The sequence below is a fragment of the Thamnophis sirtalis genome, unplaced genomic scaffold (assembly GCF_051295495.1).
Source record: "Thamnophis sirtalis isolate CommonGarterSnake01/CBP01778 unplaced genomic scaffold, rThaSir2_p1.2 scaffold_3, whole genome shotgun sequence".
NCBI classification, from domain to species: domain Eukaryota; kingdom Metazoa; phylum Chordata; class Lepidosauria; order Squamata; family Natricidae; genus Thamnophis; species Thamnophis sirtalis.
The window spans coordinates 123,024,289-123,168,467 of NW_028261383.1; the positions used below are offsets into that span (position 1 = coordinate 123,024,289).

General features: G+C 40.5%; 2 protein-coding genes and 1 long non-coding RNA gene across 5 annotated transcripts; 2 read left to right on the plus strand and 1 right to left on the minus strand.

Moving 5' to 3' along the window:
- Positions 1 to 1,957: 1,957 nt before the first annotated feature.
- Positions 1,958 to 20,911, minus strand: LOC106547054 (uncharacterized). Its single transcript, XR_001313404.2, has 3 exons — positions 20,732 to 20,911; positions 12,127 to 12,335; positions 1,958 to 4,164 (listed from the first exon to the last, which is right to left on the minus strand). It is a non-coding gene; the product is annotated as an uncharacterized LOC106547054 (long non-coding RNA).
- On the plus strand, positions 20,902 to 41,400 carry PRPSAP1 (phosphoribosyl pyrophosphate synthetase associated protein 1). Of its 3 annotated transcripts, none has more exons than XM_014064084.2 (11): positions 20,902 to 21,033; positions 22,367 to 22,478; positions 25,282 to 25,334; positions 27,238 to 27,304; positions 28,254 to 28,426; positions 29,691 to 29,806; positions 30,849 to 30,904; positions 32,449 to 32,594; positions 33,863 to 33,933; positions 34,914 to 35,060; positions 37,830 to 41,400. In XM_014064084.2, the coding sequence occupies exons 2-11, from the start codon at positions 22,396 to 22,398 to the stop codon at positions 37,986 to 37,988; spliced, it is 1,071 nt and encodes a 356-aa protein (XP_013919559.1). In that variant the 5' UTR covers positions 20,902 to 21,033; positions 22,367 to 22,395; the 3' UTR covers positions 37,989 to 41,400. The 3 variants fall into 3 exon arrangements, with proteins under 3 accessions (XP_013919559.1, XP_013919557.1, XP_013919560.1); XM_014064085.2 differs by lacking the exon at positions 20,902 to 21,033 and adding an exon at positions 21,082 to 21,890; XM_014064082.2 differs by lacking the exon at positions 20,902 to 21,033 and having other exon boundaries at positions 21,081 to 22,478.
- Positions 41,401 to 48,306: 6,906 nt separating this feature from the next.
- On the plus strand, positions 48,307 to 120,856 carry QRICH2 (glutamine rich 2). The gene is made up of 26 exons (XM_087709887.1): positions 48,307 to 49,296; positions 57,208 to 57,312; positions 59,671 to 59,742; positions 60,546 to 60,647; positions 63,830 to 63,885; positions 64,096 to 64,225; positions 64,577 to 65,128; positions 65,390 to 65,818; positions 66,032 to 66,089; positions 66,192 to 66,262; positions 66,845 to 67,508; positions 68,930 to 69,024; positions 75,101 to 75,204; positions 77,391 to 77,505; positions 79,845 to 80,090; positions 82,463 to 82,585; positions 89,525 to 89,599; positions 90,513 to 90,677; positions 98,564 to 98,685; positions 102,619 to 102,684; positions 102,925 to 103,026; positions 105,158 to 105,361; positions 110,088 to 110,253; positions 113,382 to 113,469; positions 113,870 to 113,998; positions 120,297 to 120,856. Exons 1-26 carry the CDS (start codon positions 48,610 to 48,612, stop codon positions 120,425 to 120,427), a joined length of 4,857 nt encoding a protein of 1,618 aa, XP_087566013.1. The 5' UTR covers positions 48,307 to 48,609; the 3' UTR covers positions 120,428 to 120,856.
- Positions 120,857 to 144,179: the final 23,323 nt, after the last annotated feature.

Below are 144,179 nucleotides of genomic sequence, written 5' to 3' on the forward strand. Positions count from 1 at the left end.
CTCACAAATGTTGTTATCTAGTCAGAGGAAGATTCCCAGGGATGGCTGATTACGTAATTTCATTGTGAACTGGATATACAGAAAAAAACTGCCACAGAAAAAAACAAGGCACTCCTCAACTGAAGATTGAGGTTACTTTCACAATGGCCGATTAAATCATTTTTAAAAAATGATTCTTACATCTGCTCGTATTTAACCACATACAACTTCATCATGCTATCCACTTTTGGAGTAAGCGTGCAAACCGCATTATGCAAAGTGCAGAAAAAAATCATTTTGGAATTATTAAGAATTGTTAAGTCATTGAAGATTGAACAAACAATAAGATACAATAGTCCAAAGCAATTAAAGGCCTGAGATAATAACCAGAAAATACATATCTAAATTGAGTCACTAATGCCTTCTTATTCCATTCTATCCTCGAAAATTACCCAGGTTTTAAGTTCTATCACCAAGCCAGCACATGTTATCTCCTCATTTTTATCTCAGAGGAAATATTGTCGCAAGTGAGCCTTCAAACAAATTAATGAACAAATTTATTAGCATCACTGGTGGGAATGCTGACTGATCGCTTCAAAATGTCAGATAACATGGGATTGTAGCAGCTGAAAGTCCTGCTCTATAGGATTTGTATGGAATTATATGCCAATTTCTCAAGAAAAGTTAAACAATCACAGAATAAAGTAAGAAATGAGGGTAAAATTGACTAAAAGCAGAAGCAAACTTCAATGACATCTGATTCCCCAATTTCTTCTCATGTCCCCTTTCCATTTCCCAAGGATAAAAAGAACATGAAGACAAATAATTGAGGTTGAATTATATTTTTAATAATAAGGAAAAAAACTGTAATATAGTTTCAAACCATATTTAATTGAAAAAAAATGTACATACAGAGCTTCCATTTCAGTGTTATACTGTAAATATAGGGATTATTTTTGTGCATTAAAACATTAGTTGAGGTCTGATCAGTAGTATTTTATGGAATTGTCCTGCAGCCAGGTTAGACTTGGGAGTTGTCACATTGATATTAGAGACAGATTATGGATATTCTCAGTCATCCAGGTCATGTTTGCTAGAGACAGATGGTTCTGTTTCCCTAGACCTTTCCTTTTTTGAATAGGGTGATTTGTCTGAGTGTGAAGCTTCCAGGAATTCTCTAGCATTTTTTGATTTGTATTGGTCTTCTTTCTGACTGACTGACCTAAATTAGTACAATGCATCAACAAATGCCAACTACCGTGTTTCCCCGGAAATAAAACAGGGTTTTATTTTCTTTTAATCCCCAAAATAGGCACTTGGCCTTATTTTCGGGGAGGTCTTATTATTTTTGAGGTGCAGGAGGCAGTGAACGTGGTCACCTCAGGGCTTCTGCTGTGTTGCAATATTTTCAGGGAGGGTTTATTTTAGCACTTGTACTCAAAAGCCTGATTGGGCTTATTATCCGGGGAGGTCTTATTTTCAGGGAAACAGGGTAGCTACCAGAATATAAGATAAAAACATCTTAATCTTACAACAAACACATGGACAGACTCAATCACAGTTTGAATTGGGAAACTTAGCATTTTAGAGCAAGTCAAGCCAAAAAATTATTTCCCCATCTTAAAAAATAAAGCGTAACAATAGTAGATTGATGTAACAATGTTGAAGAACAAAGAGAAGAAACAAACACTAGTAAAACTAAAAACAGATGCCGATAAAGCAACCAAAATACAATAGCAATAGCAATAGCAATAGCAGTAGACTTATATACCGCTTCATAGGCCTTTCAGGTCTCTCTAAGCGGTTTACAGAGAGTCAGCATATTGCCCCCAACAATCTGGGTCCTCATTTTACCCACCTCGGAAGGATGGAAGGCTGAGTCAACCCTGAGCCGGTGAGATTTGAACCGCTGACCTGCTGATCTAGCAGTAGCCTGCAGTGCTGCTCTTAACCACTGCGCCACCTTGGCTCTTACAATGAAGTTATCAAGGACAAATATTAGAAAACATGAGAAGAAATGAAGTGTTCGAAAATAAATTGAAAGGATTTAACAGATTACATGAGTGAAAAATAAAGACCAGCACTTTCAGTTATTGTGAAACTACAATAGACAAAATAAACAATGTGTGATTTATCCGCACTGAATGAGCAAATCAACAGAGACAGATTAGACCAATAGAATTCCCAAATCTTTAAACAGGCAATCTCGGGTACCTATTTTACCCGTATCTATTCTGTTTTTTAGTCTCCTCGATATATAGTATTTTGACTCATCCTGAATTGGCTTGAATTTTTCTGTTTCCACACTATGACAGGCATCTGCAGGGAGAGTGAAAAAGAAATAAAAGATGGGGGGACCTGGCCATGCAATTTGAATCCCCGCCTTTTTAATGGGTGTTATAGATACGGCACATATAAATCAGGTGGGGCTTCAGTTCCATCTTTGTGGTGCCAGTTTGACATTTTTGGATCTCCTATGGGCCCACTGATCGCCAAGAATCAGCAGACACAATGGTTTTCCAGATCAGCAGCAGGACAGGAGGCATCTCTACCAATTCAATTTGGCAGCCTGCAAGTGGATTTGGGCACCTAATTCTCAACCTATCTCTCCAGTTCTTGTGGGCATTGAGGTTAAGGCACTGTGGCACCAGGATACCCTTCCACTAGTTCTTCTAAAGTGAGCAATCGGAGAACACAATCTTGTTTTTTTAAAAAGCTGCTAGGTGAACCCAGTTATGACAGGAGTGGGAATAGGGTATAAGCTAGCTGCTGATTCTTGAGCTCTCCTATTGGTTATGAGCAATTTCAAGAAGAATAGCAGTGAGGAAAATCAGTGCATTTTGAACCAGCTTGGATTTGACATGTGTGTGTGAAATAAGTACCTACATGCTGTAAGAGATCCAAAGACAGAAATCTGACCAGAGATTTTAATTCTAAAAACTAGAATAGGAAATCTTTCGGTTTCCCGGGATATTCTGCTTCTGAGCACTGACTTGAAGTTGGGTTCACTTGTACTTTCTGTAATTGCACCAGGGCAGCTTTTTAAAAAAAAATCATGCTGGATATATATACATCTAATGATCCAATTGCAAAAGCACCAAATTATCATTTAGGAATTGCATATACTTTCAATATTTAATCCTCATATGACTTTGTTATTTGTTTCCAAATCCTTGGTATATACTTGAGGTAACTTGTGTCTTTTACTATTTTATTACTCCTGGAGGAGCAGCAAAAATGTTGTTGTTGTTACTATAAACATGATCTTGTTGAAAATACCTAGTACTATATTCTAAAGAGGTTGAAGAATCATAGCTGAACATATATTTCAAAGATGGCAAAGAATTAACCATCATATTTTATTACTATAGTTAAAATGCACATTAAAATACATGGTACCAAGGACTTTCCCAGAAAACAGAAGTAATCCAGGCAGAAGGGGGTGGAGAAATAGAGGAACAACAACATAAAGACTTGAACCTGTCGGGAAGTGCTTTTATTCTCTGGAGCTTCAGAATAATTTCTAAGGTTTCCTTGTTCTTGATGTTTCTGGATGAGGAGCAACTGTTATAAACGTGAGAAACTGAAAAGGAGAATTTTATAGGCTCTGTAAAGGAAATAATACTTACCTCTGTCTTAAAGGAAGGGAACAGGTACACTGTTGATAAGAAATTATCTGAATATAGTACCTGGTGCCCAGATTAGATTTATAGTTTTAACTCGTTAAGAGTTTGCTGTAGGTTTTTACTTTGAAGCATAGATATTTATCAGGCTAGGATGAAGAAATAAATGTAGAAAGTTTGAGATAATTATGATTAAGGCAAAAATGAAGCAATCAAATATTTAAGCTGAAATTGCAACAACTCTTTCACCAGCTATTGGGAAGCGGTTGATGGTTTCATCCTGTGTTTGTATTTTTTTACCTCTCTTGAAAGATACACCCAATCACTTGGTCAATGGATGACTTTAGAAAATGAATAAAGGAAAATATTTTAAAATTGTTTCCTGGGACAGTTCTATACCTACAGTAAATATAAAGTTCTTGGCATCTTAAACAATGAAAGTAAGAATTTAAATACTCTTAATTCAAATGAGTATTACTATAAATAAATAAAAATATTCTTTACCCTTTTTCTAATTTAGATGAATCATTGCTCTGGCTAAGCATTCCTAGATCGTGATGTCCTGAAACAAAATTGGTAAGAAAGAATATCAGGAAAATCTGTTTGTTCTCCTTGGCTAATTGATAACTTGGAATGTGTGACAAAACGCACAGATTAAAGAAATACTGAAGAGTCCTTATGACCCACTGAATGAAGCAATTCTCAGTAACCACTATGTTCTTCAAAGAGCTCAGTGATTTATACATTATTCTGTAGTGAGTAATGCTCTGGGGTTAAGAATTAAGGCTTCCTTCAAGCAACAATAGCTTTCCCTAAACATTTCTAAAAGAAAGTTTCCTTTTGTACTATTTCTAAAATGTGTTAACTACCTCTTACTTCCCACTCTCTCCTTTCTGTTTAAAAGCTGATAATGTAAGGCAGTCATGACAGGTTACTGTTACGGGTACCACCAAGATGCTATTTCCACACTCCTGCCTGTCCCCTGACCCTGTCCATAAATCCGTGGAATTATCTACTCTGGCGATATTCCCTTGGGATATACTCCTCTCTGACTCAGAAGGGATTTGTGTGTTCAATTTAGTACTGGAGACAGATTTTAGATTTATAATAAAACAGAGTAATTGCCTTTCAGGTTTTTATCCTAACCGTCTGGGGTACATCAAAATCTCCTTTCCACATAGCAAACACTAGACTAATAAATCTACATGTGACTTTCTGCATTCTATTCAATCCGTTATAAATCACAGATCAAGGGGTTACCCCGTCAAGTTACCTTAATGTCCAGAGAACTCAGCATTTTGTAAACCATTTGGTGACATTTCAGTTTGCCCTAATACAAAGTTGATTTCTCTGACATATAGTTTTCATAATTTTATGCTCTATGTTAACATTGATGCTGTCCGTAAATGAACTGTTGACTACCCCAAATATGCATCTTTTTCAGATGTTATTGAATTGATGTGGCCAATCTTGGTCATTTTGCCTGTAGAGCTCTCCATTTGCCAGGTCTACATGATATGCTTTCCAACGGAACAAGGAGATCCTGCAATCTCTGATAGGCTGGCCTGAGAATCACAAAAACAATAGTACCTTGCTGTGAAGATACTTTCCTTTTCATATTATTCTAATACAGGCAGGTTCTACCCTCAGGCAAAGAGAGGGAAGATACCTCAGGCAGCAGCTGTGGATTAACCAAGATTTGACTACAGTATTTTTTGAAGTATAAAACGCATCAGAGTATAAGAGCCACCCAGGTTTTGAAGAGGCTTTTTTTTTTAAAAAAAGATAGAGGGATAGAGAGGGAGAGAAAGAGAGAAACAGTAGGTAGGTAGATAGGAAGAGAGAGAGAGTAGGTAGGTAGGTAGGTAGGTAGGTAGATAGATAGATAAAGGGATAAAGAGAGAAAGAGAAAGAGAGAGAAATACAGTGGGTAGGTAGGTAGGGAGAGAGAGTGTAGATAGGTAGGTAGAGGGATAGAGAGAAAGAAATAGAGAGAGAGAGAAATAGAGTAGGCAGGGAGAGAGAGAGTAGGTAGTTTGGTAGGTAGAGGGATAGAGAGAGAAAAATAGAAATACAGTAGATAGGTAGGGGGAGAGAGAGAGTAGGTAGGTATATAAGTAAAGAGAGGGAGAGAGAGAGGGAGAGAGAGAGAGAAATACAGTAGGTAGGGAGAGTGAGTGAGTAGGTAGGTTGGTAGGTTGAGGGATAGAGAGAGAAAAATAGAGAGAGAGAAATACAGTAGATGGGTAGGTGAAGAGAGAGAGAGTAGTTCGGTACATAAGTAAATAGAGGGAGAGAGGAGGGAGAGAGAAATACAGTAGGTAGGGAGAGAGAAAGTAGTTAGGTAGGTAGATAAAGGGAGAGAGAGAGAGAGAGGGGGAGAGAGAGAGAAATACAGTAGGTAGGGAGAGAGAGAGTGAGTAAGTAGGTAGGTAGATGTTTTCAGGTGTATTTATCCATGTGCTGGAGAAGGAAATCACTGAGAACCTTTAGCACCTAAAACTCATCAACCACTCTAACTAAACAGCTTTCCAGAAGGAAAAAAAAAGTTTTGCACTCTGCAAACCTCCCCAAAACGGCCCGTTTTTCACGAAAACGGGCCATTTTTTTGTTAAAAAAATTTATGAATAGCCTTATGGATGCTTATAGTGCTGCTGGGGGCGGGGGGGGGACAGCCCATTTTTTGTTCATTTCTGCTCTCCCCAGCCCCCAGGAGCTCTTTGAAAGCCTCTATAAAGGTATGCAAGGCCATTTTGGTGAAGGGGCGGGGCTTCAAGAGGCAAAAAATGCTGCATTCGGTGTATGAGGTGCACCCAGATTTTCAGCCTCTTTTTAGAGGAAAAAGGGTGCACCTTATACTTCGAAAAACATGGTATTTGTCAGTGCTGAGGGAAGATTTGGCTGCTCCTAAGTCAAGTTCTGAATGACATGAGAAGGACTGTTTTTTTCCATTATTTGACATACAAAACATACTACAAGATACTCTGCCTAAATGTTACTCTGTTTATTTTCTAAGGCAGCACTGTTTTGCACTTTTCTTCTGTGTAATTTTCTCAATGCACATTGAATCATATTTTTACAGTAATATAGTAATTCCTTATTCTTCATCATCTCCTCTGTAGTGCCAGCTGTTTCTTTAATTCTAGCAACTACTGTAGGTTTATATATGAAATGGGAAGTATGCTTTACTTCAAGCCGCAAGAATCACAGTGGTGGGTTTCAATTTATTTTACTACCGGTTCCCTTGTGCGTGTGCGCTTGTATGACACTTCTGCACATGCGCTGAAGAGTATGGGCGGGTGGGCAGAACCAGATCAATATGCGGGTCACAGATGCACCGTGGAAACCCCACATCTTTTTGATGTACACTGGACTTGTTACCCACATTGAAAGGGGACTGGGGTTTATTCATGCACTTGTGGGTGGCAACCTGACTTTTATTTAATTTTTAATCTCCCTACCTCTGGACACCTCTGCCTAGAACATTTTGGTTCTTTTAGGTTTCACATGAAACAAAATTCAGAACAATCCTGAAATTATTTTATGCAGTGTGTCACACAAGGTTGGTGTGCTTCATTTCTTCCTCCTCCTGTCCCCTTAATCTTCTTAAGCAGATTTTCCCTGAGCTGCAGGAAGAATGTGAAGTAGCAAATATTCTTGCTCTACTGAAAGCTTTCCATAAATGACATGTCTTTATTTTCTCTTACATAGGCCGATTCTTTTTTTGAATTTTTTTTTATTTTAATTGAACAAAAACACAAAAAAAAGAATCATCCTTCATTACATCTTGTAGAAAGTGTGTCGATTGGTTACAGATAATTTTCATGCATTTCTTCCACAGTCATTACTTATAGTTCATTAGATTATACACTTTAAATCAAAAATCTTTGTATATCTTACTATCAATGTACCACAATTCTCATTTGACTACAATTATTTGAACATGCTTTTGCCTCAAATCATTCATACTTAAAGACACAACCACATAATGGCATTCATTAGCTATTTCAAAAAATCCTTCAATAACATTACACCTTTAATGGATATTGTTTAACAATATATACATACTATGGTATTGGCAAAAGCAACTTAGATATAAATTCTAAACAGTGAGTTGCGGGGGCAAGCGGGGGAAAGGTTTAGAAACTTTATTAATTGACTTTTACTTACATAGACTTGGAGAAGGAGGAGCCACACTGCAATGTCACAACATACGGTCTCAATACTCCGAGACCGCCGTTGATACTTTTGCCTCTGGACGGTCCATTGAGACCTAAACCGTCCCGTAGAGACGGTGACCAGGAAGACGAAGCCTTGCTGGTCTCAAGGACATTGCAAAGTCCCTGATCGACCCAAGGGAAGCACTTCAAGCCGGTGGTAAACAGGCAGCCCCCAGGCTGATGAAGTCGGGACAGCTCCAGAAGGAAGGAAGTGAAAAGAGAAAGGCTATCTGGTGACGTATTTTTTCTTTTTTGCGAAAGACTGCCCAAATAAATTTTTCTTTAAAGCCAAATTAGATCCTTAAGGAAAAGAATTGAGCGGCGAAATTAACCCTAATTCGATTGCTTTGGAAAGCTTTTTTTTCTTTGTAACTATTCTTTGTGGATTGAAGTGCTCGCAACGTTTCTCATTTCTCCTCTTAAAGTGAGCGGATTGATTTTTTTTCTTCTGCTTTTTGTTGCTTTATTTTTTGACTTCTGTATTAAAACCTTCCTTCTTATTTTAACAATTCTTCCTATTACTTGTTATTAAATTTCACTAAAAGAAATCTAAAGAACTTTGTTTCCTATAAGCCAGAGATAAATATTAGAAAGTGAAAAGTAGCACACTGCCACTCGAGGTCAGAGGCTGGGGTTTTTGAAACAATGTATCTCTTCTCTTTCCTTTTTTGATTTCACTGACTTGTAGCTGAAGGGTTTGCAACTTGTTTACAGAAACTGATAAAGAGCTAAGGGCATGAATTGTTTTCACAGGTGCCTTTGAGAACTATTTTGGTAGGGGAAAGAAAGGAGGGGAACAGAACCCTTCTCCTTTGAAGAGCATAAAAGAACTTGTGTTCAAGTCAATCTAAAATAAAAAAAATAAAAGAGGCCTGGAAGGCTAGAGTGGCAGTGGCTATTAGTTTTTTTTCCCTTTCTTTCTTCTGTTTTGGAAACATGAATCAATATTTAGATGAGGAAACCTTAAAATTCCAAAATATCTTGGCTGGAATTCAAAATCTATTGGAAGGATATGGGAGAATTGAGAAGAAGCTGGAAAGACTAGTCTTCCTCACAGCAAAAGAAGATGGGATTGGAGCCCTAAAAATTAAAGGGGAGAATGAAGATATAGAAGATAAAGATAAGACAATAGATTAATTTATTAATGGAAGCAAAAGTGGGTGAAAGTAGAAAGAAGGGAATGGAAAAGGGAATTCGATGAATTGGAGCTCTACTCCAGATTCAAGGATACAGAAGAAAAAATATGGTAATGATGATGGACTTAAGAAGAAATTTTTTTTCAGAAGTAAAATTGACAACCAAAGACAAGCTAATTTTAGTAGCAGCTGGTGGGCAACGAGATTACCTGAGAGATCCTTCAAGCAACAAAGTGCGGAGAGAAATCTATAAAAACCTTATAAAGGAGATAAAAAGAAGACTGACACCACAATTGGCAAGAGAGATAAGACTGTTTTGTTACTGGAAAGATACAGATTGACAATGAAAGTTGATAATAAAAAAATTAATTTTGATTAATTTTGATTAATAAGTAGGAATTTACTCTTAGATTGTTTTATATTGTTATTAAATGTTTATTTGTTAACAAATAATTAACTATAATAACAATAATGAAATGATAATGGATACAGCTTAATGATATATACATGTACTGGCAAACTAGTAAAAGAAATTTGGATATAAATTGCAAATTGTGACTTGGGAAAAAGACCTATAAATTTTATTAACAAATTTTTAATCTTGTTATAAAGGTGTAAGGTTTTTTTTGGGGGGGGGGGTCTGACAAGATGAGATGCGACATAAATAGTAAATGATTTTTAGCCAATTATAATAACAACAAGGAAATGTCAATGGACATTATTTAACAATATATACATGCTATGGTATTGGCAAAAGTAACTTGGATATAAATTCTAAACAGTGAGTTGGGGGGGAAGAGGGGGGGAAGGTTTAGAAACTTTATTAATTGACTTTTACTTAGATAGATTTATTCTTAAGTAGACCTAGGTCTTGTTCTTGATGGGGGAACTACAACAAAATATTAAAAATTGTATTAAAGTTAAGTTTTGAGAAGGTATTTGAAGACAAAACAGAGTTATACAGATCTCCAAGTATTTTGTGAAGAGTTCCAAGGCTTAACTGACAAAGTGATTAACAGCAGAGTTGCTTGTTGGAGCTTTTAGTCAGCTGTATAATGCTAGTAAAAAAAATGGAATGGGATTATGCAATAGAGAGCTTTGAAGATCAACACTTCTGTCATTGTATTTTAATGTTATATAGAAATACTCCAAAGAAACAAGCAGGAATAAAGAAGGATTTCTTCTGCATCCCAAAATAGAAGCCCAGGGAAAGATTTAAAGAAGAATGTCACATATCACTGTGACAAGAGCATATTCTAGCTGGAGGTAAGGTTAAAAAAAATGGGGCAGAAGGTCAGTTTGTAAATCAGAATGTTATTGAAGAGAGAAAAAGAAAGGCAACACTTTTGCAATTATACCAAAGAAATGAAATGATTAGTCTATGCATTTAGTTTGGGATTTGGAAGACAAATAATTGAAGGGTTTAAGTGGAATAATTACTCAATCTTAATGTGCGTGATGCGACTTTGTAGTTCCATCAGGATTCACAGTGGTTTAATCAATATGAATACCGACATATTGCCAGTGCAAATCGGCATGTTATCAATATCAGCATATTGTAAAAAGGAAGATGCACACTGAAAATGGAAATATTGTGTCATTTTAATTTTTGTGAAGCTCTATGAACTGATTAACTTTCTTATTTTCTTTGGTACTTCTTTGAAATCTCCCATTTCAGATGCTTTGTGAATGCAGGGAACAAAGTTACAAACAACACAAGAAGCCCAAATGCACAAGAACTCAGCAAATCTGAGTAATCTTGTTCTATTGGCTTTTGCTGCTTTTCCCCCCCCCCAAATAGATCAAACATGTTCAGAGTCCTGAGATGGTCATGTCACAGGTGAATGGATGAATCCTGAATGAAATACCCATGAATCTCTTAGGTCAGGCAATATACATGCATGGAGGACTCCCCTCCCCTCAAAGATTATGAAAAAAAGGATGAAGAGGAATGTCCTTTAAAAAAAAAGCTCTAGATATCAGAATGCAAATTGACTTAAGTTGATTCAGGAACTTTCACCAGTTGGTTTTGAGGAGATTCAGTTTCCTTCAATATGTCACACAAAACCTGAATAGAGTTCTGTTATCTAGTAGTTTAAGTGGGATTGTTGCAAATAAACAAGAAAGCCATTGTGGCATAGTGGTCAGAATGCAGTATAGCAGGCTAACTCACTGTTGACTACCAGGAGTTCAATTCTGACCAACTCAATGTTGACTCAGCCTTCCATCCTTCCGAGGACCCAGATTGTTGGGGGCATTATGGTGACTCTGTAAACCTCTTAGACAGGACTGTAAAACATTGTGAAGCGGTATATGAGTCTAAGTACTATTGCTAAAGTAGGCACTCAAAGAACCTTGCAATAAATATGGTTCTTCTCCTCAGTGATATGCTCCTTCTTCAATTGAAGCCATGACAACTATCATTAATATCAGCATTTTGCAGAAGCAAACCTTCCATAGTGGCCGGAAAAGAAAGTTCTGTTCTACAGGAAAAGAACAGGAATTTCTAGATATTTTAATGATCATTTGCCACTATTGTAGCACATAGGCACAGAAACTTCTCTGTTCAAAACAAGCAACAATGGCAAAGGATCTGGAAATGAAAGCAACTGCTGTGAGCTTACAAACTGAGAGCAAAAAATTCAAGCTAGATACGAGGGTTATCACTGCTTGTTGTAAAGCCACAAACTAGAGGGCAACTGGCCGCATAAGAACAAACACAGTTGGCAAATCCCAGCAAACATATTCCATTTGTTTGCTGATTTTTTTCTATAAATGTATCAACAAGTTTAGAGTCACAAGATGGTCATGTCACAGTTGAATGGATGCACTATGAGTGAATTATGTAAATATTTTAGATCAGGCGATGTACATGCTTGAAGGAATATGTGAAGGCCACCCTTCACCTGATTATGGGAAAAAGATAAATAGTGATGGCTTTTTTAATTAAGACCAATGGCAATGCAATTACAGAAGTTCTGGAATTCTGCATTGAAAATCCAAACTAGCTTCTCTAATTATCTAAATCTAAATCACTGGAACTGATTTTCCATTTCATTAGACTCGGGCAAGAGAGCGCCAATGTTCAGTTTATTCAGTAACAAACTTAAGTTAACTATCAGCAAAATAGATACTGTGAATTGGCAGCTTGCAAGTCTGGGAATGTACCTGGAGCTATATTCCTCTTGCAGAAGCAGATACATAGTTCGGGTCATGGATTCATCTGTATCAATCAAGGCCCGGGTATCATTGGATGCATTCAGCCACCTATATCTCACTTCGCAGTTGCAACTCCCAAGGATGGCCTGATCACTTTAGTACATGATCTTTGGTTATTGCAGTGCACTCTATGAAGGTCTGCCTTTTGAAGATGGAAACTGCAGGTAGCAAAAAATACAGCGGCAAGCCTGTTATCTGGAACAGTTTTAACAGACCAAGTCACACTAGCCCTAGAATTGCAACAGGTGCCAGTAACATTACCCCTTGGATGAGTATGAGGATATTGGATGAGGATATTAACCTCTGTAGCAGCAGAGAGGGGCTCCCTGCAGTCTCCTAGGGATGGGAGAACCACATTATTGGAAGAGTGGGGGATGAGCCCAGCTGTACAACAGCTTTCCCTATAGGCCTGGCTCCTGCCAATAGTACTTGCCTTTCCGTACCAGGTACCTTTCCTTCCTCTACTGAAGACTTACAAACAACGTAAGTCTCTGGTAGAGGAATATTTGTTTATTTTAAAAGGTATGATTTAAAATATTACTTTTTTTTTTGCTTTATTGTATTATCTTATTACTTGCTGCCACACTGTTGGAATAATAGCTAGCCTAAATTTTTAAATTGATAATCAGACAGGTTGTCTGGGCTGAATCAGGTAATGGTAATCTACATATGTTAGCATGTTAAACCTTTAAATTTTGTGTAAAAGTATCTCCTTTATTTTTAAAATTATAATTATTGCTAGTTATTAAATTTTTATCCCACTTTTATACAGTGCACATATATATATATATATATATATATATATATATATGTATGTATGTATGTATGTATGTATGTATGTATGTATGTATGTATGTATGTATGTCTGTATGTCTGTATGTCTGTATGTATGTAATTAGTGTCACAACCCCTGGTATGCCCAAATATGGGAGGAAGCTTACTGCTTCCATTCGCTGTCTATCGGCTCGTCACAAGAGACCATCCAGACAGAAACCCAATATTTTTACTGTTGCCTTTGTAACATTTGTGTTCTATTTGTTTATTTATTTATCAGCACAAATACAACATATAAATCAACTCAAAGTGGTAATATACGTAATACTCCTGCTGTTTCCCCATTGAGAGTGCCTAGCCTAAAGCCTTTCATATCTAAGGGAAGTCTAGAATCCTGGTTTCTAGGCTAGAAATATTTATTTCAATATTTATTGTTGTGGTGTCTATTATGAATTACAGTATTTTTTTTACCGTATTTTGATTCGCAAACATTTTTTTAGGTCAGGTTGACAACTCTGTTCCAACATCCACTTGTAATCACTGGTAATTATTCTTAGCAGTAATCCTAGTTTACCTAAGAAGGTTCTGTCTTGGGCTCTTTGTTCCAAAATTAGAATGGGCGTTGGTCCTTACCTAATACGCTCATTCTCTGTGACGTGGAGACAACAGCCAGACTCGGTTGCTCTGTCCAGTAACCAATTGGACTGAGTCTACACTTGTGATGTAATCGTGCCCTGGTGTCTCCTCCCAGTTTAGACGAAGCAGACTGTAGACTCAAGTGAGAGTTGTGAAAGCAAAAGGATAATTGCAAAATACATACTCTCTCCTCTGCAGAAAAAAGTTCTGTTCAGATTGACCTACACTTAGGGAGGGGCTGGCTGCTGTCTCCACGTCAGAGAGAATTAGCGTATCAGGTAAGGACCAATGCTCATTCTCCTATAATCGTGGAGATAGTAGCCAGACTGGGACATACCAAAGGAGGGGCTTTCCACTAAGGTGGGGACAAGAGATCAAAGTCTGTTAAGGCACAGGTACTTGTTGTAGCACTCTGCGGCCAAAGGCTGCATCAGCCAACGCATACTTGTCTAATGTGTAGTGGCGTATGAAAGCCATGGGAGACGTTCACGTTTTTAAACAGCCCCAGAGTCTCAGCTCGTGAGCTGAGCAATAGCAGTAGACTTATATACCGCTTCATAGGCCTTTCAGGCCTCTCTAAGCGGTTTACAGAGAGTCAGCATATTGCCCCCAACAATCTGGGTCCTCATTTTACCCACCTCGGAAGGATGGAAGGCTGAGTCAACCCTGAGCCGGTGAGATTTGAACCGCTGACCTGCTGATCTAGCAGTAGCCTGCAGTGCTGCATTTAACCACTGCGCCACCTTGAGGAGTCAGCGCCATACTGACTATGGCTGGTTTGTGTCCCGGAGCATACTCCTCGTCCCAAGACTGTCAGTCAGTCTGAGATGAAGCCCGAAGGTCAATTTGAATCTCCCGCTCAAATCAGAGTAGGAGAAAAAATAATTTCCAATCAAAAAAATAATTTTGAAAAATGGCAATGGAGTAAAATAGAACAATTTAGACCAGTGTTTCTCAACCTTGGTGACTTTAAGTCCTGTGGACTTTAACTCCCAGAATCCCCCAGCCAGCATTCAAGTCGCCAAGGTTGAGAAACACTGATTTAGACTAATGCTAAGAGACCAATTCTCACAGCTTGTCCAGGTTGGACTGAGTCTAAACTGGGAGGAGTCACCAGGGCACGATGACATAACAAGTGTAGACTCAGTTCAATTGGTTACTGGACAGAGCAACCCAGTCTGGCTGCTGTCTCCATGATCATAGGAAAATTGTTTAAGAGCAAAGAAAACATTCGAATTCTCAGCTATTGCCATTAATCCATAGAGTATCATAGATGTCCTATTCTAATATACAGCTTTATTATTTTGTTCTGTGCTTTCCTCAGGTCAGAAGTACCGTGTTTCCCCAAAAATAAGACAGGATCTTATTTTCTTGACCCCTGAAATAAGCACTTGGCCTTATTTTCAGGGAGGTCTCATTATTTTTGAGGTGCAGGAGGCAGCGAGCACAGTCACCTCATGGCTGCTGTTGTGTCACAATGTTTTCGAGGAGGGCTTATTTTAGCGCATGCGTTCAAAAGCCCAATTGGGCTTGTTATCTGGGGAGTTCTTATTTTCAGGGAAACAGGGTACTCATTGACATATTCTTGTAAAAATGTCAAGTTGTTACTTAGGGCATTACATTCCTCTGTAAGTTAAATGAAGCACAAGATGCTTATATTTATTCAGTGACAATATAAAATTTCTCTATGAGAATGTACTCCTACTAATTCAAATAGGGTTTTTTTTGTTCCCTATGCAAGATTTTCTCATATTCTTTGATTTTTCCGAAAGAGAATTACCTAAAATAAATATTCCCTGAAAGTTTAATGTTTCTGTTGTATTTCCTTATTTTTGGCTTTGTATTTATTGAGTTTAAAAACATGTAATATAAATTTATTTTGATTAGCTTATGTACTTTTTTTTACAAAATTTAAATAACTGCCAGGAACATCAAATCTTGCTGAAGCTGCTTCATTGCAAACTATGTTTCTCAAATTATGCAAAATGCAAATGAAAGGCAATTATGTACTGCATCACATATATACCCGTGGAATAATTTTAATTCATGGAATAATAAATGAACATTAGTTCCAGCAGTTAATGAAAAAGTAAGCTAACTGGTTAAGGGTTTTATTACATAACAATAACTGGGTCTCAGCACAGGGTGACATCCGAGATCATGCCAATATCTCTTGTATACATCAATCAATGTTTATTGTGTTCTACATTAACGCAGTGCATACACATGTACACACACACGTTTCACTGGAAGTTTACAAAATCTGCCTTCAAGGTATGGTTGGAAAGTTAAGAGCTGTAAAAACCTTCCTCAAGGAAGCATTATGGATGTTGGCCAGATATTGAAGACTTCTTACAGTAGTGGTACCAACATGGAAAATCAAACTTGGAAAGCTGCACTGCCTACTATAACATCTATGCAGGTATCCTGTTTGAAAGCTTACCTCTGAGGTTTTCACTGCTCCAGTTCATCCAAAGAGGGTCTCTTTAATATTAACATTTTCCCACTTCCCTGATATGTCTGAATTTTTCCACTTATACTGTAGTTCTCGTAATTCTCTAAAGTAATTTCAGGGAGGCTAAAAGACACTAAGAAAGATGAAAATCCATTCCACCAGTGCCCAATCATTAGTTTAAAGCAACTGTCTCTCGGTTTAAATTCAGTTAATAAATAAAACTCTATTTAGAAATTATGTACATTTCCAATTCAAGTTTGCCTTTGTTCTTTCCCAGCTGGGGAAATTGAGTCAGTTACACATTTGACTTGGCTAATCATTTTATCTGACATGGCACATTGATTGGATGAAGCCTTGATTATCTAACTGTCCTACAGGTCAGATGATGAGAACACATTTTTCCTACTAGCAGATTCATTCTTAGAAATCTTTTTTGGGGGGGGAGGGAAGATGCCGTCCATTGGCTTTGCTGTTCAGAGGCTCTTTGTATAATGTGCAACACTACAGATCCCATGGAATTCTATCACATAATGTAGTAAACCAAGTATTTTTGTGTATTCTTTGTTTTCCCACTATTTTTCTTTTAATTGTATCCATTATATAAAAACTTAGTCTTTGACCACCTGTGAGATATGTTTTTTATTTGATTAGCAACAAGATTAGCATCCGCAGCAGCCATCCCTGGGATATCCTTAACAATAAAAGTTAACCCAGCATACCGAGTAGCTGAACTAGCTACTATTTAAATGTCCCAGTGTGTTGTATGAGATGAGTTTAAGTCATATTGAGAATTTGGAACAGGGCAACTTGCATAGCCAACTCGCCCCAGGACAATGCACAGCAGGACAAGAGTTACGATGATATGGTAGAATAGAAAGGATGCAAAAGGAGGGACAAAATGAAATGTGAAAGACAAAAATTAAAATATTTTTAATTAAATAATGAAATTGAATTGTTGAATTGTCCCACAGCAAGTTGTCCCTCAGTGAGTTGTTTCATTCCATTCAGAACAATGGTCAGGCGGTGTTAATTATTTAGTCAACAACCATTTGGCAGAGAAAACCTTTGAAAGAACAGATTATGTAGATCTTCAAATTTATTGCTAGACTTAGACAGCAACCATAAATCTGGGAACTTGGTTTTTTCAGTAGAAAGCCTGCAGATAAAATAATTTCAGCTAGAAATTAAATTAGTTGGAGCAGTACACTTTAGAGTAAGCATACACTGCAAAATGTACATATTGCTGCCCACCCTTCAGCAAATACTGAATGGATTCACACATTATAGTGATTTGTATTTTTATTAAAATTATATTATACGTATTAAACTAATGCTGTACACTGGTGTGCGCGCACACATACACAGAATGCAGAGAAAGAAAAAATAAAGAAAAAGAGAACAAAAACACTTTCTATATCCTCAGCAAGTGTAATCAACATTAACAGCATATCACCATCTCTTAAAATAAAACTAACCCCTATCTTTGTCCCATAACTAATACTCTTCTTTATAAATCAATCTCATCACACCATTTTAGCCAGTAAAACTCTATTAAGGATTATCATAAATAACTACAGCATCTAATAAATATACTTTGAATGCTTCCTTTTACTTTTATATCTCCTTTTCTAGCAATCTATTTATTTTAGCCTTGATCAAATAAAACAATTTCATATTTTCCCTCCTTTTCCGGAAAATCTTTAGTCCCCCTCAAACAATTTCCCAACATCGGCTTTCTTTTCATATTCTTTAAAAGCTCTTTTTGATTAAAGTATTAAAAGATTATCCACATCACAGTGCTCATATTCTTTCTGTTCTCAAGAAATCAATGACAATTTCAACAAATCCCTTTAATAAATCCATGATAATATTTCCATCATTCTTCTGGTTTAGTATTTGTGTGTCTTTTAAACTGATAAATAATCAACAAGTCTCATTTGCAAATGTAATTTTTTGTATATTCACTATTTCATCTTTTTCCATCTCTTATATGCTGTCATTTTCAAATCCACATTCAAATAAATTTGTTTTATCTGATGGAACTTGTTATTCTTCAGTGACATCATACATTTTTTCAATAATAGCAGATAACTTATTTTTGGAGCCCAATAATCATAGATTTATCTTAAAGAACGTATTGATATTTTTTTTTCCTTCTGGTGCCCTCTAGTGACCAATTTTCAAAGTCACCTTATCAATTCCAAGTGCAAACATAGATAACTTTCCACAGGAAGGATTCTTATAGTTACTGTAATTTCAAAGTTCTAAGTCAAGTCAATCTGGATTCTTAATCCATTTAAAAAATTCTTAAATCAGCACTTTTGCTGCATATTTAAAAACTTTTTGGAAAAGCCTGAATTATAATTAAAACTTCTTCCTTAAAATTGAAAGAAAAACTTAATATGATCACATTTGCAGTTCTGAAGGCCCTTAACCTTTCAAAAGCAACCTAAGAAAGTAAACTCCAAAACGATTAAGTAAGGTTTGGTTGAACCTTGAAAGGCTGCCTTGGGGGCTATGAGTTTGGTGAAAACCTGCTAATATCTAATATCTGTTTGAAAACAATTACAAACCTCAGTTTCTGCAGTGTACTTACCATCCTTACCCCAGCTGTCCAGTGTATATATGGGCAATTTCAAGCTCTCTCCTTTCTCCAGAGAGATTTCAATGGTCCAGATCCAGCATCCAGCTGCCATTTTGAACCACAATGTTTCCTGCTATTTGTGGGATATGAGTTTACCATTTCCTCACCAGAAATCTCCTGAGCCAGGATTTTTATCATGGTTTGTTCAATGGTCTGATTTGCATAGGAAAAGTAAGCTAACTCTATAATTGCTTAGCATTATGTATTAACCAGACCAGAAAATAAGTGTAAACATTATGTTATATCAATTGCATCTATCAAGAACTGCAAGCAGGAAAATGCTCATATAAGAGCACTTTCCTGCCTGCAATTCTTGATAGATGCAATTGATTATGATGAGAATACAGATTACAGCTCCAGTAATTTATTAAGAGATTACCCTTCCCACTGCTGCTAAATACTACCAAATTAATTTGATGATCAGATAATTAAATGAAAAGTATTGCTGTTTATTGTTGTGGATATTATGAATGGGCTGCTGCCACCCCAGCAGCCCATTCCTTATCTCTAATTTTAACACATCTGGGAGGATAAAATTAAAACACAGGTTTATTTCACAACAAAACAAATGCTGGAAGATTTCAGGACATACCATATGACATTAGCAAGTTGGCTATGAAAGGACGCAATAACTTCATTTTTCACAAAGAAGAATATATTGAAGTTTGAAATGCTAGCATTTGCTTTTTAAATGTATTTTATTTGAGGATAATATAATAAATATATTTGAAAGGCTTCTCTCCTTCTCCTTGTTACAAAACCAAAAACTGTTCTCATTTGTGCACAACACCTAATTAGTGGATGATGTAAAATAAAATACATTTTACTTTTCAATCAGCTTCCAGTAGCTTTACATTCTAAACCCTGCATTTATTTATGACTGGATCTTATGTATTATCAATTTTTAAGCATATGCTGTCATACCATACATCATATTAAAACTCTTAAAACCAGATTAATGTTTACAGTTATTGATGCTTTACAGTTTTAATTATCACAAACTGTTTAGAATTATCAAATGAGAACAATTCTGTTGTGTTATGCAAAGGTTATGCTTTATTTGTAGCATCATTGTTGGATTTTAATTCAGCTAAATGTATTTTATCATATTTTGATTTAAAATGGCTAAAAATAGAGCAGTTACCTGCGATATCTAGAATAATTCAGAGTATGAATTCTGTCAATTATTTGGAAAGCAGTATAAAATAATAAAAGGAATACTGTATCCTAATGAAGGATTTAAGAATAATCACATCTGAAATAAAATTTCCTATTTCTTCTGCTATTCATTAACACCTATCAACTCATGACAACTATTAGAACAGACTGAAAACCTGAGGGAACATTGCACAGGGTCATCAGATCTGAAAGACTGAAAGATGTGGACAACCACAAGTTGGTAGCAAAATTATTCAGAAAACCTACTATCGCCTGCATTTTTGCAGCCCAGATCTGGCAGCCCTTGTCATTGCACTTCTGGAGAGCTGCTACCAAGATCAAATCTTCAAAATAGTTAGTAGGTTCTTTCCAAATACGATCCAGAACGAACTTGTTAAGTGACAGCTCACATGGTCTTTTTGGGGGGAGGAGGGGGAGGAGAGCCAGGCAGTTTAGTCTCCGCGCAACCACAAGCAATGTCAACACATGCACAGTCCAGTTCATCTAACAAAACCCAGCAGGCGCTAGAATAATTATTAAACAAATCTGACTTTCCCTTGTCAGTGCCACCTTGTAGATTATATATGCCAGGACATACATACATACATACATACATACATACATACATACATACATACATACATACAACATACACGTGTGTGATTTTTATAGTTATAATGTATACTGAAGATGGCATTTAATTTCGTTGTAAGTGAAATGACAATAAAGTAAACATATCTATCTATCTATCTATCATACATATCTATCATAAATACATGCGTGTGATTTTTATAGTTATAATGTACACTGAAGATTTAATTTCGTTGTAGGAGGTGCAATGAATAAAGTAAACATATCTATCATACACACATATCTATCATACGTACATGCACGACTCAGGTTTGCAACAAATCACCTTCCAGAACCTTTTGTCCGAGGCTCGTCTCCTCTTAAGTTCAAGTTGCAATAACCAAGCGCTTTTCCCTACGCACCTCAAGCACGAAATTCTAACTCCGCCCACTTCCGTTGCAACGACCATTAAGTTCCTCTCCAAGGAGATTTCCCGTGTTAACGGTTACTTGGCCCGCCAAGACAGATAACCATCTTTATTGATGGAAAAGAATCCACGGTTTAAAAAAAGGTCCATGAAACCGTAAACTGAGTGGGCCGGCGTTTTAATTTTTAAGAGGTGAGTCGACCGAAGTCTGCCCGTGCGCTAAAGGGGAAAAGCGGTGGGCAGGTTAGCGACGGACCGCTTCCCCTCTCTGCCCTCACTCAATATGTCTGCGTCTTACAGACGAGAGCAGCGAAGCGCTGAGACAAAATGGCCGCTGAGAGCGGGAGGGGGCGCTCTAGCTCGGCGTCTCGGTGTTCTTCTGAGCATGCTGGCGGATTGGAGCCTCGCCGAGTTTGAGGCTGAGAGCGAGCCCGGGGCCAAGAGAGTCGCTGGGAGGGAGGGAGGCTGGAAGTTCACACGGCCGCCGAAGTGACTTTTGCCCGGGAGCTGCCGCTGCTTCTCCGGAAACTTCTGCTCGAACCCCCCGTCCTGCCTCATCCTATTGCTCTTTCCGCGCGCGTGGGTGTCTGTCTCCGCGCCTTCTCACTACGGCTTCCCTTCGAAATCTGTCTCGGCTCCTGTCCGTCTTTTAATCCCGCTCTCCTGCCTATCCATTCCCCCCACCCCACGCCGTCTGACTCCCTCTGTTTTCCCAGTGGGGGAAAAGGTTTTCCTTTTCTTTCGCCTCAGTCCGAACGGCGTCTCTGGGTCCTCTGAATCAGCTGCATAGGTTCAACTCCTCAGTCCGCCCCACTCCACCAAGTCCCAGGAAGGTGGCTGCCTTTCGCTTCTTCTCCATCCCCAGTTTTCCAGCTTCCCTGGATTGGGGGTATATCCTTGTTTGCCCCGCAGAGTCTCTACTATCCAGTCCTGCCTGCTTACCTGTAACTAACTTTCTTTGGGACTGCCAGACACCCCTCCGCTCTCCTCTCTGGAACTATCCCTCTTGTGTAGAGAAATTGGCTCTCCTCCTGTGTCTTCCCTGTTTGGTATGTAACCAAATTGCATTGTTGGTTGCCTTCGCTGCCTTAATCGTATTGAGGACAGTCCTCTCAGCTCTCTCTCTCTCTCTCTTGCAATAAACATTAAAAAAATATCCTTTTCCCTCTGACCAACTTTTTTGGCCTGTGATATTTTCAACGTTGTTGATAATCAGTGTGACGATTTGTTTTTAAGACTTCCTGACTCCAGGAGGCAAACGCCCAGCCTTGACTCCATAGTTTTATGTCTTACTGAAGGGCTTTTCCCTTACCTAAATGTTTTAAGTTCTGCCGCTGCTTTGAATGTAACTTTTTCTGATTACCTTAATAATTGGAAAACGGGCGCGTCTTTCCTAATCAGAATTATTTTTACCGCCACCACTATCTCAGTGTAGTGTTGGTGAGGCTAGTATTTGGAGAACTAAAGAGGAGGATGCCAAGGAAACTGCTGTTACCTTATAAATCTGTGTTTTCTCACTCTCGAGTTGGAAGGGGTTTGCATGATTCTTTGGCAATGAATGCAGCCAGAAGTGGCTACCGGGTCTTCTCAGCAAATTCCTCAGCAGCCTGCACAGAACTGGCCAAGAGGATCACTGAGTGAGTGTATTATCATTTTTAGCATTGTGTGTTCTCATTCTTTTTTCATGACTTTTAGTTTTAGTCCTTGGAAATTACTATAAGACAATGTAAATTCTCTTACAGTAATTGCCAAGGAGAAACAGGTTTACCACAGTTTTTCAGTATAATTCAGGAATGTGTATTACTCAAAACTGAAGAATCTTACTGATTTTCATTTAAAGAAGCAAAGTCTTGTAACAGTTATTAAATTGCAGCTGGTATTTTAAATGTTTTAGATTGGACTTTAATAGACAGTAAGCATTCATATATTTATGTGCACGTTTTAGCTCCATTCATACAGCTGAAAAATAAAACTGTTACGTCTATATGTTAATCAATGTAGTATTTTTATATTATTGCTGGGCAATTTAAATATATTGCTTAACTGCTTTTTTTCTTTGTGTAGTTTACTATATTTAGGTTGTACTATTGATAATTGGCCTTTGCATAGCCCACCCAATGGTTCAGTGGCTGATTTTGACAGCCAACCAAAATTTGTATTGGGTAATAATGATATTAATTTTAAGGTGCCATGGAGCTAGAAGAGACGGCATTTCTTTTTAGTGTATCTGAGGTTTTACAAGATTAGAAGCAAAATTTTGCTCTGCTCTCAAGAGTCAAAGCTGAGTGCCTTACTGATAAACATTCTGTAGGCCCCAGTTTTTACTGATTAAATATTAGTCGACAACATGATGGTTAATTTGAAAGCTATTAATGGAATAATCTTGTTGACTTTCCGTTAACATCGCATAGATGAGAAGGTGGAGCATTGATATTGTTAGTTTCAGCCTACTTGAGCTGCCTTCTGTTGAGAGCATGCTTTTTGATGCAACTTTGGTATATAAAACTGCATTAGAAAAGCCTATGATATACTTATTATTTTTTAATATTGACATTTACATTCAATATTCACAGTTGTGCCATATATTTGAAGCCTTATTTTCTTATATGCAAGTTTAAAATTTTGCATATACATTATTATTTTTTGAGATTGGAAATAAGTAGATACCAGGATTGATTTCATATATTGTTTCAAGGTTTTTGTCTCTCTCATACATTGTCTATCAAAATTTGTTAAAACAGCATTGAGTAGATATTTAATAAGTAATAATGCTGGAAAACCTTTTCTTCATATCTAATACCTTACTAGCCTTTACTCATTCTGAATTTTTCTGTTCAATTTTTCTTTATATCTACAGTTCTGAACTATCTCCTATAGTTGTTTTTTATGATCTGGTTGTCAGTTTCATTCAGTGGGGCTTACTTCTTTAATTTATTCCTTGTAGAGAGGGAGGTTAATATGTGAGTTCTTGTTGTACCACCTCATTTGTTCTGATAACTCTTCATTGTCTCATTTAAGATGACCTGAACTCTATAAAGGTAACCCTTTTAATATTGTAAGGAACTTGATGCTCTCCTATATATATTTATACAAAGTCTACCCTATTGAGTGGGTTTGGGTTGGTTAACTTCATAAATTAGCAGCCCAAGTTTGACTAGTAAGATTGTCAGAGGAGGCAATGTTGCTGCAATCAACTAGTGAAGAAACTTGCTAGCATTAGCTGATCTTCAGTCAGTTTCCTAAACAGCTGGATAGGCAACTTCACCAAAAGTTATATTACATGCCCTTGAAAGATTATTCCTTTCATGAAAAATATCAGACCTACCTCATCCAAAAAACTCTTTATATGTATCACTGACACTGACAATATATTCATTTTGCTGTAATATTGTTAACCCTTGAAATATTCTTAATAAAACATCAGAATAAAATTAATATTTTAGTATTAGTAATAATAAAAAATGTTTGTATATAAGCCATCTCTCTTTACTGCTAGTTCTATATTTTGCCTTTTACTAAACATGGCTTCTCAATATTCAAGTTACTCTAACCTCAAATGCTGTAAATTTAACTTGTGATTAATCATCTCAAAATATTACTGATCATAAGAAGGAAAGCCCCATCCAATAAAAAGAATAGGAAGACCTAAATTATATCCAATAGAACTTACTGTATTTTGCACAGTGCAAGCTGCTTCTCTACTCTGTATGCTTTCTACATTAATGATGTTAGAGTAGATTGCTAGTTCCTAGTTCCTTAATTGTATGAATTTTTTTGAATAAAATGAAAGAAGACTTAAAATGTATACTGTATAATGTTGCAATTAAAAAGCAGAACAAAACTACCATATACCATTTTTCTCTCTAAATATGACATTCTGTTCTTCAAATATTACAACCTCAGCAATATTTCCCTCTAATAAGGGCATTTTATGCTAATATTTTCATAAAGAATTATCCTAGATTTATTTCCTCTTACTTTGCTATTAAATATTTATTTTGGTGAAGAGGAAAACAAAAAAAATCATTGGAAAGGTAATTTATACGTTTTGTCTAACTAAAAGTGTTTGGTGCACAAACAGCCACAGGAATCTCTTACTCAAAAAAATAGGCAATAATAAGATTCCTGTATCTCAGGATCAGCTTTTGGTAACCACAGAAATTAGTCCGTTTCTTTACTTTTTGATCCTAGCCTGTAAATCAATAATTTTACATTTTACTGACTTAACTCTCTTTTGAAATTTGGCATGAACAAGGCACTTAAACTTATGAGGCTTGCTCAGAATTTCATTCAGATTTGTATTTCTAATGTTCATAGAGTATAATTAAAGTGTGACTTTTGTAGATAGGTGAGCTCTTCTATTCTAATGATTGCACAATGAACAGTTTCATATTAAAGCTATTGTGCAGAATCTAAATCTTGAAAATACTTCTCTTTCAGGCGCCTTGGTGCTGAACTTGGAAAATCTGTGGTATACCAAGAAACCAATGGAGGTATGTTAGCAGAATAAAAATATGTGAGATACAAGCTTAAATAAATTCAGATAAACAATTTAAAAAGCCACAGCATATGCAAGCTGATCATTCTTTGTTGCATTTAGAAACTCACAAAAAGAAAAACTACTTGACCAGACCAATCTAGTCTACAATAATAATAATATTAATAATATTAATAATAATAATAATAATAATAATCAGATGGTCAAGATCTTGTGGGATTTCCGTATACAAACCGACAAAATACTGGCGCATAATACACCAGACATCACACTGGTTGAGAAAAATAAGGCCACAATCATAGACATCGCAATACCAGGTGATAGCAGGGTCGCCGAGAAGGAACATGAGAAAATCGCAAGATACCAGGACTTAAAAATCGAAATTCAACGACTATGGCACAAACCAGCAGTGATAATTCCAGTGGTAATTGGCACACTGGGTGCTATACCAAAAGCACTGGAATTATATTTAAAACAGTTAAAAGTTGACAAAATCACCATCAGTCAAATGCAAAAAGCCGCACTGCTTGGATCTGCACGCATATTACGAAAATACGTTACGATGTCCTAGGCCCCTGGGTGGGGCCCGACTAGTAACCAATGCCAAATCCGGCGAAACAACTGGCCGCTGTGATACAATTGTATAATAATAATATAATAATAATAATAATACATTAAAACAATTAATAACCCACCATCATTAAGCAAGACATCAAGTGATTGTAACTTGCGATTTTATTGTCAGCTTCTGCATATTGGAAGTTAGCTGTGTAGCATGCAAATGGTGATCCTTTGAACGCAGGGACATTGAAAAGGTCATAAATGTGAGGAACAGTCACATAATTTTTTCAGCAAAGACATAACTTTCAACAATTGGTAAACAGAGCAAGGTCTTCCTGTATCTACTATCAATATTTCAGACTTGATCTAGCTGCATCAGAATTTTTGAGTGGAAGGTGTCTTGACATTGGGGCTGTGCAGAGCTCTGGATTTGATGGGCAAAGTGTGATTTGGAATGTGCACCCAGCACCCATCTTTACAGCTGCATGTTTTCTTGGTCTTGTGATCAGCTGCAGAAGCATGACAACTATATGATGATGCGACTTGTGTATAAAAGTTGATAAATTGAGAAGAGATCTATGTAGGAATTTTAAAAACAATGAAAACTTTTCATCATTGCACCTGGAGGTAATGGTGTATATGTAGTCTAACTAATGTGTGTAGGTTTGCTTTGAGAAGCTGCTCGATAAATTATATATTTCTCTTCCTGCTATAATGGGAAGTCTTGTCAGAAGAATTATGAATGTGATAAATCTTCTGTTCAAAAGTCCTTTAAATGAGGATTTATTTATTACTATTATTTAACTGCATTAGAATCATCAGGAGCTCAAAATGATATGCTCAGCATTCTAGGCTTCCATTCCTTTTCTCTGCAACAGCCATTTGAGGTAGACAGAGACTCATCCATTGCTAAGAGTGGATTTGAATCTGGCTTTCCTTAATTTTGTTCAACCCGTTAACTGTACACCTGTTGGTTTTCAGAAGGGGAATCTATAGTACAACTTTCCAAACAGCTAGAAAGAGGTAGAGAATAGCTAGAGCTAAGGATAGACAGAAATGGCTTGGCAAAGGGAACAGAATTTATTCACATCAACAAATATTTGTGGCGTAAAAATTTCTGTCCTTAAAGTTAATATATAATAACGGATTTCTTTTTAAGATTTAAACGCTATTCATTTCTGTAGGATATGTTTTATTTTCATTAGATTAGGATAGGTTTCTAATGGATTCTTTTTTAACCCTATCCAACCCTTGTATTTCAGTGCTGCTATTAGTAGTTTTAAGGATAAGTTAGACAGTCCTGCAAAGTTTGTTTAATTATCTATGTTTCTCTGCAGAAACAAGAGTTGAAATAAAAGAGTCAGTCCGAGGACAAGATGTATTTATCATTCAGACAATTCCCAGGTGAGAGTTTTGTACATTGTCCTTCAACTGTGAAGGTTAAAATGAATTTTCTTGGATAAATGAACTGCCCGTTGAGTGTACTGGTTCTGTATGAAATTTCCTAACAAATCAACACATGCAAATATTTTTCTCCCAACCCCACTACAGTTTGCTGCGAATGATTACTGCAATGTTAATAATTATGCTAATTAAATTCATCATCATTGTGGGCTAAGACAGCTTAGTCTGGCCTTGGTCAATGTCACTTTTAAAAACCACAAGTAACTTTAAAAGAAATTAAAACCAGTTGTATTGAGGGAGCAAAGAGGACATGTTCAGGAGCACATTGGTGCCTATTAGTACTAAATGGTCTACCTGTGTTCTGGGATGTCCTCTTAGTTCAAATATACTATTTACAAATTAAGTATATAATTTAATTAATTGTATACAAAATGTTATGTCTTAGAACATGGTCTTAAATTTTGCCTGGATATGCATTGCAAAAGTTTGTTAATGATTTACAAACTATTTTTCAAAACTGCTTATCTACTGTACTCATTTTTATGTACAGAAATTTCTGTTAGGTTTCTACAGAATCCCAGATTTTTCTATACAGTACATAGTTGGGAAAATGTCAAGAGAAGATAAAAAAGCTGACTAGTTTGTTGTGATGTTATTAAATGATTTTTTTTAAAGCGTAGCTGAATTCACACAGCACACTAAATAATAACCTAGGGATAAAGGTTTATTTTTTAATTTTAATATTTTTATTAAAATATATAATAAAAATATAAACCTAAATTTATTTCAGATTGACACCATATGTGACCACAGCTATTGCGATTTGTAATCTGTGCCTTAATTTTATGTATGGACTATTTGACAAACCATGATATAGTGTTGACAAAATATCAAATATTGTAGGATTATGGACACAGAGATAACCAATTTGTATTTTCTACCTTTTCAGAGATGTGAACACTGCAGTAATGGAACTGTTGATTATGGTTTATGCACTGAAAACATCCTGTGCCAAAACCATCACAGGTGTAATTCCCTACTTCCCTTATAGTAAACAAAGCAAAATGAGGAAGAGAGGCTCAATAGTCTGTAAACTCCTTGCTTCTATGTTGGCTAAAGCAGGTAAATGGGCTGATTAGAGGCAACATTGGTTTTAATTCTCGCAGTTCATATAAGCGATGTTTGTCCCCAAAGATGATGACAAGAATAACTGATTTTGTAGAGTTTTGCTTTTTACTATAAGAATAGTTTTCTGCAGAAAAGCTATAGAACTATTATTTAAAAGACAACATGTTTACAATTACTCATACTGATTTTTGAAAGAGACTCCATAGTAATGAACTCACTAGTAAACAAGGATTAGAAGTTTCTATCATAGATTCCAATATTCTGTAATTTATTCTGTGCGTGTGTGTAGTGTATGACATCTTTGTGTTAAAAATATCTTACAGAAGTCTCTAATTTTTCCTTCCTTGTTTATGCCCTGCTGTGATATTTCCAATATTTGTGTGTAAAAAAGAAAGGGACACAAAATGCAAACAATTCAGCTGTTCCTTTTTTATCAATAATGGAAAAGGCTAAGGGTGGTCATTCTGTTAGTATATCATAAGAAAAATATCCTCCAAATAGAAGTAGTCCTCGACTTACAACAGCTCATTTAGTGACCATTTCAAGTTAACTGAAAAAAGTGACTTATGGCTGTTTTTTACAAAACTATTGCGCATTCCATGGTCATGTGATCAAAATTTAGACACTTGTCGACTGACTCATTTCTATGATGGTTGCAGTATCCTGGGGTCATGTGATCACATTTTGTAAACTTCTGATAAGAAAAGTCAAACGGGAATCTAGATTCATTTAACAACCTTGTTACTAACTTAACACTGCCATGATTCTTTTAACAATTTGGAAAGAAAGGTCATAAAATGGGGCAAAACTCACTTAGCAACATAAGCTTTGGACTCATTTGTGGTTGTAAGTTGAGGACTACCTGTAACCACAAATAATTGAACTGGAGCTAGTTCATTTCTTAATGACTTCAATGTTAATCAACTTCTTTGGTGCTAAAATCATTATAACACTTTCTTTTAATCTGAAATTTTTTTGATTAAATATCCTTTGTTTGGGTTTTAGAGTATGAATCTTTCCTGAAACACTGAAGAATGTGTATTCAGGTTATAACAGGCATCAGGAATGCACATTATAATGACAGAATCTTTCTTCAATAACTAAATGTGATTTTAAACTTTAAAATGAGATTTCCTGCTTTGTGATTTAAGTCTATCCTGATAGTAAACATCTTAGTTAATTCCAGCTTAAATAATTGTATATCCCTCTGTAATTGTTGGAAGTTGTATATATAATATTTTATATGTTTGGTTTTTAGGTTTAAGCCACATCATCACTATGGATCTTCATCAGAAAGAAATACAGGGTTTTTTTAGCTTTCCTGTTGATAACTTGAGAGCATCACCTTTCTTGCTTCAGTATATACAGGAAGAGGTATAAATTGATTTTTATCTCTTAATAGAACTTTTGTTCTATTAGAAGATGATGTTTTCATATCTATATTATCTCTCAGTACAGATAATGAAAAAAAAGAACTTTGTGAGTGCTGAGTACCAAATTTAAGTTATGGTCATTCACACATGCATCCTATCGAGACATGCAGATTTTGCAATTACCCAAGTTTTATACCTGGGTTTTCCAGACAGCTATGACTCGAGCATATGAGACACACACCTCCATTGAACAGCCAGGAAATAATTAGGAACACACTGAAATCATTTTCAACCAAACACTGAGGCATGTCAAGTTCCGGTGGAATAAATGGAGACCTAATGATTAAACCTGCAGTTTCTGACACGCACATTCATCCCCATTACCAGCATCCTTCTCAATTAGGCTGCCAGGCAATAGCTAGATAGACTGAAACTGCCATGTCTGAGTCCACAATGATTCAAAGAGTGGGCAGGCTTCAGAATCCAAAAGCTCGTTTTGTTGATTTACAAGAAAGTATGGTAACGCTCAGTGGGATGGGGGAATCTGTATGTTAAACCCCCAATTTCCCTTGTCTGTCTGCTGATATGTATAGATATATAGATGTATGTATATGTGAATTAAATTTATTTGCTCGCCATCTCAGAGTTCAGGTGACTGAGCATTATCATTTCTTCTCTGATCCTTAATTTGGTTTGGTCTTAATTACCTCATGAAGAAATCTTTTTGACAAGATTCCTGGTTCCTGTCCTCTTTGTGTACATGCCTGCTTCATATTAACATGATGGCATCTTCATCCTGGCCTCACATTCTCAGACAAGCTAGCCTCATGTTCTCATAATGGGTAATTCCTCACACAATTAAATAAAAAGGAAGTGTAATTACTTTATAGTAATGGATTCACCATTTATTTAAAAGTTACCAAGTATGGTAGTCCTTAAATGATTTTCCCCCAGTCACATAATAACAAATAATTACTTGTAAAAAGAATTACTTTCAGAACCAAACTGCTTCAAAATCAAAACCTTTTCTCCATTCTTTTTAGATTCCTGATTATAGGAATGCAGTTATAGTAGCAAAGAGTCCTGATGCTGCTAAGAGGTATTTATTTAGATATGAATAGGGTAGTCCTTGACTTATAAGTGTAATTGAGCCCAGGATTATGATTGCAAGTCACAATGGTCATTAAGTAGGTCACCATGTAGCCATATCCAATTTTATGACCTATTTTGCAACAGTTGTTAATCAAATGCATTGGTTGATAAATGCATCCATATTACCCAAAGAGCATTTTTTGTTGAAACTGGAAGTAACTGCCAGAAACCATTGAAAATTGTGGTCATGTGACATGGGACCCTGCAAACAGTCATAAATGTGAGTGTTGCCAAGCGCCCCAAATGCGATCACATGTCCACAGAGACATGTGCAGCCATTGGAACTCCGGGACTGGGTTGTGGGGATCTGTCATAACTTCAAATGGCCACTAAATGACAGATAGTTAAGCAGAGAATACCTATATTACAAAAATTCCTATCTGCAAAATTCTACCTAGTAGAATTGTACAGAGATCAAAATTCAGTGACCAAATGGTTCAGAACATTTTGTACAATCTCTGAAGAAGATGCTAGTACAGAATTCCTGAGACTCACCATGTGCTTATCCACTCACATTGTCAAATTATATTTTCTCTTTAGATTTGAGTTTATGCACAACCATAGAAATTGGATCTTGTATGCCAATAACTATTGGTGACTTCCAACTTTTAGGGCATCATTCTCCAAATACCATATTTTTCGGAGTATAAAACCCACCGGAGTATATGACGCACCAAGATTTTGAAGAGGCAAATTTTTTTAAAAAGTTTTTGCACTCCGCAGACCTCTCAAAAATGGCCCGTTTTTCTTCAAAAAAGGGCATGCATAGCCTTTAGGAGGTTTATAGAGTGCTCCTGGAGGCTGGGGGGGAGGGGCAAAATTTCTGCCCTCCCTAGCCCCCAGGAGCATTCTGAAAGCCTCCTAAAGGCTATGCAAGGCCATTTTGGTGAAGGGGCGGGGTTTCAGGAGGCAAAAAATGCTATATTCAGTGAATAAGATGCACCCAGATTTTCAGCCTCTTTTTTGAGGGAAAAAGGTGCATCTTATACTCTGAAAAATACCATAATGCCCCTCAAAATGGATCTCTAATACGTGGAATTAAATGGATATATGCACTGAATCTCTTCAGGGTAGAAATTTTTAATTAAGGTCACCAAATTAAAAGCTTAGATTATCTTTTATGCATAAGTCAGTAGGCTAAGTAATAGCTCCCCCCCTCCCCATTTTTCACAAATGAAAACACTTTTCGTGCATCCATGAATGCTTAAAAGAGCTTTGGTGGATGATTGTGACTTTGGAAGGCCTTGTGCTTAAAAAGCATTTGTCAAATAATATATACTTAATAGAAAAAAATATGCTTATGGGGGAGGTGAGGATCAAAGGGCCAAAAGCATCTATACTATTTTGCTGAAAGGAAGCATAATTTTTCTTTTCATTAATAATTGATGAAACAGCGTGTAGCTTCATCTTGTTTGAAAAAGTGAATATATCTTTAAAGCTTCTCAGAGAGAAAGTCTTGCCTTGATTAATACTTGGTTCCTACTTACACAGGGCCCAGTCTTATGCTGAGCGACTGCGGTTAGGCCTGGCAGTTATCCATGGAGAGGCTCAGTGCACAGAGCAAGACATGGATGATGGACGGCACTCTCCTCCAACAGTAAAAAATACTACATTGTGCACTGGCCTGGAGCTACCCTGTATGTTGTTACATTTTTCTATTTTTGTACACAGTAGCTTGTCAAACTCAATTCACATTGTCAAATTGTATTTTTCTCTTTAGAATTATACATCAGGGGACAATCTGAAATCTGTTATATTTGGCTAAACAGTCAAGTTGTCAAGTATAGAATTTATCTGTATTTACGCTGCATTTCTTCATGTTGAAAGTGAGGGCTTGTATGATTAAACCTATCCAAGTATAGAAATAGCATATTGAGAAGTAAGATTCTAATAACATTTATTGCTTCTTTTTGGTTTATGCCTGGAAAAATATCTACAGTGGAATCCTTTATAAAATCAGTGAGCATGTAAAAATAAAACATAATATTTCTAAACATTGAGTAGGTTTGCACTTTTAAGTTGTATCCCATTTTTATAGTACATATTACAATAGGTAAAGTAATGTGTATAATTACTACTGCTAGCATTATGATTTGAATTGCAGTATAATCAGCTGAAATTTAACAGAAAATTATTTGCTTCTATTGGTGTTGGAAGATTATGAATGAAGCAGCATTTGACAGTAAAACATTAGTAAATTTCTGTTTAGCAAATTATTGTTTTTAGGTAGTAGGTAGCCATCTGTTTATTGTAAACAGAAATGCTAATTTAATGGAAGCTAGTTTGCATTTGGGTTCATTTGTAATTAAAATCTATATTGAAGGTTATCACCACAAATGGGCATGGTGGACCTTCTAAGTATCCACTGACGCAGAATTAATCTGCCTGCATAACTGCCTCCTACAGTAATAATAATATTGAATGAAATCACATTTGGAATGGTACAATATCAGCTACTTCACTATATGTCTGGATTATTTTGTCTGATTTTTTTAACATTTAGCAGTGATCCCAAGTCTGGTTGATTCCAACTGTTTCATTTCAGCCTTTGGTTGTAATTTTTTAAAACGGCAGATAGGCAAACTAATGCTCAGGTCATTTGGGTTTGAAATAGAAAGATATTTATCTCATGTAGGGAGCTTGTAATATATTATCTACATATGTATGCATATTAATTCACATATACAGTAATTGGTTCTGTATTGGTTACAGTCCAATTAAAGAGATATCTTTAATTGGTTATATTCCAATGGTAGCCAATAAGGAAATAATTAAAGATATCTCTTTAGTCATGCAGAATGAAGACTACAGTAAAACACTATGCTATGCATTAATTTACAAAGCAAGAACATGTATCCATACTGTACACTAAATCTATGGTTCTGGGTTTGTTTCCCTCCTATAGTGATGATGGCCAAAGAGAAACCACCCATAACAGTAGTTGGAGATGTTGGAGGTAGAATTGCCATAATTGTGGTAAGGAATGAAAAGGCGAGAGAGCGAATGTGAATATCTTCAGTTTGAACTCTGCTTAATTATTTATATCTGAATATAGCTTGGATTTTAGTTCTGGGCTCAAAGCCAATATTGATTATGCTGACACTTTTTAAGCAGTCATGCAATATCCCTTTCCACTTTTGCTGTGCTTAATTAAAGACAGATGTTCTACATCATCCACATGATCCTGTTTGTAATAGGACATAGTATTGGTTTCTGAAATCTGTATGTTTTGATAAATGTGCAAACAAAACACAATTCTGAAGGGTTATCAGTATATAATTTTCCTATTCTGTGGGAATGACTGATAGATTTGACCTTATGTCTTACTAAGATTATATAATATTCTATATTACTGTAGCAAGTTTCAGCAGGATAGTGTCTAATATCTATTTTAATTATACAAACTTGGTATGTTGTTTCATTATGTTATTAAATTCAGTGGTATTGTAGCTAAATCTGGCTTCCTGACACTAGATATGTCAGTTGACAGAACCTGTGTAAAAATTTCTCACAGTATGAAGGCACCATAAACGTGACCTTTTCCAAAGATATTACAGAAATTCCAGGTGGTCTCTGGAACATAGTGTATTTCTAAATCAAGGCAGCTATTTTGTGAATCTTGTGAATCAGGGTAGTGTATTTTGTGATAGAGATCACTAACAATGCAGTCAAAATTAAATTTAATTTTTTGAAGATTATCTGTTTGTTTTTTAAACAGACTTTCAGATATTTTTGGGGAAAAGATATTACATCTTAAAATGCAATCTATATTGTGCTGCTAGAAAATACTTGTTAAAATGTTTGTGGATGAAAAAAATGGATGGATTAACATTAGGCAAATACTTTTAATTCTTCAGATCTCTTTGAATTTACATTAGTGCTAAAGCATTTGAGGCAAGAGCATAGCTTTTTTATCCTTTTCCCAGAATTTAACTGGGATATGCTTTTCTTCTCAGGATGACATAATTGACGATGTTGAAAGTTTTGTGGCAGCTGCAGAAATCCTGAAAGAGCGTGGTGCTTACAAGATCTTTATCATGGCCACTCATGGTCTCTTGTCTGCTGATGCCCCACGTCTAATTGAAGAGTCCTCAATTGATGAGGCAAGTTTCTGTAGGCAATGGACTAATAATTTGAATGTCTTTTTTACCCAAAACAAAGAACACAAAGCAGAACTAGAACCAAAAATCCTTCCCTAAAATAAAAGGACATATTTTATTGCCGGGGGGGGGGGGATCTAATTGACTATGTGCATGAATATATGTATATATAACACACAGTAAGTCCATGCAAAGCATTTGAAAGAGATAAAGCCTTTTCATCCAACTACTTCAAGTTCAGTTCAACTATTCCCAATTGTCTCTGCCTGTAGGTGTATGTACATGTAGCTACTTTATCTTGCTAGCAGTTCTAGGGAAAGTGTTGTTTTCAGCTTTGTTTTGAGCCTCTTATCTAAAGAATTCTGGTTTTTAAATATCCCATAGTTATTAGCAGATATCAGTGCATAGAGGACACTGCTACTGTGTGTATACAGAGCCCAAAGATAAATTCTAGCAGTTTCTACTTGCATTCACTTCATTCTGCCCTTTTTATAGTAAATAACCTGTGGCAGAGAGCAGGCTTTCTTGGGATAAAAGGATAAGTTGAATTTGGAAACTAAGTGTCATTAGTCTGTCATTTCAGAAAAAGTAATAGTTGAAAACAAAATGTTCAGACAGGAGACCTCCTGAGGTTTATTTTTTCTTTTAAAAGATGTGTCTTTTTTGTGCCTTAAGGTCCTTGCTTTTCTCCTTTTCAACACGGTTTGTTCTCCATAATAGCCATACTTCAGTGCTGAATGTTTCCAGACTATGGAAACAAAGGGCTCTGTTTTGATGTCTTCCTGTCCAAATAATCTGTTCTTTCTGATCTGTGTATAATTTTCCTCATCTAAAGAAAAGTTGTGCTTCCTAGTTGTTTTTCTGAATTAATGGTGTAGGAGGAGAGGAAGCGGTTGCCAGTGGCAGCATTTCTTCAAGAAGGAAATATAACAGAGCAATACAGAGGGTGTATAGTGGTGCATTGTGTCTACCAACTTAATCTACACACAAAGCTACATGTCAGATGTTGTAGACAATTATAGAGTTGAGAGACAATGTTAGCCCTGTGAAAATAAAGAGTACCATGCCGCTATACTAAGGTGCCACCAGTCAAGCAGAGGGGCCTATAATTACCACTCTTAGGTCAGAGAAATTTGTTCCCTTTTCAAGGAAATACATATTGAAGGTTTTTTTTAAGTCATTTCATAAACCACATCATATATAAATATGCACCAAATCCTTCCAGATCTATTTTACTCTTTATTTCAGTGCATGGTGATTTAAGGACTATCATGTCTATGAGGAGGATGCCATATCAAATTCTTGACTTATAGACCCTATACAGATAGTCCTCAACTTATGATCACAATTGAGCCCAACATTTCTGTTGTTAAGTGAGTTTTACCCCATTTTATGACTTTTCTTGCCACATTTGTTAAGTGAATCACTGCAGCTGTTAAATTAGTAACACAGTTAAGTGAATTGACTTTGTTTGTCAGAAGGTTACAAAAGGTGATCACATGACCTCGAGACACTACAATTGTATTAAATATAAGTCAGTTGTCAAGTATCCAAATGTAAATCACATGACCATGAGGATGCTGCAATGGTCATAGATGTGAACATGGTCATAACTCACTTTTTTAGTGATGTTAAACTTTGAACGGTCACTAAGTGAACTGTTATAAGTCGAGGCGAGGACTACCTGTATTTTACCCTTCTGTTTGCACCAGTAACAACTGGTGATGCAACGGATAGATTAACTTTCTCTTACTATATCCAAAACAAATTCATTTTTAATTTTCTAGGACATACTGTAATTCTGTTAACTGCATTTCAAACTGTGGCAAGGGACATCACCAATACTTTAATCTCAAATCTAGCTATAATTCCTTCTTGTCTGATGAAATCTCACACACAGTATTTTTTCGGAGTATAAGACACACCTTCCCCCCCTAAAAGAGAGTGAAAATTTGGGTGCATCTTATACACTGAATGTAGCCCCACCTACCCACCAGGCCCCACCCTTTGGCCTCTGCCTCCCAGCAATTTACCTCCTTGCAGCAAACGGGGAAAATGGGACTTGCAGAGGCAGCAATAGGCTATTGCAATCCCTGCAGCCTGAAACAGCTGATGATCAGGAGGCCCCTGCTGACATTGAAAGTGAAACTTACTGTTTGCTGCAGGAGGCAAATTGCTGGGAGGCAGAGGCAGGTATTTTTTTTCTTGTGCTAATCAGGCTGTTTGCTTTTTGCTTGCAAGGAGGTAAGTCAATAACTATAAATGCCTATAGAACGTTCAAATTATCAGATTTATTTTTTAAAGACTGCTTTATTATTGTTCTATACAACTTAGCAAAATGAAGAAGCTTTTTAAAATAAATGCTTGATCTGAAGAGGCCCAGTGCTATTGTATCTTCTTTTAAATAGCAGAGAATAACCATACTTCCAGAAAGCCACATCAATTTTAACAGCATCTGTACATGTATAATCTGAAATGTAACACCACAACAGTGTATATCTCTGTACTGTTTGCTGTTTGTTGCAAAGAGGCAAATTGCTTGGAGGCAGAGGCAGATTTTTTTCCCCTTGTTTTTCTCCCCAAAAGCTAGGTGTATCTTATACTTCGGAGCATCTTGTGCTCTGAAAAATACAGTACATAAATAATCTGTTTCCCAATGATAATTTTAAAGAGCTGATTTTTTTCTTAGACAATCTTTTTTCATGGATGGATTCTAAATAGATATTTCAACCATGTTTTCTGATGCTTTTTTCTTTTACTATATTTTGATAGGTTGTAGTCACCAATACAGTTCCTCACGAAGTACAAAAACTGCAGTGTCCCAAGATAAAGACTGTGGATATCAGCTTGATCCTTTCTGAAGCTATCCGTCGAATCCACAATGGGGAGTCTATGGCTTACCTCTTCCGCAATATTACCATGGATGATTAAATTTATTTTTTCTCATTCTGCCATCAGTTTCCTCAAAGAGAAGGGAAAACAATATGTATATGAGCAAGTGCCATAACATTCATAGTGTATTTTTAAAAACATAACAGGGCTGAATATTTTGAGCTGAGCTTCACAAATCCTGCATGGAGACTGGATCAGGGTGCAGATAGGCATTGGAATATATTGTTAAACTATTTGAATTATGCTAATTGTGGCTTTTTGCTCTTGTTATATCTTGTGTATCATGAGAGGCAATTGGGGGATGACTTTAAAGTGCACTGAGATTTACTCTACATGCATATCCTCACATCACACTAAAATATTTTTTCCTTGCCATCTTTGGAACAATTTTAACATCATGGTAGCAGCAAGTTTTTCTTTTTGTGAAATGGTTTCCAATGATTCATTTCCATCAACAACAACATAATATGATGCTATCTGGTTCCAAAGTTGAGGTAAAAAATTGAATGTGCTACCTCTTTTTTGTTACATAGAATATGTTGTAATCCTGACTAGCAGCTTGAAAGAGAAGCATAGAAATTCTATATATAATGGTTACTACAGTGTGTGCTAAAATGTAGAGTTAAATGGGATTTGTACTCTGTTTTTGTGCATGGCACAAGATGGGATATTTTAGTTAGAAGATATGGAGAACTCTGCAACCCTATCTTGTGTCATACACATTTTTATTCAGTGATATAGAATGGTTAACCTAGTGAAATGAACTCTGATTTTTAGAACACTAAGTTAGCAATCATACACTCTGCAGTATTTTACCACTAAGGCCTTTGCTGGGATGATTGAGTCTCTTTTCCAATGCAGCGATTCTTGAGCATTTTATTAGACATTAGCTTTTGGCTTGGAAATGAAACTATCTACTTCCACACAGTTTCATTTTTTTCTTCTGGTATGTGTTCCTAGGACGCCAAAATTTCATCTCTTGAATTTCCTCCACTTCAGAAGTATCTTCTCTGCTTCGAATTTGCTTGATTAATTCCTGCATATCTTCAGAGCTTCAGAATAGAAAATTAGATCTTAATATCTATTGCACATTGTTTGAATTAACACTGAGTTGCATATATGGTAGCAAAAGGGAAGGATGTTTTCCCTTTTCCACAGAACAGATCTTGAATTTTCTAAAATATAAGAACATTAATTTTCTTCAGAAAAGTTCATGAAGCCACCCATTCTTAATGCTATTTTATTTCAACTTGTATTTTGTTTGAAAAGGCCTAAATCATACTTACCTGCATAGGCCAACAATCCAAACCTACTGTTGCGGTAGGAAGGCAAGAGGTAGGTTTGAGAAAAATGCTACCCACAATGCAGATAAGCCTAAACCAGACCAAATTTTACTAAGCTTACTTAATCTATAGTTTTTTGGATTGGTTTGTTTTGTTTCTTTTGGGATTTATTGATTCTTGTATCTGCTCCAATATTCTGTACCCTTTCACACTTAAATTGGAGACATTGTATTGGAACTGTCATTCTATAAGCTGGTCATTATTTTGCATTTCCTAGTGTTCCTTATCTTGCTGCTCTTCTAACCATTCTGATTCATTCTGGCCTCTTCAACTTGAACAGTTCTTTGTCTTTTTAAATTTGCTATTATCTGTCTTTTTGGTTTAGCAAATTATCCTTTTGACTAGTATTCTTTGGCAGCTTTGATCATTATAAGAAATGCCTAAAATAGGGTATCTGGATCTTGCATGTAATGATTAAAATAGTGGGAAGACTTGCCTTCAATAAATTATTGATGCATTTTTGTATCTTTTCTCATTAATATTGTTATTACATCAAACCTCAAAAAAGTATACATGCAGCCATTATTTAGTTCATAGCCCATTTGCTCAAAGAGCTCTTCATACCTCAACCCCTTATATAAAGCATTTCTCAGTTTGACGATATTGAAATCAAGTGTTCTCTTTTCACTGAATTTTTAGAAGTATTTAATACCAGACAAGGTATAAATCAACTGTTTGTTATCTCATTAATATTGTTATTTATTATCCCATTAGTGTGATTTTCTTATTAACACTGTTACTCACTTAATGGTATTAGAGCATCTTGTATTATTATGAGAGTCTTCATGATCATGGAAATACTGTTCATTGCTTTATGGTGTATTGTTCTCATATTCCTGCTTTAAAGGAAGAGAAAGAAAAAGATTCTTCTTTGCTATAGTCAAACTAGTCCCAAAACATGGGTAAATATGAATCTTAAGAGTATCTAATTCACTAATTATATCAAAAGCACAGTCATAGCAATGGTGAACAGTTATAATAGAATGCTGAAAGTTCAGAAATATTATCCCAGCTTCACAAGCAATATATGTTGGCACAACTAATTAAGTGCCTTAACTTAATGGTGGGATGGTGATTCTAAGTCATCTCAGTGATTGCCAGAAGAGATCTGATATAATCTTCTAGACAGATTAACCAAAAATAACTCATGTTCTCTCAGAAGGTTTCACTGCATGACTTACAAAAATATAGGCAAGATTATATAGCATTTTGTCTTCATTTACTATTGAGAAAAGGGAACTATCCTTAATTTCCCTTAAATTTTTTTCCATCCATCAAAGCATATTTTAAGTAGCTTTCAATTCATATTCAGGGACAAAGACTGGAAGTCCAGGAAGGGTCTTCGCTGTTCAGCAAACCAATCCCTTTGTTTATATATATATACCAGTTTACAATTTAGCTACCTTTTTACATATCTCTCATGAGTGCAGAGATATGTAAATCTCAACATGGAAACATCTTGTTCTTATTTCAGCCTGGTTAAGAAATCAGAATATTCTGAGGTAAAAAGCAATATTTTGAGATAGTCTCATAAATCATAAATGATGACTGATTTAGAAAAGTCATGTTTAATCCATTGCTGTGATTTTCATTGGTTGGCCTTAGGTTCAAAGTTCAAACTATTTTGATTTTAAATCTTTATTTTTTAAGGATAAACAGCATTGACTGAACTGTAAGTCCAAAAATGTGATTTCTAAACTCAAGCAAATGGAGATTTATGCTGCATGTTTGTTACCTGTTTTACAACAATCAAAGCCATCCAGTAAAAATATAGATCTATTCAAATACTGCAGCATTAAAACAATATTTAGAATTTTGATCTGCTTTAAGCAAATTGTCAGGGTCACGAAGTTCAGGTCATATATTCCAGAGCAAGAGTGATGACTTATTAGAATTAAAATAGCATAAACAAGTCAGGCATGGCATTTATCTTTTGTGAAACAGTATAAATATGTCCTTATTAAGCACAGAAATCTATTTGGTTTTAAACTGGTGGGAATTTTTTATTGATGGTTTTAAATAAAGATGAAAAAGGAACGCTCTCCTGTTATACCACCCTGAATTCATGGGAAGATTCTGCCTCTTATTAAACTATCTTTTGAACAAATTCTTATGTTAGTTCATGACTTTTTAAGAAGCTTGATTTTAGATGTTAGATGTCCCATAGTTATTGGAGACCTCAATCTCTTACAGCAACCAAAGTTTCTGATGATGATTTTATTTTTCCTGGTATTTCCTTCCTAACATTTTATTATCCTCAAAACCAAGTGCAAGATCCTATTTTAAATGGATACCAGAGCTGCAATGGCCAGGCATGAGATAGGGTTTGGTTTGTAATCTAGCTAATGGTCTGATAATGACAGTTTTATAAGGCAAGTGCTCCTTGGCTTTTTAATCAGATATTTAAAATATCTTTATTCAAATTCACTATTAGGTCTTTAGTACTACAAATATTTCCTCTCCATACTTCTGCCTTGTTTTTGTTTCTCACTTCATATAAATGTAAGGGAAGGGGGAGCAGCTTAAATTAAATTAGTGGCTAATTAAACTCATGTAAATTGAGGTTGTGGGACAAGATGAAGTAGGTTGTGATTTTGATTTCTGAAATATTCTGACTCATGAGAAAATTGATTATGGCAACACAATGTGAAATAAGAGGGAGCAAAACCATAGGGCTTCTGAAAAATTAAATATTAATCATTTTGAAGAGAAGATGGCCATTATATTTTAATTAACATTAAAGTGACTGTAATTGGTAACTTTCCAAAAGAACAAAAAGAGTAATACTCTTGAATAATATGTTTCATTTTCCCAACCGTAAGCTACTGAGTTCACAAAACCCAGTGTTCAGTAATGCAAGTGCTAAATTGAAGGAAAACATGAAGATACATATGTAAGAGATTCATAGCTAACAAATGCATGCTAAAGTACAACTTAGATCTAACGCAATGTGAAATGTCAATTTTTGGGGGGCTGCGCATATTCAATTCAAAGCAAAATTTAAAAATAGAACATGTAGAAATGCTCTAAAATGAAAGCTGAAATCATTTTCAATCTAGTAGAGTGCCCACTGTCTTTACAGAAGTAGATGCAATTGAACTAGCCTATTTCATGTAATGCTAGCTTTAGTGCCACTTGTTCTTTGTTCTCCACTTAAATCTGAAGTTTGAAGAAATATTCTTTTGTCTTCTGTGGGTGCATCATGATAGTTCTAAAAGTAGTTTCATAAACGAAGGGGAGATGTTACATTCAGAATAATTTTGCAATGCTTATTCACTGAGAAGTGACTTCATATTTTTGAAGCCTGCTGATGATGCAGTGGGTAGTATAACAAGCTACTGCTATGTCCATATGTTCAGTTTTTAGGGATCTGGTAGGAATTTTTATGAATCCAGTATATATCAAGCCTGATTATTGCAGCTTGTTCTTAATTTTACATGGTTGCTGCTAGAAGCCTCAAACCTTTTCATTATCTTCTAATAAATATATATAGAAACACTTTATCTTTTCAGTTCTGGAATGAAAGAACATGCAATCAGGGAAGCACAGCACTATGTAGTATTTTTATGACTTTTTGAGTACACTTGTGTCCATTGAGAGAAGGAGCCAAATCCTTCTAGCCCACAGAGTTTCATGTGCTTAGAATCTCCATTCAAACGGTTAGGCAAATGTCTTGAATATTCTACCCTTTCCAGTGTCTGAGCTAGTGCAGTTACATAATATTGAACATGATCAATATTATCAAAGACTTAAAAGAGGCTTGTAAATTGTTTAGTCTACTATGAATGATAAGGTCAAAAGTTACTGGTTGTTCCTTGTGTATTTAAGAATTCATTTTTACCTTCAGCTGCAGTACCTATTGGAGATCCTTTACAGGTTGTACCCAGGTCTTTAAGAAGTCAGTGCAGCTCTGGGTTTTAGGTTTTGGCCTCTCCTCTCCCATTAACTGATGTTGTTTACAACCTTACCAAGGCAAGGGTGAAGTGTGTGAACAAGAAGAGATTCAGAGTTTATTTTGGCAGGTAAGAGTACAATACTTGAGTCTAGCTCTGCTCCATTTGATGTGGTGTGCTGCCATCTGCAGGACACACAGGAATCCTGGTGTTCAGATGCTGTTTTAAGCATAGGATTTCATGGAATCGGATAATTAATGTCTCAAATTCCTTCCAATTCTGTCCTACCTTTATTCTCTCATGTGGAAGTTCAACTATGATTTCCAAGTAAGTTCATACAGGGTCAAAAGCAATTGCCTTTGGCTGGCATGGGGCTTAGAAAATTTTTTATTTTATTTTTTATTTTATTTTTCCATTGCTCTGATATTCAAAAGCAGATTTCCTTTCCAAATGGCCGCCCTCCACATGCCTTAAATGCCACCCTCAGTGTGGTGCAAACCAACAGCTCCTTGATACTTACGATCTCTCACAGAGGCCTCACCTAGAATCTTCAACTTGGTTCAGAAAAAAAAGTATAAGTATAATCTTTATTGTCATTGTACTTAAATACAACAAAATTGGTCTTACAGATGTCTACATTGATCATTTCTGGAAGTATATATTCCATTCTGGTCTTGCTGCTTCTCAACTCCAAGAGCATCACGGTGGCTGGACAGTGTCCTTTTAAATACATACCCTGTTTCTTTGACATGCTATATATGGCAAATGGCTTCATCTCCCTTACAGTCAGTCAGGCTAGAAGTGGGGCACTGCTGCTTTGATGAACACTTAGGAGAAGTAGCAAATATGGCAAAGAAATCCTCTTGATCATACTGTACTCCCGGAATTCAGCAGGGACTTCCTTATCATTAAGAAACACATTTAGCATGAATTTATGTATTTATTACATCAATATGTATAGAGACCCATCTTGCAATCATGACTCCAGGCAGCAAACATAGAGGAGAAAAAAATCTTAAAACTAATGAATAATAGCAAGAGCAGTGACACAATAATAACATAATCACTGTTATTAAAACAAATAGATACTAGCATACAGTAATGTGCAAAAGTTTTAGGCAGGTGTGAAAAAATCTGTAAACAAAGAATGCTTTCAGAAATATAAATAATGATTGTTTATTTTTGTCAATGTTCAAAATGCAAAGTGAGCGAACAAAAGAAAAATTAAATCAATATTTGGTGTGACCACCCTTTGCCTTCAAAACAGCATCAATTCTCATAGGTACACTTGCACAAAGTCAGGGATTTTGTAGGATTATAGTCAGGTGTATGATCAACCAATTATACCAAACAGGTGCTAATGATCATCAATGTCACACGTAGGTTGATACCCAGTAATGAACTGAAACAGGAACAGCTGTGTAGGAGGCTTAGAACTGGGTGAGGAACAGCCAAACTGCTACCAAGGTGAGGTTGTGAAAGGCAGTTTCATGTCATGGCAAGATTGAGCACAGCAACAAGACACAAGGTAATTATACTGCATCAACAAGGTCTCTCCCAGGCAACAATTTCAAAGCAGACTGGGGTTTCAAAGATGTGCTGTTCAAGCTATTTTGAAGAAGCACAAAGAAACGGGCAACGTTGAAGATCGTAGACGCAGTGGTCGGCCAAGGAAACTTAGTGCAGCAGTTGAAAGACACATCAAGCTTATTACTCTTCGAAATCGGAAGATGTCCAGCAGTGCCATCAGCTCAGAACTGGCAGAAACCAGTGGGACCCAGGTACACCATCTAGTGTCCGGAGAAGTCTGGCCAGAAGTGGTCTTCATGGAAGACAAAAAGCTATACCTCCAACATGGGAACAAGGCCAAGCAACTAAAGTATGCACGAAAACATTGGAACTGGGGTGCAGAAAAATGGCAGCAGGTGCTCTGGACTGCTGAGTCAAAATTTGAAATATTTGGCTGTTGTAGAAGGAGTGTGTTCATCAAAGGGCTGAAGAGTGGTACAATAATGAGTGTCTGCAGCCAACAGTGAAGCATGGTGGAGGTTCCTTGAACATTTGGGGCTGCATTTCTGCAAATGGAGTTGGAGATTTGGTCAGGATTAATGTGTTCTCAATGCTGAGAAATACAGGCAGATACTTATCCATCATGCAATACCATCAGGGAGGCGTATGATTGGCCGCAAATTTATTCTGCAGCAGGACAACGACCCCAAACATACGGCCAAAGTCATTAAGAACTATCTTCAGTGTAAAGAAGAACAAGAAGTATACTGGAAGTGATGGCATGGCCCCCACAGAGCCCTGATCTCAACATCATCAAGTGTGTCTGGGATTACATGAAGAGACAGAAGGATGTGAGAAAGTCTACATCCACAGGAGATCTGTGGTTAGTTCTCCAAGATGTTTGGAACAACCTACCAGCCAACAACTCTGTGCAAATTGTACCTAAAAGAATTGCTGCTGTTTTGAAGGCAAAGGGTGGTTCCACCAAATATTGATTTGATTTAGATTTTTTTTTGTTCACTCACTTTGCATTTTGAAAATTGACAGAAATAAACAATCATTATTTATATTTCTGAAAGCATTCTTTGTTTACAGCATTTTTTCACACCTGCCTAAAACTTGCACAGTACTGCATGTCTGCCAAGCGGTAAAGTATCTGTCCTGTGGTATGAGAGTATGTCTGGTTTCAATGGGAAGTAGAGAAGACAGTAGCCACTCTTCCACATCTTATTACAAAGATATCCAATTGTAGGTTAGAAAATGTTCACAAAATCTAATTTCTTTTCCAGCATCAAGATGCTGACCTTACAAACTGTATACAATTATGGAACTGTTATATGATCAATAAAGTTCTTCCAAATCGATTCAGTGTTGTGTTTATTCAACATACACTGAATACCATACCTAATTCTTGCAATGTTCTATGTTTTTCACCCAGGAACAAAAAAGCTTGAGCCCATGCATCTAAAAATGAATCTATTGGAGTCCCCAAGTGGCGGTGAATAATACTTTAAAGATTAATGATAGAGATATTTTTTTACCTGCTAAATTTGGCAGACTGCTCTTAAAAAGCCAAGTAAAAGCCATACTTAATTCCGATTGACCATATGTATGGCTTATTATCCACACTGATACATTACAGCAGTGGTTCTCAAAGTATTGTCTGGAGACCCCTGGGAATCCCTGGCTTTCAGGGGATCTGCAAAGTCAAATATTTAAAAAAATTGTGTTAATTTATAATAAAATATTTTTTTAAATAAATGCAATCGTCATAAATCAAAGCTCTTTGGGGTCCTCAATCATTTTTAATGGCGATGGGAAGTCCTTTTGGTAACAAAGCCAATGGGAAAACGTCAATGCACCTAGTGGATGACTGAACAGCAATGAAGAAGTGCCATAACACAGTTCTCTTTCCTGAAGAATCCTGTCTGCAGCAGGGGCCAGCAAAGTCATACAATAGGAGCCAAAATGGCGCAATGGTTAGAGTGCAGTACTGCAGGCTACTTCAGCTGACTGCTAGCTGCAGTTTGGCAGTTCACCACCTTAAGGGTTGACTCAGCCTTCCATCCTTCCAGAGGTGGGTAAAATGAGGACCCAAATTGTTGGGGGCAATATGCTGACTCTGTAAAACTGCTTAGAGAAGGGTTGTAAAGCACTGTGAAGCGGTATATAAGTCTAAGTGGTATTGCTATATTTATTAAATTTTTGAGTATTTTATTAAATTTATATGCCGCCCTTTTCCCTGGGGGGACTCAGGGCAGCTCACAACTCAAGAGGGGAGGGGGGGAAAGCAAACTTTAGACATATAGAAATATGCATATATGCAGACAGATGCTTCTATGGAAACCAGGCATATTGCCCAAGCAGTTAAGACAGGCAGGGTATGCTCATAGCAGCCTAAAATGACCACTTAGTACTAGCCAGATGTCACTCCCAACTGTACCAGCAACTAGGGAGGGGAAGGTGGGAGAGGAGAGGGGAAGAGAAGGAGAAGTGAAAGAAAACTATAGACTGCCTGAGCTAGGAGATGAGGATCAGACAAAGACAACATGGTAGCAAACAACTACTGGGGATATATTCCTTCCGCAGTTGGCAGGATGAAGCTATAAAATAGCTTTGGTTAACTTAGGCTTAGCATCACTGTAGAGCAGTTGTCCCCAAAAAGGAGCTTCACGCACACGTGAGTGCCCGCCGCTGCTGCAAATGGAATTGCGCGGCCGCGCTCACTCAGTCACGCGCCCGGAGAGGAGGGGGGGGGATTGGTGACCTCATGATAGAAGGAAGGCCATTAGCCTAGCCTTGTAACTCACCAGATTTAATTCTTTTTTTTTTTTGCCTGCTAGAACAGAGTTCCCCAATCTTTGCGGACCGGCGGGGGAGGGAGGGGCAAAGGGGATGGTTCCGCGAGAGCGGCTGGCAAGCGGGCACACAGCTCCATTTGCACTAGCAGCGGTTGACCGCGCACCTGCCGCTCATGCAAAAGGAGCGCGCCTGCTCGTGCAAGTGGGGATGGGCGCTCGCCCGCCGTTTCCCCGGCCCGGTTGAAGGGAAAAAAAAAACACTTCACGGCTCAGATGTTGCCCCCCCCCCCCTGCTTCTACAGTATTTTAACATCGCTCTGGCGGGGGAAATAAAGCCCTTTGATTATATATGAGACATATTATTTATATTTGTATATATAACTGAGCGACGGTGTCCGCATTTAATGTCAGTTGAATCTTTTCCTCGGAAACGACGGCTGCTGTGACAGGGAAAGCTAAACGTCGTCCCACTCGCATTAACATTTCAAATTCCCCATCGGACTCTTCTTCGCGCCTTTGGGCGAAAAGGCCCTACGGCTCGCGGCCGTAACTTAACGCATAACCGTCCCGAGTTGCCTAGCAACCGCGAATGCCCGACCTGCATCAATCAGCAGAGGCGATGGAGTAAACAAAAGCACATGGGCAGCTACGGCGGCGAATCCCCGAGTCGGGAGGTTTGTTACGCCACCAATGGAATGTGAGAACTGGAACAGGGCTGGATTGTGAGGCGGAGAAGATTCGGGTTGCAAGGAGGAGCGAGAGACGCCTTTTTCTATCTCGGCTTTAACTACCGGGTGCACGAAAGGCTTTCGTTAATCGGATCCCGAAGAACAGAATATTCTCAAGAATATTAGAGGAAAAGCATAGTAATAATAGTCCTAGATTGCTTTTTTGGGATGCAAATTTGCTCTTTTTTTGCTGCAGAAAAGAATCTTTCTTGAGAAGGAGAAAGATACTTTAGTGGTAGAAGTGCTTTTCTAACCAGAAGGTTACATTTTCTAAGAGTCAGTATATGAGCAACAGATTTATATAGCTACATTGAAAGCAGATTTTATATATTTGTTTTTTTAAAGAAATTTTCAAGCCATTGTCCCATTCAGAATTTGTTACCAAAATGTCTGTCAAAGTCACATTGTTTGAATTGGCGGATCTCTCCATAGGGACCCCGGAGGTTGGCGTTATCAATTTCAATGCCCTCCATGCTCTCCTACATGCTGTCATCAGCTACCTCAATATTCAAGATATCAAAGCAGATGTGAAGATTGACAGAGGTCCTCCAACCAAACCAGATATGGCATTGCTTTCTGCTGCAACTGAGACAAGACCTAGGGATTTATTAGGCCAAGAGGCATTACCAAAAGAGAAGGAGGATAAGGAAGGCTTTTTGAGCGAGGAGCCGGATTCTCGGCTTGCTGACTTGGAAAAGAAACTAAAGCAGATGGAGACCAGTCTCCGTGGTGTGAAAGGTCAGATTAAAGGGATAGAAGGCCATGTCCAAGGGGTATTAGGTCAAGTCCAAGAAGTAGAAAATCAAATCAGTGGGGTGCAAAATCAAATTCAGGGAATACAAGATGAAGTCCATGGAGTGCAAGATCAAACTCAGGGAGTGCAGGATAAAGTGAAAAGAATGGGGAAAGACCTCATAGGGGTTGAAAAGCAGATTGCTGGACTGGAGAAGCTTCCTTCAGGGACTGAACTGATAGAGAAGGCCCAAAGTGGATTCGGCACAGCTGTATCTGACATGTGGCAAATGATGCAGATGCAGAAAAAGATTGAAGCCAATGAGAATGGAATCAACCAAGTAGGTGAACTTTCAGTCTAAGTAATTAAAATGTTAGCAAAATGCAGCTTTATATAGACTCTCAAACAAATACATATATACATTTTTTAAATCATAGCTGCCAAATTGCATTGGGACCTTAATTGTAAGGGATGCATAATGGCTTTCTTTAATAATACACATTACTGTATTTCAAAGCACATTGTGATTATCCCACTGGGACATTCCAGAATCACATAATCTGCATGCATGTTGTATATGTGTATTATATTTTGTATATGCATATGTTGTATATTTGTATGAAACACAACAAAATGTTATGTTATCAGATCATGCTCCTTGGTTTCAAATTTCTGATATCACTTCCATTTGGGTTTGATGTTTGCTTCATATACACTCTAACTGTTTTCTTGAATTAAGAATATACTAGTAACTTTAGTTTGTAAAGCCAGTGTATATTTTCTGGCATGCAGTAGGCTGAAGTTTTTCATTTGCTGGAAAAAAATAAAAACAGTATGAACTAAGAACCCCCACCACCACTCCTATGAATGACATTCTTTTGAAAGTAAAAAGGAAAGAGGCAAGAAATTGGGGAAAGTTGAGTTTATAGCAGAGGTGGTATTCAGCAGGTTCTGGAGAATCAGTAGCAGAAATTTTGAGTAGTTCGGAAAACCAGTAAATACCACCTCTGACTGGCCCCACCCCAGTTTATTCTCTGCCACCCAAGTCCCAGCTGATCAGGAGAAATACGGATTTTACAGTAACCTTCCCCTGAAGTGGGGAGGAAATGAAGATTTTACAATATCCTTCCCCTGCCACACCCACCAAGAATTATTTGAACTGAACCAACTGAGAACTGAGAAGAAATTTCCTGACAGTTAGAACAATTAATCAGTGGAACGGCTTGCCTCCAGAAGTTGTGAATGCCCCAACACTGGAAGTCTTTATGAAGATGTTGGATAGCCATTTGTCTGAAATGGTATAGGGTTTCCTGCCTAGGCAAGGGGTTAGACTAGAAGACCTCCAAGGTCCCTTCCAACTCTACTATTGTATTGTATTGTATTGTATATCAGTTATAAATAAGTCAAAATTCATTTAACACAAACAATAGTCCTATTTTTTTTAAAAAAGTTTGCATGCAAGGAAAAAATGTAAGGAAGACAGCTCATCCCCATGCTAATCAAAACTAATTCGACATCTTGTTGGGCCTTGAAAGCTAATCCATTTATTATGGAGTAAATTTTTGTGGACTTTTGTCCTCTTTGCTGGGTGTGAAACATTCTTCCTCCCTTCATTTAGCACTAGCAATATACACTAGCTTTATAGACAGCTTCATGGTGCTTTACAGTGCTCTCTAAGCAGTTTACAAATTCAGCATATTGCCACCAACAATCTGGTCCTCATTTTACTGCTCTTGGAAGGATGGTAGGCTGAGTAAACCTTGAGCCAGTCAATCATGTGCTGTTTAAAGTGTTTATGTGGCTGCCCAACATAAGATAATGTGACTCTGGGCTGTATACGAAAGGAAAGAAACAACACTGACTTGAAGGCAACAAAAAAAACCCCGAGGTAACATATTTTCTCAAAATATGAATTGTATAGGAAGAAGCATGATAAATGGATTCATTTCTTTGAAAAACAGATTGTGTTAACTTTAACTTTGTTGTTTTTTGCATAACTCTTTAAAATTTTATCTAGCTAAATGTGATTGTTCTGCCTGAGGACTGAGAATCTAATGGATTCAAATCAGGCAGGCAGGTATCTATTACAATTAAAGAATAACTCTGCAGGTATAAACCTGGGAGAATGCCAGTAATGCCTGTTCACCCCATCCTCCCTAATCATCTTTTTTCTTAATTAGAACTGCTAAATCAAAAATTTAACCTCAAGCTTAAGTTATTCCAAGAATGGCTCCCCACAGAGAGAAGCCATGTAACAGGTCACTACCCAAGTTATAGCAATGCATTCCATCTGTTGGAAATTTCCATTTGTTTTAGAGACTTCTATCAGTGTGCCCTGATGAACCAGATGAGGTGGATAAGGAAGTTGCTCCTCCTCTTGCTGTTTAGAAAGTACCACATTTTTTGGGGGTGCTGAAATCCCAGAATTTTATATCACTAGTAGTGGGAGACACTCTGAGCAGAGATTTGCAGGACTAGTCCTACAATTAGGCAGAATGTGGCAGTGGTTTTAATTTGTAGAAACCATAGTTTTCCTAAACAGCCTTACAAGTTGTCCTCATTTAGCTACTGCTTCAGTTAGAGACCATTCACAATTGCAGCAGCAATGAAAAAGTAAGTGTACGACCTTTTCAGATCTACAAATCAAAGCTGAAATAAGATCATGAGCACAGTTGTGATTTTACTCCTCGACTGCTTTTCTTAATGACTGAGTAGCCAGTCCAATTGTGGTCACTAAACAAGAACTACATTTGCTATTTTTTATCTCCTGAAGATACAGCTGTTTTCTGCTTTCTTAACTAACCTCCTATGGTACATGCAGGCATTGATCCATCGGCAGTACAAATTCTAGTTTTTCTGAATCTGGAAAGGAAACAGATTAGGAACTGTTCTTAGTTCTGATGTCCAGAAACATCTCCTGCTGAACTCTAGAATATAAAAATCATCCCTCCCATTAGAAATCTTCTGTATAATATCCCCAAGGCCTACTGTAATATTAATTAGTTAACAACAATAATTTTACTTTTTTAAACTTTTACTATTTTAATAATAATTATTACTAATATTAATGCAGTTCAGAAGAAAAAAATGATGTGTAATTGCACAGGCAAATTAAAGTCTTTACATGGCACTTAAGAAAGGAGTCACCCTGAGTAACCTCATTATCTTTAAGCCTTATTTTATTCAGTGAAATTGATTCCCGAAGAAGTGAGTGGTCTTGCAAGCTGAAGCTTCGTTTCTGCTTTACAAGGCTTTGGGTGTACATTGAAAAGTTCTATGTTGTGGGGAAAGATATAGAAAAAGTCAGCTCTATATATCTATATCTGTATCTATATTCAAAGGTCATGGTAGTGCAAAACCTCACTCTGTGAACATTGAATTAATGAATGGCAAATGTTACATCCAGTGGTACCAAGCAAAGTTATGGGAAGACATGTCTGCACTTGATTTCTTAATAAGATGCCTGGAACTTTGGTTGTTAATAGACTCCTAGGTAACAAATGCATTGAAGTGAGAAAAAAAAATCAAAAGATTTGTCGTCTTCCAATTCCCTATTGGATCTAGATAGAAATGTGGTTATTTCCTTTAGACAAGGACATAGGCAACCAGTAACTCTATCTGTGTTTTTTTTAAATCCTCAGTTCTTTTTAGATCTAGCCCACATGGCTTATATGAGACATAGTTATAGTCTAACTAAATAGGCTACAAGTTATTCATCTCTACTATAGACCAAAGCAGAATTCCTTCTCTTTAACTTGAGTCCTCCAAGCATGTTGGATATTTTTTTCTAGTTTCCTGGCTCACATGATGAAATAATAAGTTTTTAAAATTTTAATTCATGTCTTGGTGGCTCATTTGAGTTGCTAATGAAAACTAGATAGCCTGTGCAAATCCATTGCTTTGGCTGGTGTACTCTCCATTGTGCTATGTGATCAACTGGCTGTAACCAACTTTTCTTCAAATCATCTTGCTGTCCTAGATGTAGAAACACTACAGTATTTAGGGAGAGAAAGGGGGGATGTACGAAGTAGGGATACCAACTAAGTAAATCCCTTTTCCTTCCAAAGTAACATTTTATTAGTAGCGCTTCTGCATCTATGGGATAGCAGAATGCAGTGAATAGTTTCTTCAAATGGTTAAACCAGAGTATATCAAAAGAGAAGCTAGGCTTCTAAATCTTGCAAAAATCATGTATGTTTAAATTTTAATTTAAATTAATTTAATGTGAAAAAGCAGAATCCCACCTTTAAAACAGTGATGTATAGTCTGTCTCTCTCTCTCTCTCTCTCTCTCTCTCTCTCTCTCTCTCTCTCTCTCTCTCTCTCTCTCTCTCTCTCTCTCTCTCTCTCTCTCTCTCTCTCTCTCTCTCTCTCTCTCTCTCTATATATATATATATATATATATATATATATATATATATATATATATATATATATATATATATATATAGTTTTGACAGTATAGTTTTGATTTCTCAAGGCTTATTTTTTCTTCTTCTCAAGTTTTCTGATTAATAATAATAATAGCAATAGCAACAACAACAACAACAACAATAAACATGTTACAATGATATCCATTGTCATCGGGGCACTTGGTACCATATCCAAGAATTTTATAATATACATCAATAAACTGCAGCTTCCTACAATAACACTAGAGGAACTGCAAAAAACTGCTACTCGGAACATCGTATATTTTCAGAAAGTAATTGGTTGATACCTAGGATGCTGGCAGCAACCCGTATCAGCCATTAACACCAGTCAATGGTGTTTGTGATACATTTTTGAACGTTCAGTTGACTGAGTTTCATGCTTAATGAATAAAGTATAGCAACAACAACAACAACAATAATAAACAACTTGAAAAGTATTGAAGGCAAAGCTGACCAAAAACTAACGTGGAACTGGTTAAGATCAGGAGTACTGAAAAAAGAAACAGAAGGCTTTATTTTGGCAGCTCAAGAACAAGCCTTAGCCACAAACTGCATGGAAGCAAAAATTCAACATGTTACCACCAACAGCAAATGTCACCTCTAATGAGAAAGATGAGACAGTCGACCACTTGATCAGCGAGTGCAGCAAAATTTCACAAACTGACTACCTACAACGCCATGACCACATTGCTAAGATTATTCACTGGAAATTGTGCCAAAAGTTTGGATTTGAGTACAGCAAAAACCACTGGGACCATCAGGTTGAGAAGGTTTTAGAGAATGAGAAAGGCAAGATCTTGTGGGACTTCAGAATCCAGACTGACACTTGGCCTACAACACACCTGACACAACAATAATTGAAAAGAAAAAGTATGGTTCATTGACATTGCAATACCTGGTGATGCACGAATTGAAGATAAACAGCAAGAAAAAAATCACAAAATATCGGGACTTGCAAATTGAGGTTGAGCGACTGTGGAAAAAGAAATCATGTGTTGTCCCAATTGTAATTGGAGCCCTTGGAGCAATACCTAAAGAGCTACCTCGCTATTTGAAAATTCTAAATTTACCTGACTTGCACATTCTGACCACCCTACTTGGAACAACTTATATCCTCCTATGTTACCTTAACAGTTCCTAGATCCTTGGTTAGGACTCGAGCTGTTGAGCTACCAACCAGCCCCAAAGGCTGTGAATCTCACCAAAGATGATGATGATGATAATGATGATTGATGATGATGATGATGATGATGATGATGATAATGTTGATCACATACTCAGCTGCTGTAAAAAAAATCGTGCAGACTGATTATAAATTGCGGCACAATTCAGTAGCACAAATGATCCATTGGAATTTGTGCAAAAATTATAATATTAAAACAGCAACAAACTGGTGGGAACATAAGCCTGAAAAAGTCACCGAAAATCAGATGGTCAAGATCTTGTGGGATTTTCGCATACAAATGGATAAAATACTGGCGCATAATACACCAGACTGGTTGAGAAAAATAAGGTTACAATAATAGACATCGCAATACCAGGTGATAGCGGGGTCAAAGAGAAGAAATATGAAAAAATCACAAAATACCAGGACTTAAAAATCAAAATTCAACAATTATGGCACAAACCAGCAGTGGTAATTCCAGTGGTAATCGGCACACTGGGTGCTATTCCAAAAGCACTGGAATTACATTTAAAACAGTTAAAAATTGACAAAATCACCATCAGTCAAGTGCAAAAAGCCGCACTGCTTGGATCTGCACGCATATTACGAAAATACGTTACGACGTCCTAGGCCCCTGGGTGGGGCCCGACTAGTAATCAATGCCAAATCTGGCGAAACTACTGGCCGCTGTGATACAATTCTGTTGTTGCGATAATAATAATAATAAGGAGAAGGAGAAATAATTCTGGAAGAACTTGTGGGAAAACAACAAGAAGCACAACACAAATGCAAAACGGATCAAGCAGGTTGAGGATTCTGAGTGCATAAAGTAGAAGGTGTGAAAATAACAAAAGAAATGGTACAAAGGAAGTCAAGAAAAGTGAGGAATTGGAGTACACCTGGACCAGATGAGCTACATGGCTTCTGCCTAAAGGCAAGTGTGCACGAAAGATTGGCAGCCCAAATGAGCCAGATCTTTAAAACACCTGAAAATGATGAATGGATGACAACTGGAAGGACATTTTTGATCCAAAAGGATAAAAAAGAGGAAAGGACCCTGGAAACTATAGGCCAATCACCTGCTTGCCAACAACATACAAGCTCCTTACTGGCATCATTGGAAATCAAATTAACGGATACTTGAAAAGAAATGACTTGCTTCCTATAGAACAGAAAGGATGCTGCAAAAATTCAAGAGGAACAAAAGATCAACTGCTGATTGACAAGCTAATCCTAAAGAATTCAAAGAAAAGACAAACCAACCTGTTCATGGCTTGGATAGATTACAAGAAAGCATTTGATTCAGTTCCCCACAGCTGGATCAAGAAATGCCTGAAAATCTTTGGCATCAGCAGCAACATACAAAAATTCTTGGAAACGTCAATGAACTTCTGGAAAATGAAGTTTATGGCTAATGGAGACGAACTGGGTGAATTTGAAATTAAATGAAGCATTCCCTTTCACCCTACTTTTTATACTGTCAATGCTACCACTGAAAACCATTTTGTCAGCAATAACACCAGCAGAACTGCAAAAAACTGCTATTCGGAACATCTTATATTTTAAGAAGGTACCTGGTTGATACCTAGGACGCTGGCAGCAAACGGTTCCACCACAAATGCGCGAACGACAAAAGCGCGCCTGACTAAACCGCGGTGACAAAACCGTGCCGACGAATGAGCGCTGAAGCGCGCCGACAGAAGCGCGCTGTAACCCTAACCCTAAACCTTACCTTAACTTAAATCGCGCTTCTGTCGGCGCGGTTTTGTCGGCGCGCTGTTGTCGGCGCGGTTTTGACATCGCGGTTTTAGCGCCGCGGTTTTGTCGGCGCGCTTTTGACGTTCGCACATTTGTCGGGTCACGGCAGCAAACCATATCAACCTTTAGCACCAATCACTGGTATTTGTAATGCATTTTTGAATGTTCAATTGGCTGAGTTTCATGTTTAATGAATAAAGTAAACAACAACAACAACAATGTGTGATGGGACTATTTCAAGATTACATTGGATGGAAGTATTCGTCTTCAGTGAATGTTGTTGGTTTCAGCTGCCAGTGGCTTCCTTGTTCTCCCTCCAAGACATGTTACAGCAATTGGAACATTCTGTTCTCCCCTAAGGGAGAAACCCCTATTGGTGTTTATTCCCTTTTGACTGAAAGGGAACTCAGGGAACTTAATTCAAATATGTTGCTGTGGGGGATATTCTCTCTGCTTATTTGGTTAAGAATTATTTTGATTCTGGAGAGGAATCAGAGGCCTCTCCTTCAAAACTAGCATTTGGTGGAATACTTAGTGATGCCTTCAGTAACGTCACATTAATTTCCAAAGAATGATCAATACAGAAATCTAGATTCCTCCTGAGAATGCATTTATTTTTCCTTAAGAATAAAAATCTTCATTTTCCTGACTTCCTTTCCTTCTTTTGCTGCAGTTTAGCTTGGAGGAAAAGCATTCTTTCATATAGTCCCTATCAACTGCTTTGAATTATAGTTAGTTTGTCAGCTCTAAGCATAGATTTCCCATAGTAGGTTTGTTTGGTTTCAGACCTCAGAAACATGAGACAGACAAGGGACTAAACTGGAGATCTCCTTAATCAATGGTTTAGAGGAGTGAATAAATTCACCTTTCACTTTCTCTCTCTCTTCCTTTTGTAGGTTATGTCTGTGTTACAAGATTTAGTGGATGAGACTAGCCACTGGAAATCAGCCACAAGCAACTTGGAGGATGAAGTAAAAAAAATCAAGGAGCACTTAGCTGTGGTAAGCAGCTTTTATTTTGCTCTGTTGGCCCTGCAAGCCTTTGGGAGTTTACTGCATATGTTCAAGACTTAGTTGTTTAGTTCTTTCTTAAAACCTCAGGGATCTAGATTTTACCACTTAGGTGGTACTGACTAGGTAGTGTCTGCACTCACTTCCAAATGAAGACACACATTCATGCACATGTAAACACATATAAGGAACAACTGTATTGGGCTTAATTCCTATATAGAGATCAAGGGTAGGTTGAATTCTCTTTTTCTTTTCAACAAAAAAATAAAGGTTTTACAAATCAGGGTAGGAGCAACAGTTCAAATGCTTTGTTTTGTTTTTTGGGCCTGAAATCACAGGAGTCCAATTCATACAAAGAAGTACAGGTAATCCTTAACTTATAACCATTCATTTAGTGACTGTTCAAAGTTACAACAGCACTGATAAAAAGTAACTTATGACTATTTTTCACACTTCATATTTACCATTGCAGCATCCCCGTGATCAAAATTCAGAAGTTTGGCAAATGGTTTGTATTTATGACGGTTGCAGGGTCCTGGGATCATGTGATCTCCTTTTGTGACCTTCTGACAACCAAAGTCAATAGGGAAGCCAGATTCACTTAACAGCCGGGTTAGTAAGAACTGCAGTGATTCACTTAACAAACTGTGGCAAGAAAGGTTGTAAGATGGGGCAAAATTCGCTTAATTAATGTCTTGCTTAACAGCATAAAATTTGCACTCAATTTTGGTCATGTCAAGGACGACCTGTCCACTGAGTTCATGATTTTTCCAAAAATTCCTAGGGCAGGGTATACGTGCACATTTTGGAAAAAGTAGTGAGGGATATAAACTGTCCTACAACAGCCCTGAGTGATCAAGTCCCTAAACAATTTGGTGTGTTTGTGTGTAAGTACACAATAGAGTTTCCCTTGTCTGAAAATTGAAAAGAAATTATTTTATTAATACTGCATTGTTGGAACAACTGTAGGTCAGAGACCTCCAAACTCTTCAGTTCCTCCCCCCCTTCATGAAATTTCATATTGTTCACTGAGTTTCAAATATTTATTTTATGAAAATAATGTAACAAATAGTACTTTAATTAATAGTACTATGAACAACAACAACAATGATAATAATTGGTGCCTTGGCCAATATCACCTTTAACAACATCAAATAATATTTGCCTATTCCAGGATTTTGGGAAAGACTCCAGGGGTGAATAAAAATGCAAAATCCAGCCTAACCATTTGGTTGACTATGGGACCAACCATAATAATAATGACTACATGTGGCAGTCATTGGCTGTAAAAAAAGCCAAGCACCCTTGCTAAAAGAAGTCAGTCAAAGAAAGCTCTTGAAAATGATAAAGGTGAAAGCTGAATCTGGAAAAAAAAATGAAAATGAATTTGTTAATTGGAAGGACAAGCCAACGGCCAATACTTGAAGGATATTGAAGAAAAGTGGATTTTAAAAATCCACATGGTTAAGATCAAGAGCATTAAAAAAAAGAAAGTGAGGCTTTATTTTAGCTGCTTAAGGTATGTCAATTAATTGCATGAAGGTGAATATATTGCTTTTCTGGTGATCAAGGGCTGCAGCAAAATTTTACAAAGTGACTACAAGCAAGAGTTGTAAATTATTTATTGGAAACTTTTGCCACAAGTTATAGTAAAAATGTCTGGGACCATTATATTGAGGTTTTGGAAAATGACCAGGTTAAAATTTTATGGGACTTTAAAATCCAAACAGACGTGCATCTTGTTCATAACATGGTTGATATAAAATAGTTCTTGAGAAGAAGAAAGTCTAGTTCATTATAACAGTAATACTACCAGTAGGATTGAGGGGAAACAATTGGAAAAATTTACAAAAACTGGGATCAAAGTTGAACCCTTATGGAAAAAGAAATTTGTTGTTATACCAATTGTGATGAGAGTCATCGGAGCAATGCCTAAAATATTCCCTCATTATCTGTCAATATTGAATTTATCAAACCCAAACACAGAAAAATAACACCCTGCTTGGAATTGTTTATATTCTTAGACACTATTTATATTGGTAGTTGTTTATATTTTTGAGTAATACTAAATGAATTGTACTCTAGAGCTGTTCCTTGAGACCAATTTATCTCCTGGTGCTTGTTTTCTTTGCACTCTGGGATTGAAGATGTTTACTCTCCCCTCCAATTTATAAGAGAAAAAAATGGCCCCCAGAGCCACTTACTTTGACTTAGCAATTCTTTGTTTGTTCGTTTGAATTTTCCCTGTGTGATATTTAACTTACCTTTATGGCATGTTTAGTACTTATTCATAATCACATCTTACATTTGAATAAAAAGGGTAATCCAAACTTTTATTTCATTTTGCAGCTAGATCCTCGTGGGTTTGATGATCGTTTAAATGTTTGCCTGAGCGATCAGAGTAGCTTGGATCACGATTTGGTATGTTACCTTCTATAAAAAAGTAATTTTTGTAGCAGTTCACACACACCCCTGGTGAGTGTGTAGAATCTGAAGTATCTGAAGCAGTTTATCTAGTTGCCCCAGTTGCTCTGTGTTAGTACATCTTTCATCCTGGTCGAAGCCCTTTTAGTGTGCAAGCTTAGCATTGTTATTCTCTTGCATTATCAGGTTCACTTTATAGAAAGCTGTCAGAGTTCATGCAGATGAACTCTGACAGCACCCTCCAGTGCTTCTGCTGCAAATTAATGGCATGAGAAACTCCACATCTTGTTTGTGATCTCCAGGTTCACTGTTTACAGCACTTTGAATTGCTACGTAGTCATTTTTTGGGAAAAGTCTCAGCACATTGGCAGGTCCTAACAAAGCAAGGCTGTCATTCATTCAGATAATCTTCTCCATGTTTTCTTTTATTATGAGGTCATTGTACCAATAATATGATTTTGGAATTGGCATTATTTTCATTATTACAACTGACAAAAGTATGTGTTGCATATTTGAGTCATGACATCATGACATATGTGCTTTCAGGGATGTCTGTGATGATAATCCCTGCTGATGGTCTTAAATTAGATTTAACAAAAAAAAGAACAAGGAACTGAGAAAAAAAGGACAATACGTCCTGGAGCACCTAATTGCTGGATGGTTTGCTTCCTAATTTGATGCTGTTATCTAAAGTAATTCCCTGGGCTTCCAAATTCCTAATTAAGAAGGAATGATGGCCAACAGAATGTATGGGACAGAGAGGATAATTTTCATATATTTTGGGTTTGATTCTTTTCTAGAAAGATTTAGAGAGAAGGTTAAACCAATTCCCATCTCCAGAAGAAATGGTACGGTGGGGAGTTCTTGAAGATATCCTTGTGAAGGGCAAGAGCCCATCTCCTGTGAGTATGGTTTAGTTAGAATGTCATGTTTCCATAATGGATTTATGTGAAAATAAGCTGTGATAAACATAGGTTATCAACTTGTACCACATTTGGAGAAAGAAAAAATCCCAAAATAATTTGATATTTGATGCTGTTGCCTATTTTCTTGTACATTACAAATTTAATTGCTCTTTCTGATATGAAAAAGTTATCACACATGAACCGTGCAATCTCTCTCTCCTTAATTCTTGAAGAAAGAAGGAACCTTCCATATTATTCATCCAACAATTTGTAAGTACAGTATAATGCCCAAAATTTATAGAGAGATATAAAGGACAACATTTGTCCTCTTCCAGTCGATTGGCACTTCACTATTTCTCCAAGACCTCTCATATCAATACATAATAGTTTGCTCTGGCTGTCAGCAAATTGCTTTAATACTCTTAAAATAAGATTAATCTGGATGTTGACATTTAAACTAATTAGAAATAGATATTCCCTAATATATTTCTATCAGTCTTAACATTCAACTCTACCTCTTCAACTGCTCTTTGTATTTGCATGAAGGAACAAATGTGCTTTTGCTGGTCAAGGCTGAACCGAAAGTAGAAACTGAACTGTTTGGGGTTTGTTCGTTTTTTTGCTTTGTTTTTCACATTTTATTATCTCCCTTTTTAAGGAATGGGGTACTTTTTGCAGTCTTTATCCAATAGTTGCTGCAATAATTCTTTTCTCTTTGTTTTGTCTATACCTAAAAAGGACTTTTTGTGGTTTTAGCATTCTTTATCAATCTTGGCTTACTCTGACCTTTACCTCCCCTTATATCTCTCCATACTTCTACACTTCCCATTCCCTCCCCCCATGGTTACCAGTCCCTTTATACTGCTTATATGCATGCTGTTTTTAAAAGCTCTTCCTCTCAACTTGAGTTACTTTTTCATTCATTTATAATTACTTTCCCTAGAATATACCTTCTATCTTCCCTAGAATATACTATAATTTCCTCAGTGAAATAATCCTAATGAGTTAGCAATAGCAATAGCAATAGCAGTAGACTTATATACCGCTTCATAGGCCTTTCAGGCCTCTCTAAGCGGTTTACAGAGAGTCAGCATATTGCCCCCAACAATCTGGGTCCTCATTTTACCCACCTCGGAAGGATGGAAGGCTGAGTCAACCCTGAGCCGGTGAGATTTGAACCGCTGACCTGCTGATCTAGCAGTAGCCTGCAGTGCTGCATTTAACCACTGCGCCACCTTGGCTCTTAGTAGTTAGTAGTAGTAGTTAGTAGTTAGTATCAAGTTGAGGAAATTTCATCCCCCTGTCTTCTTCCCTTTGAAGGATAAACCCAATCATTTCCTGAAAGGACCATACTAGATGGAATCCATCTCCCTATAGATGTTGGGATCTGTATCCCAAATGTTGGGATAAAGTTCCTCATCAATACTATTGTGTGTTTCTTTAAAAGTACTATAATTTTCATTTTGGAGACATAACTTTCATCTCCTATTTGGTCAGGCAATAGTATATACAACATTATTACATAATAAGAGAATAGCAGAGTTGGAAGGGATCTTGGAGAGCTTCTAGTCCAAACAGGAGAACTTTTCAGACAAATGATTGTCCAATCTCTTCTTAAAAACCTCCAGTGTTGAAGCACCCATAACCTCCGAAGGTAAGTCATTCCACTGATTAATTGTTCTGTCAGGAATTTCTTCTTCTAAGCTGGTTCTCTCCTTGATTATTTCCTTTGATTGCTTCTTGTCCTGCCTTCAGGTCCCTTGGAGAATAGGTTGACCTTCTCTTCTTTGTGGCCCCTTATATATTGGAACAGTGCTGTCATGTTGCCCCATAGTCCTTTTCATTAAACTAGACATACCCAATTCCTGCAACCATTCTTCATATGTTTAGCCTCCAGACCCCCAATCATCTTTGTTGCTCTTCTCTGCACACTTTTTACAACAGTCTCAACATATTTTTAATATCATGGTAACCAAAACTTGATTTAATATTCCAAGTATGGTCTTACCAAGGCATTATAAAGTGGTATTAACACTTCATATGCTCTTGATTCTGAACCTCTGTTAATGCAGCCTAGGACTGTATTGGCTTTCTTGGCAGCTGCAACACCCAGCTGGCATATATTTAACTGATTGTCCATTAGGACAAGATCCCTCTTGCAGTTATTACTATTGAGCAATATAAAACCTCTTCCATACCTATGCATTTAGTTTTTATTCCCTAAACATGATTTAGTTTTTCCCATCTTATTTTAATTCAAACATTTTCTATGATATCATCAAGCGTATTCACTTGAATTTTAACCCTACAGTGCTAAACCATACAATGTTAATTCTCTATTGCTCATTTTACTTGTGAAAGTATATCCTTCTATAGTTGCTATATTCCTGAATAAAAATCATCCTACTGAGTTGCTGTTATATCTAGAAATTATGTTTGCTTTCTTGAGGGAAGAGTTCAAAGACAACTATTTATTATACAGAGAACATTAATGTATAGATAATGAATGCACTTTGTCTTTCTATCACCAGTTCAGATGCCCTCCTACTTCTGTTGTGGATGTATACAACTTTATGGAGACTTTTAATGGATACTACTGAGTAACAGAGCATTTACAGAGGATTTCATTGAGGATGTAATTCTCTTACCCTTTCAAGTTTTCTTGATAGTTTAGAGAAAAGGTCACCTATTTAAATCAATACATTCTTTGATTGGTGTGACTGTTACTATGCCATTTAGCTTTGGGTAAATTAAAGACATGAAAATATATTGCTTGAAAGACATCTTCTCACATCGTTATTCCACTTTGCCACTGAGGACTTTAGGATAGCAATTTATTCTCACAACAGCTCTGCAAAAATGAGTGAGGCTGTAGTAAAGAGACTGCGCTAGTAAGACAGGCTGATCAAGGACTCTGCTTCTTGGTCTGAACCCTCAGTTTTATTCATTTGTGACCAAGGATCAAAAGCCATGCCAAATTCTATCTGAAATTGTTCACATTACCTATGTATGCACCTGCACTGTTTAATCATTTAGAGCTATAATAATATTGTGAGTGAAAGAAAATTGCACTTTTAAAAATATAGCTAATCTTGCCTCCTATGTAGTACTTTAATAATGTATTTTTCCTTGTCTTTCCCCTGTTATTACATTTATTCCCCTTTCCATTTTTCTTTTAGCATACAAGTCCAGTCCAACACTCTCCAACTGGTTCAACCTCACCAGAAGGCAAAACTCCAGAAACTCAGCCTGGCACTGCTTTCCAGAGAACAGGCCCAAGCCCACCAACTGGATTACCAGGGGATCAGGCAGGAACACTAGGGGCTCCAAGTGGAGCAGCGGTCCCTGGAGCACAGCCAGGCATTGCTGGGGTTCCAGGACCATTTGGACCTCAGCTTGGAGCACATGGGACATATCCCGGGGCACCTGGAGCCCGGGCTCCCTTTCCTGGAGCACCTGGCACTTATATTGGGGTACCTGGAGCCCAGGCTCCCTTTCCTGGAGCACCTGGGGCATATGCCGGGGCACCTGGAGCCCAGGCTCCCTTTCCTGGAGCACCTGGGGCATATGCCGGGGCACCTGGAGCCCAGGCTCCCTTTCCTGGAGCACCTGGGGCATATGCCGGGACACCTGGAGCCCAGGCTCCCTTTCCTGAAGCACCTGAGACTTATCCTGGGGCACCTGGAGTCCAGGCTCCCTTTCCTGGAGCACCTGGGGCATATCCTGGGGCACCTGGAGCCCATCCTCCCTTTCCTGGAGCACCTGGGACTTATCCTGGAGCACCTAGAGCCCAGGCTCCTTTTCCTGGAGCACCTGGGGCATATCCTACAGCCCAGGCTCCCTATCTTGGACCATTGGGGGCCCAGGCACCCTATCCTGGTATACCAGGGGCTCAAGCTCTGTATCCTGGAGTTCCACAGGCCCAGCTTGGAGGTCCTGGAGCCCAGCCTGGAGCTCCTGGAGCCCAAGGCCCTTATCCTGGGGCACCTGGGGCCCAGCCTGGAGTTCCTGAAGCAGAACCACCCTATCCTGGAGCACCTGGGACTCAGCCTGGAGTTCCTGGAGACCAACCACTGTATGCTGGAGCACCTGGAGCCCAGGCTGGAGTTCCTGGAGACCAACCACCCTATCCTGGAGCACCTGGGGCCCAGCCCGGAGCACCTGGGGCCCAGCCCGGAGCTCCTGGGGCCCAACCCGGAGCACCTGGGGCCCAGCCCGGAGCACCTGGGGCCCAGCCCAGAGCACCTGGGGCCCAGCCCGGAGCACCTGGGGCCAAGCCTGGAGCTCCTGGAGCTGAACCACCCTATGCTGGAGTACCTGGGGCCCAGCCTGGAGCTCCTGGAGCCCAAGGCCCTTATCCTGGGGTACCTGGGACCCAGACTGGAGCCCAACCACCCTATGCAGGAGCACCCCAGCCTGGAGCTCAAGGCCCTTATCCTGGGGTAGCTTGGGCCCAGCCTGGAGCTCCTGGGGCCCAAGCACCCTATGCAGGAGTACCTGGGACCCAGCCTGGAGCTCCTGGAACCCAAGGCCCCTATCCTGGGGTACCTGGGGCCCAGACTGGAGCCCAACCACCCTATGCAGGAGCACCCCAGCCTGGAGCTCAAGGCCCTTATCCTGGGGTAGCTTGGGCCCAGCCTGGAGCTCCTGGGGCCCAAGCACCCTATGCAGGAGTACCTGGGACCCAGCCTGGAGCTCCTGGAACCCAAGGCCCCTATCCTGGGGTACCTTGGGTCCAGCCTGGAGCTCCTGGAGCCCAACCACCCTATGCTGGAGCACCTGGGGCACAGCCTGGAGCTCCTGGAGCCCAAAGCCCTTATCCTGGGGTACCTTGGGTCCAGTCTGGAGCTCCTGGAGCCCAACCACCCTATGCTGGAGCACCTGGGGCCCAGCCTGGAGCTCCTGGAGCCCAACCGCCCTATCCTGGACCACCTGGAGCCCAGCCTGGAGCTCCTGGAGCCCAGATCCCTTATCCTGAGGTATCTGGGGCCCAGCCTGGTGGTCCTGGAGCCCAAGTACCCTATCCAGGAGCACCTGGGGCTCAGCCTGGAGCTCCTGGAGCCCAGACCCCTTATCCTGAGTCATCTGGGGTCCAGCCTGGTGGTCCTGGAGCACAAGTACCCTATCCAGGAGCACCTGGGGCCCAGCCTGGAGCTCCTGGAGCCCAGGTCCCTTATCCTGAGGTATCTGGGGCCCAGCCTGGAGCTCCTGGAGCCCAACCACTCTATCCCGGAGCACCTTGGACCCAGCCTGAAGGATCTGCAGGCCAGGTCTCCTATCCTGGTGCACCTGGGGCCCAACCTGGAGGTCCTGAAGCCCAAGCATCCTATCCCGGAGGACATGGGGCCCAACCGTCCTATCTGGGAGCCCCTGGGGCCCAGCCCGGAGGTCCTGGAGCCCAACCACCCTATCTAGGAGCACCCGGGGCCCAGCCTGTAGGTCCTGGAGCCCAAGGCCTTTATCCTGGGGCCCAGGCTGGAGGTCCCGGAGCCCAAGCACCCTATCCGGGAGCACCTTGGACTCAGCCTGGAGGACCTGAAGGCCAAGTCTCCTATCCTGGTGCACCTGGGGCCCAGCCTGGAGGTCCTGAAGCCCAACCACCCTATCCAGGAGCACCTGGGGCCCAGCCTGGAGGTCCTGGAGCCCAAGCACCCTATCCGGGATCACCTTGGACCCAGCCTGGAGGGCCTGAAGGCCAAATCTACTATCCTGGTGCACCTGGGGCCCAGCCTGGAGGTCCTAGAGCCCAACCACCCTATCTGGGAGCACCTGGGGCCCAGTCTGGTGGTCCTGGGGCACCAGGGGCCCAGCCTGGAGGTCCTGGAGCCCAAGGCCCCTATCCTGGGCCACCTGGAGTCCAGGCTCCATATCCTGAGGTAGTTGGAGCTCAAGCTCCGTATCCTGAGGTTTCAAAGGCCCAACCTGGGGCTCAACCACCCTATATTGGGATACCTGGAGCCTATCCTGGGGCCCAGATTCCATATCCTGGTGTTCCAGGGACCCAGCCTGGAGTTTTTGAAGGCCAACTTCCCTATCCTGAGGCTCCTGGAGTCCGCCCTGCTGTTTCTGGGGCCGAGCCTGCAATTCCTGGAGCCCAATCCCCCTATTCTGGTGTACCTGGGCTCTATCCTGGGGCACCTGGGGCTCAAGCTCCATATTTTGATGTTCCTAGGGCCCAACCTGGTGCTTCTGAGACTCAACCTGGTGCTCCTGGAGGCCAACCTGGTGCTCCTGGGACTCAACCTGGTGCTCCTGGCGCCCAACCTGGTATTCCTGGGACTCAACCTGGTGTTCCTGGGGCCCAACCTGGTGCTCTTGGCGCCCAACCTGGTGCTCCTGGGGCCCAACCTGGTGCTCCTGGGGCCCAACCTGGTGCTCCTGGGGCCCAACCTGGTGCTCCTGGGACTGAGGCAGAGTATTTTGGTGCCCCTGGGGTTCAGCCAGTCTATCCTGGAGCATTAACTGGGACACAACCTGGATATCCTGGTGCCCCTGGATTCTATCCCGGAGCCCCAACTGGATATCCTGGCCAGCCTGGAGGGCCTGGGCTTTTTCCACCTGGATATCAACCACCTGCTTTACCTGCTGCACCAGCAGACCAATTGACTGTGCCCCCTATGCTAGGGGTTGGAGTTGCACCCCTCTTACCCTCCACCACTCCTGTGGGATATTCTGAGACTCCCTCTGCTTTGACCAATTTGGCTCCAACTCGCTATGCGGAGACGCTGGATGCCCTGCGCTCCCTTTCCCAGCTGAATGACCTCTACCAAACTCTCAGAGACCAGATCGCCATGCTGGACTACTACAAATGTGGCCATTCTGATCTCCGCAGGCTACAGGACTTCCTCACCGATGCACGTACGGACTGCATATACATTTAACCCTCTCACCTCGTGTTATAATATATACTTCTTTCCTTGAAGCTCATCTGATACCCCAAGAACACATGTGAAGAAGAGGGAGGGATAAATAAAACAAGTGCAGTAGTAGTGAATCTTTTGGGCTGGGCATGTAAAAAATTCAGGAATGCCTAATTTGACTCTGCTGGCATGCCATCCTGTCCTACCTTCCATCCCAAACTAAAGAAAAGCAATTATCTTCCCCTGCCCCATTTAGCCATCCCAAACTGTGGCATTCAGTGGTAGGGCTGAGGCTGACCCTGAAATAAAGGCCCTGGCCTTGACTTCAGCCCTAGTGCCGCCATTGCCATTCAAAATGACCATGGTTGCCCAGCAATATGGCACTTCTTGGGATCTGCCATGCCTTGTTTACCTTACCTGATCTCTTTCTGCTGACAGGCCCCTGCTCCTCGTTGCACAAGGCTTTCATTCTTGAAGTGGCAGTGGACAATGCTCTTCCATGGCCTCTGCTGCCTTCAGAAACCACACAAAAGTTCACAACATTTTGGAGTGCTGTGGAGATTGTGCAAGAGCATAGGCAACTTCTGGAGGGTCTGGAGGCTATACAAGAGCACACACCACTCTCACGTGGCCTCCAAAAATCACACAAGAATGGGGTGTGTTTTTGAGAAACGTTGGGTATTGGTAAACACTGGTATATCCTCAAAGGTGTTGTGGCATGTCACCATTCATACACGTGTCATAGGTTCACCATCACTGACCTATAGATTGTTGAAGTATTTTAGAAGTGTCTGGAGATTCTCAGTCATCCAGGCCATGGTTGTCCCAAAGGTGCTTTTTTAAGAGACAACCAGAAAGTCCAGTTGCCTCTTTAAAAAGCACCTTTGGGATATTTTTTGAAAAGAAAAATTGTCTTCTTCATCATTCCATATATTTTGTGGGAGCAGAGGGGGGTGAGGTCACTGTCTTAATCACAACAGGCCAGGATCCTTTTGAAGGGGTGAATCTCATAGTATTGATAAAAAGGAAAGGAGCCCCAAAACCAGTTCTTCCATGCATCCTGCAGTTCTTATGGGAACACTGCACTAACATTTTATCTAAGATGGGGCCTCACAGCATAGCTTTTGTCTCATTGCCAGCCCACCACTGAAGTAGTTTAAAGTCACTACCAGCCTTATTCCCATCTCAAGGATGGGAGGAAATTATATTTCTAGGGCTATCGCGATGAGCTGTAAGATTTAACCTGTTCTGAAATCATAAAGAATGCTACTACTTTGAAAAAGAGAGGGGGAAGGGAACAAAACTTTGAAAAGATGGGGAATGGGACAGTGGGCCTGGGCCTGGCTGATTATATATTATTTTGTTGCAAGATCTACCTGAACCATATTCATTGCTTCTTTCCTCCTTATTTCTCGATAGTTTATAAGACCTTTGCTACCATCCCACCTAATCTGTCAGAAAAACTTGATGCTATGCGTTCCTTGGAAGAAGACTTCAAATCTGAGAAAGAGGTGGTAAGTGGAGAAGGAGCATCAGGCTGTGAGAATGGCTGTTTTCAGATTTTCTAAGGAGATGGTGCTTTAGAAGGCTATCTAGAACATGGGCTGCAGCTGAATGACTCCTTGTTTAAAGTGCTTTATTGAGTACAGATAGTCCTCGACTTACAACAGTACATTTAATGATTGTTCAAAGTTACAATGGCACTGAAAAAAGAGACTTAGGACCATTTTTCACAGTTACAACCTTTGTAGCATCCCTATGATCATGTGATCAAAATTCAGATGCTTGGCAACTGGTTCATATTTATGACCCTTGCTGTGTCGCAAGGTTGTGTGATCACCACTGTTCCCTCTAAGCTGCGCGGCTGCGCGGCCGCGCACATGGCAAGAAAACACCGCGCAGCAGTTTCTAACTGCCGTGCAGTGATTTCTGTCACAGGCTTGGGAAGCTGAGGGGCCTCAGATTTTCTGTCTTGGTTAGGGTTAGCACGGGCGTGGGGGTGGGGAAACGGCAGCAGGAGCTTACACGGCACAGCCGGCCTCCTAGGACCTCCTAGATGCCGGTTGCGCTGCTCATTACTGTCAGCCGTCCCGTGTTCAGAAAAGCAAACGCAGAGAAGTCCTTTGCAAGCAGCTCGAACTGGCCTCCCGCAAAGGACCTCCCCAGACTTGTTTTGATGAGCACGGAGCGACTGACGGTAGTTTGTGCTGGCCGCGGCCACTCAAACTAGCATCAGTCGCCCCATGTTCAGCAAAGCAAGCCCGGAGAGGTCCTTTGTCGGCGGCCAATCCTAGCCGCTTGCGCCCGGCTCTGCGGCTGAAGTGAACCCCCAAAGCCCCCGCCACCACCAGAATATCTGCTGCTATCTCCTCCTCCTCCAACAGCACTGCCGGATTTGCTGCCCGACTCTGCGGCTGAGGTGAAGCTGCCAAAGCTCCCACCAGCACCCCCGCCTGTGGCAGTGGTGCCTCCCCTTCCACGCAGAGCACCTGAGCTGGTCCCCGCGTTATCCCTCCCCCTCCTCCCCCGTGCTTTTGAGGAGCCATGAGGCCGCGGGAGCCAGTAGGAAGGGGGCGGAGGGGGCAGGAGCAGGAAAAAAAGGCCATGGCTTCTCAAAAGCACGGCGGAGGTGAAGGCGGCGGCAGGGGTAACGCGGTGCCCAGCTGAGGTGTTCCGAGTGGAGGGGGAGGCACCGCCGCCGCTGCCATGGGCGGGGGTGCCAGCGGGAGCTTTGGCAGCTTCACCTCAGCTGCAGAGCCAGGCAGCAAATGTGGTGGTGCTGTTGGAGGAGGAGGAGGCGGCGGCAGCAGTTATTCTAGTGGTGGTGGGGGCTCGTTGGCATCTTCAACGGCAGCCCTGCCCCCTGTGAAAAAAACTGAAGATGGAGCAGATCCACGCAGATGACATGGCCACAACATGACTGGAGGAAGAATTCTGGGAGTTGAAGTCCACAAGTCTTAAAGCTGTCAGGTTTGAAGACCCCTGGGGTTTTTTTTTTTCTAAAGGGTATGGGGTGCAAAGATCTTGTAACAACAGCTTTAAGACTTGCGTGCTTCAAATGCCAGACTTTCTGAGCCAACATTTTGGTTGCTAAGCAGGAGGGTTGTTAAGTGATACTGATATTATATAACACTTTTAATTAAGCGGGTACCTTGAATAAACATAACTTTGAGTTTCAAATAATACTGATTTCGTTGCTGTTTTAGGTGACATCTGTGAAAAAAATTCAGGTGCTCAGGCATGAAAATGTGCCGCTCAAACACTATACTTTTCTGCTCACGCTGAAAAAAAATTAGAGGGAACATTGGTGATCACCATCTTTTGACAAGCAGAGTCAATGGGGAAGCCAGATTCACTTAACAACCAGGTTACTAACTTATCAAGTGCAGTGATTCACTTAACAACTGTGGCAAGGAAGGTCATTAAATGGGGCAAAACTTACTCAAATGTCTCACTTAACAACAGAAATCTTGGGCTCAGTTGTAGTCGTAAGTCAAGGACTATGTGTAATTGATGCATAATACACTGAATTCTATTTTAAAACTAATGGGATCTTTTGTTACAATATTTTTTTAAAGGATGTTGTATCTGTAATCAATAGCTTTCTATCCTAAATATATTATGAAGCTCCCTGTAATTATTTTTGGTTTTATTATCCAGTCTTGAATTGTGATCCCTTTTAATGGAAGGTGAGGTGTTTTATGCTTAAATGTTTGGTTTTGAGACCAAGCACAGACAGCATTTTGCTGAACATGCCAAGTCAAATCCTGATTACTATTTGGTTTATTAATGGTTTATTAAACTTGTATGCTGCCCTATTACCCGGGGGGACTCAGGGCGGCTAACAAACTCATAGGGGAGGGGATAATACAAAAAACAAACAAGACAAAACAATTACAGAAGAACAGATTAAAACTCCTCAACAGCCACAACAATTCGAGTGGGTCTGGGAACTCATCAGCCCCAGGCCTGCCGGAACAGCCAGGTCTTAACGGCTTTGCGGAAAGCCTGAAGGGTAGTGAGGGTCCGAATCTCCACGGGGAGATCATTCCAGAGGGCCAGAGCAGCCACAGATAAGGCCCTCCCCTGGGGGGGTCGACAGTCGACACTGGCTAGCTGATGGAATCCTGAGGAGGCCTAATCTGTGGGATCTAATTGGTCACAGGGAGGTAATTGGCAGGAGGCGGTCTCTCAAGTACCCAGGTCTGATACCATGTAGGGCTTTAAAAGTAACGACTAGCACCTTGAAACGTATCCGGAGTCTAATAGGCAGCCAGTGCAGCTCGCGGAGGATAGGTGTAACGTGGGTGTACCGAGGTGCACCCACAATCGCTCGCGCGGCTGCATTCTGGACAAGCTGAAGTCTCCGAATGCTCTTCAAGGGCTGCCCCATGTAGAGCACATTACAATAGTCCAGTCTTTGAAGGTTTATTGTATTTATATGCTGCCCTATTCCCAGAGGGACTCAGGGCAGCTAGTCTTGAGGTCACAAGGGTGTGAGTGACTGTTCTGAGTGCCTCCCGGTTCAGGTAGGGACGCAATTGGTGCACCAGGTGGGCCTGGGCAAATGTCCCCCTGGTCACAGCTGACAAATGGTGTTCTAAGGTCAGCTGTGGGTCCAGGAGGACTCCCAAATTGTGAACCCTGTATAATTTCACTCCCCAGCCTGAGAGATGGAATACAAGGCCAATTATTGGGAGGGAAAAACACAAGCCACTCGGTCTTGTCGGGATTGAGTGCAAGCTTGTTCACACCCATCCAGACCCTAACAGCCTCCAGGCACTGACACATCACATCAACCGCTTCACTGAGTTGGCACAGGGCAGACAGATACAGCTGTGTATCGTCCGCATATTGGTGGTATTTTATCCCGTGCCGCCGAATGATCTCACCCAGTGGCTTCATGTAGATGTTAAACAGGAGGGGGAACAGGACCGAACCCTGCGGCACCCCATACTTGAGGGGCCTAGGGGTCGACCTCTGCCCTCCAACCAACACTGACTGCGACCTGTCCGAGAGGTAGGAGGAGAACCACCGAAGAACGGTGCCTCCCACCTCCCGCAACCGCCGCAGAATGATACCATGGTCGATGGTATCGAAGGCCGCTGAGAGGTCAAGGAGCACTAGGACGTGACCCCCGTCCCTGGCTCTCCAGAGATCATCGATCAGTGCGACCAAAGCAGTTTCCGTGCTGTAGCCAGGCCTGAATCCCGACTGAAAGGAGTCTAGATAATCGGTTTCATCCAAGGACCGCCGGAGCTGAGAGGCCACCACTTTCTCAACAACCTTCCCAACGAAGGGGATGTTGGAGACTGGACGGTAGTTACTTAGAATGGCCGGATCCAAAGACGGCTTCTTCAGGAGGCGTCTCACCACCGCCACCTTTAGGATTTGAAGATATTGCAGTGATCACCAGTTCAAGCTTTGGGTCTCTAAAAATATGGCTGGGCTTATGACTCAACTACATGTCAGAGAAAGTTACTTGTTTCTGGAGGCAGGGATTTTGTGAAAGCCACCCCACCCCCTCTGCAGTGCCTCTGTGCCTTGTGATGTGATGTCATTCTATGCAGCCAGATGCTGCTTTTGATTACAGCTCCTTCTTTTAAAAATTAGCCTCTTTTTTGGTTATTAATCCTGTACTAGACAGCTTCTTCCAAATTTGCAATGCTCAAACAGCATTTCAGTCAGGGCAGATTAGCCAGAAATATTGATCTAGTAGAAATTGCATGTTAAGTGACTACGTGCTTTTAATAAGACCTTATACTGAGCAAGATCATGAATTCACCTATTTTAATATTGTCTGCTTCATTTGGAAGCAACTCTCAGTTTTTCCCAGCTCTGACTGGAGATGCCAAAAACTGAAGCTGGAATCTCCTGCATAGGTTATCTAACAACAGATCTGATTTTCGCCTTCCTTTTCTGCCTTCTGCTGTTGCCCTTGGGCATCAAGAGTGAGACTGTGAGGACAGACGGCCGCTGGTCTTGCCTTGCCCAAATTTCCACTTTCTTTGCTTTCCCATTGCAGGTCAAAGGCTATATAAAGATTCCATTTTATTCCAAATGAAAACTGTTGAGAATATTCACCCTAAAACTTGATTGATCTGTTTATGTTATCTGCTTTGGTGGGCTGGGTTAATTCATCTTTGCTTTTAACTGCGCAGATTTTGTTAGCATTCCAAGTTAGCCCAGATAAGAAGCATGGCTATAATTATTAGTTTTGCCTTAATTGTAAGGTTGTGTTAATATAATTTTGCAAGCCTGAAAGTAACTCTCCCTTTCTTTACTTTGCTCTTCCCAAAATTAAGGAGGTCCCTTTTGAAATGCTTTCCCCACCCTTCCTTCTCTCAGTCTCAAATTTTGTTTACCATTGTTTAAGCTAGGGGTATCAAACTTGTGGCCTATGGGCAAGATGCGTCACAAGATGACAACAATATGATGCCGCAAGTTTAACACTCCTACTTTAAGCCATAGCTCTTCTCCCTGTCTCCGAACGTCATTCTCACTTACCATTACAGATTTATTAGATATCACAGCAAGGCTGGCATTTTTCAGTACACCACTGCAGATAATCCATTCTCCTTTGGCAAGAGATTTTGCCTGACTCCACTTCCTAGTCTTAAATAAATAAATATGCTGATCATAACTTCTCTTACACAATTTCCGGGGAAGGAATCCTAGCAATTTATTTTCTTTTTATGTAAAGTGAAAGCAAGCATATTTTTGAGACTGATAATACTTTAAGGGGTGGGAATGGACATTGATTGGATTATGAGATGGGGTTAGGTATTTCTGGTCACTCAGTCACCTCAAGGAAAAGAGAAAGAACACTGGCTGACTCTTGTGTTGGCAGTTGATTGCAGGTTGGTTCCAAACTTTGGGGAGCTGCAAAAAATTACTTTTATGGAAGTGTTGTATCTTCAGTCTAGCAGAATTGGAAGCATGTGATTCTAATTTGTAGTTAAGCATTTTGCATGTATTTGAATTGTTGGGCATTCTAGAATAGGTCACCATCATCCTTTACTCATTGGATATCCTCCTAGATGGCTAGGAATAAATTCCCTTGCTGACTAGCCATTCTAAGAATTGTAATCCAACATATGTACAGGTTGTCATGCTGAAGGCTGTGGAACAGTTGTATTCTGTAGAGCTGTGCAGTGCATAGGTTCTGATTCAGAGAAGATGTTTTGAAACACACTGGAACATGAACACAACATTAGTCAAAAATTTATTAAAGCAGCTATGTGACTCTTCCAAATTCATGCTGCTGCTACTGCTACAGAGAAACTTCACTCGCAGTCCAGCAATCCTGCACAACTCCTTTAATAAATCATAGACAGATGCTGAGATCTGAAAGCATCTATTTTAGATCAAATCCAAAGCTTTACCCGACTTCGGGTATTTATAATATTTCATTTATTTCTACATAGGCAAATTGAGTCTATGAGGAGTCTGATACATTTATCTGCCTCAAGACCTCTTCACTGCAATAAAGAAAGCTTCTCCCACAGGATGTTTTATTCCATACAGGAGTTTTGTAATTCCAGTTGTTTATGGCAAACTTGACTTCTAAAAATTACTTTTCCTTTCTAGTTAAGGAGGATTCAGAATGCAATTGAAGGAGAACCGCTGGGAGGAGAAGAGGTAGAAAAAATAGAGGGAGCTAATCAAATCACCTTGCAAGTTGGTTATCTCAGGTAAAAGACTAGAAAGCAGTGGAACAGATGATATTGCTGATGGGCCAAGCATGTTTGTTTCATTGATGCTCTTAAGATTTTGCTAAATATGCATATTGTGCTTGCTATTGGAAGAAAAGGAAACGAGATCTTTATTCTGAAAAACTGTGTAAAAAATTATTAAAAGGTTACAAAAGTACATGGCACACCTCAACCTAATTATCATTTCCACCGAAGTGAATGACTTTTTAAATTAAAGTGCACAAAGCTGTTTCAAACTTAATTTGATTCTTTGTTGACAATTTGGGGCAGAGATGCTTTGAATTAGTCTTGATGCTTAGTGCTGTCTGGATATGTTTTCTTGGCAAGATTTCAGAAGTGGCTTGCCATTGCCTCCTTGCTAGGGCTAAGAGAGAGTGACTGGCCCAAGATCACTCAGTTGACTTTGTGCCTCAGGTAGGACTAAAACTAAGAGTCTCCTGGTTTCTAGCCTGTAATCTTAACCACTATACTATTTGGCTCTCTCAATTACCAAATATTCTGATGTCATTCTAATTTTTTCTCAGAAAGATATTGGAAGTGGTCTCCTTTTCAGTTGCCTTTTCAAAACCAGCCAAAATAAAACCCTTGATGATGCTGGTTGCAAGAGTGCCCACAGGTCAAAATAATCAAATGGGAATCACTCAATTGATTCTCCACTCAGAGTTTTGGTTGTGTAGCCATAATTACTATTAGGATTTTTTTTGACAGATTATCTGCAGATGCCTTGGAGAGAAGTGATGCGTAAGCAATGTTTTTGTAGTATAATTTTTAGCATTATCGTTTGATGGTACCAAAGCAGCATTTTAAACATTTCCATGCTGTCCTTCATTATAATAATTCAGTGGTGCTCACATATTTGAAAATAAACTAAATATAGCAAGTCAGTTACAAAACTGTTAGTATACCTTGCAGAGTGTGAAAATGGATTTGAATATGTTAACAGCCTATGCTTTTGTTGTAATACACAAATGGGCTTTCTGATTAAAGTGTTGTGTTAGAAAATGGGAGATCAGGAGTTCTAGTTCTGGCTTAGGCATGGATGTTGAGGAAAAATAATAGAAGGGAACATTTATTTCTACAAAATAAGAGTGGTACATTAATCAATCAATCAATCAAATAAATAAATAACCAACCAACCATGGCTTACTGAATAAGTGTTAGTTGGTTTGGTTGATAACATGTAAACTACAAAGAAACACAGTGGTCTATTCTGATGTGTGAAGCCAACTATTCTAACTGGGCTTTTTCTCATTTAAAGGCACATTCCATAAGGGCTTCCATGGGGGTGGGGGTGGGGGAGAAATGAAAGTTTTTAGAGAGAGGGAGTTGGAGCCAGGTTTGGAATTTAGTTGAGATCAGCAAGGGAATTTTTCTTCCAGTCACAGCAAGGAGCTGGTTCCCTTGCTTGGTACCCTTCCTGAACTGAAACCCCAAACCTAAATTATGAAATTCATAGATGTTGCTCACTTCCATTTTCAGAGCAACATGTAATGGAGCAAAAAAGTGGCATGTTATTATGAAATTTTGACTACATTGGGTGGCATATATGCAGGTACAATGCAAAAATGCTTTTATTAGTAATCCTGCATTTTACCAAGAATATTCAGCATAAAGATCTGTTTATACAATGTCTGCTCTCCCAGGTAGTTATGGCATGAGCAATAGCTCCCTCTCTCTTGGCCCCCAAATGGGAGGAACTGTGGTGGTCAGCTCGTACCATGTGGCTCTTGTGGCCAGGTGCTTATCACAGTAGAGGGTGTTTTGCTGTAGGGAATTGATTCCTGTGATATAGTTGTAGAAGCAAAAGATTTTTAAGAATCAAGAAGGGTTTCTGACTCAAAGCCTGTGGAGGTACTATTTAATCTAGTTTCTAACCTGCAGATGATCTGCCCTGCTCACTTGCCCTTGCAGTTTTATAGAAAGCATTTTGCATTTCCAGGTGGACATTGCTAAATCATTAAGGACACTTCCATCCTATTTACAGGGAGCCTCAAGAGAAGGGGAGAAACAAGGCAAATTTGCTAATCTACCCTTGCTTCAGGATTACCTTTGGAAACCATGTATTAGTTTCTATAGTGGACAAAGTACACATGTATGTCATCTGCTCCAAAAGAAAAATTTAATTTGCTGAGTGACACTTCTTTTTTGTTGGTTTTATGGTGCAGAGCAACAGTGCAAGATATAGAGAAAGAGCTAAAGGAACTGAGACAGAAACAAGATATGGGGAAAGCCAAATTGGAGCAGTCGATGACAGACAATGCCTATTACCTCCAGGAGCAGGTCAGCAAATGAACTCAGGATGTGTTGAGATCAGAATGTCTTTAGCTAATCTAAATAACAACAACAAAGAACCCAAGTAACTGGGAAAATATGGTGTGTGTGTGTGTGTGTTTATAAGACTGCTGTGTCCTTTCTAGAAATTGTATTTATTCCTACATATTATGGACAAATCCTTTGTTAATGAAAATGTGTTGAATTGGTTGATGACTTTTCTAGCCAGTGACCAGATGTTGAACTTGCAAGCTAATAAAGGAGTCAGGAGTGTGGACAAAACTCACAATGTTGTTCACACATTCGCAGTGAGTAGCTTTTGAAATATAAACAGGAGATGAAGTAACACACACACAAAATCAGGCTTGAGAGCCAATCCAAGATTTGAAAACCAAGTTTGATGTTTCATCTTTTGCTTTAGTTTATGCAGGCACCATGGTTAGTTTCCAGAGTTACTGGCTTCCTGAATACCTAACTTAGTAATTGACATGTATGCACTGTCTGACCATACCCAGAGATTTAAATCAAGTTCTGTTTGAGAAGTTAAAAGTCTGAAATGTGTAGGAGTAACTACACAGTTTGAAAAAAGCATCACAGTGCTGTGGTCTTACCTTCCTTTGTTCCTGGCTATCAATAGCCCCTGGAATTTTTCCTAATTTGATGGGGTTTACAGAGATGCTTTTCCAATGGAAAATGAATGGATGGCACAAGCAATTCTAAATAAGACCTGAATGAAGCAAAGCTGCCTCTATTTCAGGAACAATGATTTTCAGGTCAGTCTTCATCTTGCAATTAACAATTAGCTAGCAGTAATGAGATATAGGAATAATGATGCTTTCCTGGTGATTACCTCACTAGATTCACTTTTTTCAGCTCATCTACAACATGCCCAAAGTCCCAGTACATTATGAGTAGCTTCTAACAGAGAGATGTGGCTCAGAATCAGCTCCTGGAATCAGGAGCCCTCTATGAGTTTGTAACTTGTACTATTAGGAGATTGAAAAGGACAACTGACGGAAATAGGCAAATTGTGGAAAGCTCAGCAAAGGGGGAATGTTATTTTTATAATAATTTAAATAAATTGGCACAGCTTTCCCTCCTTTAATCTCTGGATTGGCATTTAACTTTACAGGATTACAATCAAACAAAGTTTATCATATGGGTCCTTGCCTCTTTTTCTGTTTCAGAAAGAAACATCTGGCTAGAGTGTTGTGGTTATTCCTGCCCAACTAGTCTGCCCTTTGTTGCTTGCAGAGCCTTTATTTCTTGATTTAGAACCATACCCATGGAGTTATTCCTTGAACGAGCTTTTGATCTGCAGCCATTAGCAGGAGGATAATCTATAGCTCCCGGTTGAGAAAATGCTTCATTTGCTAATTTCTTCATATCAAAGAAACAAGAAGCCAGGCTTTTTTGTTTCTGCTTGTTTGCTTGTTCTTTGAGCCTTTGTGGACCCTCTGTGATAATATTGCAGCTCCAGAGGTCCGCAGAGAACCACTGATGTAGGCTATGACTTCTACTAACCTTAGCCATCAAGGGAGGTGGACATTGTTCTCCAGCCTATCTGGAGAGTGCCAGATTGAGGCTATCCTTTAGATATACAATTCAGTCTGATGGGGAACCCCCATTTCCCCCCCCCTCCACTAATAGAGTGGAAAAGTGCTTACTTTATAACACCATAATACATGTTTCAGCATTTGGGTGTCATCGTGGCTGGCTACAAATGCCTATGGGAGAAGACCTGTTAAACAGAGTCAAACCTTGCCCACTGGAAGGTCTTTCTAGCTGCCCTCAAAACTTTTTTTGCTCAGGTTCCGCATTGTTGTAGTGAAAGGAGGGCTGGGGGGTTCAGCAGCAGCAGACAACCTTTTTTTCCCTGCACTAAGTCCTAAATCACTCCCCAAAGCTCTTTCTATTATTCTCTATTACTCCCATGGACAAAATAGGTGTGGGAAACTCTCATTAACATCAGTGGAAGCTGACTTTTGGAGTTGGGATTTAGTTTCAGGGAAGTTCTAGAAACTTGTGTGTGTGTGTTGTGTGTGTGTGTGTGTGTTTATTTATTTATTTATTTATTTATTTATTATTTATATGGTATCCTCCAATTTAGTGCTCTGGGACTAACAGGGGGCTCCCCCATTCCCTGAAAAAACTCCTATTGTGCATGTCCCAAGTCTGTGGACTCTGGCCATTGCAGACCCAACTAAAATAAAGTTACCAAGCCAAGGAATACTGATTCAGCCCAACAAATTAAAAGAGCTTGTTCCTGTCACCACTATATGTTAGAGATGAAAACCAGGATTTCCTTTTCAAGAAACCAAACTCCTGCTTTTCTCACTTGCTCACAGTTAGACAAGCTTAGATCTGTCATAGAGAACATGATGTCATCCTCGTCAACTTTGCTGTCCATGAGCATGCCACCCATCCCAGAGTCTGGTGCAGCTCAAGTCCAAGGCACGTGTGCAGCCTGCAGCTTAGATGTCAGTGAGAAGGTTAGCCAGTTGTTCAAGCGCTACGAGCAGTTACAGGACTCGGTCAACAACTTCATGTTGAGGCAGGCAGAAAGCAAAACGAAGAAACCCAAGCAACGTCAGGTAAGCCCAGAAAGAAGATGGCTCAGACTGCTCTTCTTTTCAGTTGGATAGCTTTGGAAACTGCCCACTCAGATGAGATGGGTGGTCTGGAAATTTAATAAATTAAAACCAAGAACATGGTAGTCCTCTGCAAGATGGACAAGTATTGATATGCTTTGGGCCACAATTTGGATAGGGAAGTCTAACCCTTTGGACCTTCGTAAAGGGGTGGACGATATATCTAGCTTAGTATTGCCTGGTGATGTTTTCTAAGAGTGCCAGATATATCGTATTTTTCGGAGTATATGACACACCTTTTGCCTCAAAAAAGAGGGTGAAAATCTAGGTGCATCTTATACACTGAATACAGCATTTTTGGCCTACCAAAACCCCATCCCCTTTGCAAAAATGGATGTGCAGAGGGTTTGGGAGGCTTGCAAAGTGCTCCTGAGGGCTGGGGATGGCAAAAATAGAGCAGAAAATGGGCCATTTTTGCCCCCCCAGCCCCCAGGAGCATTCTACAAGCCTCCCAAAGCCTCTGCATGCCCCTTTAAAAAAAAAAAAAAAGCCCGCTTTTGCTTGTTTTTGGTCCCTCCCAGCCCCCACGAGCACTCTAAGAGCCTCCCAAAGCTTTGCATGCCCCCCTTTTTTTGCAAAAAACGAGGCACGCAGAGGGTTTGGGAGGCCTGTAGAGTGCAAAACTTTTTTAAAAAAAATACCTCTTCAAAATCATGGTGTGTCTTATACTCCAGTGCGTCTTATAATCCGAAAAAATAATAGGTATTTGCCTGTTGTTCCTGGAGAAGCCAGGAACTGAATATGGGAGCTTTTGTGTGCAGAACAATAGTCTCTCCCTCTGAGCTTTATCACAAATTTTTCCCCCAACGATAGTGGCTGTGTGCTTGCTAGTGGGAAGGGAAATGTTTTGCAGATTCATTCACCTTTCAGATCACATTATTTACTGACATGGTCCATACATCATGTTAAGCTATCTTTTTAAAACAATGATTTCTTAATAAATCTCAGCCATGGCTGTAACTAGTGAGGCTTTCTAAGTATTTTCTCCCTTTGAGACTTTCAAGAAGTCACAAGTTCAACATGTTGCATATTTTCTTGTGTGGGGGAAATGGAAGCAGATCTGTTTTAAATATACTTCATATTTCATGATAAGAGCAATATTGTTGATAAAGAAATTACTTCTGGTAGTTTTGGAAAGAGGAACTATAAATATCATACTCTGCCTAATGAGTGTCTTCCTGTTTCAGGTGGTTTTAATATTTTACCCACTGAAAGTAGCAGCTTCCCAACTTCCCAAAATTGCTTTCTAAGGATCATTTCTAGGGTTCAAGTATATTGTTTTATTCCTGACTAAACTGAATACTTTTACACAATTTTCACAATTTTTAAAAATAAGAATCCATGTTCTTGGCCAGGCTTATCTTAAAACTTACGTTACACCATGACGTTCAGTAAGATTGTTGATGTTCGGAATTGCAGCCTATAATACTCCATTAGTAAGCCGGTTATGCTTTGCTTTGCTTTTGTTCCATTGATTTGTCTCCTATTTTATCTTTAACTGAAAATAGCTGAAGAAATTATGGCACAAATTTCAGCCTTATACAAGATTTCTGGTTTTGTTCTAAAACAGTATCAGTCTTTTAGAACTATGTGCAGATATGTCTGTTCAAGCAGCTTATTTCCAAGGACACAGAGGCTTTGTTTTGTTTGCATTTTTGTGAACTTCTATTTTACTCTCTTATTCTTAGAAAGTCTTCCAAGGGGTGCCTTGAAGGTTGAATGCAGGGATCCCAGTCTGACATAATTACTTTTTAGTATTATGTGCTTCTTGAACTTGGATGTTGGCAGAGCATTTAACAATGGAGTTTCCCTCAGTTTCAGACCAATGTGATTTTTAGGTTGTCACATATACATCTAAGCCTAACAGTTGTGAGAATACATCATACCCAAAGAGCATGTCAGTGTCCTGTATATGAATCTTATCTTTTATTACTATGTCAAGGGGATTCCCATTTTGTTTCTTCCAACAATATTTTGAGAAGTCAAAATATATATATCAGCTGATTGTCATGAGTAAAAGTAAACCAGGGCCCAGGTTGTAGACAATGTCTGGACCTGTTATATAATAAAGATCCATTTATATTATTCCACATATATCTTGAGTTTATTTTATTATATTCTAATAAAATATCTCCTACTGACCTTTCTTTGCAGGATTCCCTATTTGTCATGAAACGATGGATTGGGCTTTCATTATTTACTCCAAATTGTCCAAAGGCAGAAGCTTGAACTCTGAAAAATAGAACAGGAGGGAAAATAAAGCCGTCACTTTTTCTTTTTTGTTAACTTTAGTATTCATGCTCTTTTCCGATCAGGATGAAGAGGTGCTCAACCAAATCCAGAGTACTATCCTGCAAGTCCAAGAAGATTGTGAGAAGCTGAATGCCACTACTGGCAATCTTGTTGAAGATCATCACCAGAAACAGAAAGAGATCAGTGTACGTAACTTTGAGTCAAAGTTAGCAGGTGGGATCAAGAAAATGGCAAGAAATTCTTGGAAACTGTTCTGAACGCAGTGGATACCAATTCTGTTTTTGCTGAAGATTGTATAATAAAGCTTAAATTAGTTATTAGCCAGAATAGCAGAGAAAGAAGGAATAGTAGATAACATGTGGTCCATAGGGTCATTGTTTCAGAGATATTTCCTTATCTAAACAGAGAAACAGAATACAGGTAATCCTTGACTTTTGACCACAAAATTTCTGTTGCTAGGTGAGTCATTGGTTAAGTGAGTTTTGCCTCATTTTCTGACCTTTCTTGCCACAGTTGTTAAGTGAATCATTGTAGTTGTTAAGGTAATAACACAAATTGTTAAGTGAATCTGGTTATCCCATTGACTTTGCTTATCAGAATGTCACAAAAGTTGATCACATGATCCCAGGACACTGCAACCATTGTAAATATAAGTTGCCAAGCATCTGAATTTTAATCATGTAATCATGGGGATGTTTTAATGGTCATAAGTGTGAAAAATGGTTGCAAGTCACCTTTTTCAGTGCCGTCGTAACGTCAAACATTCATTAAATGAAATTTTGTAAGTCAAGGACTACCTATAACCACAAGCAGTTAACTTTCCTTGTAGGAAGCTGGCAGGCAATGTTGGAGAGGAGGATCACATGACCACAGTTGACCATGGATGTATGGTAGCATAGCAGTGCATGAGCACTGAAGTGACTACAACTTTACCAAATTTCAGTCCCATTGGACTCATGGGTCCTGGATTTTGGATGCATTTTTTAATTAAGCCATTTAAGATACAATGATTCGAAAACTGTTGCCTTATGACAATTTTGCCCAATTGAAGTTTATAAACAATCAGACACAAGAGTTTTATTCTATGCAACCTGTGACCCATTGGGTCATTCTTTCAGAAATATTTCCTTATCAGATTCTTCAGTGTCTTCAACGACAGAACTAAAGTACTGTCTTCACTGGAAAAGTTGGGAATTTATTCAAAGATGTATCTGCCTTGAAAATAACCCATGTTAAACTATATAACACTGTCAAACATCAGCGAAGGAACTGTCCTATGAAATTTTGTAGTATGTCATACACTCTTTTATGATCATTTTTGTCAGGAAATTTTTTATAAGAATTTTCAAAAGTTCAATTCTATGGGAATCATGAGTCACATTTTATAATGTGACTTTTATAAGTTAGACCATTTGAAGTATCTTGGTTCAAAAACTGTTGCCCAATGATCACTGTTCCCTCTAAGGTGTGCGGCTGCGCGGCCGCACACATGGAAAGTAAACACCGCGCAGCAGTTTCCAATTGCCGCGCAGTGTCGTTTGCCGGACACTGCAGTCTGCACACAATCGTGATTGAAACCCCCTCCAGCTAAACAGGAGTCTTGAGGTGCAGCAGGGCAGCAAAGTGACTAGGTTGAGGGCAGGTGGTGGCTCGGGCTTCCTGGAGCAACTATTTAGAGGGAACATTGTCCACAGCTGCCTTTGCACAAGTTTAAGAGGGCTAAATTTGTCTTGTTGGGTGGTGGGTGGGGGAGGGAGTGATTGGCCGAAACTTGCTGAAAGAAAGTTCCATTTTTTTCCTGCCCGCGTGATTAATTCAGCCTCTGAGATAAACGTATTGTGTGAAAGCAGCTGGCTTCCCTTCCTCTCCATCATCCGTGCTTCGATTAACACATAAAAGCCCACAAGGGGTGGGGGTGGGGGCTGGTCACGAACCAAGAACGAGCTAACTAAGCCAAGCGTGGGTTGCTCCTCAGAGAGCAACCCACGCCGCCGTTTCTCTCGAGGCTACCCACCTGAGGCTCACATTGGCAAATCCAGGGCAGTGCGGCAGCGATCCTAAACTCCCACCTAGAATGACTGTGCCACAGAATCCAAATGCAAGAAGCAGGGTCTGTTTCCTCGCTCATCTCTCTCTTTCAAAGAAAGCCTTCCTTGTTCTACCTCTCCTGGCTGCAATCTCAGCTATTTTTGAGTCTCCCGCCGGCCAAGTGACATCACATGATATTTGATAACTCATTGTTATTTTCAAAGTCATTGAGAATAGTTTTGCTTTTAAGCTAATTAAACTTCCTATCTGTCAGTTTATCTGTGCAATTTTGTTGGATATTTTGGGTCACTAGTTACTATCACTAGTTATATGCAGAATTGTCTCCCAGAGTTCAGTAGTAGTAGGTTACTGAAACCACTTGTATAGAGAGGAACAAATTGCCACAATTTTTTAAACAATCAGCAAGCATTGTTGAACACAGGCAATAAATCCTTGAGTTTACAAATTAATGATGGAAGAAAACTGTTAGATGTGAATGAGACTTTATGCATGGGGCTTTTAATCATTTTACTCATTTAAAATAGCAAATTGCATATAATACATTAAAATGAAGTATATCAAGTGAAATTCATTAAAATGAAGTATATCAAACATTTACTATTTTAATATTACCAGTATTAAGTGCCATTTATATATTCATTTCAAAGCTCTTTTTTATTTAATCCAAAATGAATTTGAAAAGATAATTGTAGTGAGTTTGCTTTTGAACAAATATTTCTAAATTTATTTGTTTACAATTTTATTCGTTTTAAAATTTTATTAGTTTAATTTGATATAACACCTATTTCGTTGTTGTCTTGGGTGATATCTGTGAAAAAAATTCAGGTGCTCAGGCATGAAAATGTGTCACTCAAACACTATACTTTTCTGCCCATACTGGAAAAAAAATTAGAGGGAACATTGCCAATGATGTGCTATTTCACCCAGTTAACGATCATGAGTATGAGAGTTTTAATAATATATAGATAGATGTAAATATTAAGGCATGAAGTTCTTGTCTCTTTATAGCTTTCTTTTTGTTGCAGAAAAATATGATTCTTACATACATGTGGCTAGTATTTAAGGGCATATAGTATACCTAAGTGCAGTATAAATATAAGCAGTATAAGTAAGCAATGGTATAAACTAAAATCAAAAGACAATAATTATTAAAACATCCAAGCCCAAGGCTACTGCAATTGAAATCAGTATTGAGTATTATTGAGCCACTGAAAGAAAAAAAGCATTTCATTTTAAATCTGAGGAGGCTGAAAGCCAAACATAGTTTAAAGGGGAGTCAAATCCAATGAGTAGGAGCTAGATGTGAAGCAACTACTCTCACCTGAGGGAAAACTTAGTGCCCCTGATTGCACGATTGAACTAAGCACACAGAAGCAAGAATTGTTACCAAGTTGTTCAAATAAGTAGGTGTTCTTATACACACAGCCTGGAAAATCAGCACTAGCTGTTTAAACTTTTAATGATTCTGAAGATCTAGCCAATGGTGGAAGGAAGAAATAAAGGTGACTCCAGGGAGGTCTAGGACCACATGGGCTGCCTTTTTCTGGACTTGAACTAAAGGGCAGAGAGTAGATTCAGAAAGATCAGCCAAAAAACCGTGGCAATTATTCAAATGAGACACTACCAAGGCATGAATCAAATGGTTGGTTGGTTTATGGTTTATGGTTTAATTTATTTGTATGCCGCCCTTTTCCCTGAAGGGACTCAGGGCGGCTCACAACTCAAAAAGGGAGGGGAAATACAAATAGAGTTACAAAAACATAGAAACCATACATAGTTAAAAGCACAACAATCATACCATTCGAAGTGGGGCAGCGAGTCTTTAGCCCCAGGCCTGTCGGAACAGCCAGGTTTTAAGGGCTATGCGGAAGGCCTGGAGGGTGGTGAGGGTACGAATCTCCATGGGGAGTTCGTTCCAGAGGGTCGGAGCAGCCACAGAGAAGGCTCTCCTCCGGGTAGTCGCCAGTCGACACTGGCCGGCTGATGGAATTCGGAGGAGGCCTAGTCTGTGGGATCTAATTGGTCTAGTGGAGGTAATTGGCAGTAGGTGGTCTCTCAAGTACCCAGGTCCAATACCATGAAGGGCTTTGTAGGTGACAACTAGCACCTTGAAGCGTACCCGGAGATCAACAGGCAGCCAGTGCAGCTCGCGGAGGATAGGTGTTACGTGGGTGAACTGAGGCGCACCCACAATCGCTCGCGCGGCTGCATTCTGGACAAGCTGAAGTCGCCAAATACTCTTCAAGGGCTGCCCCATGTAGAGCACGTTGCAGTAATCCAGTCTGGAGGTCACAAGGGCACGAGTGACTGTTGTGAGAGCCTCCCAGTTCAGGTAGGGACACAACTGGTGCACCAGGCGAACCTGGGCAAATGCCCCCCTGGTCACAGCTGACAAATGCTGTTCAAAAGTCAGCTGTGGGACCAGGAGGACTCCCAAGTTGCGGACCCTGTCTGAGGGGCGTACTATTTGACCCCCCAGCCTGAGAGGTGGAACACTTGGCCAATTAGTAGGAGGGAAGCACAGCAGCCACTCGGTCTTATCTGGATTGAGTACAAGCTTGTTAACCCCCATCCAGTCCCTAACAGCCTCGAGGCCCTGGCACATCACGTCAATTGCTTCATTGAGTTGGCACGGGGCGGACAGATACAGCTGTGTATCATCCGCATACTGGTGGTATTTTATCCCGTGCCGCCGAATGATCTCACCCAGCAGTTTCATGTAGATATTAAAGAGAAGGGGGGACAGGACCGAACCCTGCGGCACCCCATACGTTAGGGGCCTAGGGGTCGATCTCTGCCCTCCGACCAACACCGACTGCGACCTGTCCGAGAGGTAAGAGGAGAACCACCGTAAAACAGTGCCTCCCACCCCCACCTCCCGCAGTCGTCGCAGAAGGATACCATGGTCGATGGTATCGAAAGCCGCAGAGAGATCAAGGAGTACCAGGATGGAGGCATGACCTCCATCCCCGGCTCTCCAGAGATCATCGATCAATGCGACCAAAGCGGTTTCCGTGCTGTAGCCAGGCCTGAAACCCGACTGCTTAGGAAAAAAATGGATGGAATTTTGGATACTCATATGGTGAAAGTGACAAGATTTTGTAACTGTATTGATGAAACATCGCTAAGAAGTCCAGATTTATATGCCATCAGATACATCAGTACCTGGTAGTTGCAAAAAGTGAAAGGCAGAAGAAAGGATAGTCAAGGTGAAAAAACAATAAGTTCAGCCTTGTCCATATTTAATTTAGGTTGGGGAGAATACATCCAGCTGGACATTTCAGGCACTTGGAGAGGCAAGACCACAATAGATTCTCCACACCAAGACTGGGGTTGAGGAATACATCTGACTGTCATCAGCAGAGATAGGATAAACTTTAAAGAAGAAATGAAAACAAAGTATCAGAAATGAACAAAATTGGGCCTAGGACCACACTCTGAGAGACACTCGCTGATAAAGGAAAGGATTGAAAACTCAAGACAGAAATAACAGAAAAAATGTGATGGGAAATATAAGACTGTAAGTGCCCAATTCAGTTTCAGTGAAGTCAGAGTAGATATTAAACTTTTGTGATGAAAGGTGTCAAATGCCACAGATAAAACTGCCAGGACAAATACTATTGTTGTGCGTTTTGCCTTTGCTACCAACAATAACAGACAGCCCATGTCAATGCCAACTTGATGGACTGATCTGCTTAAATCTGTGATTGAAATGGTTCAATGAAATTATTTTTTGACTGAGAGGACAGAAGGACAGAAAGAATAACTTGTTTAATAACGTAACAGACACAATATAACAGAAGATAGTTTTGATTTGAATCCATATAGAATTAGAGCTAGGGTTAAGTTAATCATTCACTCTAGGCTTGACTAGCAGCTTTTTCTTCTTCTTTTTGATGGGATTAGATTAGACATGTCATATCTAGCAGGGGTCATGACCTGATGACACCAGAATCACATGAATGTTGTTTACTTCAGTGACATCACTGGTTAAACACAGGCCTTTTGAAATTGGTGTACACTATAACCACTAACAGGATATGAAAGATATAAACTGTTGGGGCATCCTGGAACCATTTTGGCTACATCTTGAGTACCTACAGAAAAATAGGACCTGCTTACTACTTGAATGGGGAATCAACCACTAGGGGATTTTAAAACTATGTTATGGATCTGCCCCTGGATCCCTCTCCAGACGCGAGTTCAGAAGAAGAGGGTGAGTTTGAGTCGGCAGAGGAAAGCACAGAATCGAGTGTTGGTCAGGATCGGGGCTCAGGGAGCGTTAACCTGATGGAGCAGCCTCAGCTGGGTCAATCGGATGAGCCACAGGCTCAGTCTGAGTGAGGTGAGCCACAGTTTTACAGCAAGATGGCCAGGAGACTCCAGGCAAAGACTGGGAGCAGCGGCCACCAGTTAGCAATGAGGAGGAAGTGGAGTCCATACCTCCTGATCCAAGGATATGTAAAGCAGAGAGGAGATAGGCAAAACACTGGTCAGCTAGACTACTCATGAGGACACGATCTTACCTCTCATGAAGGGCTACGCTGGTGTTGCCTATTTAATCCCACCCTGAGGACTTGAGTGTTCCTGCAGCAATGTGCCTATTTCTGTGCCTTGTATGCTCATGACGTATATCTTAACCCGTTCGACTCGTGGACTACTTTCCTGGACTTCGTGTGTTCCCATTGGACTTGGTTACCCAGTGATTCTTGCCATGCTGAACTCAAAATCTGGAACTGTGCAACGGGGGTGCTTTCCAAGAACCTGTTGCGGGGGGAGTGGGAGTTGAATAAACAACTGTAGATTCTTGCTATATGTGGGGGTTGGGGAGCGGGGCAGCACAAAGCTAGGAAGTTGAAGGTGGAAATGTCAATCCCACTTCGATAGTGTTGCCCAAAAGCAACAGGGATGTGTCCCTTACATCATCTAGAAGATGTTAATATCTCTTCTATGTGGTAGAATATTGGCAATATCTAAGCCTACAGATTCTTTGTAAAAATAGTGGTGATGATAAAACTTATAGGAGTTTTTGGTTGGTAATAATGTCATTTCACTTTGCTTTGTGTTCTCTAAAGGCATTGTACAAATCACTGGAGAAACTGGAAAATGAAAAAGTTGACAAAGATTCCCTAGAGACGGAAATCCATGTGGTAAGCAGTTTGACTTACTGACGTACAATGGATATAGAATACTTGAGGAACTTTTGAGAAAGTTTTATTTACAAATGGAGCTTGTGGAGCAGTCACGAATAGCAAGCTTATACTCTGTTTTGAATGGTGATCCTAATACAGGTAATCCTTGAGTTACGATGGCAACTGGGACTGGTATTTCCATTCCTAAGTGATGCGGATGTACAGTGCAATGTTATGTGAATGCATCACTTAGTGGTGGTAATCCCAGCAGTCCCAGTTGCCACTGTTAAGCAATGATTGTAAATTGTTAAGGAAGCATCTCCTGACAACTTTCTGCTGGCTTCCAACAACCGAAGTCACTGGGGAAGCCAGCGGGAATTTGCAAATTTTAGGGGCTTGCAAGCAAGCTGGCAGGCAAGTAAATGGTTGCTACTGGGTTGGTTGGAAAAAAAGAAAGAAAGGATTGGGCAGTGTATGAATGGCTGGGGAGGTATGCAGGTGCAGTAAGGATCAGGAAAAGTATCCAAGTGGAGAAGATTTGCCCAAGCAACTTGTGACCTTTTCTATTGGCTTCCCCCATTGCCTTTGCTCCTGGGAAGCTGGCACGAAAGGTCACAAATCATGTGGGAACTATCATAACTGTGAGCTGGTTGCCAAATACCCAGATTGTGATCACCTGTCCATGGGTTTGCTGGGAGACCCTAGCTGTAACCACCTCTCATACAGCGCCATTGTCACTTTGAATGGTTATTGAATGAGGGGTTATTAACTGAAGATTACTTGTATTTACCATCCTTTGAGATTGGGTTAGGTAGCAGTAGTTCTATTTTGGACTTCATGTAATTTGTGGCTCTGGAAGGTAGAAGAGGGAGAGATCCTCAGATGTCAATGAGACCAAAGATCTATCGCTATCCTTTCTCTTCATTTTTAGAAAGCAGATAAGACTGCCCTTGCAGCAAAGGTCAGTCGTACCCAGTTTGATGCCACCACAGAACAGCTACATAAGATGATGCAGGAACTGCTCAATAAGATGGTTGGGCAAGAACAAGACTGGCAGAAAATGCTGGACAAACTCTTGATTGAAATGGACTCCAAGGTAAGCAAGATGTAACCTTTTTAGCTATTTGCAATCCTGTCAGCAGGAGAAGTACTTGTGCCAGTGGTCCATATTGTGATGTGCAATAAGCACCTTAGAGACATGTTGGTCCTTTTCTCCTTGACTAGGAACATGTATAGCTGGTAGAATATGTTGCATGTGTTTTCCCCTATAACTAGCACATAATGTGAAGCACATTATGTCTGCATTCTGATTTCTAGCTTGTTTTTGGACACAGTGAAAATTCTGGTTTTGATCTAAAGAACACTAACCCACACATCTCTTCCCCAAAATGGCATTTCCCAGATGCATTGGGAATTAACATCTCTGGCTGGGAATTTGAGGATTTGGCTTCACTACCATTAGAGAGTAGGAAGCTGAAAGAGGTTGTAAACAAACTGAGATTAAAATTATGAGCCCTCTATTTTCCTCCAATTATTCAGCTACTCCTGCCATATGAGCTATGACAAGAAAAGGGGGAAATAGATCCTTTTCTGTAGTGGCAAAGAAGCCTCTGCAGGGAGATCTCCTCAGTGCCTATGTTTTTATTGTGTAGGCAACAAATCAAGAATATTAGTTTCCTGTCTTTTGCTTCATTTACATTGTTATTTTTTATTCTTTCTTTGGCTCCAATTGCTTATCCTTTTTCTACAAAAATAATAAGAAAGTGTTAATTTTATTACTATTTATGAGGCTTCATTGAAAATTTTTCTATCATAAACAACTTATAGCATGGATACTAGAAAGGCAGGAGCAGTAAAATAAAAAGAGTAGCTTTATAGGAACAATTCCACTACTGTTTTCCATACCTCTTTGCATGAAATGTTTCTGGAACTAATTCTATCAGCCGTTCTCTCTGCTTCCTTGTAGGAGAAGGCTTTCGTGCAGAAAATATGATCCCAGTGTAAATAAGTAATATAAAGAAATGCAAAGCACAGGAGCAAAAATTTAATAAAATCACAATCTAGAAAAAAAGCAAAAGAATTAAGAACCCGTTGTGGTATGAACACTAAGGAAAAACTATATAGAAACAAATCAAGCACGTATTTATTATTCATATATTAATTAATTAAACTTATTGTACTGCCAACTACCAAAGTCCCTTGCTAGCTTATAGTAAGACGTAACATTGGAATTAAAATTCAAGACAGTAGGAAAAGCTAGCAATAAAAATTAAAAGCAATTTACAAGGTGTATTTAGGCGTTTTTGAAAGGAAGCAAAGCTGTTAGGTCCCATAACCCAGTAGGAAATGTGTTCCAGAGAATTGAGAGGCTAGAGAGAAGACTTGACCTAAGCAATTGTAAATGAACTGTCAAAATAATCTCTAGGAGTGGATAGGGCTGGGAAATCTTGTAAGAGGTGTTTCCTCAGAGAGACTGGAACTGAATCATATACCGGTTTAAAGATAATAAGATAATAATACCCCTTCACGCTTCACCCAAAGGCAAATTGGTAAGCAGTCCAATGTCTTTAACACAGGTATAATGTGGTTCTTTTGAGTTCTTCCTGACAGATTTGACTGGTGAGTGCTGAACTATTGAAGTTTCTAGGAAAGATACAAAAACAGCCACATACACAGTATGTCACAGGGATCAAGTTATTAATATGCATCATTTAAGGGTGAATTTGGTGAATCAACCAAAATTGGTACATCAGCCAAAGCTAATGAAAGGTGCTATTCGTTATTGCCTCAATCCATAAAACTAAGGTGGTTCGACCCACCTCTCTGAACCTGTAACTCTGGACCTAGTTTCAGTTTATTACTGCCCATTATCTAGCCATTATCAATTATAGAGCCTGACTTAGGGCTAGCCATTACCAGGGAAGGAGGGTTTGTTATGTCTCAGAGATCCCTCCTTCTGGCCCTACTAGTTCCACTCCAAGGCCAGATGGCGTGAGTAGTCAGGGCCCTGGTCCCAGGCTGCTGTCACTAAATGCCAGGTCTGTGGTTCAAAAGGCTCCCCTCGTCCGGGACCTAATTTTAGACGAGGGGGCTGACCTGGCATGTATTACTGAAACCTGGCTGGGCCCGGAGGGAGGAGTCCCCCTCACTGAGATGTGCCCAGAGGGTTTTCAGGTGCTCCATCAGCCGCGACCCCAGAGAAAGGGGTGGGGGAGTGGCCATTGTTATCCGAGGAGCTCTAGTTCCTTGTAGGATCCCTGCTCCAGAGCTTGTCGGGTGTGAGTCCTTACTGATGAAGCTGGACCTTGCGGGTCAAGTGAGCTTGTTGTTAACATACCTGCCTCCCAACAGCGTTGCAACTACTCTCCCCTCGCTCCTTGAGTCAGTAGCCGAGCTGGCAGTTGAGTCCATCAGGCTTATGGTTCTGGGGGATTTCAATTTGCCTTCGCTTGGCGAGCACTCTGATGGGGCGCAGGAGTTCATGGCTTCCATGACAGCCATGGGCTTGACCCAAGTAATTCGGGGTCTGACTCACTCAGCGGGTCACACGCTTGACCTCGTATTTCTCTCGGAGCAGTGGAGTTGTGATCTTGGTTTGAGGGGTATCGAGATCTTGCCCCTGTCATGGTCGGACCACTGCCTACTGAGGCTTGACTTTCGGAGGCCAATCCCCCACTGTAGGGAGGAGGAACCGATTAGGTGGTTCTACCCCAGGCGCCTTATGGACCCTCTGGGCTTTCAGACGGCGCTTGGTGTTAACCTGATACTCTCATCCACAGTCCGGTGGAGGCCTTGGTCGCTGCTTGGAACTCAGCGGCGGCAGAGGCTCTTAACCGGATTGTGCCTTTACGGCCTATCCGAGGCAGTGGATCCAGGAGGGCTCGTTGGTTTACTGAGGAACTCCGGGAGATGAAATCCCAAAAGAGACCCCTAGAGTGCCGCTGGAGGTCCAGTAAGTCCGAGTCAGACCGAGCACTGTTGAAAGCTTGCATCAAAGCCTACCTTCTGGCAATTCGGACTTCAAAGAACGCATATTTTGCCGCTCTGATTGCATCCGCTGAGTCGCGCCCAGCCGCCTTGTTCAAAATAACCCGCTCCCTCCTGAAAGGGAGGGATGCGGGCAACACTTTACAAGGTAGAGCTGAGGAGTTTGTCCAATTTCTCGTGGATAAAGTTGCTCGGTTTCGGACAGACCTGGACTCCAATTGCGCAGAGCCAGCTGAGGTACCGGGGGAGGATCTTGAGCAGCATCTATGGATTGATTTTCAACTTGTTATTCCTGAGGAAGTGGACAAGGCCATTGGAGCAGTGAGTGCCTCCACGTGTGTGCTGGACCCGTGCCCCTCCTGGCTGGTCGTGAACAGCAGGGAGGTGACACGGGGCTGGATCCAGGCGATAGTTACCGCCTCCCTTCGGGAGGGGTTCTTTCCCCCCCCTAAAGGCGGCGGTGGTGAGACCCCTCCTGAAGAAGCCGTCTTTGGATCCAGCCATCCTAAATAACTATCGTCCAGTCTCCAACCTCCCCTTTGTTGGGAAGGTTGTTGAGAAAGTGGTGGCCTCTCAGCTCCGGCGGTCCTTGGATGAAACCGATTATCTAGACTCCTTTCAGTCTGGATTCAGGCCTGGCTACAGCACTGAAACTGCTTTGGTCGCACTGACCAATGATCTCTGGAGAGCCATGGACGGGGGTCATGCCTCCATCCTAGTGCTCCTTGACCTCTCAGCGGCCTTCGATACCATCGACCATGATATCTTTCTGCGACAGTTGCGAGAGGCGGGAGTGGGAGGCACCATTCTTTGGTGGTTCTCCTCCTACCTCTCGGACAGGTCGCAGTCGGTGTTGGTTGGAGGGAAGAGGTCGACGCCTAGGCTCCTTAAATATGGGGTGCCGCAGGGTTCGGTCCTGTCCCCCCTCCTGTTTAACATCTACATGAAGCCGCTGGGTGAGATCATTCGGCGGCTCAGGATAATATCACCAGTACGCGGGCAATAAACAGTTGTATCTGTCCGCCCCGTGCCAACTCAGTGAAGCGGTTGACGTGATGTGTCAGTGCCTGGAGGCTGTTAGGGTCTGGATGGGGGTAAACAAACTTGCACTCAATCCTGACAAGACCGAGTGGCTTGTGTTTTTCTCTCCCAATAATTGGCCATGTATTCCAACTCTCAGGCTGGGGGGTGAAATTATACGCCCCTCAGACAGGGTTCGCAATTTGGGAGTCCTCCTGGATCCATAGCTGACTTTAGAACATCATTTGTCGGCTGTGACCAGGGGAGCATTTGCCCAGGTTCGCCTGGTGCACCAATTGCGCCCCTACCTGAACCGGGAGGCTCTCACAAAAGTCACTCACACCCTTGTGACCTCAAGACTGGACTACTGTAATGCACTCTACATGTGGCAGCCCTTGAAGAGCATTCGGAGACTTCAGCTTGTCCAGAATGCAGCCGCGCGAGCGATTGTGGGTGCACCTCGGTACACTCACATTACATCTATCCTCCGCGAGCTGCACTGGCTGCCTATTGGTCTCCGGACACGCTTCAAGGTGCTAGTCTTTACTTATAAAGCCCTACATGGTATTGGACCTGGGTACTTGAGAGACCACCTCCTGCCAATCACCTCCCAAAGACCTATTAGATCCCACAGACTAGGCCTCCTCCGAATTCCATCCGCCGGCCAGTGTCGACTGTCGACCACCCGGAGGAGAGCCTTCTCTGTGGCTGCTCCGGCCCTCTGGAACGATCTCCCTGTGGAGATTCGGACCCTCACCACCCTTCAGGCTTTCCGCAAAGCCGTCAAGACCTGGCTGTTCCGGCAGGCCTGGGGCTGATGAGTTCCCATCCCCACTCGAATTGTTGTGGCTGTTGAGAGTTTTAAATTGTCTTCTGTATTTTGTTCTCTGTCTTTTTGTTTTTTCTGTATTGTTCCCATTCCCTTCTGGTTTGTTAGCCGCCCTGAGTCCCTCCGGGAATAGGGCGGCAAACAAGTTTAATAAACCTAAACCTAATACCTAAGATGTTACAGAGAAAAAGCAAATAATCAGCATAGTTATAACACCCAGCTCCAGATTTCCTGATTATCTCCCCTGGCAAATTCATATTGATAAGAGCACTGCAGGCAGAATGGAGTCCTGAGAGACACTTGTTTCAAGGAGCAACTGTTTCCAGGCGACATAATCTACCCAATGGAACTATTGCAGAGGGTTGCAATAATTCCTATTCAGTATCTCTAATGGTGTTTAATGCCAGTCTAGGTGTCTTCTTTTGGAAAGGGCTGTATTCTTTTCTTAAAATAAACAAAACAAGCTTCAACCTGTGAAGCAGTGAAAGCATTACTTGAACATGTGGGCGGAGAATCATACCCATGATAAATCTCCACTTATGCAAATTAAGGACCTAAACAAAGTTCAACCGTTAACTTCTTCACAGTTTTGTATCAACAAGCCTCAAGGAAGAAATGTATAATAAATACCTGGTCCATTCTTAAGAAAGTTTTCCTGAAAAGGATCAGAAATCCACCACTGACACAGCAGAAAAGTAAGGAAAGGAATGAGATCCAGATTTGATAAATGTAAAGGTCTGACATAACTGAAGTTAAAGAATCAGCTTCCCATATACTGATATGTGCACAAGAAAATAGCAGATAGTAGCATTAGATAAGGATTCTCCCAGTTCAAGACAGCCAGTTTAACTTGTTAGATAAATCCTTCCTGTAAGTAACCATTTGCTGATCCCAGGCCCAGAAGTTTAAGCTGACATATTTTATTTTTGTTCTAAGGCTCGCCCTCAATAGAAGCCAGTTAACTGTTTCTGGGCTAATATTACATGTACTGGTCATGCAAATGGATACACACATATCTGTTATGCTATTGTGTTGGGAGTTACGCAATATTAGTTAAGGCAGGAAATAAGAGAAAAGTAAAAATAGACTACTTAAAGGCATTTTATACTAACATTCATTATATCTTTCTGTACTTTTCTATATTTGAGAAACATCTTTGCTTTTAGCTATTCATTCTTCATCTTTTTTCCCTTTTAAATCATGGATAAGTCTTTGAAGCATATAAAATATACATGGCAATGGATGCCTGCTGATTTTTATGATAGGGGAAAAAATGTATGTTACATTGTTTTATCTTCATGCTGATATAGCACCAGCAAAGGGAATGTTCTTTAAAGAATCAAACCTATAGAGAGAACAGCACCAGATTTGTATTGCCACACAATACAAAGAACAGGGTGCCAGCAGAACAGCAGATGTCCTCCTTTCTGTTTGCTGAATGTGTTTGAAGTCTTCCTGCTTTTGATTTTAACCCACTCCATAAGTGCTTCACTTTCCCCAAATGCCAGATTCTACAGCCCAGGAGCCATTGCCGGTTTGTCCTCTATTAGGGAATAGTGATTGCCAAGACCTAATGCCTGCATTAGCTCCCATACTTCTTATATTTTCCTGTGGGCTTTTTGACATCACTGCTCTTTCTACTACCTAGTTCCTTAAGAGAGATTTGAAGATGATCTACAACTGTCTTCTGTTCCACAAGCTTGGCAATGTTGAAATAAAAATCAGTGTGTCTGCTTTAAGATGCTGGTCTATGTGCAAATAAAGGAATGAAATACTTTGCTTCATTCCCTTTTCATGTCCTTCCTAACATGTGCAAAATATATCCTAGTGGTTTCAGTGAGAGGTTCATGGTAATCAATTCCATTGGTTAATTATGTTATGTGCAAAGAGTTACCTTCTGTCTACAGGTAGTCCTAGATTACAACGGTAATTGGAGCTGGGACGGTTGCTAAGCAGTGCAGTTGTAAAGCATGGTGTCATGTGACCATGCCACTTAACCCCAGCAATAAACAGCAAATCTGGTTGCTGTTGTTAAACAAGGATCACATGGCTCATTAAGTGAGAATCTCATGTGTGATCACAACTTCTGACTTCCTGCCAGATACTCAATTGGACTTTTCTTGTGGGAAGCTGGCAGGAAATGCAATCATGTGGCCTCAGCTTGCTTCAAGGCCTGGAACTCTAAGGAGGCGTTGTAATGTCCCTTGTTCAGTGTCATTGTAACTTTGAATGGTCGCTTAAAAAGTTGATTGTAACCCAAGGTTACAATCTATACCTCTATTTTCCATCAACTTCTAGTCAGTTTGATTGAATGATTTCTGGTCCCAATGTTTTGCATGCATACACAGATGCAGATAGTCCTTGACTTATTACCACAAATGAGCCTAAAATTTCTACTGAGGCTCACTGAGGCAGTTATTAAGTGAGTTTTTGCCCCATTTTGTGATCCTTCTTACCACAGTTGTTGTGAATCACTGCAGTTGTTAAGTTAGTAATACAGTTATTAAATGAATCTGGCTTCCCCATTGACTTTGCTTGTCAAAAGGTCACAAAAAGTGATGACAGGACCCCAGGACATTGCAACCATCATAAATATGAGTCAGTTGCCAAGTGTCTGAATTTCACTTTCACTTTCTGAATTATCAAAGAGCAGAAAAGAGTAAGATGAGGAGAAAAATCTTCCCTTTTCCACTTTCTGTAGGCCATGCTTGATTCTCTATGTTTCAACCATGTTTCCTTTCAGCTGCCCTTTTTTCAAAGCTGAGTAATTTCAAATATTTCAAGGATGAAGATTGAGTCCCATTATTTTATTCTTTTTCCAACTCAATTGCATATTTCTTCAAACTTTTTACTCCGTGCTTGAATTTTGTCCCTGCGTTGGAAGTAAAACTCTTCCTTCGCATATCAAACAAATATCCAGTACTGTTAATTCCTCGAAAGCAAAAATATTGTTGCTATGTGTCGAGTTGATAGGTACCTATAGGTACATTTTTCAGGAAAGAGCAATGGCCCACATTGCTATTTGGATTCTCCTGAAGTGAAGTTAATAAGTCCCTGTGAGTCTGCATTGCACATGGTGTGACAGTTAATCCAGCCTTGGCCTCACTGCCTTGAGCCCCAGAATCCCTGGATTTTTTTCTGAACAGCTGGACCGCTTGGAACTGGATCCCTTCAGGCAGCAGTTGGAAGATCGTTGGAAAGATATTCGGAAACAGTTGAAGCAAAGAGTTCCACAAGATGAAGGCGATGAGGCTGCAGGGATCAGAAGGTAAGAGAGGCTAGAGAAAGACAGCTGTAGCATTAAGAAAGCCTAGTACAAGAGTGGGCAGATGTGCAGTGGCAACAGCTGTCAGCCATTTACTTCCTATCCTACACTTGTGGTATGGTTAAAAATAAGAAAAGAAAATGCATACATGGGTCTTTGCATGCAGCCTGTAATCCCTGATACCGCATACATTGAGCCAAAATCTACTTTGTTTGAGGAGAATGTCAATCTGCTGAGTCATCATTTACATTTCCCTTCAGCATCTCCAGTACCTGGCATATTTTGAGAAAATTAAAGGAAGCTCCCCATTTCCACCCCAGTCCAACAACAAAAATATAGCTATTGCAGAAAATATAAATGCTTCCAAGCCACTGCAATGAACATAACAGTATTTATGCCTACCCTCCCCCCCAAAAAATCACCAGTTTAGGGGGTTAGTGTTTGGAATTGATGCTGATAGGAAACCTCAGGATTATAGGTAAGTTTTGGAAACCATCCCAGAATAAATAGAGACAACCATCTTCCATTCGGTGGTCAAGAAAAATTGCAGGGATATGTTCACATAATCAGGAATTGAGCTTTATTTAAAAGAGAATACACTTTTCTTTGCTAACAAGTATGACAGCTGGACACATGTTACCCTCAAACCTGGAGCTGCAGAGCACTTATCTGAACTCTTACTTGCTTTCCCAGACTTTCACCCTAGTCAATACAGGTAATCCTTGACTTACGACCATTCTTTTAAAAACCACTCAAAGTTACAAAAACGCTGAAAACAGCAACTTATGATTGGTCCTTGCACTTAGTGACCATTACAGTGTGCCTTTGGCCACGTGATCAAAATTCATATTTTTGGCAACCATTATATATTTATAAATTTATGATGATTGCAGCATCCCGGGCACCCGTGATGACCGTTTGCGGGTTTCAGTCAAGCAAAGTCAATGAGGGAAGCCAGATTTACTTAATGACCATGGCAAAAAGATTGAAAAATTGAGCGTGACTCATTTAACAATTGCTTAGCAACCAAAGTTCGGATTCCAATTGTGCTCATAAATTGAGGATTACCTGCAGTCCTTTCATTTAGAATGGCAAGCTGCAATCACTCTGTTGTACCACCAGAGGGCACTTGTGCTTTGTGTGACCTATTGGCCCAGCTTATTGACAAGGGAAAGAGGAGGAGGAAGCTGCTATGAATGTGATTACTTTAGCAGTGCAAATCAGCATTTCCTGCTACATATTCTTAGGTGATAATACACCTATGCTAAGTGTCCATTATATAAGATGCAGCAGAATCTCTCTGTCTAGCTATCTTGGCATCCCAGGAGTTGTCCTGCCTGTCCTGGTGTCTAGCTTTGAAACTCCTTTAATTAAATCAGAGAGTGATTATATGTGAAGGCATGAAGAAATAAGATGCAAACATGAGGGGGGGGGGAGGAAGCATTGGCCACCAAGAAGCATGTTTCCCTTGAACTTTGGGGAGAGTTTCTCTTGAGGACACTTTTCAGAGAAAAGGAGGGCTTGGAAAGTCTTCTGCTCAGATTTGTCTCACGTAGCATTGGGAACAGTGTCAGTTCCTGAGTCAGGGTCCCACAGCCCAGCCATGAGCATATTGTGAGGGTTTAGGTGAAGGTGTGTCATGTTTGGGAAAGGAAGGTCCATAGCGATCTTATTTCCTCAGAAGGAACCTGCAAGGCAATGATGCAGTGGATAAGTCGGCTTTCAATGAAAAGGAGGGGGAGAAGGAAACTAAACACAAATGAAGGCAAATATATATACATGTCCCAGGATAATGTTGCAGGATCCAATCTGGGTTGGTCACCAGGACCAGAAGTTTTGTCTTCCCAGCTTTTGGACTCATGCTGGAGCTCATCTTCAGGGAACTTCTCTGTGTCACAGAAAAGTTCTCTGAGGATGGGCTTCAGCACGAGTCCCAAAGCCTAGAAGACAAAACCTCTGGTCCCAGTGACCAACCCAGATTGGATCCTCGAAAGAAAACAGATATGGACTAAATGCAGCTGGTACAGTATGGAAGGAAAGACCCCTCTTTGTTTTGTCAAAGCAAACTTTGAAAGTCTACAAGAACAGTTGCTTTCACACGAAGTTGTGAGAAGTCTATTATTAGACTTTGCCCCCCCCCCCCTAAGGAATGATGGGAGCTGAAATCCAATCTGAGGGGGTGGACACCAGGAGGGTGAAGGGTGATGTAGTCTGACTATTTTGGAAATCTCTTTGCTCCCAAACAGCGAGAATGAGCTCAGAGCTGGGTCTAGGATAGACAATCTGTGGCCTCCCCAAGGTTACTAACCTCCAATTCCCGTATTCTTCCCAAGTGGCCATGCTGGGAGAGCGCTTGGGAGTTGGCCAGTAACATCTGAGCAGCTACAGTTTCCCCAGATCTAGAAGAGATGATCACTTTAACACGTGGTGCTACTATCAGTTTTAATAGCTGGTAATGCTGTGGATGGTTGGTACTAGGGTTTTTGAAGTGGATCAAACATTATGTAGAAAGGGAGGTGGAAGAAAGCTAGTGATCTTGTTCACTGCTTTGGGGGCAGGAAGGAGAACACCCCACACAGCTCTCCCATAAAGGATCTGTCTGGAGTTGTCCAAATTGAAGAGAAAAAAAACCTTCCTTGTTTTGGAGAGGGAAATTCTCTCTCTCTCTCTCTCTCCCTCCCTCCCTTTTTCATTTTCTGAGCCCAAACAAACTATCATCATACTTCAGATCATCTTTCCATTCATGAAACCCTTTTGCAATCTCTCCTTAGTCAAATGTAATTGGATGATGCTATTTTATCTGCAGCTCACTGGCTGTGGAGATAAGATAGTCCTCAACTTATTGCTTAGCAAACATTTGAAGTTACAACAGACACTCCAACCCTACCCCACCCCCCAAAAAGGAACTTATGACCTCATTTTGAAGTTGACATCTCTCTCCCTTGTGGTCACAGGATCACATTTTTGGCACTTGGCAACCTGCTCATGCATACAGCCATTTGTAGCACCCCACAGTCACCTGATCATGATTTATGATGGGTTTTTTTACTTACAGTTGCCAGCAAAAACCGAGCTTTAAGGAACAATGGATTAACTTCACTTTACAACTGCTGCATTTGCTTAACAACTGCCAAAAAGGTGGTAAAAATGGGTCCTGTCACATGGTGCCCCACTTTAAAACCATCTTGACTTATGAACATAATGGCCAGGCTCAATTAGGGTCATAAGTGGAGGACTACATCTACAGTGGCCAGATTTTTACATCCTTTCAGGGACATCTTTTATTCTCTCCTTCATAGTAACTGCATTTACCCATGGTACACAGCCTGAGCCTTTTGTACCAGATGTCCTCCCTCTAAAGTGTTCCTGTGGTCCCCTGACCCCATTCAAAATTACTATTGCAATTTTTAAGATGGTAAAGGGGGGATTATTAAATGCACGGAGAGTAATCTTATTAACTACATTTAACTAATTGAATAAAATATAATTTTAAGTCAAATGTAGCTCTAGTCCCAGCCCCGCCTGTTTCTTTGTCTTGCCCTCTCCTCTTCGAATATGCTGTCATTCCTGATACTGCAGCAAATTCAGAATTCAACACTCCCCAAGGGCATTTTTAACATATAGTTGGTGAGAATTTCCACGATGCTTTCATGAATTTTCATCAACTGAATCCTTGCTGAATGAATGTTTGTTTTATTTTACTTGGCTTCTTTAAACTGGAATTGTTTGTTGTGGAAATAAAGACTCAATTTGATGGGTATGTTAAAAATGCCTCTGCGTGATATAAACATGCTAGGCTGCGTTTATCCCCCGCTCTGTGGCCTTTTGGTTTTAAAAAAGAAGCATGCTCCTGTTGTTGCCAAACATATCTTTTGCCCTCTCTTCCAACTATTCCATTCCCCTCTGATTTGATGTTTCTTTTTTGTTCTCAAACAGGAGACTCCTGGCTCACTTCCACTGCATTTCTTGTGACCGACCCTTAGAGATGGTGGTGCCCGGCCCGTAAGTCTTTGTTTGATGCTTTCAAATCAGATCAGTAATTGATCTGTTTAGATCCAAGTATAGGAGCACCTCTACTAGGCAGTAGATTCAGCTATTCAGCAAGTTGCTGCCTATGTCCATCTATTTCCTGAGGAGCTAATAAAATGCTGGTAAGGTGTTAGGCCAGGAGCAGCTGCCCTCTCCTCTTTCACTTGTTCTGTATCTTCCTTTATTTATCTGGTCTGCGTATTATCTTGACAGGCGAATTACGACTCTCCCAGCTGTTCCAGGTTTACCTGCTCATCAATCCCTCCGGCCGTATATGGTTTATGAAATGGAACAAATCAGGCAACTGAACCGCAAGTAAAATGCAGATAGGAGCTTGCAGTTCTCTTGCAGTTCTCTTGCAGTTTCTTTATCTCTGTATTCAGGAACTGAGTGTGCTAGAGATTTGGAGCAGAAATCCATAGGGAGGAGTGAATCTATCAAGTACAAAGTACAAAGTATCCATTCAGCTTGAATGATGTTCTTGGGATGGAATCTTCGTTATGTACAGGTAGTCCTCCACTTACAATCATAGTTGAGACCAGAATTTCTGGTGCTAAGTGATCGATCATTAAGTGAGTCATCAGGTGCCTATACCCAATTTTAGGAATAATTGCTTAAAGGTGAAAGTTTTCTCTATCCAGTCGTATCCAACTCTAGGAGATGGTGCTCATCTCTGTTTCTTAGCCTAGGAGGAGCCAGCATTGTCCAAAGACATTTCCATGGTCATGTGGCCAGCATGGCTACATGCCAAAAGTATATGGGACACTGTTATCTTTCCACCGAAGTGGTACTCATTTATCTGCTTGCATTTGCATGCTTTTAAACAGTTAAGGTGGGCAGGAGCTGGGGCAAGGAATGGGAGTTCATTTCACTGCACAACACTCGGGTTTCAAACCTGGGGTGTCAGCTCTCCAACTGACAAACTTTGCATCTTTAACCATTGAGCCATTGTGCCTCCTAGATTGCTTAAACAGTCATTAAGCAAATCTGGCTTCCTCCATTGAGTTTGCGTGTTGGAAACTGGCTAGGAAAGTTGCAAAATGTGTTCATGTGTTCCAAGGGTACTATAACGATCATAAATACAAGCTAGTTGCAAAGCACTCCCAATTGCAATACCAGGGTGCTGTAATGGCTGTAAGTGTGAAGACTGGTCTTCACACTTTCCAGCACCATCGTAAGTTCAAGCAATTGTGAAACAGATAATTGTAAGTAGTGGTGGGATGCAACTGGTTTAACAACCGGTTTGGTGAGTGTGCACGCAAACAGCGTTCAAAAACCTACTATTTTAAGCTTAAAAACCTAAGTTCCATGTCAGCACTGGTGAATAAAACTGCTGACACGCGACAATCGCTGAGCTAAAAAACAGGGAAATACAGGACAGGAAAGGGAAAGGGGGTGTGGGTGTGTGGAGAAAACTGCTCAATGCTACTAGCGGTTCACTAGAATTGGTGTGAACTGGTAGATACCACCACTGGTTGTAAGTCAAGGACTACCTATAGTGAAATTTAAAATGTTTTCTGTAACTGCTGTAAAATTTTCAATGGCAGTGGAGAAAATAGGAAGTGAACATCTAGTTGCGAAATGTCTCTTCATTTCTTAGATTTCTTATATCTGTAGAATTGCTTCCAAAACCATATGGCTGGATCAAATAGCATACACCTTAATTGAATGAATCTATAGAATATTCACTTTAAAGTCTCTTCATAGTTGTGTGAATCTAATGCACTCTTGCTGATTATGGAGTTCTATATTAATAAAGGGCTGGGAACTCCTAGCTGGAAATGGCCTCTAGGACTCTTCCAATAGCCTCCCTTCATCTCCCTTCTTCATGCTATCTATCTATCTATCTATCTATCTATCTATCTATCTATCTATCTATCTATCTATCTATCTATCTATCTATCTATCTATCCATCCATCCATCCATCCATCCATCCATCCATCCATCCATCCATCCATCCATCCACCCACCCACCCACCCACCCACCCACCCACCCACCCACCCACTCACCCACCTACCCATCTATCTAATCTTCTTTTAATTTTGTTTTGAACAGTAACTGGAATTTTTAAAAAGCCCAGTGGCCTATCTGAGTGCCTTAGCCTGCTTGATTCCTCTTCCCTGAGAATTGGGGAATAAATCTTCCCATTGGTGCTAATTTATTTGTTGTGACTTGTATGCACATGGGAGATCGAGCAAGGGGCCACATGGTATACGTGAGAATAGAAAGCGGGTATATGAATGGGGAGGTATGTGGTCCCCAGAAAGTTATCTATATCTATATGAATGCTAGCAAAAGATGTTGGGTGCATGTGCCTTGCTTGACAACATATTCCACCCACCCACCCACCCATCCTCCCACTTTGGCTGTTGCTGTCTCCTTGCTCTGGCACTGGGCTGCATCCATTTCTCCTCTTCCTACCTCTTCCCTATTCTGTATTGTAGCAATTTGAAATTAGGACCGGGTGTTCGTTTTGATGCCCTGGAGAAGAGTGCTAGTCTGAACAAGTTACGGCGCATCCATTCCAAGATGCTCATGGACATACAGAAGGTGCAGAGTCATTATGGCGGAGCTGCCAGGGTCAACGCTCAGATGATCAGGGAAGCCCTTCAGTCCCAGTATCTTGGCTCAAGCCCTTTTGGCAAACGGTAGGGATTACGGGATAAAGCAAACTGTTCATCTTGCCAGACAGAAATATAGAAAACAAAGCAGGGCTCTGATCAATCTGTCATCCTGGTGCTTCACTCAGGAAAACAGAAGATCAGAGGAACTTTGCCCTGCCTTTCCTTAGCACTGTTATGGTGAACAATAGACTCATTTCTGCCTACTTATAGCCAGTCATGCCTCACTCCCATTCCAAACTTACCAGGAAAGCAGAGAGGGCAGGAAATTATAAAAACAGCACATTGGAAAGGGAATAACAATTTTAAAAAAGTACATGATGATGTTTCTCTCAACGAGCTCTGAATATCCCACCTGAATGTCGATAAATCTGGACAAATCAACTTAGGCCAAGAACCGGACACAGTAAAATACCACCTTCAATTTAGAGTTAACCAATGCATTTAATCAGATTCACGTGAGGTATTTTGGAATATATGAATGTTTGTGACTCATTAAAGCAGCTATGTACTTTTCCGGGAGTTATCCAATCCTGGGGGGAAAAAACATAGATAGATGCTTTAATGAATTGCAGGCAAGTGCTCTACAGCATTCATGCATTCCAAAACATTTCTTCTGAATCATTTTGGAAGTATTGTGCAGCAATCATCTGCCTTAATATATTAACTGCAATGCTGGCTAAAGAGTATATGATAACCCAGGTCACAAAAGCTAATGGTGCCACTTTCTGCAATGCAAATATTTGCATTTTTAGAATGATTTAGAACAGTAGTCCCCAACTTTTCCACTCTGGACCAGCAGTAATGGAGGGATGGTTTCACTCAAGCCGCTTGCACAAATAGAGCTTTTCACATTTGTCTGCCATTTGCACGGCCCGCTTCCCAATGGGCCATGGCCTGGTACTGGGCCACAGACTGGGGGTTGGGGACCCCTGATTTAGAAGGAGGGGCCAGTAGTTCCTTGGCTTTTGCTTAAAGCTGAATTGATTAAGTGTGTCCAAGAAATGACTTTACTCAGACCTTGGAATCAGGGTTCTATTTAAATTTGATAACTGTGTAAAATTGTTTGAGTGAGGAAAGGTTTGCAAAAGGAAGCTGTAAGCAATTACAATTTCTGGAATTTGATGGAAAGGATTTATTTGTTGAGAAGATTCTCTACTCCCTTTTATATATTGTACACTGAAAAACTGCTAAATAGCAAAGGAACTTCCATTAAGAAATTTATCTCAACTTGTATGTACATCATCTCTGTTTGTATATATGGAAGGAAGCCACACATTCCATATGTATGCTTAGCATCACGAAATTAGCAGGAAATATTTATATAAATTTCTTCCATGTAGGAATTTTGCCATACCCTAAAGTAATCTTTTCATGTGCTTCTTTTACATTTTTGTATGTTTGTAATCAGACAATGAGCCTTTTAGTGGTTGGACTTGCTGCTTGTGTAATCATTTGCAATCTCAAAACAGGCTCAGAACTTCACAGATTTGCTAAACAAGTCAGACTTGATTGTTATCATGGTACAATGTATTCAGTGATGTCTATAAAGTGGCTCCTATACATGCAAATCCAAATCTGAAAATAATGTCCAAACTAGCTTAGGCTTAAGTCTGGCTCAGACTAGACTTCTTGTCTATAGTGAGATATAAGAATTTTGTAATCAAATTTCTTGTTATCCAACCTTGCAATTTACCTTGCATTTCTGCTTTACCTTAATATTAGTTTAACCCTGCTACTGCTACATGTCTTGTTTCCCTACTTGCTTCCCTACTTTCCGTCTAGAAAACTACTTTCCAGAAGTGGCTTTGTGAAAATAACTTTCTGTTTGTTCCATATGTTTATGTGCTTTTCTATACTCCAAGGCAGAAGCAGGGAACATGATGCTCAAGCAGGCTGCTGCTATGTACTCTACCAAGTGTTTCACTGAATCTGTTCCCAGGGTTTCTGTGGAGAAGCTTAATATTTCCTGGTGTCTTTAGGAAGAGAAATAGGCCAAAAGGGAGTTCTATATGATTAGCAAGCAGTAAATGGGTAAATCAGACCAGGAGAGAAAGAGTGAAGTGGTAGAGACTAGGGCTGTGTCTCTGTTGAGAGAGCCAAGCTCTGAAACAGCTGACTTGTGACTTGAAGAAAGCAAATGGAGTCATCCATCCATCTATTTTTTCCAGCAATGGGCTCCACTGCAAAACCTCACAGACCTTAACATTAAAAATAGCTGCTATTTCACATCTTCTTATGTGAGGACAAAAATATCGTGTTGTATTAACTGTCTCGCAAGAATGAGACCATTTTAAAATATTATTTGGGTTTCATTGTTCATTTTTGCATTTTGGAAGATTTAGCAACGTTCTAGATATTGTGGCACTTCTGATGCCATAATGGGAGGATATGAGAAAGGTGACCTGTGGAGATCTTAGGACAGTTTTCTTCCTGTGAAGAATCAAGGTCTAAAAGTCTGATTCTCTAATCCCCATCCTTTTAGCAAACTTTAAGTTGGGAGCCTCCAATGAGGATCTATCCACCCCCCCCCCAAAGTCTTTCCTTTTTACTTCTAAAAAGGGCAAACATGGTTATGCTTTGTTGACAAGCATAGTAGAGCCTGCTCAAAAACAAAACTAATCTAGACTCTGTGTCTTATTTCCTTTTTCTGCTGACCCGGTCTTATTTTTTAGGACCACAAAAGACAGTTTATTGTTTCATTACCACCAACTTTGTTCTAGTTGTTTCTCGTGATCATATAGGATCAGTTTGAGACTTCTACTTGTCCAAGCCTGGGAAAAGACTTCTTATCACATCACTCATGACAGCAAATAGGCCCCAAACCTTACACTAGAGCAAGGAAACTACAGCCTCATATGGCCTGCCAAAGCCATTAATCTAGCCCACGCAGGAGGCTGCCCTGCCTACTCGCCGGCCTCCATCCTTCGGTCAAGCACAGGACTTACCTTCCCAAGCCCTGCAGGCTTGAACTGGAAGGTAAGGCCAACATTGATGGCCTACAGTGACATTCTGGAGGCGGGGGAGGTGAAAAACAGGCCATTTTAGCCCACTTTTGGCCTCCAGAACTTTTGGTTCTCAAGGTGGGGGAGGTGAAAAACGGGGTGTGCAGATGCCCCAGGAGGCTAAAAACAGGCCCGTTTTTCACCTTCCCTGCCTCCAGGAGAGAAAGAGATTTTTCACTACCAGTTTGGTGGGCATGGCTTGGTGGGTGTGGCAGGAGAAGGATACTGTAAAATCTCCCATTTCCTCCCCACTCCAGGAGACGGTTACTGCAAAATCCCCATTCCCTCCCAATCAGCTGGGACTTGGGAGACAGAGAGTACCGGTAGATGGGGGCAGAGCCAGTCACAGATGGTATTTAGTTCTCCGAACTACTCAAAATTTCGGCTACCATTTTTCCAGAATTGGTCCCAACCTGCTGAATACCACCTCTGGTCCTAATTCTTAATTGCAGTGCCTCTCTTGCCCTACCTTTGACTGCTAATGTCCCAAGATCGTCCCCTAGGCCCCTAACATATGGGGTGCCGCAGGGTTCGGTCTTATCCCCCCTACTATTTAACATCTACATGAAACCGCTGGGCGAGATCATTCGGCGGCACGGGATAAAATACCATCAATACGCGGACGACACTCAGTTGTATCTGTCCGCCCCGTGCCAACTCAATGAAGCGGTGGACGTGATGAACCGGGGTCTTGAGGCCGTTAAGAACTGGATGAGAGCTAACAAACTGGTACTCAACCCGGACAAGACCGAGTGGCTGTTGTGTTTCCCTCCCAATAATTTGGCCAGTGTTCCATCGCTCAGGCTGGGGGGTCAAATTTTACACCCCTCAGACAGGGTTCGCAACTTGGGAATCCTCCTGGACCCACAGCTGACTTTTGACCATCACCTGTCGGCTGTGACCAGGGGGGCATTTGCACAGGTTCGCCTGGTGTGCCAGTTGCGACCCTACCTGAACCAGGAGGCCCTCACAACAGTCACTCGAGCCCTTGTGACCTCTAGGCTGGAATACTGCAACGTGCTCTACATGGGGCTGCCCTTGAAGAGCATCCGGCGACTTCAGCTAGTCCAGAATGCGGCCGCGCGAGTGATTGTGGGCGCACCGCGGTTCGCCCACATAACACCAATCCTCCGCGAGCTACGCTGGCTACCTGTTGATCTCCGGGTGCGCTTCAAGGTGCTACTTACCATCCATAAAGCCCTCCATGGTAGTGGATCTGAGTACTTGAGAGACCGCCTCCTGCCAATTACCTCCCTTCGACCAATTAGATCGCACAGATTAGGCCTCCTCCGAGTTCCATCCGCCAGTCAGTGCCGACTGGCGACTACGCAGAGGAGAGCCTTCTCAGTAGCAGCTCCGACCCTTTGGAACGATCTCCCCGTGGAGATTCGCACCCTCACCACCGTCCAGACCTTCCGCACAGCCCTTAAGATCTGGCTATCCCGTCAGGCCTGGGGATAAAGATTCTAATCTGCCCCACCCGAATGCTGAATGAAAGTTGTGTTTTGTCGGGTTTTTTTTTTTTTTCACTCAAGTATTGTCTTATGTTTTGTCTTGCACTTCCCCTCCCATGAATTGTAAGCCGCCCTGAGTCCCCTCAGGGAAAAGGGCGGCCTATAAATAATAAATAAAAATAAATAAATAAAATGAATCTTTTTCAGAAACAAAGCATTTTGGGGGGGGGGTCTGGGATCACAGGGCTGTTGTACTTTGCCTCATGTGAATTATGGGTCCTTACCTCTTTACAGAGAGAGACTTCCGGAGGCTGACTTTAGCTTCATGAATGTACCTCGGCACTGTGGAGGCAGCCATACCCTCACCCATCCATTCAGACGCTATGTGAAACTACAACAGTTCAGCCAGAGTATTCCCCCTGTCCAACCAGATGAAAGCCCCATGCTGGCAGTGATGAAGGTAATGAGGAGCCAGGTGGAGAGAGAGAGCAGGAGAGAGTGGATGGACATTAGCATGGACCTACAGCTGGACAATCACAGTTGAAGCTTAAAATGTCGGCACTGCCTTTAACTGCTTTGCATGATTTGCCCTCCAAAGGGGCATGGAACTCTTACTTAAAGAGGAGGTGTATGACCCAAAACTGAACCCAAAATTTCTGTTGTTAAGTGAGACATTTGTTAAGTGAATTTTGCCCCATTTTATGGCTTTTCTTCCCGCATTTGTTACGTGAATCATTGAAACTCTCAAGTTAGTAACCTGGTGGTTAAGTGAATCTGGTTTCCCCATTGAGTTTGCTTGTCAGAAAGTCACAAAAGGGGCTTACATGAATGTTGATCATGTGACTATAGTTATGCAGCAACAGTTGTAAGTGTGAAAAATGGTCCTAAGTTGCTTTTTTCGGCCCGTTCTGTTGTAACTTTGAGTGGTCGCTAAATGAACTGTTGTAAGTCGAGGACTACCTGTAATACAGGTTTGACATTTTGTCATTTAGTGCCTGACAGGTTCCCTTCCTGAGGTGCTCATTCCACGAGCAGGATGCAACTTGTTTGAGGTTATTTGTTACCCATTAAGTTTTGATACACCTGAGGAAGAGTCTGGTATTGATCTAGGGAACTGGTGGCCTTTCAGATGTTGCTAGAATACAATTCCTAGAAACTTTAGACTGACTGGACAAGGAAGGCAGATGTTGATGGTTGTAATTAAGCAATACAGAGATGATAAGTAGCCTACCCAGCCCTTGCCTAATGTAAGAAAAAGCTCAGCAGGGTTAAACCACAGGTGTTCTTTGTCCATTGTTTATGTTCTTACAGTGCCTCCGGGTTGGAGCCCTATAAATCTTATCTGTATTAAGCATGGAATTTGCCTCTTTTGTAGCCATTGAGGCGTGGTTCCACCAGCACCTCCCTCAAGACATTCTATTTAGATACAGTCTACATCGACTACAGTAGAGTATATGGGATATTATGAACTGCGCTGAATTACGTCTAGGCTACTTGGTCATTTTCATGCCCACAGTTACCCTTTCTGTTTTAACCAATGGTTGAATGGAGACCTAGTCATACTTACGCTAAGCCCATTAAAAGCAATATCATTTAGCTAATGGATATTAATGCTTCTGATTTAAAAACGACAGAATTTGCGTCTTCCTAAAGGAACCTAAATTGGCAGTTTTATAGTGTAATGGAAGAAGATACTGCAGGATGAAGGAATACGAAGTCTGCTGCAGATAATCTGAACAGAAATCTCTTGTTCAGTCCTTCCTTGTGATTGGAGACATTTTCTTTTCCTTGAGAATTGGGCCCCCACTAACAGATGCTTTGCTAAAACGTTTTGCTAGCTTCTTTTGGAGAAAGTCAGAACAGGTCTATTTCAGGAACTTATTTCAAGATTCGTCAGCTTTTCTTTTGTGTCTCTGTTGGAGGGAGAATAGGAAGGGGCAGAACAGGGTGTAGGATTCTTTTTAGAAAAACCATACGTGAACAACCCTAGCCGACAATACTGAAAGCAGAAGAGCACATGAAGAGGAACCTATTTGGGTAGCAAGGGAGAAATGCAATCCAGTGCCAGCCAACTGTTTGGTCAGACAAGCTTGTCAGTCTTTCACAACAATTTCTCGCCTTATTTAAGCACTTGGAGAAGAAAGAATATAATGCCTTTCTGAATAGCAGTGATAACATCACTGGGTTTTTCAGAGTCTCCCCTTTCAGGCTCTTCACTTCAAGGTTGGTGGTTTGGTATTTTCTTTGAGTTAATGGATATACTTTGCTACCTGTCTCTGAGATTTCTAGAATACAAAAGCAACTGAAGAACAAAAGTCTTTTTAGCCACATGTTCCTCTGTAATTCCTTTTTATTCCCCTCCATTAGCAGAGATGCGATAACACAACTTGGCCATCTTTGCTAGAGTCATCCATGCTAATACAAGTCGATTGTTCTGACTTCAATAATGCTAGCTGCAGCTGAAAACCTTCCCATCTGGTATAACACAGACATGTATACACACACACACACACACACACACACACACACACGGTATGACTACAAATCCTATAGCCATTCCCCCATGATTGTTTCAGCTAGAGATGGAGGGAAATGTAATTTAAGAGTTCTGAGGGAGGTTGCAGATTGGAAAAAGTGAAACTGAACCTACTGGATGCTTTCTTGATTACAGCCCCTCACTGTGTTTTTGTGACCTCGTGCGGCACACACTACTTATCCCACTTACCTTACATGCCAGGGAGCATTCCACTGTGAGGTATTAGCTTTTTACTCCCAAGTGAAGGTGGGGAAAGTTAAGTTGGCGGTTGTCAGAGGAGGATTTTGGGTGGGAAAGGTTGGAAAGAAAGGAAACAAGGCAATTTAGGATTGTGGAGATGGAAATCTCCACATCAACATTTGGGGCAAAGTGATTGTTCCTACAATTGGAATTGCAGTACCTTCTTTGGAGAAAGTTTTGAAGTTGAACCATTTGGCTGAAACCCCCAGTGTTGTCAGGGACATTCCAAAATTGTGACTGGCATATCCTTTGTGTAGAAGGAGCTGATCACTCAATAGGACCCTCAGGTTAACAAGAGAACAGGGGATCAGCTTGCTTAATTATGCTCAGAAACAAAATTGGACCACAATGAATTGAAATATTCAATAAGTTTAATTAATTTCTAAGCCACATTTCTTTGATTTCCATGTTTGCTCCTGCCCTGCCACCACACAAGTAGGCTCCCCAATAGTAGCATGTATCTTTTTACTTCAAGGGGCACAAATCCCCACTTGTTTTGCTCTGCATAGTTTAATAGAAGTGGCTTTCTGAATGGCAATTGAGAGACCTGACATGCCTCTTCCAATTTTCCAGAACTGGAAATGAGGCAGCAGATGGGAGGCGGCAATGATTAGGGACAAGACATGTGTAGCTGCTTGTGAATTTTTTTAAAGGAAAAAAATCCAATTTGTAAGTTCCAAGGGTCTATCCGGTCACCAGAGTGTGGTTTTCAAGCTCTTTCTTCAGATTTACAAGTAAAAGCCCTTGTAAAAAGTGGTTAACCTTGAGCAAGGTTCAGCTGAAATTTATTCTGTGTTTGCATTTACTTCCAGCACGAAGAAGTAGATATACTGGGTCTTGATGGTCATATTTACAAAGGACGTATGGATACACATCTTCCATCAATAACCGGAAAAGAATGTGAGTTTTGTGTTCTGTTTGCAGATGCTCTGAGTAGACTTGTCAATTCTTTCTCTTTATCCTGGGCACTTTGAAGTATTTTGGCACTGTACCTTCCTGTCAAATAATCATGTATGTAGCAGTATCCCTCAACTTGGAGCCTTTTGATTTCCAAATGTTGTAGACATCATGATCTTAAGTGAGAAATTACAGAAGTTGTAGTTAAACTAGGAGGAATTCAGGTGGAAAAAGGCCAACTTATAGAATGAGCAGATCTCTGTGTTTGTTCTGGTGGGGAATTGATCCTGAGACGCATACAGCAATTTCACAGTGGGCATGTTTGATTTCTTAGAGTTGCTATGGGATATAACTTCATCTGTGTCCAAAACATTGATGCCTCCCCTCACACTTCTCTTATCAGATGTCCCAAGAACAAGAAGCAAGCTCCTTCGGTCTTCCTCACAAAGGCAGCAGCATCCCATGCTCAGTGACCTGGCCAATCTCCCTGCTCGCCCCCAAACTGCAAAAGTGTCTATGGGCAGCATGTCAGGTATGTTACAATCCTGAATCAAGCTTGATTAGAAATGGAAATGGTGCCTGAAGCCCACCCAGAAATGCTTAGAGAGTATTTCCTTGAACTGTTTATGAAATAATTGCTGAGGAAAGCAGAGCAATGATGATGATCAAAGGAAGTTCCTGAGAGATGGTCTGTATTCAATTTTATCACGGTAGGACGGGCATTATGCAGGTAACACTTGCTGAAGACTCCAAACAACCTTTTCTTTCTTGACAGAATAACACTTCACAAGATCTCTTTGAGAAAAGCAAAGAGCTACTGAATTAGTGATCTTTCATAAAATTAAAAGTTTTGAACAATGAGGCAGTGGTAATAGTCAGGCGAAAGTGGACATTTGTGAAATCTCCAAATTTGGGGTGAACCAAACCCCAAAATTTAATACAGTCCTCACTAAAAAAAAAAAAAGTAAATTATTATGCTTGAAGTACTGAAATCTGGGACTATTTCTTTGTTAGAACCTCACTTAGGCCAGCATTATATTCTGAGTATAAGACGCACCTTTTTCCCTCAAAAAAGAGGCTGAAAATCTGGGTACGTCTTATACACTAAATACAGCATTTTTTGCCTCCCGAAGCCCCGCCCCCTTCACCAAAATGGCCGTGCATACCCTTATGGAAGCTTTCAGAGAGCTCCTGGGGGCTGGGGAGGGCAGAAATGAGCAAAGAATTGGCTGGTTTTTGCTCAATTTTGCCCCCCCCCCCAAGCCTCCAGGAGCCTCTATAAGCCTGCATAAGGCTTTCCATGCAATTTTTTTGACAAAAAAGGGCTTGTTTTGAAAAACGGACCATTTTTTGCTTGTTTTGGGGGGTAACCCCAGGAGCACTTTGCAAGCCCCCCCCCCCCAAGACTATTTATACCTTTTTTTAAAAACAGGCCCATTTTTGCGAAAAACGGGCCATTTTGGGGGGGTTTGTAGAGTGCAAAACCCTTTTTTTCCCCGTTTTGGAAATCTCTTTAACTGTTTGATGAGAATTACATTGATCAAGTGCTTTGCCAGCAGAAGTAAAGTCTTAGGTGCTGCAGATTGTCAGCGATTTCATTTTCCAGCACATGGATAAATATACCTGGAAACATCTACCTACCTACACTCTCTCCCTACCTACCTACTGTATTTCTCTCTCTCTCTCTCCATCTACCTACCTACCACTCACTCTCTCTCCCTACCTATCTACTGTATTTCTCTCTCTCTCTATCTCCCCCTCTATCTATCTCCCCCTCTATCTATCTACGTACCTACCTATCTACTCTCTCTCCCTACCTATTGTATTTCTCTCTATTTCTCTCTATCCCTCTACCTACCAACCTACCTACTCTCTCTCTATCCCTACCTATCTACTGTATTTCTCTCTCTATATTTCTATTTCTCTCTTTCTATCCCTCTACCTACCTACCTACCTACACACACACTCTCTCTCCCTATCTATGGAACGATCTTCCTGTGGAGATCCGGACCCTTACTACCCTTCTGGCCTTCCGCAAAGCGACCAAGACCTGGCTGTTCCGACAGGCCTGGGGCTGTTGATTTATCCAGCCCCCGTCCTAAGCTATGAATGTTGTGGAATTTTAATGTTGTTTTTTAATTTGTTGTATGTTCCCACCTTCCTTTTTATCTGTAAGCCGCCCTGAGTCTCTCGAGAGTGGGCGGCATGCAAACCCTATAAATAAATAAATAAATAAATAAATAAATAAATAAATAAATAAATAAATAAATAAATAAATCTACCTACTGTATTTCTCTATCTCTCTATCTCTATTTCTCTCTCTCTATCCCTTTATCTATCTACCTACTTAACTATTCTCTCTCTCCCTATCTACCTACTATATTTCTCTCTCTTTCTCTCCCTCTCTATCCATCTACCTACCTACTTTTTAAAAAAAATTGCCTCTCCAAAACCTTGGTGCATCTTATACTCCAGTGTGTCTTATGCTCCGAAAAATACGGTAATAGCCAGACTGCAACTTTCCTTTTGCAGCTTTTACTAGTATGTTTATGTTCCTCCATTTCCCATGAGAGATGAGGTTAGTTTCCCAGGAAACTGCCAGATCCTACTTAAGCATTGAGCTTCTGCCTTTCTGCAGAAACCCAGTCACAGGAACCCCTCCTTCTGTCTATGATTCATGTAGGCAGTGGATGTAGGCCAAGGCATGAGAAAGTCTTCAGGACATCATCTCTTTAGTAAAGAGTCTCTTATGGACCGGACAGAAACAAAGCATACTTTCCCAGCCTTGTCCTGACCTTCCAACTCTTTTGGACTGCAATAACTGCTTCATCCCAAAGCTTCAAAACGGAAGATAACAGGAGCTGCAATCCAGTACTGGTAGAGGATATCATTTTGGGGAAGGCTGCTGTTTTCAAAAACGTTTTTAAAAGTAGGCATGAAATTGGTAGTTAAGAACTGATGTGCTGTTCCACGGCCAGTAGGCTTTTTATTGTTTTTGTGAGAAAACTCTTCCCAGCTGAGTGATTCTACCTTTCTTTGCAGTCTTCATGGCCACGAACCCATCTGTCCATTATAGAGAATTCCCCTTGGTAGCACTGAGGTGCTGAATGGTCACATCTGAGATGCAAATGTAAACTTAAGTCATTAAGGAATCACACTGCAGCAGCCTGATTGAAGAATCTTTCCAGAATTTATGGTGATTTTTTCATTCCAAAACAATGCTTACTTACCCAGTGACTAATGTAGAAAAAGAACAGAACCTACCATTGAAGTGTTTTCACCTTTCCCAGATAAGGAAGGAGAAATTTATCACGAATGAAGGCCTGGGATATGTGTCTCAGGATAATGTTGCAAGATTGAATCTGGGTTGGTAACCGGGACCAGAGGTTTACTCTTCCAAGTTTTCAGACTCATGCTGGAGCCCATCTTCAAGGCACTTCTCTCTAATGAAATAGAAAAGATTCCAGTAGAGAGCGACCCAGTGACTGAGAGACCCAGTGACTGACTTATATTTAATCTTGGAAAATTTATTTCCTGCACTGTTTCAAGCATGGCTTGGTCATACTTTTTATTATTAACTGAATTCAAGGAAGATCCAGTAGAATACAGGTTAAATATGGACTGGTTCACACATAATTACATGTGTAGGATAATAGATCTCTGATAACAATCTTCTAAATTTGATGTCCTCCAGATGTTTGGATTTCTCTCCCAATATGGCAGCAGTCATCCAACTCATCAGGAGGAGCAGACTGATAATACTTTGGAACATTCAAAGCAAATGCATGTTATCTTGAATAGAAAGAGGGAAAATAAGCACGCTAGTGAGAAACTTGGATTTCTATAGCTTGCCCTCAAATACTAAACATCCAACACAAGTTTGCTTCTCAGATGTTACTTCATATAAAAAAATACTTTAAGTGTAAATCAGGTTTTACAGATCTTATTATATAAATAGATGTTTTATAAATGCAGCATTTGGGAAATAGGACTGTCGCAGAGCAAAAGAAACAAGATCTGACTATCATTTGGGTTCATTTATGTTACTTGGTTTGGTCATGCTAGAAAGGACAGAATGCAGCTTTAGCACCAGAAATCTCAGCTCCTTCTGAGAACTATACTGGACATGAATTGCTACTCACATGGCTTTCACCTTTGATGCATCTTTTAAATGGCATCCTCCTTAAGATGCCATTTAAAAATAAAAGAGGGTGCAGCAATAGAGATTCTGTGTGTTGCAAGAGAAGGTGACAGAAATTGCATGCCTATAGAGGCTCACAAAATGAAATTGATAAGTATTTCTGACATCTGGTCCATGTTTTAATAGACAGTAATATTAAAACTACTAGATGAATGGCAATGAAGCGTAATGTAACCTTACAAAAAAAAAAAAACCTCTGCTATGAAAAATATTCAGCTAAAAAGGATTATGTTAGTCTCCAACTTACAGCCACAATTGGGATCAAAATCTCAATTGTTGAGCAAGATGTCCATGTGATCACATTGCTCGATGACCACAATCCCAGCTCTCCCAGTTGAGGTCATTAAGCAGACAAAGAGAAAGATGTATCTGCCTAAGGAGGGCAGGCAGTTCCCCTCCGTATCTGGAAAAGACCTCCTGTGGTAGATCCAAGCCTTGGTTCTGCAACCCTTCACAGATGCTTGCTTCTCCTCATGCATAGAAGGGAACTCATGCACCGGGCTGGAGAAACCAAGTGGCGATATTTGCAATCCGCATTTTGTTTTTCCACCCCAGTGCACTGGTTCCTCTTTCCTCCTTGTGCAGAAGGGAACTCATGTACTGGGCTAGATAAATGAACTGGGGGATCATGAAGAATGCCGTTTTGTTTCTTCAGCCCAACACATGAGTTAGCATTCTCTCCTTGTACAAAAGGGAACTCTTGTGCAGGGCTGGAGAAATTAAGTGGGCATCTTTATAATCTTTGGATTATATCCTTATCCCTCTGTGCACAGAAGGGAACTGCTACGCTGGGCTGGGGAAACAAAGTGGGGATCACAAATTTTGAAGCTTCGTTTGTGTAGCCCTATGAAGGATTTTTACCCCCTCCTTATGAATGGGGTGTGTGTGAATTCTTCAGCAGTGGCAACATTTCCTGCCAGCTTCCCCATTGACTTTCTGTGGAAGCCAGCAGAGAAGAAGCAAATAGCAATCACGTAAGTGTGAGGCACTTGGTAATTTGCCATAAGTGCAAACAGGCTGCCAAGCATCCAGATTACAATCATGACTGCAGGGGTGATGCTGTGATGTGCTTTACAGACTGTAAAGTGCCCTTTCTGAGTTGTCATAACTTCAAATGGTCATCAAATGACAGGTTGTAAATTGAAGGCTCCCTGCAATTCTTGCTGCTATATTTGGTTTGATGAATTGTATTTTAAATAGCCCATTATGTACCTCCAGAAATATTGGGAGCCCTTGACCTATGATCACAATTGGAACCAGAATTTTGATTTCTAAACAAGGCAGTTTTTAAGTGATTTGTGCACAAATTTTATGGCCTTTTTTGCCACAGTTGTTAAGTAAATTGCTGAAGTCATTAAGTGAATCACATGGTTGTTAAGCAAATTCAGTTTTCTCCATGATTATGGTTGTTGGAAGCTGACTGAGGAGGTCACAAATGGTGATTACATGATCCAGGGATGCTGCAACCATCGAAAAAATATGCCAGTTGCCAAGTGCACATATTTTGATCAGGTGTCTGTGGTGATGTTGCGATGGTCATAAGTGCAAGGATCAGTCATAAATCCCTTATTTCAGTTGCATTGTAACTTGGAATGGTTGCTAAACAAATGGCTGTAAGTCAAGGACTACCCATACAGTATACAGATTTCCAGCAGTGAGAATCACATGGTCAAAAATATGGGCAGAATAGTAGGCATAATTCGTGCTTCATTTAGCTGGCAACCAGCCTTCCTTCCTACCCTATTTAAGTCCAAGCTAAATCTGATGTTTACCTTTTACCAAGTATACACTATAGTGAAGTACACACTAAATTGATCCCAAATTTTCTTTATTAAGTGAGAATTTGTTAAATGGGTTTTGCCCCATTTTACGTCATTTCTTGCCACAGTTGTTAAGTGAATCACTGCAGTTGTTCAATTAGCAACCCGGTTGTTAAGTGAGTCTGGCTTCCCCCATTACCTTTGCTTGTCAGAAGGTCTGAAAAGGTGATCACATGACCCCGGGACACTTCAGTCATCATAAATATGAACCAGTTGCCAAGCATCTGAATTTGGATCACATGACCATGGTGATGCTGCAAAGGTTGTAACTGAAAAACGATCCCATGTCATTTTATTACAATTACCATTGTAATTTTGAAGTGTCACTAAATGGGCTGTTGTAAGTCAGGAACTCCCTGTATGTTAAATCTTCAAGTATGTCTTTCAAACCAGAATAGATGTTCAATCATTGATCATCAGAGGAATTAAGAGACAGGCAAGTTTCAAGTGTGGCAGGGTAGTTAAAATGGCTTGCAAGCAGAATGACACCCTAGCAGGTCTTGGATTCCAGGAAATGTTCTTTTGTCAGTTCAGGGCTTCTTCTCACCCTGTTTGGTTCCTCTGACTAGCAGAAGCTTTTCAGAATTTCAGACTAGAGGCTTTGCCAGGTTTAACTAGAGACGCCAGACTGAAGTCTCTTCTTTCATCATTTAAGGGCAGAGACCGGAAAATGTCAAACGGTGGTTTTGTGCATAGGAATCACGGGAAAGAAAGAAGTTTGTACATAGAACATACACTCTGCCGATTGGCTCAACCATTTCTTATAAGACTGACAGTAAAATTGGATGTGGCTGTTTTGTGTGTTTCAGCTAAATCAATAACAGACAAGTCTGCCTCTCCGTTAAGGAACTCGGAAGAGCCTGGAAATTTGGACAGAGAAACAATTGAGGTCCGAATGACGATTGCCTCGAGACAACGGTCTGATGAACAGTCTACCTAACCCAAGAGGATTCAGTTTTGCACTTGCATAGAAGAATGTGGTTCTCACTGATGAAGCCAGACAATAAAGAGTATTCTAAAGGAGAAGGGTGGAGTCTTCTGCTGCCATGGAGCCTTGGCCCTCTGGCTATGCCCATAGTGTTTGCAGTCTCTGCTGTTTCCTATAGTGATGTCCCTGGAGGAATCTGCTAGTGGGTGGAGCAGGGGTAGGTGTAGAAGGTGGTGGGTTCTGGTGGGGTGGGGCTTTCTTCTGCATTGTTCCACTGAGTCTGCAGTTCATTCATTTTATCCACGAGAAGTTCAACTTTAGTACAAAATCCTCTATGTAAACTGGCTAAAGAATAATTGATTTTCAGTATAAGCTTGTCCCCCTTTTCTATTTGTTGCTTTGTGTCCACAGTCAGATATAAAAATGGCCATGTAAAAGAAAGCCATTTGGGTAGTCTGATAAAATTTTCTCTGCTGTGTGAAGAGAGAGACTGGACCTACCATCCCTATCTATCTATCTCTATCTCAGAAGTGGGCTGCCTTCTGGCCTTTCATGGGTGATTTAATATCAGTATGTAAATATCTACATATTTGCAGATTTTGGATCCATTGAGGATTTTCTGGAAAGCTCAGAAATCCTCGAGACTCTTCTTGGTGCAGAAATCACAGGAAATAATGCTCTAACTCCTGGACTGAGCAATCTCTGTGGTCAGTATATTATACAGAAACAGTAACTTCTAGAGAATCAGTAGCAGCTGTTAACAGCAATAAATCAGTATGGAGGGTCAGGAGTTTATAAACTTGTTCACACTTTTGCTGCACTGAGATTTTAGAGTTGGCAGTGGGTAAGATAGGTTTTAGATATTGTTAATGAATGTGCAGATCTGTTCATATGAATATATACATGTACAAGCCCATAAGTAACGCCACCAAATTAGTAACTGGTGCTGCTTCAGCCTTGCCTTATTAATAACAAGTTTATTTTGGCAAACTATTTTACCCTGCCATTCATAAGGATCAGTAGAATTCCCAACTTTCCTCTGATTCCAAACATGAGGTGTATTTTGCTTCAGTGCAGGGCAGAGGATAATTGCTTGTTGGCAGTTGCTTTTATTTCAAGCAAAAAACCATTATTTTCCACTGAACAATGCAAAATAGCCAAGCACTTAATAATATCTACCCTGGCTCTGAGTCCCATTGAATTAGTATGCCACATTACGTGCAGGATGAAACAATGACATGTCCTTGATTGGTTGGTAATCTGCATCACCTTTAGAAGCATTTAATGTGCCGGTTGGTTAGCTGTAGTTGCCTTTATTGCAGGGTGACTCTGTAAGCGAAGTCGACACTTGAGCAGTCAAAATTTAGTAGCCGAGCGATCCCAACAAAAATATTTCTAGACTTCACAAGACAAACAATTGTTCCCTTGATCTCAGGCATACATTTGAAGTAATCACACTGTTTCAGTTGGGCAAGCAACTGATTCCGCTTCTCTGCGGCCAACACATTTAGTTCCCTAGTGAATCTTAAATCACCGCTTTAGAATTTAGAAAGCTTTCCAAACCAAACAAGACTTTGGTGGAAAAGAACATTTGGTTTCCCAGTATGGCTGTGGATCTTTCAGTGCCTAGTTACATAATACAAAAATTCAGCCAGACTACACAAATATCTCAGTCTCTCATCCTGCAACAGAAAGACTTCATTGCATTAAAAAAAACAACATGCAGAAGAGCTATTGTTCCTGAGCTTGAGAACCTCAGCCAAATGGTTTGTAGGGATGAAAATGAGCACTTCCTTTTAAGAATTTCATCTTGTGATTTAGGTGGCTGCTCTGCCTTTTACTGATAGCATGCAAAGGCTAGCAGTATCAGACTGGACCAGGGCTCATGGACCAGCAGGCTTCTCTGCCAACATTGCTATCATCTTGGCAGAATGCCAGGGGCAGAGGTGGTCTCTTGAATCCAAGGAAGTCTTCTTTGATGGACCTTTGAGTATTAGTCATCAAAAAGACAATGGCTACAATGGAGGGAGCAGACTTCTGCTTGTGGAGGATTGCACTATCAAGAAATAAACAATTAGGGGTGCTTCCTTAATATAGAGGCTACCAGATTTGGACAGCAAGAATCTGGGTCAATAGAGAGCCACAAAGCGTTTGTGCGTCTCTGCTGCATTCTACCACTTGCCTTTGTGAGTACAAGCTACAGTACATTCACAGCCCACTTCCAGCTGCCGTTCTGTCATCACCCACTAGGCCGGAGTTCCTATGTATGTGTGCAGGCTGAGCCTGCAGAAGATTGCCACCAGATTTGTTGTTGTTTTAAATTAAAGTATTGTTGACTTTAAATGGACCCTCTGCCCTGAGGATCTCTAGGTGGCTGCGGCCCCCATTGTGTTTGCATTTATGGCCCTGCAAAATGCTCAGTTAAACTTGTGTAGTAGAGTCCAGCCTTTGTTTCCATGACACACAGTCAACGAGGGTTCCTCCCCCCTACTTTTTTCAGGGATTTTCTGAATTTTTCAGGTTGCTCTCAATTTTGTGGAAGCTAGCATGCCTCTGCTTCATTGTCTCCTTTAGAAAAACCTAAAGAGATGAAAGATTTTTTATGGATTTTTATGTGCAAGTAATAGCTTTCAACGCATGCCATAGCTCAGTGATGGTGAACCTTTTCGGCACTGAGTGCCCAAACTGGAACACGTGTGTGTGCCGGAGCACCAGAAACCCTAAGACCAACTGGTCAGTGCACATGTGCACATCAGACGGCTGGTCTTTGGGTTTCCAGCATGCACACTGGCCAGCTGGTGTTCATGCACATCTGAGCACCAGAAACCTGAAGACTAGTTGGCTGGCATGCGCATGCCCATTTTCAAGCCGTTTTCTAGGCCGTTTTCAGGCCGTTTTCCGGCGCTCCAGAGCCTGCAAAGACCAGCTGGCGATGTGCACACCAGAAACCAGAAGTGGAGCTGATGTCAGTGTGTGCCCACAGAGAGGGCTCTGCATGCCACCACTGGCATGGGTGCAATAGGTTCGCCATCATGGCCATAGCTTATTCCTCCCTCAGTTTTTATTTCTCTTCCAGAGACCATTCTTTTCTCACAAACCCTCCAAGCTTCTATATTACATTCCACCTCCTGAATGTATTATAGATGGTCCCACATTCATTTAATGATGGCTCAAAGTTACAACAGCCTTCGAAAAATAGATTTAGACCTGTCCTCACACTTATAACTGTTATACCATCCCCACAGTTGGCAACTGGCTTGCATCAATGACCAGTTGCAGCTCCTGTGATCATATAACCATAATATTTGATCTTTCCAACTGGTTTCTGACAAAAAACACCAGATGGGAAAGCTGGATTTGCTTAACATCCATGTGATTTGCTTAAGTAAAGCTATGGCGATTCACTTAACAACCACAGAATATATGGTTGTAAAATCAGATCCAGTCATGTGATGACTCATTTATCAACTGCACTAACTTACAGTGGAAAATCTGCTCCACATTAAGGTCATCAGTTGATTATCTGTATTGCCACTAATGTGTGCTCAGATGCATGAATAATTATTAACTAGTATTCTCATTTCATTTATCCCACTGTGCCTTGCATAATATTGGAAGCCTTGAAGAATTTATAATAATCACAATTTCATTCCAACTCCCACTCCCCATCAAAATCTATGTATGCCAGTCCTCCAACACCAACATAATTCTGAAAATTGGGGGGTAGGGTGGGGTTTGTGGTTGGCTTGGTTTTACTTCTTGAATGGGTTCCAGAGTTTGATATTTGTAGGTTAATGCAACAAAGAAAAAAAAACTTCTCATTTAAGAAAGCAATGGAAGCTGCTACTGCAGGCATATTATTGGTTAGCTTAAACAGCTTTATAAGTATGAAGAAACTTAGAAGAATCAACAAGGTACAAGAACCTGGCCAAGGGGACAAGAGGGGACACCTTCTTACAGAGATCATTATTCTCCTTCCCACCTGCTTGTGGGGGTAGAGATCTTTTCCAATAACACAATCAAACTCTAATCTGAGCAAGATTCATCCATTAGAATCATAAAACCAGCAGCATTAGGGAGCTTGTATTATGAGCACATGTGAGGCGTTGGAGGAATTCTAGAGTGAAAATGCCACAATTCTGTTAGGAAGCAGACAAACATGTTAAGCTTGTTTCAAAGTGGTCTGTCTGCCTGGTAACCATCAAGCAAATATGGAATTGTATTTGAAGCAATAGTTTCTCAAATAACTATATGTTGTCATAACAGCGGGACCTAAGGCTTTTCTCACGTACACCTGATACAAACATGCAGCATCTTTTTCTTTCTGTATCCTCATAACATTCCCTTCATCTGATTCCCACCTCAACACCTAAGGCAGCCTGAAGCCATTCTTAGTTTCACTGTGTCAAAATACTGGTTTTTTCTTTACCCAAACACAGGTTTTGCTACAGATTCGCTGACCCCTATTGCATTTTCAAACATATTGCCCTCAATTCCCTCATTACGTTTTCTTGTTTCCACAGTACTGCATCTTGCTAGCTTTTGTTTATTCTTTCCAAATATTGCTTAAGTTCATAAAGTCCCTCGTACCTTGATTTATTTGGACTCGGGCCATCCATATCTCTTACCTAACTTTAGACAGTTGGATATGGTTTAGAGTTTGTGAGCCAACGTGGCTTCTAGGGCTGTACATTTAATGGAACAATGAAGAAAAAAAAGTCACAAAAGAAAGCAACAAGAAGCCACAGTGTTGTATTGGTACTGAAAATAATATGTATATGCATCCATACATTCCCAAGAGTTAAAACCAGAGTTCTTTACATTGAATCTAGGACTGTTTAAGCTGGTCAAGCATCCAATCGATGGTTTGGCTCAAAGGAACAGAATTTTCTTAACCCAACATCAGTTGAGGTTTGAATTGCAAATGGGTTCAACTTAAATGCATCAGTAGTGTCAGAGGGCACTTCTTCATGCCCATGATAATGGGCTTACCATCCATTCTTGAGGCAGGAAAAAAACAGGCCAGTGCAGAAAACAAGACCCTTACGACTAGTCTATAGTTGTCACACATCAACAATAGTGCTGCTCAGTTCAAGGTACTGTTGGGGAAGTGAACGGTGGCTTCTCTGCCATGGAATGGTTTAACTTCTGAATCAATATACTGTACCTGGACTTGCACTGCTTATTTTGACAGGACAGTAAAATATGAGGGAATGCAGCCATCTCACATTTATTGGGTAGAAAGGGGGAGAAACTTAGAATCCCTCCCACTCAGAATAAAGGTACAGGTTCCCCTCACACATATGTGCTAATCGTTCCCAACTCTAGGGGGTGGTGCTCATCTCCGTTTCAAAGCCAGAGAGTCAGCACTGTCTGAAGACATCTCTGTGGTCATGTGGCCAGCATGACTAAACGCCAATGCTGCGCAGAACACTTACCTTCCCACCAAAGGTGGCTCCTATTTTTCTACTTGCATTTTTATGTGCTTTCGAACTGCTTGGTTGGCAGAAGTTGGGACAAGTATCGGGAGCTCATCCAGTTACATGTCGTTAGGGATTTGAACTGCTGAACTGCCAACCTTTTGATTGACAAGCTCAGCGTCCTAGTCACTGAGCCACTGTGTCCCTTTCCCCCTCAGCAGTAGTGGGTTCCTAGTGGTTCAGCTGAACCAGTAGTGGAAAGCCAGCCTGGATCACAAAACTGGCAGCGACCCAGGCTGGCCACACTCCCAAACCAGTTCTCCGGTTGCCGCCATCACCGCCACCATCTTTTTTAGTTCTGTGCATGAGCAGAACAATTTCCATTGAATTATGCGTGCATGTGCAGTGTGCACACAAGCAAGTAACGCTGGCTGAAACCCACCCCTGCCCCTCAGTATATATGTGTACAAATACAGAGACACCTAGCAAAAAATCTGTGGATGCATATCCAACCCTGAGGGTGGATGGCCTACAATCAGGGCACGCAAACTTTGGAGGGGTAGTGGCATATCTGGAATTCTGCAAGCATACTCTGACCCACAATGGATGTGAGGTTTGTTATGGCCAGTCACAGAACACCAGTTTGCTAGAATGCACCATCTCTTTTCCTTGGACTCCTGCTTGCTCTTTCCCCTCCCCTGGGTAATCAGACACTCTTCTAAACAAGGCACAAGACTGCAATCCCCTGTCATATTCATTTTCTAGGGATAACTATAAGATCTTTAAGAATAGTCCAAAACCATTCTTAAAAATAAGTACTATGTTAAAGATGGTATTTTGGGCACTTGCAGACTGCCACAATTTCTAAAACCTCAAAAGACTATGAAAATGATCCACAATTGTCCTCAGTGAACAAGGAACAAATAATGTTAATCAACACATCCCTATTCTGAGCAGTCACAGGATTTAAATAATAAATCCTTCACACCCATACCTTATGTTGTGATGTGTGCATTCACCTAGACATATGCAAACAGGGTCTAAGAGGGTACAAGGGAGAGCTACAAAGCCATCAAGCCATCTTTCCTCTTAAAAGACCATTTTAATCACCTGAAATAAGTCTTAATTGTTCGGAGGCAGGATGAAGAAATAATTCCTGCAAATGGGGAAACAAAGTACACAACTTCCACAGAACTGCAGTATTTCAAATAATTGACTGCCAAACATGGGCAGTGGTATGAGATCACAGAGATGCAACATTAAATCCATGTTTGTGCAAAGACCCAATATTATATGTTCTTTTTTATGACTTCCATTTGGTTTTTTTAAATAAAAATTACAATGTATTTAAAAATAATTTACAATCAGTTTGGAAATCTGGATAATTGGAGGCAATATTTTGAACAACTTGAAACCTGTGGATACCAATGTTCCAATAAACAAGCCTGGAATATTGTAAAGCTGCTAAATCCCACACTCCAACATTGTGGGATTATGATCCCACAATCCAACAAAGAGCCCAAAATGCTCATTTAGATCCTTCTAAAAGTTACATGACATTATGGATTGCACTAACATGCTACGGCTATTTGAGAGCAGCAGCTAACTTTCTATCACCATTTTTTATGTTACTCAAGTAGCAAATGAATCACCAAACCTCCAGAATTATTTATAGGAATAAATGTTTATACATTATCCAAAAGCATGTTAAGCCTCTTTCTTTGGGGTCTATGTGATTTGTGTAAGTTACTTCCTCCTAATTATGAATTCATCCCTTGATGGAGAAAAGGGGTTTTTTCATGTGATATAGAAAGTGCCTTTTCATTTCTAGAGTGGATGGTTTCTGAATGATGCAAACAAGGCTTACCTTTTATCCCTCTTCCATTTTGCAGATACAGAAGTCCTCTTCTATAAAATTGTTAGGAAAACATGGCAAAATCAGGTGAACAGTTAGGGAGGAATCTCCAATTACCTTCCCACAGTACAATAACTTATAAAACACACTTCTGTAACCTCTGCACAGAGTTATGTGCCTGCAGAACAGATGATCTATGTTCTTCCCTAGTTCAGTCCTCTATTGCAGGAAGTGCCATCAGCTATCTTCCATGTCTTCATTAGATAGCCTTGACCTCTTGTGTTCCTCTGCCTAAGCTAAAGAAACCCATTGCAAACAGCATAAGACCAGCAAGCAGCTGGAAGCTTAGCTACTTCCATTTCTGATCACTTGAGACCAGGGGTCTATGGGTCAACTATGGCCCCTTTATGACCAGTGGACTTCAACTCCCAGAATTGGGAGCATGACTGGCTCAGAAATTCTGGGACTTGGAAGTCCACGGGTCATAAAGGTCATAGTTGCCTTGCTTGAGATCGTCATAGCTGGACAATTTGTTTATAATGCCCAGCCAGTGCAAAAGGGGCTCATGTATTTTTTGTAATAAACTATACCCTGCAAGACCCTGTGGTTGTTAGTCACACTTTTTCATTCAAAAGTCATGGACTCCATGAAACTAAGATGGTTAGAAACTTCCCTGCAATCCTCTGTTCAGAGCTTCTATGAATAAATTGAGTTTTTTAGTGTTGTGGGTACAACTATTGTATTTTTATTTTATTTTCAAGAAACTAATTTTAACACTACTCCCCAAAACAATTATCAGACAATGCACTCATTTGCCTTATTACCATAGTTTCTAGGACTTTCTGAAAGGGAGGAATGTCTTATATAAATTACTTGGTGAATAAAAATAATCTATTCTTTCTTAGGTAAATATTTTTCCTCTCACCCGAGAGAAAGGAGCACATTCAAGCAATGAGTCATATAGCAAATATAAGTTCACCTGCTATTTCTTAAATGTTAGATTTTTAAAAATTCTTCTTGGAGTTGATGCAAAGGGTAGGAGCTGGAGGAGTAAAAGGCCAAATTATTATTATAAGAAACCATTATTTGTTTTGTTGTTTGACTTTAAAGATTGAGGGGTCAATTTTAAATATTGACTTTTAAGTATTTCAACCCTTAAAGACAGATAAATTTGAATCAGCCTTCTCTCAGCTAATGTTAAGAGGTGGCATTCCTAGATTTAGTCTTTATTTTAGAATAATTGGGGTTACTTTCTGAATTATTGTACTTTATTTTATTTACTTATATCCACCATTATAATTTTTAGAAACAATTCAAGGTGGCTGACCTATCTTAAACTCATTCCTCATACTATTTTTTGAACAACAACTCTGTGAAATGAGTTGGGCTGAGAAAGGAGGACTTCCCCCAAATCACCCAGCTGGCTTCCATGTTTAAGACAGGACTAAGAACGTGTGGTCTCCTGGTTTCTAGCCTAGTGTCTTCACCACTAGACCAGTAGTAGGATTCAAAAATTATTACTACCAGTTCTGTGGATGTGGCCTGATGGGTGTGGTGTGGGTGTGGTGTGGCTTGGTGGGCGTGGCAGGGGAAGGATACTTCAAAATCTCCATTCACTCCCCACCCCACTAATCTGCTTTCCAGCTCCATTCCCCTATGCAAGGGCAACAAAAGAAGACCCAGCTGATCAGCTGGGACTCAGGAGGCAGAGAATAGGTGGGGGCAGGGCCAGTTAGAGGTGGTATTTGCCGGTTTTCCAAACTACTCAAAATTTCCTTTGCCAGTTCTCCAGAACTGGTCAGAACTGGCTGAATACCACCTCTGCACTAGACCAAATTGGTGTTTTGGCACTTTAAGTGTTTTCCTTGTACAGTACACTTTCTTACCTATTATGGAATCATTTGTCAACTTACATCCGCTATCCTGCAATAATATTTATTCAAGAACCCAGTTTATCAATGTTTATTGTCAATTGTCCTTATAATCAAACACCAGGGCAAATCTCCTAATGTCCTCCTGATGTTTTGGATTTCCATCTATCAAAGCAGCCTGCAGGGTCATTGGCAACAGTTTCTGGGAGATTTAATCCAAAATGCCTCCAGTGCCCAATTAGCCCATCCCACTGTGTTATTTGTAAGCCTTCTATAGAGCTTTAGTTTTATAGCCACCAATGCAAATCAAAAGTAGATGAAGAATATGCTCAAAGGGTAAACTGGACGGGGAATGGATCTTTCCTTTCATTCTCTGCTTTGAATACTCATCTATGGGCCATAGCGGACTGGGTTTGCTTCCTGAAAGTCTCTCCAAAAAATCAGCTTAGCCTCATCCTGGTTTCTAAGTTTGCTTCTAAGTAAGGCCAAGGCTTCTCAAAGGAAGAGAAGCGGAACCCTCAGCAAGTGGAGAGGCTTGTTTCAGCTTTAGGAACATCAGTGCATAATCCTGAGAAGAGGCAGAAGGGCCAGTCTTAACCACAGATGTTCTAATACATTATACATCCTTCCCCAACCTTCTGTCTGCTACTCAGGATGGATTATAGTCCTTGTTTCAAAATCCCAGCCAACCTGGAAATGTGGTTGATAAAACCCATGGTTAAAGTTCCTATAGTACTACCCTGTTTTCCCGAAAATAAGACCTTCCTGGATAATAAGCCCAATTGGTCTTTCGAGGGCATGTGCTAAAAAAAAGCCCTCTCCTGAAAATAAGCCCTCCCTGAAAATATTGCAACACACCAGCAGCCCTGAAGTAACCACACTCGCCACCTCCTGCACCTCAAAAATAATAAGACCTCCCTGAAAATAAGATCAAGTGCTTATTTCAGGGAGTCAAAAGAAAATAAGACCCTGTCTTATTTTCAGGGAAACATGGTACTGTTATTGAATCACAGACTTGGATTTGAAAGGATTTGGAAACCCACTTTAAAAAAAGGCAAAAATGGGATACAGCTTGCTCAGTGACGTGTGGTGAGGATTACGGTTGGTGAAGCAAGAGCCCGGCAGAAGCAAGAACGTCCCTGCCGCTGCCACGCTCCCCCACCTCGCTCCCCGCCTTCTCCTTTTTTCTTCAACTCCTGCCAACCTCCCTGCTTCCCCGCGTCTCCATTTGCATATGAATCGCGCCCGCACGAAGCGATCCTGCTGCTGACAAAGCCATAAAGAAGCCAGAAAACAGCCGCCTCCATTCAGGGCTCAGCCAGTTGCAGGAAAGCCCACGCCCCACGCCCTCTCCCCATGAAACCCGCTCGGGACACCCTCGGTGCCAACCAAGAGCCAACCCAATTAATTCCCCTTCGCCTCCATAGCCCATTAAAGCCTCAGTCGGTCTGGCATGTCCCCCTGGCACATCACTCTCCGCTTGGCAATGCCATCCTTTATTTTTTTTAAAAAAAAGTAAAAAGAGGGAAAAATGGGAGGTTTTTTTGGGGGGGTGGTTGGGAGGCGGAGAAGGGCGCCTCGAAAAGAAAAGCAGAGGTTGAATCATGCCGTGGCTGGTAGGGGCCCGATTCTTCATTAGCGGCCATTCATGAAACGCCTTGGGGGGAGGGAACACCCGCAGCGGACGGGGATGGAGGAGGTGGGGGTGAGGCGGCAGAGCATGGCAGTGGCGAGAAGCAGCACCGCTGCACTGCTTCTCGCCACTGCCACGCTCTGCCGCCTCACCCCCACCTCCTCCTTCCCCCCTCTCTGTCTGCCAGGTGTCTTGTGTTTATGGTGGACATAAATGCGAGACGCCTGTCGGACACAGAAGCGGGGACGGAGGAGGTGGGGGGCGAGGTGGCAGCCGGCGAAGAAAGGGAAGAGGGGAGCAGGATGGGGCTCCCGGTGGGGGGGAGAGGGCTGCCCCTCTCTTCTCAATCAAGGCTGCCCTCCCTGTCTCTGCCTCTTCCCTCTCTTCTCAAACAAACTCTCTCTCAAATTGAGAGAGAGTTTGTTTGAGTGAAGTGAAGAAAGAAACACACACACACAAATTACTCACAATAAAACATTACTTACAAATTAGAATAACTTTGAATTACTCCCCCCTGCCCCGTCCCTCTGGCCCATATACCTTCCAGCTGCGTCAAAAATGCAAGATTTGGTCTAGCCAGGGCCAGGCAGGATAGGATAGTTTCTGCTAGAGTCACCATGTGGATGACTCTGCTTAAATGTTTTTAAAAAGCCTCTAAGCCCTCTGCAGGAGGAGGCGAGAGAATCACGTGCCTCATTTGCATAAGAAATTTTTCGCTTTTTAACCCTTGCTTAACTCTTAAAAGGCGAAAAATTCCTTATGCAAAGGAGGCCCATAGTTCTCTAGCCTCCCCCTACAGTTAACACTAAGTAGACTCAAAGTCACTGTGACTTGGAGTCTGGCCGCAACTACCTTGGCCTTTTTAATTATTTTAAAAAATTCTTTCCTTTTCTTCCCGAGACTGGTGAGGCCCCGCCTCCCCTGCCTCCAGTGACTGCATGTCCCTGAGCTTGCTGAACCAAAGGTGGATACAAAACTACACATATAAGATGAAAGTGCTTTCAAAAAAATGTATACTGGCAGCCAGATGTTTAGAACACAATGCAGAAGGGAAACTTACTTGCAGAAGGGGGAAAAAATGCCTATTTGGGAAAAGCTACAAAAACACATCATGATGCCAAAATGAAAAAAAAAAACCGAACTTGAAGGTTAGCAGGAAAAAAAATGAGAAGACCATTTTTTTTTCTGAGATGCTGGTATTGAGCATTTAAAATAAGAGACAGATGTGTCGGTTTGTAACTTCTAGAATATGCTGCTGAAATCCAACTTGTAACAGCCCCACCCAGCATGGGCAATGTTTAAAGATAGTTGGATCTTTAGCCAGACAGCATCTGGCAGCCTGGAGCTCTCTCACCTCTGAATGACACATAATTTTCAACTGCAGCTCACTCACTCCACTCTTTCTGCCTACATTAAGATCAGAAAGTTGGGTCCTGCCTGCATCTATTTGCTCCCATCCCATATCTATTATAGAAATAACTACAAGAAAAAGCAACTTTGGTTACAGAAAATTGTTATCTATCTTTTCCTATTGATCAGGTGATATGGGTGGTCTCTGAAAGCAGCTACCCCTCCCAACATATATTGGGATAGGTACCTGCTTTCATGGCATCCGGCCCTCTCAATTCCTGGCAAATAGATAGGGAAGAAATGGAGCTAGTGACCGATTTTACTTTCCTGGGCTCCAAGATCACTACAGATGGGGACTGCAGCCAAGAAATTAAAAGACACTTGCTCCTGGGGAGGAAAGCTATGGCAAATCTAAACAGCATACTAAAAAGCAGAGACATCACTCTGCCAACAAAAGTGTGTATAGTCAAGGCTATGGTTTTCCCAGTTGCAACGTATGACCGTAAAAGCTGGACCATAGGAAAGGCTGAGTGTCAAAGAATTGAGGCCTTTGAACTATGGTGCTGGAGAAGACTCCTGCGAGTCCCCTGGACTGCAAGGCGATCAAACTGGTCAGTCCTAGAGGAGATCAACCCTGACTGAAGATGAAACTCAAGTACTTTGGCCACCTAATGAGAAGGAAGGACTCACAGGAGAAGAGCCTAATGTTGGGAACGATTGAGGGCAAAAGAAGAAGGGGACGACAGAGAATGAGGTGGCTGGATGGAGTCACTGAAACAGTAGGCATGAGCTTAAATGGATTCCAGAGGATGGTAGAGGACAGGAAGGCCTGGAGGAACATTGTCTATGGGGTCGCGATGGGTCGGACATGACTTCACAACTAACAACCTGCTTTCCAGGACTGACCCATATCACCTGATCAGTTGTGGTGAGTTTGTCTCTGGACCTGTTCTCAGGTCTGTTCCTGGGTGTCTATAGAAAATTCTCACCATCACTTTATTATCTTTCTCCTTACACACACAGCCTCACCTTCAAACTAATAAAGTTTTTTTTAAAAAATTGTATGCCACCTCACTTGCAGTAAATATGGGTTACTATTTCTGTCCTTCCTTTCAAAATAACCCTTGAGCAACTCTGACTGTTGAAACACTCAGCTGATAACATGGTTCTGATGGGAATTATAAATCTATCAGAGCTCTTCCATATATACATGAAACGGTAAAAAATATTTTCAATACTGCATGTGAGCAGAGAGGAAACATTTCATTCTCTGCGCCTGGTGAATAAAGGCACATAACTTCATTTCCCATCTGGAACTGTGAAGGAGACAAAAAAGTCCTTTTTGCATATTGCTAGGCATTGTATACCACCTGCCAAAAATTTCAGAATAGTTGTCCATATATTTCCAATGAAAGGAATGTAGGATGGCATTACAGTTCTTTTCTTCCCCAACTTTGATCTTTCCGTTACTGAAGTTGTCAGTTAAAATGGGGCCTATAAATGCCTTTAAAAAGGGGGGGAAAGAGTAATATATTTTTCATATGAAACTTTCTGAATAGTCTACACGTAACACATTCGTGAAACTGCAGGACAAAACACTAGCAGCAGAGGTTCTAAGGTCCCAAGAAGGGAAGGAATGGACTAGTATAATAAAAGAAAGGCTTAAAGTTACTTGCTTGTCCGACTCTCTCCTCTCCCCATTACCTTCTTCTTGCAACACAGAGGCAAATGACCTTGTGAGTTAGAGACTACCGTATCTACCCTGAGCAGATTTCAACCTAGATCCTCCTGAGAAACATTCAGAATGCCATCAACCGCACTACATGTCCAAACTAAGCACAAGGCATGCCCCATCCTTCATCTTATCCTGTAATACATCATAGATCTCTGGAATAATGTAAAAGTGGAGAAGAAATCCAACTTGTTTGGCTGGTTGCCCAACATCTTACTGGAAAGAGCCAGCAAACCTGCAGACCAGGTGGAAATGCTTCATCTGCAGCTTACACTAGTTGACTGACATAAAATCATATGCACTCACAGTGTTTCCAGTCTCCAAGTGTCCACTTTACTTACATACATACATACATACATACATACATACATACATACATACATACATATATTGTATTTGTGCTGATAAATAAAGGGAGACTAGTATAGATCTATTTCAAGCTATTTAGCTCTCATCAGCTAGCCATACCCTTACTGGGATTTGAACCTGGGCTATATTACATATTAGGCAGACGTCTTAGCCATTAGGCCACAGGCTCTGATCCGTTATCAGCCAAGCCAGGGTGAAAGGTATCTATTAGATTTTACAACCCCCGGTATGCCCAAATATGGGAGGAAGATCACTACTTCCATTCTCTGTCCTTCGGCTCGTCACAAGAGACCGTCCAGGCAGAAACCCAATATATATTTTTTAATATATATTTATGTGTCACAACCCCTGGTATGCCCCAATTATGGGAGGAAGCTAACTGCTTCCATTATCTGTCTATCGGCTCGTCACAAGAGTCCATCACAACAGAAACCCAATATTTTTACTGTTGCCTTTGTTACATTTGTTGTATTTGTGCTGATAAATAAATAAAGGGAGACTAGTATAGATCTATTTCAAGCTATTTAGCTCTCATCGAATCCCAGTAAGGCTATGGCTAGCTGATGAGAGCTAAATAGCTTGAAATAGATCTATACTAGTCTCCCTTTATTTATTTATCAGCACAAATACAACATATATATATACATATATATACATATATGTTTTCATAAATTTTCACAGGTACAGGTAAGCAGGTAAGATTGAGAGTATCTTGGCGATGTTTTGACGAGGTCCCACTTGGCGAAGGCACCAGCCTGAAGATGGCAAGTGGGCCTTCATTGAAACGTCACCAAGATACTCTCAATCTTTCACGGGAAAAGACCCGAATACGCCAAGACCTGCATAACACCCCTTGGGGTGCATGTTCTGTTAAGATGCAGCCTGTTGTGCTTTAAATGGCTTCTACTGTACTGCTATAAAATGGCTTCTACTATACAGTGCAGTGGAGTTGCCATGGTAATGGCTTCATAGTACTCCACAAGGGGGGTCCCTCTGGTAAGGAGGGAAATCCAACATTAGAAATTGCGGCAATGTTCATGGAAGGAGGATTGGGATAAACAAATACCCGGGGAAGTGCCGGGATATCAGCTAGTAGTGAATTAAGTCTACTAGCACGCTCCTTGTACAGGTACTCTTTGATTTACAACCAATCATTAGCAATTATTCAAAGTTAGAATGGCACAGAGTGACTTATGACAAATCCTCACACTTACGACGCATCATAGCATTCCCACAGTCATGTGATCAAAATTCAGGTGCTTGGAAACCAGCATGTTTTTACGATGTTTGCTGCATCCCAGAGTCATATATGATCTCCATTTGGAACCTTCCCAGCCAGCTTCTGACTCGCGAAGTCACTGTGGATGAATTCTCTTAATGACATTATTTAATTAACAGCTGCTGTGATCTGCTTAACAATTGTAGCAAAAAAAGGTTGTAAAAACCAGGCATGATTCACCTTAACAACCACTTTGCTTAGCAATGGAAATTCTGATCCCAGTTGTGGTTGTAAATTGAGGATTACCTGTATGATGAGTTATGCTTTGTCACAAAGGACTTAAAAACAAAGACCAGATTGGAAGGGATTTAGGAGATCTCTTTCGCTTAATATCTCATTTCACAACACTTCAAATGTTAGAGAAATAATTACTGCAGGATGTCTACTGTGGGTCTTTATTGGTGAATTGGATAAGCTTGCCATGAATATGTCATTTACTTTGCTGTCTCATGTAGACAGCTCTACTTCAAAGAAAGGAACTTTGAATGTCAGGAATTCACATATTTTTCATTCTGAGAATTTCTGAACACAGCATCTAGGAAGATAAAATGTTAATAGAAGGACAGCACTGATGCGCATCTAAATTAGAGTGGAAGAGTATCCAGGGAGACATTATCCTGTGTGAATAAAGGGGTTGATAAAAAGAAACAAGACAGATAAGGAAAGATGCACTGACTAGGAACAATGACAGAGTCTACTACATCTGTAGATTATCAGGTTAGAGAAGGCAAGTTTAATAACCTAGAAATCTTAGGGGGGGGGAAATATAGTAAAATCCCTTAAATGTGCTTTACACCACTCTCTGAGCTGTTTACAAAATCAGCATATTGCCCCCAACAGTTTAGATACACATTTTACTCAGAAGGATGGAAGGCTGAGTAAACCTTGAGCCGGTCAGGATCGAACTCCTGGCTGTGGCAGAGTTAATCTGCAATACTGCATTCTAACCACACGGCTACCACGACTCCCCCATATCTTCACATAACCATTACTGCCAAATATACTAAGATCCAAGAAACAAAGTAATATCGGAAACACGCCTAATATCTTAGCATTGTGAAAGTAGTGAAAAAAATTAGAGAAGGAAAAATGTGTTAATCAAGACCAGGGTTGTCAAACTCAAGGCCTGGGGGCTGGATCCAACCTGTGGGGTGGTCAGATCTGGCCTGCAGGGCCACCCTGGAAACAGCGAAGGACTGGCCCACATTGTCTCTGCCAGCGAAAACGCAGCTTGGGAGGGTCGCAAGCAGCCCTCCCGAGCTTCGCTTTCCCTGGCAGAGGGTTGCAGAAGGCCGTTGCAGCAGAAAACGGAGCTTGAGAGCCCGTTTTCTCTGGCAGAGCACTCGGGCCACCACAGGCGTCCCCAACAAAAGTGACATCGAGCTGGCCATGCCCACCCTGATCACACACAGCCCGACCTCAATGAAATAGTTTTTGACACCCCTGATCAAGACTATCAGACTGGTGCTTAGTGGTAGTTGAACTACCACTAAGGTAAAGGTTTCCCTCGCGCATATGTGCTAGTCGTTCCCAACTCTAGTGGTCGGTGCTCATCTCCATTTCAAAGCCAAAGAGATAGCGCTGTCCAAATATGTCTCCATGGTCACATGGCTGGCATGACTAAACATTCAAGGCGGAAGGAGCACTGTTACCTTCCCACCAAAGGTGGTCCCTATTTTTCTACTTGCATTTTTACATGCTTTTGAACTGCTAGGGTGGCAAAAGCTGGGACAAGTAACGGGAGCTCACTCCATTATATGTGGTGCTACGGATTTGAACTGCCGACCTTTCTGATTGACAAACTCAGCGTCTTAGCCACTGAGCCACTGCATCCCACCAGCACTAAATGGCAGCAAACTGTTAAGAAGGGGGGGGGGGGGTGTCTCTATCTCCCTGCTGCCATCTAACAATCTCCGTAAATTTTAGTCTAGGAAGGATAGCTCTTAGGAAAAAATATGAAAAAAATATGTGATTTATTTGTTGATGTTATATCCAATCAGAGTGGAAGAGAAGGGAAATCTTAGCATAGTTATTTAAGGCACTTCTGATTTGTGAGATACTGCACTTTTCCCATTTGGTGCATAAAATGCATAGAAGCAGCTGTTAGAGTCCCTGGATGAAGGCATTGGGTGGTATCTAATAGCCAGCCTTTGCCATTTCTCAGACATTTTTCTCCAAGATAAGAGGCATCTGTTTTTCTACTTTTTTTCTCCAAGGGCTTGGGAATCACTTTCACATTTCTCCTGGTGGTGATTTTTAGCTTATTTTATTGCTAGAGGTAGTGTAGGTTTCCCCTGCTGGGTTTTTTGCTTCCTGCTAGGTTTCTTTCCATAATTCTGCCTTCTCCCTGTCTAGCTGTATTTTCTAGTCTGAAAAAAGAAACCTCATTAGAAGAGAATTCCTTTGGGTTTTAATTGGGAGAGATGACAGTACAGTAAAGGCAGACCTTTTACACACAAGCCTTAACCAAGGACAAACTCCTTCTTGAAAGGGACCTGGGAAGAAAACCCCATTCCCTCAAGTCTGACGACTGAGAACTGAACGAGAACTTGCAAACAGAAACCCAAAATGTGTCACCATACCCTAGTAGGAAGTCATGTGAGAGGCAAAGCCCCGAAGGATGGAAAATCATTTGACCGTGAGGATCAGGGGCCCACTCTTTGCACCCTGGGGACCATCCGTGTTGCTTTGGTAAAAGGACTTGTTTGTTGAGTGACAAGGCTTTGAAACGGTTATGTGGTCGGATGCCACATTTATGAATGATAAGAAGTGCGGGAAAGGAAACCAGGGAGGAAAGGGGGTTAATTCTGTTTAAGACTATTTCAGAGAGTCACTTTGATACAATGGTTAAGGCATCACACTAGGAACTGGGAGAGAATGAGTTCCAAGCCTGCTTTGGGCACAAAGCCAGCTGGACAATTTAAGGCCGGTCACTCTTTCTCAGACCTAAGAAGAGGGCAATGGCAAATCACTTCTGTAAATCCTTGCCAAGAAAACTGCAGGGATTTGTCCAGGCAGTTGCCAGGAATCAACCCTGACTCAAAGGCATACACACACACACACACACACACACACACACACACACACACACACACACACACAGAAAATGACAGTGGAAGCTCAGGTAAAACGCTGGATATTTACAAGACAGAAGCCAATGCTTCCCCCCCCCCGCACCCCCCTCAAATGCCCACCATCCAGCATCCTTAACTCTGAGCTGAAGGATCCCTCTTCCCTTTGCTGAACCTGTTGAAAACAAAAGAATGCGCAGGAGAGAGAGATGGGTGTAGATATCATTGCTGTCAAACAGGGATGGCTTTGAAGATTAACTGAAGATTACTTTCTTCAGAGTGGCTGTTAAGACTAGATTTAACCTTTTTGATAATATGGAAAGAGGGCTTGTGTCTCTTTTTTCCACACTTCAGTTATTTCTTCTTCCCCCAAGTAGTCAGTCAGTCAGTCAGTCTCTCTCTCTCTTTCCCTCTCTCTCTCTCTCACACACACACACATACACACCTCTGCTCTTTCTCCAAACAGTTAACTCAGATTTCATTCATTTCATCCTAAGGGTTGCTATTTCTGCTTTGTATGAGGAGTATATGTAAGGTGACCAGATTTTCAGATAAAAAGGGAAAGAGGGACATCTTTGACTTGGGGGGGGGGGGCTTGATTAAAAATTTTATACGGAGCAACAAAAATTTTCATATAAAGCAAAAATAGTATTGTAATTTTTTTATTTCAACATAACTACAATTTACAAATATAAATTGTAACTGTTGCCAAACATCAAAATTTTGATCACGTGATCATGAGGATGCTGCAATGGTCGCTAAGTGTGAAAATGGTCGCTAAGTGTGAAAAATGGTCATCAGTCACTTTTTTCAATGCCATTGTAACTTTGGTCACTATACCACCTTTTTTGCCACAGTTCTTAAGTGAATAACTGCAGCTGATAAGTTAGTAACATAAGTGAATCTGGTTTCCCCATTTGACTTTGTCAAAAGGCAATTAAAATGACCCCAGGACACTGAAACCATCATAAATACGAATCTGTTGCCAAACATCAAAATTTTGATCATGTGACCATGAGGATGCTGCAACGGTCGCTAAGTGTGAAAATGGTCGCTAAGTGTGAAAAATGGTCATCAGTCACCTCTTTCAATGCCATTGTAACTTTGGTCACTATACTACCTTTCTTGCCACAGTTCTTAAGTGAATAACTGCAGCTGGTATTTTGTATTTTGTATAGAATCTCTTTTTAAATAGTTTAAGACAATTTAAAAAAAGAATCCACACAGAATAAATTTAAGTAAAATTATTTTTAAAAATTCTATGCACAATATATTTCAAAGTATTGTGCATAAAATTTTTAAAAATGGTTTCACTTCACTTTATTTTGGATAGAATCTTTTTTTAAATAGTCTAAGACAATTTAAAAAAAGAATCCATACAGAATAAAACTATTTTAAAAAATCCTATGCACAATAAATAAAATATTATTTTAAAATACATTAAAAAATAAAAGAAAAAAACCCAGCTCACTTACCAGAAGGCACAAGTGAGCACTCCAAGTCAATCCAGAATGTTAATACAAAGAACTGAGCAAATTAAAATGGTGAAATTAGTCAGGGAAATATTTTTCAAAGAAACTTTGCCACCATTTTTTTCCACACGAGCCGACCTCCAACCTGTGCCCCTCCCCTCCGGAAAATCCAGGAAGAAACAGTCCTTACTTCTCTAGCCACGTATTTCCTGCAGCTCTATGGTACTTGGTCATTTTTTCTTATAAAATTAGGTAAAAGGGGCGCGGGGGGGGGTCTGTTTTCTTGCTTTAATGTTTTAATTATATCTTCAATGAAAGTACTGAGACATAGAGAGGGATTAGACAGGGTCTTTTGTCTTGCCCCAGTTAGGATTTCTTAAGCAAATCCACTGGGCTTTCAACATGAAGCCAGAAAATCGGGACTTTTTAAAAACGCCCCGGGACACGGGACAAATTGTTAGAAATCGTGACTGTCCCGCTGAAATCAGGACGTCTGGTCACCTTAAGTATATGGTCTATGTCTGCTTCTGTTTCATGTGTTAGTGGAGTATAGACAACAATGGTTGGTATACAGGTAGTCTTCAACTTATGACCACAATTGCGCCCAAAATTAATGTTGCTAAGAGAGGCTTGGCGAATTTTGCCCCATTTTAGGACTTTTCTTGCTACAGTTGTTGAGTGGAATCATTGTAGCTGTTAAATTAGTAACACAGTTGTCAAGTGAATCTGGCTTCCCCCGTTGACTTTGCTTGTCAGAAGGTCACAAAAGCTGATCACATGATCCCAGGACATTGCAACCACCATAAAAATGAATTGCCAAGCATCTGAATTTTGATCACGTGACCATGGGGATGCTGTAACAGTCGTAAGAATGAAAAATGGTCATAAGTCATTTTTTTCAGTGCCATTTTAACTTTGAACGGTCATTAAATGAACTGCTGTAAGTCGAGGACTACCAACATTCAGATGGTATCAACTATTTTTGTACACGAGTTCCCTTATTTACAGGTAAATTTACGGTGATTGTCCCATTTATGGGAATTTTACCTTTGGGGCAGTGTAGCTTCTAGGAGGAACATACACTTGCACACACGCATACTTTTATAAAAAATTATTGTGGCAATCTGGTACGGAGAAGAAATTGGGGTTGTATAAGATGATTCGTATGTTTCAGTAGTGGGATTCAAATAATTTACCAACCAGTTCTCTGCCCTAATGACCAGCTGGGTAGGCGGGGCTTGGTGGTCATGTGATCATGTGGGCATGGCCAAGTCAATGTCACTCAGGTCGATGGGCAGTTTGCCTTAGCTGTTACAATGTAATAAAGGTTAACTGGCGAGGCAGTTTCTGTAAGCAGGGCAATAAGGTTTAGGCTAGAAACAACACCAGAATGTTTCCTTCCTGCCTTCTTTACAGGATTAGCCCTGTAAAGTGGGAAAAAACAAAAGATTTCTTCCAACAACCGGTTCTCCGAACTGCTTAGAAACTTACCAACCGGTTCTCCCAAATAGGTGTGAACTGGCTGAATCCCACCACTGGTGTGTTTGTATTTTTTTCTGTTTACACTTCCTTTTGAAATATGCAACTTGGTTTAAGGGGAAAAAACCCAACCCAACCCAACCCAAACAAGGATACGAGTGTATTAATGAGCAGAGTTGAGGAAACTATAAAATGCAAAAGACTTCCTTTTAAACGTGGCAATCTTGCTCAGGTAATGACTATAGGGGGGGAGGACAAACGGATTGCAGCAAAAGTACATTGAAAAGCCAAGGAGGGGTGGGTAGCACAGTGAGAAATTTGAAATGTATTTAAAATGCAATATACTTAAAATTATTTAGTTCCCTTTCTTACTAAAAAAAAAAAGCACCGAGAACTAACATAAATAACAAAAGCAAGATTTTAAATGACAGCATTCATTCAACGTATTGTAAAAGCTGCAGTCGAACTTCAAAAATAAAAACAAATATTTTGAAATATTGGCCCAAACGATGTGCTCAACCCCCACCAGGCAAAGAAATGAGAGATAAGCAGCTCCATCTCCTAGAAGGAGAAAGGAATGTCATCTTTAATAGTGGGGGGGGGGGGGAGGGAAATCAAATCCTAAAAAAAGACCATTGATTTGATCAAATAGGGGCACTTCTTTAAGTCTTGCAAGACTGTGTGTAAAAGGAATTACTCTTAACAATGGGAATAGATCACTTGAAAGGAGACTTTGGCCTTCAACAGTTCAATCAGATCATTTCAGATCACAAGAGATGTCAAACCAGATTTAGAGAACGTGCGTCTATGCACGCCTGCGCGCTGTAAGCCCTGCTGAGCTGGTGTAAACAAAACCTAATACCATTTGGTATTAATTTGAGCCCCAGTCCTTCACTTTCCCAAACTATAGAGCTGGGAAGCCTCTGAGTTCAAATTCTCTTCTACTGTTTCACAGTCATTCCTATTTATTAAAATGTGAATTAAAGTGGTCAGCTGGAGGTCCCTGACCACTAGATTTTGCGTACAATTGGCTGCAAAAGAAAGCCAGTCTTCTTTCTAAAGAGTATTTCTAAGCCTATGTATTTGGAGTTTTGTGTTTGGGGTTTCTACTTTTCTAAGCAACCCAGAAGTCGCCATGAGAGAGTTGGGCGGCCATATTTTTTTTAATCAATAAGTAACAATAATTTTTAATAATAAAAAATGCCCATCTTGCATGTTCTGCCTTCCAATTTTGCAGTCCTAGAAAATGCAGAAATATTTGGAAGTTCAGGCACAAACATCTGACAGGACACACTACAAGAAAAAAGCCACAATTCTTGCAAGGCCAACACATTCAAAGAGACAGATATTCCTGCCAGAGCCGAAGGACTAGCTTGTTTTGTGGCTCAAAAATAAGCAGCTTTCTTTGATGCCATTCACTGTCCAATACATTAGACTAGTTCTCCCTTCAACTTTCCCTGGCTTTAACTGGCCTCTGTCCAAGAGCATCATTTAGTGCCTTAAAATAACGCACTGCAGGGAAGGGAGGGAACCTTTGAGGTGCAAAGTTAAGGATGGCTAGAAGAGTTTTGGCCTTGGTTGAAGCTCCGATTTATTTGCACTGTCCCAGTGAGCCAAGTATTATCTGGCTGTACTATAGTTTATAAGTGGCTCAGTGGCCAAGACGCTGAGCTTGTCGATCAGAAAGGTCGGCAGTTTGGTGGTTTGAATCTCTAGCACCGCATAACAGAGTGAGCTTCCATTACTTGTCCCAGCTTCTGCCAACCTAACAATTCAAAAGCACATAAAAATGCAAGTAGAAAAATAGGGACCACCTTTGGTAGGGAGGTTCCTTGGGCCTTCAGTATTTAGTCATGCCGACCACATGACCACGGAGATGTTTTCGGACAGCGCTGGCTCTTCGGCTTTGAAACAGAGATGAGCACCGCCCTCTAGAACAGGGAATGACTAACACATATGTACAAGAGGAACTTTTACCTTTATCTTACTATTGTTTATGGTAGCAGTTTCCGACTTTGTTTTGTAGCCTTTCCCCTGAAGCCATCTGAGAAATCCACCTGGGTTTTTTCTCCATCCCGATAAACAAAAATGGAGAAGCAAGACATTGCATGTTATACTTTAAACAAGCGGGTAATGTTTACCCACAATAAACATTAACGAGCAACGTTCAAGCATTTGTGAGCTGCATAATGGGGTTACGTATAAGAATGAAGGACACAGCGTAGCTGCCAAC

Bases quoted from the DNA above. Each gene is read 5' to 3' on its own strand.
- PRPSAP1 (XM_014064082.2), top strand. From the start codon at position 22,315: ATGCCAAGGAAACTGCTGTTACCTTATAAATCTGTGTTTTCTCACTCT. The intron at 22,479-25,281 runs GTGAGTGTATTA...CTTCTCTTTCAG, and splicing joins CTGGCCAAGAGGATCACTGA to GCGCCTTGGTGCTGAACTTG. The intron at 32,595-33,862 runs GTATGTTGTTAC...TCCCTCCTATAG, and splicing joins CACTGGCCTGGAGCTACCCT to TGATGATGGCCAAAGAGAAA.
- QRICH2 (XM_087709887.1), top strand. From the start codon at position 48,610: ATGTCTGTCAAAGTCACATTGTTTGAATTGGCGGATCTCTCCATAGGG. The intron at 66,090-66,191 runs GTCCTGGAGCCC...GAGGACCTGAAG, and splicing joins ACCCGGGGCCCAGCCTGTAG to GCCAAGTCTCCTATCCTGGT. The intron at 89,600-90,512 runs GTAAGCAGTTTG...CTTCATTTTTAG, and splicing joins TAGAGACGGAAATCCATGTG to AAAGCAGATAAGACTGCCCT.